The sequence below is a fragment of the Siniperca chuatsi genome, linkage group LG3 (assembly GCF_020085105.1).
Source record: "Siniperca chuatsi isolate FFG_IHB_CAS linkage group LG3, ASM2008510v1, whole genome shotgun sequence".
In the NCBI taxonomy this organism is placed as follows: domain Eukaryota; kingdom Metazoa; phylum Chordata; class Actinopteri; order Centrarchiformes; family Sinipercidae; genus Siniperca; species Siniperca chuatsi.
In genome coordinates, this window is record NC_058044.1 from 33,653,547 (window position 1) to 33,797,725 (window position 144,179).

At 40.3% G+C, this 144,179-nt stretch overlaps 2 protein-coding genes and 2 long non-coding RNA genes across 7 annotated transcripts; 2 read left to right on the forward strand and 2 right to left on the reverse strand.

Annotated features, from left to right (window-relative positions):
- Positions 1–21,876: 21,876 nt before the first annotated feature.
- Positions 21,877–30,652, forward strand: LOC122873798. 3 transcript variants are annotated; one of them, XR_006377514.1, is made up of 6 exons: positions 21,877–22,582; positions 23,561–23,688; positions 24,606–24,741; positions 24,952–25,345; positions 25,461–25,655; positions 30,612–30,652. It is a non-coding gene; the product is annotated as an uncharacterized LOC122873798 (long non-coding RNA). The 3 variants fall into 3 exon arrangements; XR_006377512.1 differs by lacking the exon at positions 30,612–30,652 and having other exon boundaries at positions 21,888–22,582; positions 25,461–26,434; XR_006377513.1 differs by lacking the exons at positions 21,877–22,582; positions 30,612–30,652 and adding an exon at positions 23,004–23,063 and having other exon boundaries at positions 25,461–26,434.
- A 3,159-nt stretch (positions 30,653–33,811) lies between these two features.
- On the reverse strand, positions 33,812–43,223 carry cep44 (centrosomal protein 44). Of its 2 annotated transcripts, XM_044190273.1 has the most exons (7): positions 43,075–43,223; positions 42,808–42,905; positions 41,610–41,757; positions 41,246–41,383; positions 40,485–40,559; positions 37,584–37,680; positions 33,812–34,162 (listed from the first exon to the last, which is right to left on the reverse strand). In XM_044190273.1, exons 2-7 carry the CDS (start codon positions 42,897–42,899, stop codon positions 34,158–34,160), a joined length of 555 nt encoding a protein of 184 aa, XP_044046208.1. In that variant the 5' UTR covers positions 42,900–42,905; positions 43,075–43,223; the 3' UTR covers positions 33,812–34,157. The 2 variants fall into 2 exon arrangements, with proteins under 2 accessions (XP_044046208.1, XP_044046210.1); XM_044190275.1 differs by lacking the exon at positions 37,584–37,680.
- Positions 43,224–43,359: 136 nt separating this feature from the next.
- On the forward strand, positions 43,360–58,373 carry fbxo8 (F-box protein 8). Its single transcript, XM_044190272.1, has 8 exons — positions 43,360–43,636; positions 46,002–46,107; positions 48,026–48,109; positions 48,960–49,104; positions 49,493–49,619; positions 50,670–50,788; positions 51,162–51,358; positions 54,429–58,373. Exons 2-8 carry the CDS (start codon positions 46,002–46,004, stop codon positions 54,614–54,616), a joined length of 966 nt encoding a protein of 321 aa, XP_044046207.1. The 5' UTR covers positions 43,360–43,636; the 3' UTR covers positions 54,617–58,373.
- On the reverse strand, positions 49,888–109,686 carry LOC122873504. Its single transcript, XR_006377464.1, has 3 exons — positions 109,578–109,686; positions 77,683–77,729; positions 49,888–50,567 (listed from the first exon to the last, which is right to left on the reverse strand). It is a non-coding gene; the product is annotated as an uncharacterized LOC122873504 (long non-coding RNA).
- Between the last annotated feature and the right edge of the window lie 34,493 nt (positions 109,687–144,179).

Sequence of the window (144,179 nt, forward strand, 5' to 3'; positions counted from 1 at the left end):
TTCATTTTGGATACTTTGAAACAATTATTATTTCCTAAATTTATCAATATTGGACGGTACATGAGCCATGTAGAGGTTAGATCAGAATTAATGCAAAAGCAGAAGTATTCTAACAATAATTTATGAACATTCTAGCATTGAAAAGGATATTGAAAAATCTCTACGGTCATTAAAGGTTCCTACAAAGATAGTACAGTTGAACAGAGTTAGCAGTTGGCCTGCAGCCAGCATTGCTTTCTCCTGTGTGACTTGTCTCATTTTCCCCAGAGATGCTTCAGCTGAAGCCGAGTGATGTGTGCACATGCACTCGCTTGCCTTGACTGAATCTCTCCTGCACCGCGTGGCATAGATTCATTCTGGCATTTCTTCCCCTCTTGGGATGGTTCTTGTGGTTTAACAGCACTTGGCATAGACCTCTCTATCTAAGAGAAGAAGGGACACATCCACAACAAAAACAAACACAACATCTCTTGGCTCAAAAGGATAGATAGCCCCTTTTCCCAGGCTCTGGCATGTCTACCCAATCTATGTGAAAGTTTGAGAGCATGTTAGTTAGGGTTAGCACATAGTCATTCATGAATTTCTCTGTCCATCAGAGTAGCTCTGTGAGATGTCAGCAGCGGGCTTGCACCTGTGGACATAGATATAACATTTCCTGTGAACCTTGTCATTCTGTTAGGTGTATTTTGCAATAGAATACAGCACTGAAAGCAAAGCATTTAATTAGATCAGACTTCTCTGTTAAAGGTGTACTATGACTCCTTCCCATTTAGCTATTCTGCAGTCACTTTGAGACTCTTTAGTCCATTGGACATGGTCATTCATTGATATTGTTCATTATTTCATCTACCAATTTGTAAAATTCCCGTGGTATCCTCTTTTGATTGGAATGCCTTATCACAAAGTACAAAGTAAATGACTATTTTTAGACCTGTTGTCATTATTGTTCTGGGCCTTATTACAAAGGGACCAGATAGCAGTTTCAACCAGTTATGCTTCACAAGGCTGTCTTTTCTTCTGGTTTCTTGATATGATATGCATCTGTCCACTATTGTTTATGAGATTTGTGTGATACCTGGTGCAAACCATGAACGAATTACCTCAGTTTTAGACCTGTTTCTCCCCCCTTTTCCTACATGTGTGAACCTGTGTGCAACTTAGGCTAACATATGGAGGAAGGACCTGAGATGAGTTAAGCGGGGCGTGTTTAGCAGCATTGTAAGCTAACGCATTGCTTTCAAAATATTAATCTATTAATTAGCAGATTCAGTATCACCCATGTGTGTAGCAACAATATCCAATTGTGGAGGCAAGAGAATGCCTTTCAATTTGTGGTAAAAAGAGCAAAATGTTGGATAGTGTTACTAAAATGCATATCTCGAATCAGCAGGAAAAAAATGGTGGCAGTTTGGCTCTCAACTAAAATACAGGCATGTGCTGGCACCTACAACTTAGCTCATTAAGCCAATGTTTTAGGATGGAAAGCATGCACTTCCACTAAAATTTTTAAACAACTTTAGTTACTTGCAGATTCAGATTAGTGATACAAGATATAGTCAGCAAAGAAATGATGTAAACTGCCCAGCAGTACATGAAGTAGTTAAAATGAGTTTCACCTTTACCAGGTGTAACATTAAAGTGAAGAACACATTAAGACAACAATAATTTTAATCCAATATTATAATATATTTATTCTGAAAATGGCCATTATGAATAGTGTGGGCTTATGGTGCTCTACGTATGTTTTCATGCTAGTACATTTGTATTTTTACTTAAGTCAAGTTTTGAATAATTCTTCCACCTCTGTATCACAAGTGTCTCACAATCATGTGCTATTAACTCATTAATATCAACAAATGGCAACAGTGTTGCAGGATTCAGAGGCAGAGCTCTGTGCACAGAAACTTTAGAGCTGGACAGAATGATTGCTTCATAGCCTGATCTACTTGCTGCTGTCATATAAATTATTTCTGATATGTTGGGTGGAAGATGTGTTCAGAATATTATGACAGCATGTGGGGCAAGGAATATGTATGACAGCATGTGGGGCAAAGAGTTTACATTCAGAGCCCATCACAATGGGGCTGTTGCTGCAACAGCTCGCAAACGTGCTGGCATCCCTTGAACAACAGGGGGCAATTTGGAGGAATAGAATGCTACTGGACGGTAATGAGAGCCATGTTTTTGAACCAATATACCCAAGGCGAAGCTGTTATTCTCATGCACATACAGGTCAAAAGACAGATTGTAGTCTGGCAGACCCAATGCTGGTGCTGATGCAAGGGCAGCTTTTAAGTCTCTGAATGCAGTTGTCATGAGTTCAGTCCTTTATCAATGGACCATGGTCCCTTGGATAGGGTCAGGAGCTGAGTCTAGAGTTGCAGCCCACAGGGCAGAGTCCATTGCTGTGTAACCATGAATCCAATAACGACAGAAATTTGCCATGCCAAGGAAAGAGCGCATAGCTGCCTTTGAGGTTGGAGGAGGCACTGCAAACAATAGTTTAACTCTGTCTGGTGAAAGGAGACGGCAGCCATTTTCCAAAAATATATCCCAGATAATTCACTCTGGGTTGGCAGTACTGCATTTTAGCAAGTGATGCCCTGTGACCTTTCTCAGCCAGGCACTTTAAAAAAAAGTACTGAGTCTCTTTTGCAAGCTTCTTCAGTTATGGACGCCAGCAGAAAGTCATCAGCTTATTGCAGCAACCTACTACCACCAGGGAGCACAAGGTTATCTAAGTCTCTCTTTACCGCAGCAGCATATATACAAGGGGACTCTGAATATCCCTGGAATGCAACCGCAAGGGGGCACAAGCCAGTGTCTTCTTGTGCCAGTCCCAAGTCTGGATAAATGCAGAGGGTTGTGTCAGGAAGGGCATCCGACGTAAAACACATGCCAACTTAAAATTGCGAATCGTGACAATGACTTCCATACCGGATCGGTCGGGGCCCGGGTTAACAACGACCACCACCGGTGCTGTTGACCTACAGGGAACCGGTGGAAATTGGACTACTGTTGGTCAAAGACAAAGACGGAGAGGAGGAAGGTGTGTTCGGACGAAGTGGTGGAAGTTGAAAAAGGAAGAATGTCGTGTAGTTTTCAGGGAAGAGCTGAGACAGACTCTGGGTGGTCAGGAAATGCTCCCAGATGACTGGACCACTACAGCTAATGTGAACAGGGATACAGGTAGGAGGGTACTCAGTGTGTCATCTGGAAAGAGGAAAGTGGACAAGGAGACTTGGTGGTGGAACGAGGAAGTTTCGGAGTGTATACAGAGAAAGAGGTTAGCTAAGAAGAAGTGGGACACTGTGGACAAGGAGACTTGGTGGTGGAACGAGGAAGTCCCGGAGTGTATACAGAGAAAGAGGTTAGCTAAGAAGAAGTGGGACACTGAGAGGACTGAAGAGAGTAGACAGGAGTACAGGGAGATGCAGCGTAAGGTGAAGGTAGAGGTGGCAAAGGCCAAACAAAGAGCATATGAGGACTTGTATGCTAGGTTGGACACTAAAGAGGGAGAGGTGGATTTGTACAGGTTGGCCAGACAAAGAGATAGAGATGGGAAGGATGTGCAGCAGGTTAGGGTGATTACAGATAAGGATGGAAATGTATTGACAGGTGCCAGGAGTGTGATGGGAAGATGGAAGGAGTACTTTGAAGAGTTGATGAATGAAGAAAATGAAAGGGAACGAAGAGTAGAAGAGGTGACTGGTGTGGAGCAGGAAGTAGCAAAGATTAGCAAGAGTGAAGTGAGGAGGACGTTGAAGAGGATGAAGAGTGGAAATGCAGTTGGTCCTGATGACATAACTGTGGAGGTATGGAAGTGTCTAGGAGAGGTGGCAGTAGAGTTTCTGACTAGTTTGTAGAGTTGGAGGGTGAGAGGATGCCTGAGGAATGGAGGAGAAGTGTACTGCTGCCAATTTTTAAGAACAAGGGAGATGTGCAGAGCTGTGGCAATTACAGAGGAATAAAGCTGATGAGCCATTCAATGAAGTTGTGGGAAAGAGTAGTGGAAGCTAGGCTAAGGGCAGAGGTGAGCATTTATGAGCAGCAATATGGTTTCAGGTCGTAGGGAGTTGCATTGTGTCTTCGTTGATTTAGAGAAAGCCAATGACAGGGTGCTGAGAGAGGAGCTGTGGTATTGTATGAGGAAGTCTGGAGTGGCAGAGAAGTATGTTAGAGTGGTGCAGGACATGTATGAGAGCTGTAAGACCGTGGTGAGGTGTGCTGTAGGTGTGACAGAGGAGTTCAAGGTGGAGGTGGGTCTGCATCAAGGATTGGCTCTGAGCCCCTTCTTGTTTGCTCTGGTGATGGACAGGCTGACAGATGAGGTTAGACAGGAATCTCCATGGACTATGATGTTTGTGGATGACATTGTGATTTGTAGTGAGAGCAGGGAGCAGGTGGAGAAAAATCTAGAGAGATGGAGGTCTGCTCTGGAAAGCAGAGGAATGAAGCTTAGCCACAGTAAGACAGAATACATGTGTGTCAATGAGAGGGACCCAGGTGGAACGGTGAGGTTACAGGGAGCAGAGGTGAAGAAGGAGCAGAACTTTAAGTACTTAGGGTCAACGGTTCAGAGCAAAGGAGACTGGAAAAGAGGTGAAGATGAGAGTGCAAGCAGGTTGGAACGGGTGGAGAAAAGTGTCAGGTGTGTTGTGTGATAAAAGAGTATCAGCAAGAATGAAAGGAAAGGTGTTCAAGATGGTGGTGAGACCAGCGATGTTGTACAGCTTAGAGACAGTGGCACTGAAGAAAAGACAAGAGGCAGAGCTAGAGGTAGCAGAGCTTAAGATGTTGAGGTTCTCTTTGGGAATGACGAGGATGGACAGGATCAGGAATGAGTACATCAGAGAGACAGCTCATGTTAGATGTTTTGGAGATAAAGTCAGAGAGGCCAGATTGAGGTGGTTTGGACATGTTCAGAGGAGAGACTGTGAATATATTGGTAGAAGGATGCTGAGGTTGGAGCTGCCAGGCAGGAGGTCTAGACGAAGACCAAAGAGGAGATTTATGGATGTAGTGAGAGAGGACATGAAGTTAATTGGTGTGAGTGAAGAGGATGCAGAGGACAGGGCTAGATGGAGGCACATGATTCGCTGTGGCGACCCCTGAAAGGGAACAGCCGAAAGGAAAAGAAGAAGATTCTGAATATCCCTGGGGGGCTCTTGTGAATGTTAATTGCTGACCCTCAATGGTGAAAGCAAATAAATATTGGCTTTCAGAGTGCAGGGGGATGGAGGAAAAAGCTGAACACAAATCCAAAATGTAAAATTTTGGGGCAAAGAGGCAAAAATCTGGCAGTATGGGTGTAGCTGCCAACACAATAGCATTCATTGCTTTAGGATCTTACACGAAGCACCATTCCCCAGGTCTGTTAGCTTTAGAGGTTGAAATGTATTACTGGCTAGAGGCAGGTGTCTTTAACACCTTGTATTGTTATGATTTCTGTACGGGTCAGGCCTGGTGTAACAGAAGCTGTCTATTTGGTGCAGTTATCCGCAACTCAGACCATTTGCTTTAAATATGTACCTCTATGTGTGAAATCATTCCTTTTCCAATGTCCAGTTCTTCCACATCTATGATACTTCTTCAGCTAACTTCAACGATTTCTTCATCTAAGCCATCAACCTGTCTCTTAGACCCCATCCCAACTAGGCTGCTTAAAGAAGTTTTACCCTTAGCACTTCTTTACTAGATATGATCAATCGGTCTTTATTAACAGGCTATGTCCCACAGTCCTTTAAAGTAGCTGTAATTAAACCTTGTTTTAAAAAGCCCACTCTTGTTCCTGGGTTTTTAGCCAACTATAGACCTATATCTAACCTTCCCTTTCTCTCTGAGATCCTTGAGAAAGCAGTCATCAATCAGTTGTGTAACTTTCTACACAACAATAGTATTATTTAAGGATTTTCAGTCAGGATATAGAGTGAATCATAGAACAGAGACAGCACTGGCTAAATTTACAAATGACCTTCTAATTGCATCAGACAATGGGCTTGTCTCTGTACTTGTCTTGTTAGATCTTTGTGCTGCATTCGACACCACTGACCATCACTGTTACGGACAGAACAACCGGAGACAACGGTGAAGAGACTGAGTGAGTTTATTTATACACAAAGGTAATATGAGTGGATGAGAGGGGTTAATGATACCGTCCCTTATTTCGCTTCTGGAGTTCTGGAGTTGAACAGAGGAACACGGGAACGGGAACTGGAGCAACACACACAGGAGACTGGAGACACACTGGGGCCGGAGCTGGAGCGACACACTCGGGAGACCGGAGACACACAGGAGCCGGAGCTGGAGCGACACACTCGGGGAACTGGAGATCTCTGGAGTCGGGATCGGGGTTCGGGGTTCGGAGTAGCGGTAGTTTTGACGAAGCGTCGTGGGTGAGTCTGTAGAGAATGGGTGGCAGGAGTAGAAGCTCTGTCCTTCATACTAACGAGACCGGACACTGACTGAGGTGAGGAGTTGGAATTTATGGAGGAGTAGAGTGGCTGATTACATGATGGGTAACAGGTGCTGGTGATTAGTATTCAGGTGAGGAGGTGCGGTGTGGCTGAGGTGTGGTGGAGCCTGGCGTGTCTGTGACAATCACATCCTATTACAGAGATTGGAACATTTAATTGGCATTAAAGGAACCGCACTAAACTGGTTTAAATCTATCAGATCGATCTCAGTTTGTACATGTTAACGATGAATCCTCCATGGATGGATGATACCCAATTATATCTATCGATCAAGCCCGATTAAACCAATCAGCTGAACTTCAAGCATGCCTTAAGGATATAAAAACCTGGATGACCTGCAACTTTCTGATGTTAAACTGTGACAAAACTGAAGTTATTGTACTTGGCCCCAAACACCTCCGAAATACATTATCTAAAGACATAGTTGCCCTAGCCTATAACACCACCGTAAGGAATCTCTGAGTTACCTTTGATCAGGATATATCCTTTAACTCCCACATGAAACAAACTTCAAGGACTGCCTTTTTTCACCTACATAACATGAAAAAATCAGGCACATCCTATCTTGAAAAACTAGTCCATGCATTTCTTACTTCTAGGCTGGATTATTGCAATTCCTTATTATCAGGCTACCCGAAAAAGTCCCTTAAGACTCTCCAGTTGATCCAAAATGCTGCGGCACATGTACTGACAAAAACCAGGAGATCATATTTCTCCCATATTAGCTTCTCTGTGCTGGCTGACTGAGTGAATGAGTGAGTATGTGTGTATGTGTGCGTGGCTGTCAAGATAATTATTTGTCATATTCAGTGATGTTGTGTTAATTATGTGTCCCTCAGTTTGTGACATGCAGTCACATATTGTGCAGCTAAATATGTTGCATCTCCCTCTCCTAGTAGAATCTGTTACTAGTCATCTAGTTCTGTGAAGTTTGGGATTAACAAATCCAATTTTTTTAAAGTATTCCACTCTGATATGTATGTGTCACATTTTAAGAGGAAGTGCACCTCTGTCTCTACCTTACCTGTCGTGCAGTGACCATAGACTCTTTGTAGAGTATGGTCTAGACCTGCTCTATATGAAAAGTGCAATGAGATAACTTCTGTTATGATTTTGCACTATATAAATAAATTTAAATATCAATTATGGGTTAGTTATCGACAGTGGAAGAACAGCTGCAGGATCATCTCTGGGAAAAAAGTATTCAATTTTAAGATAAACATATAGCTTTCTCTTTGGATGCTTGAATTTTGAAATTAGCAGTCACAGTTTGCATGACTGTTACGGACAGACAGGCAGGGGACACGGATATGGAGACAGATAAGACGGTGTAGTCCCTCATTCGTCCAGGAGTGTTCTATCGTGTAACCCTGGTCACATTACCATCAAGCAGAGTATCTGTAGCCCGGACATTGAACTATTAGCTGTGGGACTCCGGCCATATTATCTGCCACGTGAATTTTCACATGCCATTGTTGTGGCTGTTTACATCCCCCCCTCTGCTAACCCGGAATCGGCGTGCAACGCCATTCACACCGCCACAGCTCACTACAGACTACAGACTCAACACCCGAGTGCACTCATATTAATCTCGGGTGACTTCAACCATGTCAGTGTTTCAACAACACTGACTAATTTCACCCAGTATGTGAGCTGTCCTACTAGAGAGGAGAGGACACTGGACCTGCTGTATGCTAACGTTAAGGATGCATACAGCTCTTCAGGTAGGTAGGTCAGACCACAACCTGGTTTACCTTAAACCCTGCTATGTGCCTCTGGTTAAAAGGCAGCCTGCGACCACAAGGACAGTGAGGAGATGGTCAGGGGAGGCCTACAAGACACTGCAGGAATGTTTTGAGGTGACAAACTGGGATGCACTCTGTGAGCCTCATGGAGAGGACATTGACGGGCTCACTGAGTGCATCACTGGCTACATTAACTTCTGTGTGGACTGCAATGTCCCAACCAAGATGGTCCATTGTTACCCAAATAACAAACCGTGGGTAACAAAGGACATCAAGGACATTCTGAATGCCAAGAGGAGGGCCTTTACTGATGGTAATAGGGAGGAGGTGAGGGCTATCCAGGCTGACCTGAAGGTGAAAATCAGGGAAGCCAAGGAGAAGTACAGGAGGAAGCTGGAGCGGAAACTCCAGCAGAACAACATGAGGGAGGTCTGGAGCGGCATGAAGACCATCACTGGCTTCAGACCGACTGGCAGCAGAGGAGTTGAAGGCAGCTTGGACAGGGCCAACGAACTTAATCTGTTCTTTAACAGATTTGACACACCGGCTCCTGCTCATCCCCCCTCTAACTCAGCTGCTGTCGGCCCTCAAGCTCCTCTGAGTACTCTGCTCCCCCCTCCCCATCAGGCTAACAGCCCTCTCCAGACGAACGACTCCCACACGATGGCGTTAGCCCCTGGGTGCTAAAAGCCTGTGCCCCCCAGCTATGTGGAATCCTTCACCATGTCTTCAACCTGAGCCTGAGTCTTCAAAGGGACCCCATTCTGTGGAAGACATCTTGCCTTGTTCCTGTGCCGAAGACGTCACGCCCCAGTGGCTCCAAGGACTACAGACCGGTGGCACTGACCTCCCACATAATGAAGACCCTGGAGAGACTAGTGCTGGAACAGCTGCAGCCCATGGTCAGACCCCTCCTGGACCCCCTTCAGTTCGCCTACCAGCCCCGGCTGGGAGTTGAGGATGCCATCATCTACCTGCTTAACCGCATCCACACCCACCTGGACAGGCCGGCAAGCACGGTGAGGATCATGTTTTTGGACTTCTCCAGTGCTTTCAACACCATCCGGCCTGCCCTGCTGGGAGAGAAGCTGACAGCGATGCAGGTGGATGCCCCCCTTGTGTCCTGGATTGTGGACTACCTGACTGGCAGACCACAGCACGTGCGCCTGCAGCACTGTGTGTCGGACAGTGTGGTCAGCAACACTGGGGCCCCTCAGGGGACTGTCCTCTCTCCCTTCCTCTTCACCATCTACACCACAGACTTCAGCTACTACACACAGTCCTGCCACCTTCAGAAGGTTTCTGATGACTCTGCTGTGGTGGGATGTATCAGCGGTGGTGATGAGACGGAGTACAGGGCTGTGGTGGGGAACTTTGTTTCATGGTGTGAGCAGAACCATCTGCAGCTCAATGCGACAAAGTCAAAGGAGCTGGTTGTAGATCTACGGAGGGCCAAGGCACCAGTGACCCCGGTTTCCATCCAGGGGGTCAGTGTGGACATTGTGGAGGACTACAAGTACCTGGGAGTACACTTAGATAACAAACTGGACTGGACCAAGAACACTCAAGCTGTTTACAGGAAGGGCCAGAGCCGCCTCTATTTTCTGAGGAGGCTGAGGTCCTTCAACATCTGCCGGACAATGCTGAAGATGTTCTATGAGTCTGTGGTGGCCAGTGCTATCCTGTATGCTGTTGCATGCTGAGGCAGCAGGTTAAAGGTAGTGGACGCTAACAGACTCAATAAACTGATCCGTAAGGCCAGTGACATTGTGGGGGTGGAGCTGGACTCTCTGGCGGTGGTGTCAGAGAGGAGGATGCTGGCCAAACTACACGCCATTTTGGACAGTGTCTCCCACCCGCTCCATGACGTGCTGGTCAAGCAAAGGAGCACCTTCAGCGGAAGACTCATCCCACCAAAAAGCACCACAGAGCGCCACAGGAAGTCATTCCTGCCTGTGGCCATCAAACTATTTAACTCCTCCCTCTAAGGGTTAGTCTGTTTGACCCTAGGTCGCTAAACTGGACATTGAGCATTACATCTCCGCCATAATTAATAATAATTGTGCAATATTCTGTGTATTACTCCCGTGCAATATTAGTTTTCCCATGTTAGTTTTTCTTATTTATTGTTACTGATACTATATACCTCTATTACTCTCGACAGTACATGCACCTCCGCTTATTACTATTACTTATTACATATTTAGTTACATTGTATTTTATACTGTACTTTCATCATCAACCGGTAAACCCACTTGGTACTCGACACTTAGTTTATCTTATACTTATACCGACATGATACTTAATTTATTTTCTGACCTGTTTTATAGTGTTTATAGTGTATCATATCATTTTCTAGTACTTTCTCCTGTGTGCACTGACGTAAAGGCAAGCTACTGTAACAAAGAGTTTCTCTTCGGGGATCAATAAAGTATTTCTGATTCTGATTCTGAATCAAGACGTTTCGGCTCCCATCCACAATTGAGAATGACTTCCGGATGGGAGCCGAAACGTCTTAATTCTGAAAACAGTGTCCAGATGACTACGACTGAAACCTTTTCTACTATGGAGACAGATAGTTTTTATTGGATTACAACCAAATAGGACAGGTGTGCAGGTATGGAGATGGGGAAGTCTGTTGGAGGGAAGACTCTCTGGTGTGGAGATCGCTGGAGAAGGAGATTGCTTAAGAGGGAGATCGCTGGAGCGGGTGTTTGGTGGAGAAGGAGATTGCTGGGAAAGGCGATAGGCGTAATACCGAGTAACATGGGAAGTCCTAGTTACAAACAAGGTCGGAGTGATTGGCTGAGGTGAGTGCAGGGCTTTTATGCAGGCTGTGACTGGGAGCTAATGGGGAGCAGGAGTGTGATAGGGAGCAGGTGTGGATAATTAGCAGATGGTGGAGCCTGGCGTATCCGTGACAGTAACCCCCCATGGCCGGGGTTTGGGCATGTGCGGAGCTGGGAACTTCAGGTGGACGACCCGGAGCCTGGACAGGTGTGGAGCTGGGTGCCTTGGACGGATGACCCGGAGCCTGGACAGGTGTGGAGCTGGGAGCCTCGGACGGATGACCAGGAGTCTGGTCCTGGGTGTTACGGAGGATCTCAGGCGGACGACCCGGTAGCTGAACCAGGGTGGAGCTGAGGACCTCCGGTGGTTGACCCGGGGACTGGCCTGGCGCGGAGCTGAGGGCCTCAGGTGGACAACCGGGGGACTGGCCTGGCGCGGCGCTGAGGACCTCAGGCGGATGACCAGGGGACTGGCCTGGCACGGAGCAGGACAGGCAGCCGGCGACGGGTTGATTGGTAGAGGAGTGGGCCTGGTCATCCGTCCGAGGCTCCCAGCTCCACACCTGTCCAGGCTCCGGGTCATCCGTCCAAGGCACCCAATGGTGTCCGGGAGTCCGGAACCTGCCACTCCGGCCGAGAAGGAGGGTACAGCTGCTGCTGTGACCCAGCCGACGGTTCAGCGGATTGCTGCGACCCAGTAGTCGGTCCCTTGGCGTGCTGCGATCCAACCAGAAGAGGAGGTGGTTGCGATCCAGCATCGGCTAGGGATTGGTGCTGCTGCGATCCAGCTGGGAATGGAGGCATGCACACATCAACACAGCCCCTTGCATTGATTTAACACAGAGCTGTTTTCCGGTCTGAATGCCTAAATGGTGGGAGGAGTTGAATGATAGCTCTTGCTATCTCTGTCTGAACAGGAAAGGAAAACCCTCTTCAGCACTATTAGTCTCTTGGCTGATGGACAGAGCTAGCAGGTTAGGGTCAAATGGTATTACTATACTGTTCTCTTCATATGTTTTGCTTTCAAAGCATGAAATATAAATAAACAGCAAGCCAAACTCTGTTCAAGAGCCAGGGTATGAGCGCCTTGCTCCTTTAATATTCCAATTTGTGGTTTACACAGGCAAACTCAATGGCCACTGAACCAAGTAAAACTATAAATTAAATAAAAGAAACAAGTAGAAATTATTACAATCAAAATGAAATTATGCTTATTAACAGTGCAATAAGTGATACGTATATAGATACATCGCTAACTCAGGTTAGAAGCATTATCAATACATCACGTTAGCACCGATCGCCAAAAACATAAACATCTTTGATTATGTCACGTAAAACTCTCGCAACATATATTAAACAGATGGATGATTCAAATAAACTTACAGCCATCCCTTTGGACAGGGTTTAGAAGGATGATCAAATCAGATGCAACAAAAATATATGTTAAGCGTTTGCTGCACCATAAGCTCGCTATTTCCTGTTACCTAATGTGCGGTGCTTGTAGAAGCACGTCAAAATAAAAGTCCTCACATAGGAACTTGCATAATAGCGGCAGATAAAATGAAACTTAAAAAGAATATTAAGCAATCATAAAAATATAATGTTTATACATGCAAATGTCCATCACAAATTATGCACAGCCTCTGACAGAGGCAACAAAGACAGAACACTCCCCGCCTGGCATTATTACTGCCATTATAATGGTCTGTTTTTAGTTTTACTTAGTCGTCTTTAGCTAGCAGTAAGATCAAATCAGAAATTGGTCGTAGGAATGTTTTCACATTACCACTTGAGATTGTCTTAACCTCTACCTTGCGGACCCTTCCGTCACTCCTTGGGAAGACGGATGTGATTAAGCCCAAAGGCCAATCGTTCCTTGAGGACTGGGCTTGCTTCAACAGCACAACATCTCCAACATGCAGGTTTCGTTGATTCTCATGCCACTTGCGTCGGGGTTGGAGTGTACTGATGTATTCTTTTCGCCATCGGCTCCAGAACTCGTTGGCCAATGCCTGCACTCGCCTCCACTGACATCTCAGGAGGTTTTTTTCAGCATAGTTCTCACTCTGGGTGGGTACTCCTGGCTTTTGGGTTAAACGCATTGCAGGAGTGAGAATGTATGGAGAATATGGATCCGATGAGACAGGAATCAGAGGCCTAGCATTTATGATTGCTGACACCTCTGCCATCAAGGTGCAAAGTACCTCATTGAATTCCCACGTACATCCATTCTCATGGAGGTATTTCAGAAGACTAGTCTGGTTTTCCTTTGTTTGCTGCATGCCTAGTTCTTGGGTAGCTCTGACAAAGTTGGTCCCTCTGTCCGATCTGAGCTGCTTTGCTGGTCCCCTCACAGCAAAAAACCTTCGCAGAGCGTTAATGCAGCTGACAGTGTTCATAGACTGTGTTCATGCTCTTGTACTCATACACGTGAAGAGTATAGCCCACCTCTTGTTTTCAGCCACACCACCTCTGGTGCGCCGAGTGACAACTGTCCATGGACCAAAAACATCTAACCCCACGTATGTAAATGGAGGAGATGTACTGAGGCGTTTAGGCGGAAGATCTGCCATCTTTTGAACTTCCAGCTTTCCTCTGAGTCTGCGGCACGTCACACAATCCTGAAGGATGGAGTTTATCAGTCTTTTCCCTCCTACAATCCACAAGCCAGCCAGTCGGATTGCTCCTTCTGTGAATAGTCTGCCTTGATGGTGCACTTTGGAGTGGTAGTGATTCACCAACAGCTTGGCGACATGACTTTGCTTTGGAAGGATGATGGGATTTTTCACCTCTGACTCAAGAGAAGAGTGTTTCAGACATCCTCCAACCCTCAAGAGACCGTCATCAATGTAGGGGTCGAGATTCCACTTGAACGGGAAACTTGTTGATCCTTCTGCAGAGCAGAATACTCCTCTGGACATAGGTCTCTTTGGACATGTAGAAGTATTAGTCTCTTTGCTGCTGTCTGTTCTTCAGGTGTATGCGCTTCGCTGCACTGATGCCATCCTCTGCACGTATGGCATGTGCTGACTGAACTTGACATGTGAGAACGTGCTTGATGAATCAGAAAGGAAACAGCTCTTACCAAAGATTCCCAGATAGAAAAGCGCTGAAAACGTTCTGAGAAGAGGCTTCTTTCTACGCGAGTAGTGAAGCTAGCTACACAAGGTCTGACTTCTGCATCCGTCTCAGGATTCATCAGTTCGAAGAACTCACACTGTTGCACTTGGGGCGGTTCGTAGAGGAAGCTGGGTCCTGTGAACCATATAGTGTCATTTAGCCCTGATGCACTCACAGATCTTGTCGCCAGGTCAGCTGGATTCTGGACTGTAGGCACATAACTCCACTGTTCTGGAGAAGTTGACTGACGTATCCGCTGAACACGGTTGTGCACATAAACGAAAAAAACGTCTGGACTGATTGTAGATATATCCCAGGACCACTTTGCTGTCGCAGTAGAATTTCACTGCATTTGGCTTATGGTCTAGCTCGTTGAGAATGTGTTCAGCCATCTCTACAGCCAGCACTGCTCCACACAGCTCCAGGCAAGGGATAGAAGGCTCAGGACGTGGTGAGAGCTTTGCCTTGCCCAACACAAATCCCACTTTGACCTCGCCTTTATCAGTCTGAGCTCGGAGGTAAGCCACTGCCCCTATGGCCCAGTTTGAGGCATCTGAAAAGACACACAACTCAGTGTATGACGTGTTGAAGAGTGAATGGTGTACGTATGTGCGTGTGATATGAAGGTCACTTAGCTTTTGAAGTGAGGTTTTCCATTCTTCCCACTTGCTTCTCTTCTCTTCAAGAAGGACCTCATGCCAGTTATGTACTTCTTTGGTCAGCTCACGTACCAGTGCTCTGCCCTGGATTGCCACAAAGCCCAAAGGGTCGAAGAGGCTATTCACGACAGAGAGTACTCCACGATGAGTGTAGGGCTGGTCATTAGCTGCGACTTTGAAAGTGAAAGTATCAGTTTTTATATCCCAGTATGAACCCAGGCTTCTTTGTGTGGGCCAACTCTCATTTCCAAAATTCAGATCTTGAAGGCCAGAAGCGAGATCTTCTGGTGGGAACACTCGCATCACCTCGAAACTGTTTGAGGCTATTTTGTGGAGCTTGAGGTTCGACTTAGAAAGTGATTCTTGGGTGCGTTTGAGCAAGTCATTTGCTTTGACTTCTGTGGGAAAGGACATCAGCCCGTCATCCACGTAGAAATGTCTGTTGACAAAGTGCAAAGTATCAGCACCATACTCTTGCTCACCCTGCTGTGCAGCTAACCGCAGACCATATATCGCTACTGCTGGTGAAGGGTTGTTCCCGAAAACATGTACCCTCATACGGTATTCTATCACTTCCTTGTTCAAGTCGTTGTTGCTGTACCAGAGAAATCGGCAATAGTTTCTGTGGTCTTCTTTCACCAGGAAACCATAGAACATCTGGATGTCTGCCATAATTGCAACAAGATCTTTCCTGAACCGTAGCAGCACACCCAAAAGGGAGTTGTTCAGGTCAGGGCCTGAGAGGAGCACATTGTTCAGAGAAATACCGTGGTGTTGTGCGCTGGAATCAAACACCACTCGTATCTGTCCCAGTTTTTGCGGATGATACACTCCGAAGATGGGTAAGTACCAACATTCTTCATCCTCGTGAATAGGTGTTCCTCTTTCCGCATGATGGTTCTGGAAGAGCTTCTCCATGAAGGCAGAAAACTGTTCCTTCATCTCAGGGTTTCTACTCAGCGTGCGTTGCAAAGAATTAAGACGAGACAAAGCATGTTCACAATTATTTGGCAGTAATGGTCTGGGTGACTTGAATGGCAAAGGAGCGACCCAGTTTTTCTGTTCATCTTGGTGGAACTCTGCATGCATGATCCTCAAGAAGTTCTCATCCTCGAAGGACATGGCAGGTTTGTTATAATTTTTGGTTCTCTCAAATACTTTGAGCCCAAGTTCATCTTCAACTAGCATGCAATGAGTGGCGTGATTGAACGAATGGGTAAAAACAACAGACTTATGCTCCCCGCCATGGCACAATTTCTCTTTCACTTTGATGTGGCTTTGGCATGGAGTGAGAAGAGATGGGCGACCATTCTCTAGGATGTTAGTTTTATAGACACTCACCATCGGCTTATGAGCTTTGTCAATGCAGACATCACCTACAATCACCCAGCCTAAATCTAACCGCTGCGCAAAGGGTGCATTGTGAGGCCCATTGATTTGTTGTCTTGCTTTGTGTACACGGATCATGTCTCTTCCCAACAATATTAAGATCTGAGCATCAGGATCTAACTTCGGGATGAACTGTGCCACACGTTTCAAGTGTGAATGAGCGAGGGCTATCTCTTGTGCAGGTATTTCACATCTGTTGCTCATTATCTCGTTACACTTAATCAATGGTGGGAGATCTAGACATGTTTTACCATCCAGTGTCTCTATTTGGAAGCCGACCGCTTTCCTTCCAGACATTTCTATGGAACCAGCACATGTTCTCAGCAAATATGGAGAGGGGTCACTCTGGATTTCAAACAGCTCAAAGAACTCTCCATGGATCGCATTGGAGCATGTTCTCCACAAACTTCTGTACACTTTGAAGTTACCTCTAGGGTAGCATTGTCCTCATGTTCTGTGTCTGGTTCTTGCATCTGAGGTGCTGAACGAGGCGGAGCTATGTCTGGATGCATGACTGTGCAATGTCTATCAGAATCACACTCGACACTTTTGAAGATCGCGAGACTCTGGCTACATGATTCGGAGAACAACACTTGAAACATCTTTTATGTTCTTTCAGGAGGTTCTTGCGTTCTATCAATTATCTTTTCCTAAAGGCTCTGCATTTTGAAAGGGGATGTGATTTGTTGTGAATAGGGCAGTACTTCAACAAGTTTGCTGAATTTGACTCATCATTTTTAGACACATCTGTCTTGTGTACTGACACAGGAACTCTGCTAGCACCATGTTTATACAGTGGTCTTTCACCTCTGATGACTGTATGGCTACTGCTTGAAAGCTTGAAACTTGGATCATTCCTGGTTTTAGCTTCACTGCAAATAAAATGAGTGAAGAACGAGAATGGGGAAAACTGACCTTGTTCTCTTCCTTGAAACGCGAGCCAGCGAACAGCTAGTAGAGAGGAGAGGACACTGGACCTGCTGTATGCTTACGTTAAGGACGCATACAGCCTTACTCGAGATACTTTGAGATAACTGTGAATATCCTGTGTTAATACTCCTGTGCAATATACCCTTTTCAGTTTAAAATTCCCTATTTATTGATTTTGATATTTATTCATACCTCTATTACTTATTTTATTTTATACTTATACCCACTTGGTACTTAATTTATTTTCTGACCTGTATTATAGTGTATTATATTTTTTTTGCTTAGTACTTCTATTCCTGTGTGCACTGACGTGATAGTGAGCTGCTGTAGCAAAAGAGTTTCCCCTCGGGGATCAATAAAGTATTTCTGATTCTGATATAGGAGAAAAGCAGTCTAAGTATATATCAGGCTTTACAGCTGTTTCTAAGGTTCCTGTGTTTGAAGACAAATCTGTACCGGTTGAGGGCAGGAATTTTATCATTAAAGAAGCTCATGAAATCGTTACTACTGAGGGCTATAGTAGCACAAGAGTCAATAGAGCTGTGACTCTCTCGCCTGGCGACAGTGCTGAGAAGAAACCTGGGGTTATGGACTGCTTTGTTGAGTGGTGTGGGCTGTACCAACTGCAGCTTAACACTGGTAAGATGAAGGAGTTGGTGGTGGACTTCAGCAGGCGGAAAACACTCCCTTTGCCCATTTACATGGGGTGGATGTGGACACTGTTCAGGATTACAAGTACTTAGGAGTACACCTGGACCACAAGCTGGACTGGGCTAAAAACACTGAGGCTATTACAAGAAGGTCCAGAGCCGATTCTACTTTCTGCAGAGGCTCTGGTCATTCAATGTCTGCAGTACCATGCCTAGGGTTTTCTACCTGTCTTTGGTAGCCAGTGCTATTTTGTTTGCTATCGTGTGGGTAAGGGCTGTCAACACCAGTAGAATCAACAAGCTTATCAGGATGGCTAGCTCTGTCCTGGGAGTGGAGCTTGACTCTTTGGTGGTGGTGGTGAGAGAAGGATAATGGACAATGACTCTCTCCCTCTCCACGATGTACTGGTCACTCACAGGAGAACATTCAGCTATCGACTTACCACCACTATGCACCACAGAACACTACAGGAAATCCTTTCTTCCTGTAGCAATCAACCTTATGTCAAGCGATAGACAGCAGGGGCATGGGTGCTCAAGCAGCTCCAGCCTCCATTTCAGCTCTCTCTTTCTCTCCGTGGATTATGACCATCACAACTCTCTGATTTTCGAGACATAATGTGAAATAAAGGGACACTACATGCAATACCATGGACATAATCATGAACATTCCGAATTAATCATATACACTTACCTGTACTTCAGATTTGGTATTGTACATACATAGCTAAATGCCACTTCTCATACATATCTCCTGTTTCTATTTTATTCCTGTTTATATGTTTGGCATTGTGTATATTTTTAATTTGCACCTTACCGTTAACCAGTTTATGTTTTTAGTTTTTTAGTTGATGGACATACATGAGAGTTGAAAGAAGAAAATGTGCATGCTCTCTGTACACATGTAATACCAACTGCTGTGGGCTTTGATGTATTTTACCAAAGGTCAGACGGTGCTGATGTAATTGCAGAGTTATGATGTGCTCCATTTTAATCAAAGAAAACATTGAATTTATGATCCAGAAACAACATGTTACGGACAGAAGAGCAGGAGAAACCGAGGTGGAAACAGAGATGGTTTTATTACGACACAGCAATGAGACACACAGTGAGTTGAGCAGTGGTGAGTGATGAAGAACAGATACCGTCCTTTCTAGACTGTGGTCGGAGGTTGGGAGCATGAGTCACACACGCTGGAGACAGGAGAACACTTAACAGGAGGAAGGAACACAGGAGAGGAAACATACACTGGAACTGGAAAGGGCTGGAGTCCAAAACGTTGTCTTGTTCACCGAGGATTAACGTCCTTTGTATAAACGAGACCGAACAACTGACTGAGGTGAGTAGGTTGCCCTTATACTGGTGGTGATGCGGTGCAGATGGGGATCAGGTGTGTGTGATTGGGAACAGGTGTGTGATTAGAACTCTGGTGAGGGAGTGCGCTGTGGCTGGGTGACTGTGGAGCCTGGCGTGTCCGTGACCAAGGAGAAAGAGAAATGCGGAAAAATATGTATATTACTTATGTGCCCTCTATCACACCCTAAACTGAGCACTAAGAGAGAAGGGAAGAGATAAAGAAATAAGAGAAACAGATGGAAAGATAATGTAGAATGTGAGAGCATCTTATCAATGGAGATTTCTACATTATTTATCCTCTACCACCCTCTACAGGCCAAAGTTTAGCACTTGAGACATGAAGAAAACTCAGCAACAGGGTATAGACAGCTAATGAATTACAGTCTTTTCTGCACACACAAATTACTTTAAAATTGCATTATGGTAAGTCCAGAAATACTCCCACAAAACTTCAGTTGAATGGAGTTCTGTGCTGTGGTGGATGAAACCAGGAGTGCTTTGTTACTTTGTTGTACGTCCACAATTTCTTCAACCAAATTGTTTGATTCCAGAAAAAAAATGAAAAGCAAAATGTTTATAGACTGTCCAAAATTAAAGTGCACTCTCATGTGTGTGCACATGCATTCTCACCATAATGGTATTCAGATTAGGATACTATAGGATACTCCAACACAACATCTACAAGCATTGCGCACCAACTGATTCATTTCAAAGTTATTCACAGAGTACACTACACCCTATAAAAGATTTGTTACAAAATTGAGGTTGCAAGTCTATCACATTGACACCTAAAGCCTCATCCTTCTACTTGTTTGTATCTCCTTGTTGACAATTCTCATCTCAATCAGTAAATAATACAACAGACACTGTTATTTTGGGGTTTTACCTTTTGATAAGAAAACAGTCTTACAAATCTGAATTACACCCGGGATCTATCATCACTTTGGCTACATAATGTGCAGAATATAGTAAATCTGGAAGACTCAATATCCATTGCTGTGCAGTTGTGGCCTGGAAAAACGTCTCACTGGACAACATAACCTTCATGTACCTTTTTAGAAGCAAGGAAAACAAATGAGGACAATTAGCATTAATTTGTCCAATTAACTGTCCAATTAGGACAGAGAATGGAAAGTTCTGTGATCTAAGAAAAAAAAATCAACCCTTAAAAAAGAGGCTTTCCATTTACCAAAATCACAGCTCATTTCTGGGCAGCAATTCCCTCTGTTTACACACCTATTCAGGTTCCTGTTTGAATTCAACTTGTATTACGTGATGTGTACATTCACATTGAATTGGTGATGATTTGCAACAAGATTATCATAAACACAGTCACTTCAAAATACCACAGTCATCTTTTTAGAAGAAGCTTAATGTGCATAATCTTCAGTAAAAGCTTGAACATTACAGTCTGCATCTCACATGCACCAAGGCTGTGATTTAATTTACTGAAATCTCCTTTCTGTTCTTTGGGTTTGGGCACAAGCTTCTCTAAAAAATATCTTTTGGCTTAATTCCGGTTTGTCTTGGTTTTGGCAGCATGCCCAGTGGCTTTTTGACTTCTGCCTTAATCTGAAAGTGAAAACCCTGTTCCTGCATCAACACTGAGTCGTCTAAGAGACCTAAAGGAAACATAATTGCTCTATATTTCTGGCCAATAAAACTACCTGTTGTAAGCATAAATATATGGATAATGAAACGGACATGTATTGGTGTAAAAATAAATCAATATAAAACAAAGTGAAACTTAGTTGCTGCTTTTGTGTTTTTAGTTACCTACTTGATTATCAAAATTGTCATCAATGAAAGTTGTCAACCAATCACGTAATTGATTGTTTCAGCACTACTGCTCACTATAGGCTTTTTTATTTATCAAAACTATACTATAACCAAGCAGTAGTGGAATGTAACTGACATTTACTCAAGTACTGTACTCTCTCTCTCTCTCTCTCTCTCTCTCTCTGTGTGTGTGTGTGTCTGTCTGTCTTGAGATACTTGTACTGTACTTGAGTATTTTTATTTAGTTACTATATACTTTAACTTGACAACATTTTAGATTTAACATACAAAACATTTGATCAGCACATAAATTATGCTTTGTTATAAATTAAATATCAACAAATAGCATATCAACTTTACTTTGGCTCCACTTCAGCTATCACCAACATTAAAATCCAGCTAACCTTAATGCATATGATTAATAATTGAATAATACAGTATAATATATAGCCTAATATAACACCCACAGGGCCCATTTTTCTACACAATACAGTACTTATAATATTTTAGGTACATTTTGCTGATAGTAACTTATTTCTGTTGTTTTACTTAAGTAAGATTTTAAATGTAGTATTTTCTACACATTGGTATTGCTACTTTTACTCAAGGAGCCAAATTCTTCTTCTACCGCTGCCAAAAAGTATACTATCAGGACACAAAGCTTAAAGTGTAACTAAACCCCCAAACAGCTGAAAACCAATGCATATGGGTATTTAATAGTGTTATTGATGGATTCAGATCCAACTTTTAGTGGAAAATATTTGAATTCTACATATTGTGTTATAAATATGCATATAGACTGCCCTCTACAGGTTGAAACCCGGCTATTGCAATTGAATTTTGCTATTGGCTGATCTGGAGGCAGATCCTCTCCTATGACACCAACGTCGACTGAGTGACTCTACACACTGTTAGTATTTGCTAGCTAGTGGCCAGAATGGGCTGACTACCAGCTTTATATGACTGCGGTGGTCAGTCTGTCTGTCACTATGGTCGGTATCGCCTTACCTCCCGTGTCACACACTGACCCCTACAGCGGTTGCGCATAGCCACTCTGCTGCATTTTTTGAATATGCTGGGAGGGAGGCAGCTAGCAGAATTTAGGGGTTTAGTTACACTTCAAAATCTCATTCACACACAAAAACATCACACACGTGTCATTTAACAAGCTAGTTTAATATGGAAATATTTGCGCAAGTAACGTCTTGTCTTGTTTAGACAACATGAAAATGCGTGTTAACGTAAAATATTTCTACACGTTAACACAACAAAAATTGACGTCTTAACGTGGCTTTTCTGGTAGTGGCCAATCAGGGACCCTGAATGAAGGCACTCGTACATATTCATGAGGAAGATGGAATCAATGATGTCGAACCACAACGCAAGTGAGCATGGGACCTACGTTTGTGCATAAATTACTAATGTGGGCATCCAGGCACACGTTACAGGAATCTACGTATACCGCAAAGGAAATTCTGTGTATGAAACGTAAACCAGAATTTAGGTTTAGAAGAAGCCAATCTAAACTTTCAGCGGGGAAACAGCGAAGATTCAGATTGAAGTGGAGAAGAAAGCTAGTTTGGTGATGGCTCTGTGGAAGTTTTTGTGCAATTGCAACCGCACATTTAGGGAGTGCACAAGACTAGCAACATCGGACGATGGGGCAACAGACCAAGCAGCTTTGGCAAGGTAAAATCACTAGCTTTATGCTGTAATGGCTAACCCCGTTGTAACGTTAATTGCTAACTCTCTGTTGTAGGTAAATCAGCTGAGGTTCGGAAAAAGCTAATGTTAGACCACGTTGTCAGCGCGTTCGTTTATTTGCAAAAGAAAAGTCTGGAGAGAAGCTATTCCTTAATTTGGCATTTATTAAAACATTGGAGGATCAAAAGCATCTTGTACAAGGATCTTTTCTATTCAGAAAACCACAGTTAGCACGCTGTTAATCTGTAGTCATCATCCTAAAAAATAATGCTATTCTTAATATTACACAGAGTTTTAAATGAAAATGCACAACTATCTGATAGGTTTCTACAGAGGGGAGGAGCTGTGGTTTAGACTTAGCTCTCCCTTCGGTGGTGCACAGGCTGGTCCCAGCCTCTTGCCACACGATTCCACCCTTCGTTTGGAGACAGCGCCCTAGTGGAGGAATCCTACACTTCATCTGTTTGTAAGTTGCTAAAGTCTCTGCTTCGTTCCCCACAACTGATACTTCTCCTCTCATGGCCATTACAATACATACTGTCCTCAGTACATGATGTTCTTTCTGATCTCCCTGTTTCTTTGTATAAATGTAAGCCTGTTTGCAACAGCTAATCAACTTTTCCCCGCAGTCAGCAAGTCTGCAGGACAACACTTTGAATTGTTAAGCCTCATGCTGTGTGTGTGTGTGTGTGTGTGTGTGTGTGTGTGTGTACAAAAGTTTCAACATGGTATTAATATAATAGGCAAGCAATCTTCGTTTTAAGTTTTTGATTCTCACACTACCCAAGCTGTACTTTTGTTAAAACATTAATTTGACATAACAGCAGTCTTTTTAAACTTTGTGGGTAACTGGTACTTGATAAAGTGGCTGGTCTGAATCTTATAATGTTAGCCTGTGTGTGTTTTTGTCCTTTACTTAGCCTGTTGCTTTGCTTAACGTTACTGTGTTTATTTCCAACCTAGAATGCAAACAATGGAAGCAAGTCTCCGGTGGGCAAGAGGAAGACATGTTGAGCCGGAGTTAGCTGACCAGTTGTTGGATCTGATCTTGGAATTTTGTCAGGAGATTGGGGAAGATCAACCACGGCCTCGTAAGTTTCCTCGGTTTCACGAACAGATGAAGCCAAAGAATGTATTCCTACATGTACATCGAGTAGTCATAGGCATACATTGACTAACTAGCTTTCTCAACTCTGCAACATAAACAAAGGCCTATCTGGGTAGGGTCTCACCCACATGGTACCACCTAAATGTTACAACCATAATAATCTGATCAGTGTTACTGAACGCTGGTGGCTTGTCATGATGTGTTAGAAACTTTATAATAACATTATTTTGTTGTTGGTTTTCAGAATCAGAAATACTTTATTGATCCCAGAGGGGAAACTCTTTTGTTGCAGCAGCTCACTGTCACGTCAGTGCACACAGGAATAGAAGTTCTAAGCAAATCAGAATATAATACACTATAATACAGGTAAGATAAATTAAGTACCAAGTGAATATAAGTATAAAATTAAAATAAGTGTAAAGTACAAAATGGATTTACCGGTTGATGATAAGTATGTACGGTATAATAATACAATGTAATAATATAAGTAGTAAGTAATAGTGCATGAACTGTCAAGTTAAGTGTAGCTTATTAAGATGATTATGAGACGGTGGATATTGCACAGCAGTATTAGAAGTATGAATAAATATCAATAAATAGGGAATTTTAAACTGAAAAGAGTATATTGCACAGCATTACTAAACAGAGAATATTGCACAATTATTTCAAGTATTGCAGTGATGATGATCAATGTCCAGTTTAATGACTTAGGGTCATGTAGACTAACAGTTTTACAAAACATTTACAGAGAAACACTGCTATTATTAATCATTTAAATAATTAATATGCTCATTGTTTCTTTTCAAAGGTACCCAACCAGTAGGCAGTACAATGTTTGTGCTAAAGTACCATGTTTGTGTTAGTCATTCTCTGTGAAGTTTCTTGTACTATCATTCATAGGATTCTTGGTTAGGAATGCTTAAGTCTAAAAAGGAGCAAAACCCACTTGTCAGTCCTGAGGTAGAGTACAGTACTGTCGGTGTCTTCAGCAGAAGGGAACTCATCACAGGCACAACAACCAGCAAAGGAAGCCATGGTAAGTGTTGATTATTCCACAAGCAAATCAGAAGCTTATTCTCTTCACAAGTGGAAATTAAAATAATGAATAACCTGTGATGAAATTAAGCCCATAGTTTGTTTTGCCTGATTTTCACAAGCAGTAGCTCGCAGGATGACATTGTTACTGTTGTCCATCCTAACCTTACACTTGCATAACTTTGTCTGATTTTCTTTCTCATCCATCCAGATGGCTGCTGTCGGGGATGCTGCAATTCAAGTAGTAACCACCCTAAAGCCTGCTGCACACTACAAGCTTTTGCCTCAAGACAAACAACTCTTGCAATTTAAGTTCAATAAGGTCGTAGTAATTGTTACTGTTGATCATCCTAACTGTTAGAGAGACTGGAGCTTCAGGAGCTACAAACCAGAAGCCCACACCTTGCTCAGACAATGTTAAGAATTTATCTGTGATAACACAAAGGAAAATCAATGTCTGTGTGCTACATTTGTATTCACTTTACATTATTAAATAAAAATCAAAAACTGGTTCTAATTTAATGATTACGTTTTATTTTTTTCTGTCTTACTAGACAGCTGCTGGAGATTCTCTTTGCCACAGTGATATCTCCTTAATTGCCAATGTAAGTTTTCAGCTGCCACTGCAGCCTGTTAAATCACACTAATAGTGCTTGAACACCACATTGTAAATATCATATATTCATGTCAGGTACTGTATTTGTTGTGTGCTTTTCATAGGTGCCGAAGGCTCCAACACCTGTGCTGCTGGTGAGCGGGAACCCCTTTAGTGCTGGAGGTGAAATCTCTCTTCACATAGAGGAGCCAGATGATATCTCAGTGGGATTTGGTGCCCTACTGGGGATCTATTTCATCTTTGGAGTTAGATATGCAGAGAATACAAGGAAGACTGTTATTTTTATCCACCAGTGAATGGTTGGTATGAAGTCAAGTTCCAATAGGAGTCATTATTCACCTATACAGATATTGATACACAGACATTTTGTCAGCTGCCTGTGATTATTTTGAGACATTATATTGTTGTTATATTGAGTACACACACACATATTTTTATGGGAACAAGTACAAAACAGTGAGCCTCATATGAGTCCTCACACACAAGCGCGCACGCACTCACACACACACTCTCTTTCTCTCTAGTTCTGAGTCAAGTCCATTGTATTGAATTCTTGGATTAATGGATTTATTGACATTATTAAAGGAGCTCAGCCTATTACTTAGCTACTAAGATGTCCAACCCAGGAGTGACCTGATTGACGAGCTTAGCTTTAGCTTGATGTTACTGTTCATTGTGTGTTGCGTTCAGTACAGAATCCACAGGGCGTTGTTTGGTTGCAGAATAACAATCTCTTTATTTCCTCCACCGTGCTTAAATGTGAACAAAGTGCATTTTCCAGTTTCATCGAAAACCAAACACTCTTCCTACAGCATGACAAACAAACTTTTTAGCGCCACAGCGTTCTTTTGCCCTTCCGAGGTCAAACACCTGATGACAGGAGTGACTTCCTACCTTGACTTAACATGAGCTCTTGATAGTAGCACAGCAACACCCAATGTACAAAAAAGGAAATAATTACATTCAGGTTATTTCAACAATGTATTTGGTTCTTACAGCCAATATATAATGTTTATTGTATTTATTCCTGTGTAATATTTTGTATTTATTGAGTTTTCAGGATTTATTTTTTGCAAATTATAAATGCTCAACCCTCAAAATCACTTGAACCATATCAGACTGAAACTTGTGCGTATCCCTGAGAAAATGAAGTGAAGGAAGTGAGCCACCAAACTCCTCAAGACTCAGGATTGCCATCTATAGCCCACTACTAACTCATTTGTTTTGTATACATTGAGCTTAGAGTATTTCAGACAAAATCCCTCCATAACATCATTGAGGACTACAGCAGTGCTCTGCCTGTCATAATTAACTTAATATGTAACATCTGAGCCCCAGGAAATAGGGAATGGTAGAATCTCAAAAAAATCGATTTTTCTTTTCCCTCTGAATATTGTGTAGCGTATGTAAGCCACTGATAAGTACATACCAAAACATTACAGGATCATCAATATAAAGTGGAATTCCATGTTAAAGATAAAGCACACAGCATTATACATGGTTTCTCATACTTGCTGGTCACTAATCCTCATTCATTGATGTCACAAAAATGTGAATATGCATAGTGACGCCTCTCGGTAGGACTGGTTACATCACAAGCAGACACAGATGTGTAAATGATTGTTATTCACATTTATATTAAAGTTGAAATTGAATGGGATAAAACGTGCATAATCATGATATAGTTAACTGCTGGCACTCAAGGTGAGCCATAGATTAACCTAATATTTTGGTTTGTGTGCTCCATGAACTATTCACCTGGGAACAAAAATCACTGTGCCTAAGACTTTAGACAAGAATGGAACAACCCATTGGCTGAGACAGGTATTTGCGTGTTAAGACGCCAAAAACCGTGACGTCTTAAGATGTAGAAAATCTACCTGACGTGTTAACGCGTCAATTTTTGTTGTGTTAATGCGTAAAAATTTAGCATGTTAGCACCACCAAACATTTAACGTCAAACCAAGCTAGCCTTACTATAACTAACCTCAACCGGGGTAATGTTATCTTTACGGTTGCTTGCTTCACTAACATAACCACATTCAGGCATGCCATTTTTCAAAGCTAACGTTAATGCTTTTAGAATCAGTGCTTTTCAATGTCTCAATCTCAGTTTCATGCAGAACATCGCAACATTATCCAGAGCATGTTATTGTGCAGTTTAAGGTTAAGCCTGAAGTTAGCTTGCTAACGTTAACCCCCAGACCCAGCTTCGTACATTATTAAACATTATTATTAAGAATATAATAATAATTAATAATAATAATAATAAATTAAACAAATTGCCAATATTTGTGTTTGAAATATGGAATGCACCTATTAAGGAAGCATAAGGATAAACGTAAATACAGGAAGATTGTTATTCATTTCGGCAGTAACGACTCCCAATTGGGCCAATCGGAGGTCACTAAAGTTAATGTTGAGTCGGTGTGTACATATGCAAAGACAATGTCGAACTCTGTAGTTTTCTCTGGGCCCCTACTAAACCTGACAGATGATGACATGTTTAGCCGCATGTCTTCATTCTGCTGCTGGCTGTCGAGGTGGTGTCCAGCAAACGATGTGGGCTTTGTAGATAATTGGCTGACTTTCTGGGGAAGACCTGGTCTGATTAGGAGAGACGGCATTCATCCCACTTTAGATGGAGCAGCTGTCATATGTAGAAATCTGGCCGAATTTATTAGTGGACCTAAACCATGACAACTCAGAGTTGAGACCAGGAGGCAGAGTTGCAGTCCTACACCCTTCTCTGCGCTTCCAGAGAAGTTACCCACCCAAAACTCCTTGATGGTGTCTGCCCCCCGACCACTTAAATTAATAAAATCAAAAGTTAACAGAAGAGGAGTTATAACGACTTAATATTATAAAGAGTACTGTCTAGACCTGCTCTATAGGAAAAGCGCAATGAGATAACTTCTGTTATGAATTGGCGTTATATAAATAAAATTTAATTGAATAGTTATACATAAAAACCTAAACAAAAACCTGAAATAGCACAACAAAATAGGAGGATTAAATGTGGACTCTTAAACATCAGATCGCTGTCATCTAAAGCTGTACTAGTGAACAATTTAATATTAGAGTATCATATTAACTTATTTTGTCTTACTGAAACCTGGTTTGGTCATGAAAAATATGTTAGCCTAAATGAATCCACTCCACCCAGTCATATTAATGCTCACATTCCTCGAGGCACTCATTTGAAAGCCTTGTTCTTAGTCTTTCACACCCAACCTGGAAAACACAACAGCCAATTCTATTTGTTTATATTGTACTGCGCTCCTGGTCCTTATTCTGAATCTGAGTTTTTATCAAGTTTAATCCTTAAAACAGATAACGTAATTATTGTAGGCGAGTTTAATATTAATGTGGACGTTGAAAAATGATAGCCTTAGCACTGCGTTTATCTCATTATTAGATTTGTTTGGCTTTTGTCAGAGTTAATAGTCTTTCCACAGAATCCTTCATTTTTGGACCATTATTTAATAACTTTTGAACTCCTATTACTGTACTGCACGCAATTAGGCAAAAACTCCTACTCTAGATGTCTATCTGATAGTGCTGTAGCTAAATTTAAGGAAACAATTCCATCTGCATTTAATTTGGTGCTATGTCTCAATATAACAGTGGACTCCTATGCTAATTTCAGCCCCTCCCAAATTGACCATCTTGTTGATAGTGCTGCAGGCTCACTGCGAATGACACTCGATTCTATCGCCCCTCTAAAAAAGAAGATAATAAAACAAAGAAGGTGGTATAACCCCCAAACCCGCAAATTAAAGCAAACATCGCAAACACTTGAAAGGAAATGGCATTCCAGCAACCTGAAAGAATCTCGTTTGGTCTGGCAAGATAGTCTTAAAACATAGGAAAGCCCTCCATAATGCCAGAGCAGCTTACTACTCATCATTAATCGAGGAAAATAAAAACTATTATAATTAATTAATATTTTCAGCACTGTAGCCCAGCTGACAGAGAGTCACAGCTCTATTGAGCCATGTATTCCTATAGCCTACAGTAGGAACAACTTCATGAGCTTCTTTAATAATAAAATTTTAATTATTAGAGAAAAAATACACAGGAACCTTAGAAACAGCTGTAAAGCCTGATATATATTTAGACTGCTTTTCTCCTATTGACTTTCTTCAACTAACTTCAACGATTAATTCATCTAAGCCATCAACCTGTCGCTTAGACCCCATTCCAACTAGGCGGCTTAAAGAAGTTTTACACTTAGTTAGCACTTCTTTACTGGATATGATCAATCTGTCTTTATTAGCAGGCTATGTACCACAGTCCTTTTAAAATAGCTATAATTAAACCTCTTCTTAAAAAGCCCACTCTTGATCCAGGGATTTCAGCCAACTATAGATCTATATTTAACCTTCCCTTTCTCTCTAAGATTCTTGAGAAAGCAGTTTTGTGTATTAAAGGAACTGCAATAAGCTGGTTTAAATCTTATCTATCAGATAGATCTGTTTGTACACGAACGGTGAGTCCTCCGTGCACACCAAAGTTAGTCACGGAGGTCCACAAGGTTCTGTGCTTGGACAAATTCTATTCACTTTATATATGCTTCCTTTAGGCAATATTATTAGGAAACCATCCATAACCTTTCATAGTTATGTGGATGATACCCAATTATATCTATCGATCAAGCCAGATAGTTAAACTAAAGTTAGCTAAACTTCAAGCATGCCTTAAGGATATAAAAACCTGGATGACCTGCTATTTTCTGATGTTAAACTCTGACAAAACTGAAGTTATTGTACTTGGCCCCAAACACCTCCGAGACACATCTAAAGATATAGTAGCTCTAGATGGCATTGCCCTGGCCTCCAGCAACACCGTAAGGAACCACTGAGTTATCTTTGTACTTGTTCCCAGAATACAGGGTTACTTGTGGTTCCTAGAGTCTCCAAAAGTAGAATGAGAGCCAGAGCCTTCAGTTATCAAGCTCCTCTCCTGTGGAATCGGGTCCAGTTTGGGTTCAGGAGGCAGACACCATCTCCACATTTAAGAGTAGGCTTAAGACTTTCCTCTTTGATAAAGCTTATAGTTAGGGTTGGCTTGGGTGAGTCCTGAACCATCCCTTAGTTATGCTGCTACAGGCCTAGACTGCCGGGAGACTTCTCTCCTCCTCTCCCTCTGTATGTATTTTTATCCCATTACTGCATGTTACTAACTCGACATCTTCTCTCTCCCATATTTCTGTGCTTTCTCGTTTCTCTCCTCTCTCCTTCTGTCGCTTTCAGCAGGTATTTCTACCTCCAGAGCTGCAGAGACTGGATCTTTGGTTGTGGCCCACCTGCTGCCCCCGTGTTCCTGCTCGACAACTGCTACTACAATTGTTGTTATTGGCTTTGTCACTATTATTGTCATTATTATTCCTATGACTATCATTCCTACTATTATTACTTTATTAATATTACCACTACCATTACATTATTACTATTTTAAAATTCTAGGTGGAATTTGCATTGTGCTTCCCTCTCCCCCACCCCCCTTCTCTCTTTCTTTCTCTCTCAAAACCCAACACGGCAGTGGCGGATGGCCGCCCACCATTGAGTCTGGCTCTGCTCGATTTGTTGGGTCTCTGTAAATATTATAAAGAGTACTGTCTAGACCTGCTCTATAGGAAAAGTGCAATGAGATAACTTATGAATTGGCGCTATATAAATAAATTGAAAAGAGCGCTGATTTTATCGCCATTCAAGCAGATGAGACGACTGACATTTCCACCCACTGCCAGCTGGTGCTTGTGGTGTAGCTGGTGCTGCATCAATGCCAACAGTAACATCCAACGGCGGTTTTTCGAGTACATATAATCGCCACAGCACTTATGGAGAGGCTAAGTACCTGGACAATGATCGTCAAAAAGGGGTGGGTATGTTTACGCCAACCAATAGCAAGGAAGCCTTAATGGTCCAAACGTCTTAAGACGTTCAAAATGGCCTAGAGCCGCGATGGTGAGGTGTGTTTTATATATATATATATATATATATATATATATATATTTTTTTTTTTTTTTTTTTTTTCCTTTCCCCAGCAAATGCATCGGCCATCATGGATTCTATGACATAGGGATACTCCAGGTCACCAAAGATTCTACAGAGAAGTGCTGTCTTGTCCTCCACTGCACCTGCCCCACTTTCCAGATCGTGCCAGATGGCCACAAAAGATGAGGCAATTTAGAGGTTTAACACATGACATTTATGTGAAACCAGCTGTTCATATTTATAGTATCCTCAGCCAAAGACATACTCAGTCACATTTGTTTATTTGTGAGATGTCTCAAAAACCTGAGGGGCCATAAAAGGGGGAGTTTGACACATCATTTGACTGGTCTTCCGCACAAAATGGACAGATCGCGTGCCGCCTACTTCAGTCAAGAGGAACAGGTCGTTATAATGGAGAGCTATGTAGAATATAAAAAAATATTATAGCAAAAAGCAACATTGCATGTGCACATAAGACTAGAAAGGAATGCTGGCAGAAAATTGTGTTAATTCGTAAGTTCATATATTTATTTTACCACTCAATGCACTCTTTAATGTCTGCCGTTTATTTCTAACGAGACAGCTGCACACCGAGCTCTTAAACTTTAAACTTTATACATTTAAACATACTGAAGAAGTGCTTTTGGTCTGACACTGGATATGTGGAAAAATCTTTTTTTTTTTTTTTGGCCAAATCAAAATGAAATTAATTTTATTAATTGAATATTCTCTGTGATAAATATCAGTAGACTAATCAATTTTCTCCTGTCTTCTATTAGCTGCAATACCACCAGTTTAAAACAGACTTGGCAGCAAATCAAGACCAAGCATAAAAACATAAGTAGGCCTATGCATTTTCTGTATAAGCAACTGAATGCATGTAGGTTCCTGTGGCAACATGATGCATGCATTTTCCGCTACTGTAACTGCAAGGCTTCGTTCATTGGCATTGGCAACATATGGCTCAACAGGTTTACATATATAATTTATTCCCTCAGCTGAGAATCGATAACGCTCATGGAGAATATCGTCAGGAAAAGAATTATTAAAAGGGCAGTGCTTTTTACAAACGATTTAAATCCCAAACTCTAAACATAATCTCCGGAGCAGATTAGGTGGTGCAGCATAAATTACCATGATGATCTAGCCAGGTTAAAAGAGAGCCACCTTCGTGACATTTAAAACTCTGGCTTTAGACTCAACATACCTCATTAATCTCGCTTCATAGTATACCCCTCAGGTAAGAGAGATTTTGATGAAATCTGGTAAACATGGGCCAAGGATTGAGTGACAAATCTTTTTGTTGCTTTGTTTTTTCTCAACATTGCAAGGGAGCATTTTGAACCTTTTCACTGTTATTAATTATATTTATTGTACTCAGTTGAAAAATGGTCTGTGTGTATTTTAATGTAGAACCAGATGCTAATTTTAAAAAAATAATTGTATAGCTTTAGTTGGAAGTGTGCTCTCTTAAATGCTTTCTAGTTTTAAATGGGTCAATTGATATTCTTTTGATCATATACATTTGGTACATCCACATCCATATTTTAAAAAGTTAACTCTTAGTTTACATTTGTATTAAATGTTCCTTGTCTTAACTTCAATTCATAAATATAAGAATACATTAATAGTTTATTATTATTTATTTATTTATATATATATATAATCTTAATTGCATAAAATGTTATTCAGTATGACACTTTGTGATTGTAATTAATTTTTTTGTCACCCAAATGAGGCCATATAAAGCTTTGCAAATACCCCCTTCTTCTGGACACACGACATGAGGGTAAGGCTTCCTAATGTGCCTACCCAGAATGCAAAAGGCCCGGGCTGACAACCTGCCTTTAAGCTGTATAGGGGTAATGCTTGGGGATAGGGACACAAGATCTACAGTTAAACCTTAATCTTATTAACATTATCAAACTGTGTGATATAAATAATGATGACGTAAATATGGACAACTTGTAATGGAGAAACTAAATTATTCAGATTCAGTTTTAATATTGTCTCCAATTTACTATTTATCTACATAGTAAAGTACTTCTTAGCTTATGCACAAGTTCAAATTGGTAAAGTCAACTTTACATATTTCATATTACATACATATTTATTTTGCTGCAGCAAATTACACTATGGATAAATGAAAGTATATAAATACAATTATAAATACATAAGTGTGAATACATAAAATAAATTAATATATGAATGAATAAATATGAAAATGTATAAATATGTGTAAAATAAATAAATACACATTTAATGTTATATATTTAATGTCTCATTTAATTTGTGATTTATTTATGGTGACAAGCATTAAATTACATGATTTCAGTTTAAATTACTAATATATATATATATATATATAGACAGAAAGAAGAAACTGGGAAAAGAAGAAATATGATCACAACCATATTATGTTAATAAATGAAAAAAGAAACATTCACACAAGCACCTGCAGTTTTAAGAATAAAGCATTTAATTTTGGAGGGCTCACATAGTGGAATTCTGGAATTCATCTAATGTACTCTTGTCAGTTGGGGCCGTTATCCCTGCACATTAATTTTCATGGTGACAACGTTTCTTCCTCACTTGAGTTAAAAGCACCTACAGGAGTTTCAAGGCTTGTCTACAATTACAAGTAGCTTGCTAGAAAACAAACTGATAAGTACATAATAGCGATAATTAGGTTTAATAAGGGCCATTAACAATGCCAAGAAGACAGAAAAGTGCACCAAAACCCAAACTAAGATGATGATCATTCAGTGAATTCAGTGTTCTGCAGCAGACTGGAGGTGTTCTTCACCCTACAAATTTCAGACACACACACACACATTGTAAAATTAATTGTGTCCTGATTATGTTTTCTCTCACAAGTGCAAAACATATTATATTATATTAAATATATAATATAATATTACGTATAGCACCTACACCACCACCTTCTCTGCAAGATCAAGAAACAATAAGATTAAAGGTTGGAGGGGCAATTGTTGCTGGTATTATTAATTAAGCTGGATGTCGTAATAAGATCAATGACTAAAAAATCCCCTATGTGAAAGGAATCAAATCTTAAACAGAGCTAGGTTTGTAGTTTTGTTGGAAGGCCCAAACACAGTCTGACACTGACTTGGAACTGATAAAGTTAGCCAGATCTAGCCCTTTTACCTGTCAGAACAGAAAAAGGGGAAGCTAAATCACAAAATCAAGGATACAAATTGATCAAAATTGGGGAGCAGACCTCATAACCTTCATGTGGTAAATTTTGAACTCAAAAACTGTCTTAATAATTTTTTTTTTTTCTGTAGAGAAGAGAGGAGTATTTTTCTGCTTAATATTGAAAAAACTTTTTAAGAATATATATGTTAATGTAATCCTCTCTAGCCTGTCATTGAAGTCCTCCTGGACAAAATAACTGGACAGACAAGAAAATATGTTTCTAGCTTCCAAACAAATATTGGGCAATGTGGACTGAAGGAAGACTTACTGCTACACCATGAGATGGCTTGAAAGCATTGGACATACATGTAGATGGCTAGCTAGTTTTTATGTATTGTTTGTCTAGTTCAGTCAAATTATTCTGTATATATCTCAATATACACATTTTGTCTAAAATAACATACTGTAAATTCTCAAATAGTGCAAACATATGATGACCTTGTAGAATATGATGCGTTGCTGTAGATTAAACTACCCAACAGTATATAAAGTAGTTAAAATTAGCTCAACCTAAACATCTACAACAGTAAAATGCAACATACACATTAAAGCAGCAGTAATATTAATCCAGAAACATCATATATAATAGTAAAACACTGACAGGGACCATTTTACTGCACAATGAGTAGGCTAAGTACATTTTGCTATAATGCTTACATACGTTTACCTTAGTAGGGTTTTGAATGCAGAACTTTTACTTGTATTGGAGTATTTTCACAGTGGGGTTGGTATTAGTACTTTTGCTTAAGTAATGGACCTGAATACTTCTTCCACCTCTGGTTACCACACCGACAGCCTAACTGGGCGTTCAGACCACCGCCGACGAGAGCGTCAAAGTGACCGGAAGTCATATTTTTGTGCTAACGTGCTGCGGTAAGCGTATTGTCACATTTCCGGTCACCGGTGTTTGTGTGTTATTAGTAGCGTATTTTTACTGCTCTAGCTCATCACAGTTCATTTTGTTCGATTCTTCAGTACAGTGACTAACTATCTGCTATAGGGCGTAGGGCGGCTGTGATTTAGTACCAATGGCTTCTCTCTTTCCCTCTCACGCTCCTGCTCGGTGTGTCATATGTTTATCTATTCCTCTGCCTCCTTTAGTGATAATGGTACACGTAATAAATGTAGTTTATTTGTAGAGTTGGAGGCGAGGCTTAGTGAACTGCTGGCAAAGGATAAACGTAAATATAGTAAGATTGTTATTCACGTCGGCAGGAACGACTCCCGATTACGCCAATCGGAGGTCACTAAAGTTAATGTTGAGTCGGTGTGTACATATGCAAAGACAATGTCGGACTCCGTAGTTTTCTCTGGGCCCCTGCCAAACCTGACCAGTGATGACATGTTTAGCCGCATGTCTTCATTCTGCCGCTGACTGTCGAGGTGGTGTCCAGTAGTGATGGGAAGTTCGGCTTTTTTCAGAGAGCCGGCTCTTTTGGCTCAGCTCCCAAAGAAGAGCCCGACTCCTGAAAGGCTCTTAATTTAGGATTTTTTGTAGGAAATGGCGTTCCAGCAACCTGGAATCTCGTTTAGTCTGGAAAGATAGTCTTAAAACATAGGAAAGCCCTCCGTAATGCCAGAGCAGCTTACTACTCATCATTAATCGAGGAAAATAAAAACAAACCCAGGTTTCTTTTCAGCACTGTAGCCCAGCTGACAGAGAGTCACAGCTCTATTGAGCCATGTATTCCTATAGCCCTCAGTAGTAACGACTCCATGAGCTTTTTAAAAAAATACAGATATAATAAAACTTCATCACGTCCTGCCCCCAACCGGTACTGATTTTCAAACACAGGAACCTTAGAAACAGCTATAAAACCTGATATATATTTAGACTGCTTTTCTCCTATCGACCTTCTTCAACTAACATAAATTTCTTCATCTAAGCCATCAACCTGTCTCTTAGACCCCATTCCAACTAGGCGGCTTAAAGAAATTTTACCCTTAGCGCTTCTTTACTGGATATGATCAATCTGTCTTTATTAACAGGCTATGTCCCACAGTCTTTTAAAATAGCTGTAATTAATATATTTATATATGCTTCCTTTAGACAATATTATTAGGAAACACTCCAAAAACTTTCATTGTTATGTGGACAATACCCAATTATATCTGTCGATCAAGCCAGATGAAACTAATCAGCTAAACTTCAAGCATGCCTTAAGGACATAAAAACCTGGATGACCTGCAATTTTCTGATCGGACAAAACTGAAGTTATTGTACTAGGCCCAAAACACCTCAGAGAAACGTTATCTAAAGAAAAGTTACTCTAGATGACATTGCCCTGGCCTATAGCACCACTGTAAGGAACCTCAGAGTTATCTTTGATCAGGATTTATCCTTTAACTCCCACATGAAACAAACTTCAAGGACTGCCTTCTTTCATTTACATAACATTGCACAAATCAGGCACATCCTGTCTCAAAATGATGCCGAAAAACTAATGCATGCATCTGTTACTTCTAGGCTGGATTATTGCAATTTCTTATTATCAGGAATTATTATTATGCCCAAATAAGTCTCTTAAGACTCTCCAGTTGATCCAGAATGCTGTGGTACATGTATTGACAAGAACTAGGAAAAGAGATCATATTTCTCCAATATTAGCTTCTCTGCACTGTAGAATCCAGAATAAAATTTAAAATCCTTCTCCTCATCTACAAAGCTCTTAATGGTCAGGCACCATCATATCTTAAAGAGCTCATAATACCTTATTACCCCATTAGAACACTGCGCTCCCAGAATGCAGGGTTACTTGTGGTTCCTAGAGGTCCCAGTTTGGGTTCGGGAGGCAGACACCATCTCCACAATTAAGAGTAGGCTTAAGACTTTCCTCTTTGATAAAGCTTATAGTTAGGGCTGGCTTGGGTGAGTTCGGAACCATCCCTTAGTTATGCAACTATAGGCCTAGACTGCCGGGAGACTTCCCATGATGCACTGAGCTCCTCTTTCCTCCTCTCCCTCTCCATCTGTATTGCATTTTTATCCCATTAATTCATGTTACTAACTCAAGATCTTCTGTTTCCCGTAGTTTTCTTTGCTTTGCTTTCTTGTCTCTCTCCTCTCTCCCTCTGTCACTTTCAGCAGGTATTTCTGCCTCTGGAGCTGCAGAGACGGATCATAGATTGTGGGCCACCTTGTTATTATTAGTCTTATTACTATTATTATCATTATTATTCCTATCTATCATTCCTATTATTATTACTTTATTAATATTACCACTACCATCACATTTATTATAGTGTGTGGCCATATACTACCACAAACTCATATTATTTTAAAATTCTAGGTGGAATTTGCATTGTGCTCCCCCTACCCAAACCAGCAGCGGCAGTTGTCCGCCCACCCTGAGTCTGGTTCTGCCCAAGGTTTCTGCCTCTTAAACTAAGTACAGTCTAGACCTGCTCTATAGGAAAAGTGCAATGAGTTAACTTTTGTTATGAATTGGCGTTATATAAATAAAATTCAAATGAATTGAATTCATCTTCTATGTAAGGTGGCTGTGAGCAGTGGCGGAATTAGAAGTCCTGCGCTTGTATTTTGTTACCACACATTCGATTGAACTTTGCCACCGATTTCATCTTTCGACGAATCTTTCTACAGCGTTGTTGGCAGGGCAGCCAGAGCGAATTTTGAAGCTCTCGCCGCGGCAGTCTGAACGCACGGTAACTGCACCTGCGTTACCGGGAGAGCCTTCCCCTTTAAAAGGAAGGAATCTGTGTCGGTAACCAGTGATTGAACCAGCAGTGTAGTTGTAAAAGTGAGCCTTTCCCTTACATTCATTTAGTCAGCCATAAAATGTGTACAGTGGGTACGATAAGTATTCAGACACCTTTAAATTTTTCACTCTTTGTTTCATTGCAGCCATTTGCTAAAATCAAAAAAGTTCATTTTATTTCTCATTAATGTACATTCAACACCCCATCTTGACAGAAAAAAACAGAAATGTAGAAATCTTTGCAAAGTTGTTAAAAAAGAAAAACTGAAATATCACATGGTCATAAGTATTCAGACCCTTTGCTGTGACACTCATATTTAACTCACATGCTGTCCATTTCTTCTGATCCTCCTTGAGATGGTTCTACTCCTTCATTGGAGTCCAGCTGTGTTTAATTAAACTGATTGGACTTGATTAGGAAAGGCACACACCTGTCTATATAAGACCTTACAGCTCACAGTGCATGCAAATGAGAATCATGAGATCGAAGGAACTGCCCAAGGAGCTCAGAGACAGAATTGTGGCACGGACCTGGCCAAGGTTACAAAAGAATTTCTGCAACACTCAAGGTTCCTAAGAGCACAGAGGCCTCCATAATCCTTAAATGGAAGAAGTTTGGGACGACCAGAACTCTTCCTAGACCTGGCCGTCCAGCCAAACTGAGCAATCGTGGGAGAAGAGCCTTGGTGAGAGAGGTAAAGAAGAACCCAAAGATCACTGTGGCTAAGCTCCAGAGATGCAGTAGGGAGATGGGGGAAAGTTCCAGAAAGTCAACTATCACTGCAGGCCTCCACCCGTCGGGGCTTTATGGCAGAGTGGCCCGACGGAAGCCTCTCCTCAGTGCGAAACATATGAAAGCCTGCATAGAGTTTGCCAAAAAACACATGAAGGACTCCCAGACTATGAGAAATAAGATCCTCTGGTCTGATGAGACCAAGATTGAACTTTTTGGCGTTAATTCTAAGCGGTATGTGTGGAGAAAACCAGGCACTGCTCATCACCTGCCCAATACAATCCCAACAGTGAAACATGGTGGTGACAGCATCATGCTATGGGGGTGTTTTTCAGCTGCAGGGACAGGACGACTGGTTGCAATTGAAGGAAAGATGAATGCAGCCAAGTACAGAGAGATCCTGGAAGAAAACCTCTTCCAGAGTGCTCAGGACCTCAGATTGTGCCAAAGGTTCACCTTCCAACAAGACAATGACCCTAAGCACACAGCTGAAATAACAAAAGGAGTGGCTTCGGAACAACTCTGACCATTCTTGACTGGCCCAGCCAGAGCCCTGACCTAAACCCAATTGAGCATCTCTGGAGAGACCTGAAAAATTGCTGTCCACCAACACCAGCAATTCACCATGCAACCTGACGGAACTGGAAAGGATCTGCAAGGAAGAATGGCAGAGGATCCCCAAATCCAGGTGTGAAACACTTGTTGCATTATTCCCAAGAAGACTCATGGCTGTACTAGCTCAAAAGGGTGCTTCTGCTCAATACTGAGCAAAGGGTCTGAATAGTTGTGACCATGTGATATTTCAGTTTCTTTTTTTAATAATGTCTCACTCATCACACCTTTCTGTCAACAGCACCCTCCTACCTGCTAACAATTATTTACCTTTTGGCATCCTTGTTAATGCTCCTGTATATTTCAGTGACATTAAGGTAGCTTTAATGTGACTGTGACCATGTGCCAGCTGTTCAATGCAAGTAACGGTCTAAAAGTATGAGTGGCTTTCAGGTAAACAAACACACCTTCTGGTAAGCACATTCAAGGCCCTCCCTTTTTTTGTTGAATTGTTCATCACTGTGCATATGCATTTCTGTGATGAAAGTAGTAGGCATTGCTGTATTTTAGCCCTCATATGCTAAAAAAAATTTAAGAGCCACAGCTGTACACCACTTACTATATTATCTAGATCTGCGTCCCAAACCTCACCTGGAGTACCCCTTGTCCTGCATGTTTTAGATCTCTCCCTGCTCCAACACAGCTGATTTTAATGATCAGCTTGTTGTCAAGCAGCTTCATAGCGGATTTCATAACGAGCTGATCATGGAGCGATCTAAAACATGCAGGACAAGGGGTACTCCAGCAGAGGTTTGGGAAACCCTGATCAAGATAATTGAGTGGTGTGCAATACTATACAGTACTTCGTACTTTTAGTGGTGGTATAGCAATTTACACTATACTTACAGTATCTGCACCAGTCAGCGTTAGATGAGCTTCTCCTCTGCCATCCTTGTATAAAGCAGGACATCTGACTCTGGGCTACAACACACATACACACACAATTCTATTGGATACAAAACTTCTGTTTGTTGAATGTTTTTTGTCTACTGTTTTGATATTTCAGGTCTTCTCTAAACTTCATTACTGACACGGCACAGGTAGTACTTGTCACATGATTTGATTTAGATCTGGGAGATTACAGCAAAGCCTTATGGCTGTAACAGCTACTAACAGACCATACATTCACTAAATGCCTTGGTTGTCAATCAACAAGACAGGGTTAGGGGTTAGGGTTAGGGTTTCCACTGTCGCTCCACTCGTTCCCCACAGTGTCGTCCACTTGACTGTGTGGCTGGGCATAATCGTGCAATGAGCTTGTATTGGTTTCAGTTCATTTAAATTAGCAAATAGACGCAGACAGAAACTAAACTAAAATACTTCAGGGATGAGGGTTATCATTCATTGTCCATCAAGGGTCAACTAAAAAAGAGTTGCACTCTCCACAGTACACCACACTCCTCTCTTCTTTCTCTACTCTCACCTCCCTGGCATCTGCCCCCTGGTTGGCTCATACTAGTTAAGACCTGCCCTCTTGAGATTGACAACCAATAAAAAATGACTGATGACAATCAATTGAGTGGTTTAATTACAGATTATGTAATCTACATTTAAGACACACATAGACATGCATGTAAATAAAAATAAACCATTAAAAGGCTCTGTACCTTCTTCAGTTGGTTGTGTTTCTGCAGAACCAAGTTAATGATGTCACAAATGAGAGAGATTTTCCTTTGAGAGAAACCCCACTGGAGAAACTGCTGCATGGTCAGTATGGGCTTATAGTGGAAGATATCTCGTAGTACCTACACACACACAAAAAAACACTCTCAGTTGAACGGACCACCACAGGCTAGTAGAAAAATTGTGAGCGCAGTAAGTAAAAATCTGCTGTACACTAGGTTAGTAGTCACTGTGCATCATAGAGAGAGGGGACGAATGTCGATTAAGAAACTCAACAGCATTTTGTAATACTGCATGCGACAGTTGTGCACCTGAGAAAACACAGCACTCATAATGTGTGCGTGTTACCTTATAAAGAGTGTCAGTAAATCGGAGGTCAGTTTTGCCAGTCAGCTCCAGTCCAGTCGCCATTAGTTGCTCAGCAAAAGGTGGAGAGAAGGAGGTGAGGGTGAAGCTCACTATTGGTAGAAAAGCTGAGGGATCTCCTTTGGAAAGGCTGGTGGAGAAACAAATAACAACATGCAAGATTGTGAGAAAAACTGCAACTGGGAAAATGGAGAATCTGATATGTGATGTTCACACTGCACACTGCTAAAAAGTAGTTGACACTGCTCATAGGAGTGCTAAAATCAAGTTCACACAGTTGTGTTTGGGCAGAGAGTAACAATCAACTTCTGGCACACTCACACCGAACCAAGGATGTAGTTAAAATGCCTTGATTGATTTGGGCGTGTCAGAGTATCAAATGGACAAAACACCGACCAGTTTTGACCCACACTGAGTCTTCCACAAAATATGACAAAAAAGAAAACGCTGAGGGTCGAAACAGGTTATTGCACTACACTGGGACGATAGTGATGCCTTGTGGTAGACAGGCAACATTACAATAGGCATTCCACACAAAGTCATAGGAGCCTTTAGGGCATGTTCAATGAGTAGTAGTACCTGAAACAGAGGGGGAAAAAAGAGAAAAAGTCCCTTAAACTGCAAGGCCCCACTCAAAAAGGTGTCAGTTTGTTTCCATTTTCGAGTTTTTCTTGCGTTAGAACTGTAACGCATATATTTAATGTATTACACCTGACAACACAGTGGAAAGTGGTGGCGTTAGCGGTTGAACCAATTGTAAAAAATACATTTTGTGCTGCTTGCAGTATAGGAAATCTACTGCTGTTACTGCTACTACTACTGACCAAACTAGTGACTGTAACTTAATGTCGCAAGTCACGTTCGAGAAAGTTAAGGCTGCAGTCTGTAGAGGTGAAATTAGATGAACCTAAAGTTTTATATTGGCTCTTAATCTAACTAACTGATTTCTTTTTACGTTATGCTAGGTTAGTTAAATATTAACTTGTGGCGTTATAAGGGTTCTTGCACCAATAGCACCGGTGAATGTAAGTAGGGCTGGTGAGCTTTTAAAAAGCTTCACTTAGGCATAAATGTGTTGTTTTGTTATTAACTTGTTATGTCGTGTGTTGTTATGAGGGCCTTTGTGTCCCTGAAGTAGCGTTACTGGCAGTTTAATGGCCTAACGTTAGCGTTAAATTACCCATTGTAGTCGACATATCCTGTATACTTTATCACCCGCAGGAGAGTTTCCAGTTTACGAAGACAACCTTGGACATCTCCAGTAGAAAGCATCTTAATCTGTAAGCAAGAGAGAGAAACAGCAACCTCATCGGCTATTTTTATTGGTAATGTAAGTCAGCTATATTAACGTTACAAACCTGTTATGGCAAAACAACTAAGGTAGACACTATAACCCTAGCTACTTTTCTTAAAAATTGTGTTTTAATATTAATCTACAGTCACTCACCCCCTGCTCCAGAAAGTGAAATAAAATGAACGATTTCTTTATAACTAACGTTAGCTGTTGTTGTTTTTTTAATGTAACCTAGCTAGTTTTGTTTCTGCCGGGTGATCAACAGCAAGAAGCAGGATTGGCTGTTGCGCGCAAGGGTTTCACGTAATGTAACGAGTTGACGTCACTGACGTAGTCCGTACGCACACTGCTTTCTGCTTTTCGTTTAGTTTAACAATTTGTCATAGGCGGCGTGGATTTACATATAAAATTAATGTGCTTGACACATTATTGTAAAATTCAAAATTTTCTTTCTGTTAATCTGTTTCTGTGATGACAGGGGAGAGGAAAGGGGGAGGGGCAGAAGTGACAGGAGGAGGGTGAAAAAAAGATGATAATTGTGTTAGTAATAGTCTACAGTATGAAAGGTTCCTCCTGAACCAAAGGATCAACGGCCCTATTTTTATTTGATTTTGGCTTGGTGAAATGACAACTGGATACGTTTAACAGCAGGGAAACCACATTTCCAGCTGTCCTTGTGTGCAGGTCAGGTTGTCAGAGGAATCACTAAACTCAGGTAGGTAGCTGGGTTACGGCGCTGTATCGTACTCAACGGGAAATAGTGCACCATGCTTATAAAAGAAACACGATAAATGTCCTTTAATAGGGCAGTAAAATCAACCAGTTTGGATCGATACAGTCTTGGTCAACTTAAACTAGCTCGGTGAGCTAACTCTGGGATTTGTAGGAACAGATTGTGAGTGATAGCCAACTCAACCAATGACGTTTCATTTTGAATGCTGTTGTGCTATGTGTGGCCAATGGTATTGAAGGGAAGGCGGGACTACAGGTCAAACTACCATGCTCGCAGGAACTTCCAACGTTGATGTTAACAACAGTGTAATGGATTTGTTTATGCACCACAGACGACGTTAGACAGGCTGAGAGGGAAAGGACGACTGGGCAGTGCATTACTGCTTAGTAGCACACACTAACCACTAAGCTAATTTTGAAGTTCATAAGCACAGGGTTCTGACAGTGCTTTGAGTTGATGCTGTCATTAATTTTTACACTTAAGTGCTGACTGCCATATAATTGTAAGCACTGTGCAGTCTTGTTTAATACAGGAAAAGAGACTTTATACGTTCACAAACTTGTATGACTGCCACAGGTCACTTGTTTACAAGATGGACTTCAGTCTTGTGCGGACAAGACTATGTAACAAATTGGCTCCCATAACAGTCATTTAGTAACAAAATATGATTTTACATATCTAAATATTTAAAATGGAACAAATAGACCATTTTAAACCATGAACACATTTAATACGCAAAATGTTATGCCATTTCAAGGCAGGCAAGGAAGGAAGAAAGGAATTTTTTCCATGCCACTGTCACTGTGTTTGCTTATGGTGAGATTTGTTGGGTCTCTGTAAATAATATTATAATGACTACTGTCTAGACCTGATTTATAGGAAAAGTGCAATGAGATAATTTCTGTTATGAATTGGCACTATATAAATAATATTGAATTGAATTGAATTGAATTAAGAACACAGAATAACACCTAAAGCCAGGGTGCCGCATGCACGTTACTAGCAGTCTAATTCAATTCATTTAAATTTTATTTATATAGCGCCAATTCATAACAGAAGTTATCTCATATCACTTTTCCTATAGGGCAGACCGTAGACCGTACTCTTTATAATATTAATTACATAGACCCAACAAATCCCACCATGAGCAAACATTTGGCAACAGTGGCAAGGAAAAACTTCTTTTAAGAGGCAGAAACCTTGGACAGAACCAGGTTCAATGGTGGGCGGCCATCCGTCGCTGCCGTGCTGAGTCTATCCCACTTTATTTATTTTATTTGTTTTCATCATATAATGTAAACTATTCTTAATACTAGAACATCATGCAGGAAATTATAAGAAAACTGTAGTTGATATTATGTGACTCAAATATAATCCAATTTAAATCCAATAAAATCTCAATTAATGGTAGCTGTATTTTATTGACGAAGACGCTATCATAGACATTAATCTAAAAAACTGAATGTAATCTAAAATCATCTAATCTAATCTATAGAACACTACAGTGATAGGCATTTATATATAATATCTGAGACTTAAATGGAACAGTCAGGTTTTGCCTGGCCCATTTTAAGTGGTTTCTCAGCGAAAAATAAGCTTGAACATAAAACACAAACAGTGCTTTACAATATGAAATCAACCAGAAGAAATGATAGTAACAGGTGGTACATTCCCATCTCAAGCATCAGAATTTACAATTGTTTGGCAGATTTTGTATAAAACCTGTGGTGAATTGTGTAATTTACTAGTGTATAGTGTGAACAATATGATACATTAAACTGAAACATTCTGACCAGTGGTATACATGCTGTCTGAAGTACTGTGTACAGAGTATGATTACATGCACAGTGTTTTGGTTTTCAGTCTTATCTTATTTGTGATCATATTCAGTTACAGTGTTTCTATTTTTTTCTGAACTGACTGAGTCTTACTCTGTCTTGGGGGTTTGCCTTCTTTATCAGGTTGCCAGTAATGGAAGATCATAGCAACAAGTGAACCTCACTGTATCCAGTGCTGAATTATATGATTTGTCATTATATTACATTTCTTGCCTAACTACAAACTCACTGACAGACTCACAAATTAGATGGAAAACCCCAACTAGATTAGTCAGATGTATGTAATCAAGATATTTTTACATGCACAAATACATAAATGGGATAGTAAAAAAAATAACTTGACCAGATTACTGCATGTAAACATGCTGCTGTATGAGAAGTTGTCAAATTGTGCTGATAGTATACCCTTTGAGCAATACTTTTCCTGTGAGGTATAAATGAGAAGGACAATAAGAAAAGTGTGCAGGCACAGTGACTTGCTTGTATTGTGTTACTGTGCTGCCATATAGATGGGTCAGGCACTGTGGAGGCTGCCTCCCAGACAACAGCAGCAGCTTCAGGAAGAGCTTGCCGACCGACTGGCTGACCAAGGAGGAGGAGGAAGACCTGAACAAGGTAATCCTAACATTTTTTCACATTAATATCAGTTTTCGCTATGGATTTTGTAGTTTGTGGGTGACTGCTGCTACCAGAAATGGTTGATATTAATGCTTTTCATTTCAGATAAAATATGAATGTGGTTACAGAAAAGGAAAAAACACATTCTGGGTTTCAGTCCTTATAAATATACTTTCAACACATTATTAGCACAGCAAGCACCAACTAATTCATTACTGTACAAAGAAAGTAACATAATGGACTGAAAACAACATGCAACATTTCAAGTTGCATAGTACAGTCACTCAGTGTACTGCCAAAAGTGAGAGTAATCAGATTAATAGAGATGAAAACACACTGGATGTTTATTTATCACTCTGTAATCCAAATAAGTAGTTCCATAAGTAGTTTTAATCAGTAGTTGTTACATCCACTTTGCTTGTTCAGATTTACTTGTATTAGTTTTCTGCTCCCAGCATTCCAATACTTTCCTCCTTTTGTCTGCTTTAAATTTGACCCCACCTGGCTGTTGTTCTTGTTCCTGTGTTTCTGCTTATATCAGTTTGTCTTGTTGTTGCTTTGCTCCAAGCAATATGTCTCTTCCTTGTTGTTATGCTCCTACAATTTTGCAAAAATCAGTGGAAAATCTGAAGTTCTCTTCTATGTCTTTAAAATTAATTCCTTATGAGAGTAAGCAACAATGTTCCATGTTGGAAAAAATGCAGATGTTTTAGAAAAAGGAGGCTAGACCAGTTGAGCAAAATAAAAGTTTGAACTTCATAATTCATTTAATTTAACTACATTTAAAGGCAGAATAAGTAGGACTTGTCGGTTGCTGTTTGTAAACACACGATTCAAAGTTGGCCCCGCCTCCCCAGCTCAGAGAGAGAGAGAGAGAGAATGAATGAAAAGAGGGAGCAGCGTTAGCGAGAACAAAGCAGTTATTCAGAGAAATAAAACGTTATTTTCAGATTGTTTCACAGCCGTTACGTTCTAAAGCACAAATAAACACCTACACCTCCGCACAGCCCTGTTGGAAGGAGCCAGCTTTGTTCTGTCCACTGCTCTCTGCTCTGCGTGTGTGTATGTAGCTCAGACCCGACCTATCTCAAACACTTTGTTTTAGCGCGGTGCCAGCGCTGGAAATACATCTATGACACAGACAGAGAGCAGAGGAGAGAGGCAGAGACAGCAATATAACCTGCTCGCTACATTTTTATAAAGTCCCGAGCTCACAGCCTGCACGCTGTTATTGGCTGGGGGCTACACACCACTGCCCAGGTTGATGCCCAGAAATGTCCCGAACACAGCAAACTAATAAGAAACCACAGGCAGAGGTCAGGGTCACTGCAGACACCGCCACACATTTCTAGTGGGTCATAAGGGATGATTGAGAGGGATTATTTTGTCTATACATTGTTTTTTAGGAAAATCCTGATTCTGCCTTTAATGAGCACTTTATTTCTTACATATACAGTAAAATGAGCAGTACATTTTCAGATTAATTACATATCACATTCACCCCATTCACACACATTCATACACTGATGGCAGGTGCCAACTGCTCATCAGTTGAAAGAAACTAATCATTCACACACACTCACACACTCGAACCGCCAACATTCTGATTGGTGGACGACCCGCTCTACTACTAAGCCACAGTCGCCCCTACATGGAGAATGAAGACACCAGTAAAACCATACTATATGAAAATAATATGAACAGACTGTAAGAATAAATACGAGCCAAAGATGATAATAAATAAATCTTTGTAATTATTAAGTTAAATGATGACAATAACTCAGTGTGCCTGGTCAGTCTTTAGCCACAATGCATGCTGGGATAGTCTCCAACTTATAATAGCAGTAAGAAAGTTGAATGAATAAAAAGAGACAAAAAATATCCAGATTTTTGTTTTTGTTTTTTTGTTTCCTAGGGAGAGATGGAGGTCCCCAGAGAAGAGCTCCTCAGCACTGTTATGGCCCCGACATCTACCATCTGCTGAGAACACGGATGGGAGGTATGAACATGCAAACACAAGCTAAGTGTATTGCTACTACCAATTCTCTGTATCAGCACTTTGTAACTATACTGCTCGCTCTTATTATGTAAGAATATTATGCACAGCTTCTTAGCTGACAATGCCAGTGCAAAGCCAAGCAAAGCTTTATAGTACCACTTATATTGGTTTAATCAGACAGATCATGTTCTTTAGAGTACAAGTACAAACCAGTTGCACAACACATGGATGTCAGTGGCCAGGTAGCCTTTGCTGTGGTCTTTGCAGTGAGTTCAACAGAAGACATGAGGCAACAAAGTAGTCTTTTTGAGTGCTTGTTCTTTGAATTTGACTTGGTTTCTTCTCCTTTAAGTTTGCCTGTTTGCCTAAAACTCAATAGAAATAATGTTTTTAAAAAGTATTCTAGTAGGAAAGAGAGGGCTTTGCAAAATGCACAGAAGTGGCAAAAATACATTTACAACACTGTAAATAAGACACTGAGAGCAAATTATGTTAAAATTGCTATTTGATCGACAATTATATCTTGAAGACCTTGAAGAAGGAAGAAGTTAAATGACGTCATCAGTTGTAGGCTGGCACGGGACTGGAGCATATCCCAGCAGACACTGGGTGAGAGGCTCTGTTCCTCACCACCAGTCTGTCACAGGGTTAACATGCATACACAAGGACAATACTTGCATACCCCTTGCCTGTGGGAGGAAAGCCATGTTGACATAGGGAGAACATGCCAGGACCATCTTGCTGTGAGGCGACACAGCTATGAACTAGCAAATAACAGAAAGCCTGACTGGAAGAAGGCAGCTGTCACTTAGTTTGTTTTCTTTTTTTGTCTCCCTCTTGGTGACTGTAGGTAAAGAACATCATGGTTTTATTGATTTGGAGATGTTGCCACCTGAATTAGGCATCACTATACTGTCTTATCTGAATGCTACTGATCTGTGCCTGGCCGGCTGTGTGTGGCAGGACCTGGGAAATGACGAATATCTATGGCAGGGGTAAGGAGGTCCACTTCTAGTTTCTGTCATCTTTTTGTGGTGATTAAAATAATGAGGTGGTGATTTGATTGAGGTTCAAAAATGCTTCTTGGTGACCAGCAATCATCCAGAGCAGTGACAACTGTTTATTGTGTATTGTCTGATCTGCTATACTCGCATACAAAATCAATTATGACATTTTATAAAATAAATTATGAAAGTTCAAGGTAATGAAAATAAATTACATGTTTTTGTGAAGTGCTGACTAAACAGTTGTAACTGTCAACTGCTGTCTTTATCTTTTGTTTTCTGTGACAAGCCTTTTTTTTGCCACAAGTATGCAGTAAAGTTCTATTGTGTTGTTTTTTATTTGATTCTATTCTATAACCCATGTGTGTTGATCCATCAGGCTGTGTAAGTCCACATGGGGACACTGCTCCATCTACAACAGAAGACTACCTGCTGGTTTCTCATATAGAAGACTATACCTACAACTAGATGAAGGCAGCCTGACATTCAATGCTAACCCACAGGAGGTAACACATGCCCAAACATACAAGATCTCTAGTCTTATGGACGCACGCTACCTCACAGTTTCTGGAATGTGTGTGTGTGCTTAGTATGTGCACATGTTGGTGCCTGGAACAATGGTAAATGGACTGTACAGCGCCTTTCTAGTCTTCTGACCACTCAAAGCACTTCACACTACATATCACATTCACCCCATTCACACACATTCATACACTGATGGCAAGTGCTAACTGCTCATTGGTCCAAAGAAACTAACTCATTCACACACACTCACACACCAAAGGCACAGCCCTCTGGAGCAATTTGGGGTTCAGTATTTTGCCCAAGGACACTTCGACATGTGGCTGGGGGAAGCCGGGATCGAACCGCCGACCTCTTGGTGAACGACCCACTCTACCTCTAAATCACAGCCGCCCACAATGATGTCACTACAAAATTATGTGTTGGATGATGTCATTTTGAGTGTCTGATGTTTAAGTATCTGTCACTTCAACATCAAGGTGTGTGTCTGGATCTTTAGATGGATTTAGTCTCTGTTAGACCTATTGTTACGTCCCAGAGGGGTCTAGAGATGAGGGAAGCAACATAAAACCGATGTTCTTTGTTATTGTAAAGTGGTCAAAATCAGCAAGTTACAACATAAGCTCAAACCAAATACAGCAACAGGTTACAGTTGACACTATGAAATGTAACAATACTCAAGAATACTCAAAATCAAAGCTAACCTTAAAGGTAAACTATACAACAAAGAGGCAACAAGGTGGACAGCTCAGACAAAATTGCTGAGTTGCTGTTCTGGGTGACACTTACTCATTTCTTGGTCTGAAGCAGTGCCTCTGGATTGGCAGTAGGGTAGGGCCACCGTCCATCGCCGATGGCTGACAGTCATCGACCACAGAGCCCTCTACCATCGTCAGCTCTTTCTCTCTCTCTCTCGCTCGCCCACACACGCACTATAACAAATGAAACAAAGGCTAGCGACTAAGTCAATAACACCTATACATAGACGATATATGATTCTCTCTCTTTCTGTGTGTGTGGTTGTGTGCGTGTAGGGTATCAGTTATTTCATGTCTAAAGGTATACTAGTGGATCATCCGACCGAGCTGGCTAAGTTCATCTTCTACACCAGACGGCTCAACTGGAAGATGCTGAGGATTTACCTGGATGAGAGGTTAATACACAGACACAAAGACACACACAGAATACCCAGAAAACTCACCACTTCCACAACAGCTTATAATGATGAAACATTCTGTGACAATAGCTGTGCGATACTTCTGTATTGCCTTAAGAAAGTCTAAAAGCATACCCTTAACACTTAAATGTAAATCCAGTTGTAAGAGGTGTAATCATTTCACTGTGGAGTTGTGTTTATTTAGTGTGTCTACTATAGATTAAATCCGCATTTAATGGTGCCCTTTTCCTTTGAAATGAAAATTCCACATCTCATAATTCAGCAAATTTCATTACCTCTGTACAAATTAGAAAACTTTGCTTCTATCATGTCATTTAGTCTGTATTTATCTATGTCTATGTGTGTGCAGGCGGGATGTCCTGGATGAGTTGGTGACCCTCCATAACTTCAGTAACCAGTTCCTCCCCAATGCTCTGCGGGATTTCTTCAGACACATCCACGCACCAGAGGAGAGAGGAGAGTATCTGGAGACCCTCATTACCAAGTTCAGCCACAGGTTTTGTACCTGTAACCCTGGTCTTGTCCGAGAGCTGGGCCTCAGTCCTGGTTAGTACTTACACACACATATTTGTTGGGTCTCTGTAAATAATATTATAAAGAGTATGGTCTAGACCTGCTCTATAGGAAGTGCAATGAGATAACTTCTGTTATGAATTGGCGCTAAAAATTGAATTGAATTGGACATATAGACAGAATGCATACTGTGTGTTAACTAAAAGTTAAAGGAATCCCTCTCCCAGGACAAACAGACATGCAATACATGCCGTGTGTACAGAATAGACCAATATAAAGTAGAAAGAAGACAGACTACACAAACACACAGAGGCAAAACTCAAGCACACCATTCACACAGAAGGGAGAAGAGCCGAGGAAACCATACACACAGAGGGAGAGAGAAAGACGAAAGACGAGGACAAAAATATTATTTACTCAAATGTAGATTTGGTCTCCTGTTTTTGAAGTATTTGAAATTGGCCAGCTTTTTAAAATCCTTGAGACACATTAATAGTAAAAATGCTTTCATTACCTTACTCCTAATTTCAGTAATTTGCCTGTATCAGTATTTGTGGCAGTCATGTTCTCAGTTGTATTGTAATGAACTAATGTCATGTTCTACAGATGCCTGTACAGATTTTTGAACTTTTGTATTCAACAAAGTGAGAAAAAAACAAATAAACCGAAAAAACCTTCAAACTCGTCCATCTTGAAATGAAAAGCCCCATGCCTGCAGTGGGTGCCTAATCACAAAAATTGGGAGATGCACGACCACCCGCTGTGACAACTTGTGGAGCCTAGGTGCTCGACGCAAGAGGCACAATGACATCACTTTCAGCGCGCGCACCCGCATGGGGGACACTGCGGCAAGCATAAACAAAGCTTTACACGGAGGTGCGGACAGTCCTCAATTACATTCTCAGGAGCACATTGACCATACATGGTCCAGCCATATACTAGTCTTGTTTACTCTGGGGGCAGTCAGGAGTACCTGTAGAGCGGAGAGCACAGGGTGGAATATAAGGAGATCAGACAGGTATGAAGGGGTGGCCCATGTATAATTTTCTAAGTCATCAGAAGTCTGATTTGACATGGATAGGGAGCCAATCAAGAGAAGCTAAGATTGGTGTAATATCGTTGAATTTTCTAGTTTTAGTTAAAATTCTAGCCGCTGCATTCTGAATCATTTGATAACTTTTGGGTCCAGCACGCAGCAAGCCTGACAACAAAACGTTACAATAATCAAGTCTGGATGAAACAAAGGTGTATATTAGGATTTCTACTTCAGCCATGGTCAGAAAGGACATTTGAACTATGTTGTGTAGGTGAAGAAAGGAGGTCTTGGTTACACAGGCAATGTCATGGCAGTAGTTTTTAATATATTATGTAAAGCCCAACTGATATTTGAGAGTTAAACAGATAATGGTATATATACATATATATACACACACACTTTTTTAATCAAAAAATTATATTATTATGAATTAAAAAAATTAAGTAAACTTTTTGATAAGGATCTATTAAATTTGGGTATTAAAGAATTGTTACCAAGATATTTGCTTAGGGGACATTTTACATTTTAGAGTTGAAAAATAAATTTGATATTGCTCTCTGATGACACTGTTTCTATATTACATTAAATTACTGATCATATTTTTGGTATTTCTATCCTGCAATTTCTTGTTAATTATTGGCCAACATATACTCAGACACAGTAAATCTGTGGTAAGCTAAAATTATTCAATTGTACACAACTGTGCACACAAATTGTATTGTACACAATTGTGTACAGTGACAATTTGGCCTGAAGGTGGCACTAGAGAAAAGCTCATGGATTGTCCCAAATGAGAGAGTCTTTAACCTCTGAAGAACATAAATACATTCAGTAAATTTCAAGGAATTTTCAGGTTAGATTTTAATATTTCTGGTGTACAGTTCAAAATTTTGACTTGATTGCGATGCTACAAGAGAGGTCAGGGGGTCACTATTAACATCCAATCTATCTTGACCCTAACCAGACAATCATTTGAAACCCTGCAGCTAGCAGGCCAAAAACTGTAGTGACAGAAGAAGTGATTTTGACTCTACTATACTTCTATCCCACTGGCCCACACAGCCACCAAAAGGGAAATCGTAAAGGTTTTATTTTCAAGTAATCCCTGGCCTCAGTATTGTCAATGGACCATACATTTACCAGCCAAGGGCTTTGTTAATGTCAGCAGACCATATAGAATCCAATTCCTGACTCTGTTACTGTTAACTCCTTGGACCTACTTGTATGATTAGTGGGATTAGTGTAATGGTTTCGAGACCAAGGCAAGAGATGGATGGATGGCTGCCTTTCTGAAGTCAGCCTTTTCATGCTACTCAGCCCCTCCATCCCCTCTGGAAAGGATTGGGTAAAGCAGTGGAGAACAGTTTAGAGTTTTAGATATGATTTAGGAAGAAGTCTTATGTACAGTACAGTTCATCAGTACCATTTTCTCTTCCTTTATTGTGGTTCCTCTTGCAGTAATATTTTGGTTTAAGGAGTTGAATTTGAGGTTCCATGCGTTGTTCTGTACTGTGAAGCTGAGGTAAAATTTTTAGGATGTCCTGTCAGTATGAAACATGCTTAAAATACATGACAGGGTTTTGTCTCTCTGACCAATGATAGAAGATACATACAAGATATAAGATAGATTTATTGATCATTGTCATCATTGTAGTGTGCATGCGCCAATGTGCATGCTGCCTGTTGCCATTGCTCCATCTCGTCGTCTTACTTTTTCCAACTTTTAGCTTTTCCTTTTTCTTCAAACCTGAGTAAACCTTTGTTTAAAGAGTTTCCCCACGGGGGTCAATAAAGTATTTCTGATTCTGATTCTGATTTTACAACACAGGGTTGTATAATGAGAATTTGTTTTGTAGTTCCCTTTATGCTACTCAAAAAAAAAAATACAGTAGATCAGTGAATAACATTTCAGCCTATAGGGGACGCTAGCAGGGCTTTGACTTCTCAGTTTGAACAGCTAAAACTAATTACCTGTTCTCTTTAGTGCCACGCAGCTGAGCTCTGTGTAAAAGCTTGTGAGAAACAAAAACAGTGTTGTGATCACGGTTTACTATCATCTCTCTTCAGATGCTGTGTATGTGCTGTGCTACAGTCTGATCCTGCTGTCCATCGACCTGACCAGCCCCCACGTCAAAAACAAAATGTCCAAGAGGGAGTTTATCAGGAACACTCGCCGAGCAGCACATAATGTTTCGGATGACTTCGTAGGCCACCTCTATGACAACATATACTTGATTGGCCACGTGGCTGCGTAGCTCCACCTACCTGCTGTCCAGTAGAAATCCTCATACTGCACTGAAGAATAGGAATTGGTGATTGGGTTCATATACATGTCTGGAAAGTATGGAACATTGTGGAAATGGATTTAAACAATGTTCATGTCCTTCAAGAAATATAACAACAAATAAATCGTACTAGAAAGATTAGCAAAACAAATAAAATTCACCACTGCACTGGAAGAGAGAGACTGTGCTACCAAATATTAGTAATGTTATTCGATTTTAGATCAAAGGTGTGAAACATCTGAAATGTCTTTAAAACCAAGTCACTGCAAAGAAGGAGGTTTTAAAGTTGAACCATGAAGAAGAGCTCTGATACTGCACTGACGGATGGAAACTACAGATTGGTTAAGGGACAAGGAAGAGGAGGAGCACTGCCCTCAGCCTGTTACAGATGCCAGGACAGTCATGCTGACTCCCTATTGGATAGGAGCTGCTTCACGTTCACCAGCACTGGTCCAGTCTTGTAGGAAGTGACACAGGGGACATTAATACAAGGCTAGCACAAGATCACTCACTAATATCACTAGTAGCATTTGCCAGTGGTATTAATGACAAAGGTACATTGGAGCTATTCTGCAGATCAGCTGATCTTGATACACTGTCCAGTGGTAACAACCAGAATGTCTAAGATTCAACTAAACCTGGTTTTCTGTGGCTCATACTACAGCTTATAAATGTTTTGATTTTATGAGTAAGACGAACAAGACAACAACACATTGGGCCTCATGCAAGAAAATGTTTGTATTATTATCCTAAATCTCTTACTTTTTTCTGTGAGGTGTACTTGTATGAGAAGTCAGTCACCAAACAATATTAACTGCACAAACGTAACGTAAATCGCTTGTTTCATCCTGATGAATGTCAACTGTTCATGAGGAGGTGTGCGCTTTTGAGATTTGATCATTAGCATAATCAGTGCCCTTAAATCGCCATGTAAGGCTACCTGTTCCACAAGAGTAAAAAGAAGAATGTCATACCATGCAGCTTCAAGTCCTGCTGTCAGAAATCAACAGACAAAAACACAACAAATTTAGCAGCAGTAGTATTAGTGGACCCAAAAAAGTTTAAAATAGACATGTCATCAAAACAGTGCTGTACTGTAACAGAAATAAAGAGGAAATAGTTTGACATGAAGTTAGACGCTTAGTCTACAGCAGAGTGGTCCATAACTAATATGAGAGGGGACGTGACAGTCAGGACATATTAGATGAGAGAATATTATAGCCTACAGTAGGTGATGTTAAACTCTCAGGTGCAACAGAGAATGATACTGGACAGTGATCAGCATAAAAAATATAAGGCAGCTGTTGGAGTGAGAGAATTTTGAAATGTTCCTGTGCCGAAATAAGCCAATAAAAAGTATAAAATCTAAAATACCTCTCAGTAAATTGGCAAGCCATGGTGATGGCTGAATATTAATAAATTGAACTGAATATTAATTTTGCATTACATTCTGTTTTAGTTCATTTCTGTTTCATATTTAAACTCCAAATTCATTCAGATTATGGCATTATAATTCTGAAAGTGAAAGTGTTTTCCCCCAGTGGAGAAAGTCAGACTATCCGTACGTGACTCATACGACAGGTCTGGACCACCTGGGAATTTTGTTTGTACCTAAGAGAAAATTCTAAGGACTGGTGAAGCCACAAATGTGAAATTATTTAACATGCATGTAAATCCTTAAAATTGCATAAATTCAAATGAAGTGTTTCATAATAAATTTGATGGTCACACAGGTAAAAGCAAAGTGAAATACACATTTAGTATTTCCAGTGTTGTAGGAACCAACTAGCTACATTTTGTGAGAGCTTTAGTCCAGATTATGTTTGAAATTGAATGTTTTAAAACTGTTTCTTGTACATGACATTAGAGAAATGTATAATCACACTGCTTTGAAGGTGCTTTTTGTGCAGGAGATCACAGCTCCTGTGAGAGCACAGCAGCTTCTATGTTATGCTGCTTTATAAAGAAAATGGTAGAAGTCAGGGTTTGGTGATGGACCTGACTCTAATTCTGGCATCCTTATCAAGGAAATGGCTGAAGTCAAGTAGAGAAAGATAATGTTAAGAGAAAAAATTAAGGATTTTCATCAAGTCATTCTGCAATCTTAGCTCTTGAGTTGTCATGGAAGGACAAAACCACCGGCTGAAGTTAGTGCATGACAGTGACAAAAATAATACTGCTATAATTTCATATTTTTGCACAATGCACATGTATTTATCCCCAATTGCCACAGGTTTAGCTTTAGTTCCTGAAGTCATAGGCTTCCATTGTTTTCAAAACCTCCTGAAAAACAGCCCACCACGACCTAGCCATTGCTGCCATGACATAATAGCATAATACATCTAATCCGTCTCATAAATTAGACATGTAGTTTTATAATGACTTTATAAAACCACAATCATTGCAGCTACGATCCTGTCAAAAGTAATTCTTCCAGAAGTGAATGAGAAGAAATTATTGTGCATCTCAAAATATGACACCCACAGTGTCATTTAGCCTTCCTAAGAGTGCAGTCATCGGGAAAAAAAAGAGAAAATATTATTATTTAACAGTATAATTGGTAGTGTGGCAAAGTAATTGGTAAAATATATGTGCAATTTATATGGTTAATTAAAATTATGGATTATATTTGTCAGTGAAGGAATATGTGTCTGAGCTGTTATTGGTGGATTTTTGAAATAGTGGAAGCCTATTATTATCTGGAAGTCAACACTTACAGTAGAGAACATACACATATGAAACTGATGCCTTTTTAGGCATTACAGTGGTATAAGTGTGTAAAAGCCAATCTGGCGAAATGAAAGTGCACACACAACTTAAATCAGAACATATTGATGACTTCAAATATTCAAATACATGAAATATTTCCAGCTATTGCTTTTTAAAAGTAAATCAGTCTAATGATGCCCGTCAGACCTGAATGCAGGATGAAAGGCACTCTGTGCTAGTAGCTTCTACCACTGAGTCCCAGCTGCTAGCATGTAGCTGCAGCTAAGTGTCACTGGTGGTCATTGAATGGAACCATAGGAAAAGACAGGATGTCACAGTGAAGCAGTTTCATATTTAAACCTTTTTTATTAATTAAAGGGGTTTATATTATAACCTAGGTAGCTAGTTGCAATACCAGTCAACATTTATTTATTTTGTGATTTGTTTTGTATCCATGTATATTATGTTAAAAGATCCTCTTCATTAGAGGCTGAACTCAGAATTAATTTTAATTCATTAATGTTATTGAAGATTCATTATTGCTGATGATGCACACTGATTTAGAATTTTAACTTCATTGTTTTCTTTAAATTCTGAAGGGAATCCACTTCCTGTAATGTGTTTTTTGTCTTTATGGTTACTAGAATACTTTATGACTGACAAAATGTACTCAGAAATTGTTCCAAATTGACTTGTTAAATCTGGGCTTGATTTTACTGACATGTTTCAACCACCTGCAGTTATACAGCTTGAGATATGAAAAGGCAGAAATAGAGATTCACTTCTTTGACAGAAATCATGCATCACTCATTTTATTTGATCTGTTATATTGAACATTTAGTTCAATGATAGATTTGGTTCTCCTTCCCCAGATGAAGGTGATGCAGAGATGTGTTTCCTTTCTCTCCAGCAATGGGACTGAGCTCACAGTAAAGCTTGAGAAATTAAAAAATGGATTGGAAACATTTAAAGATGATCAGCTCTCTACAGTTTAAATTAATAAATGTCTCAAAACTGATGCTGGGAACAGTTCCATCCATTTTTGTCAATACTACGCTCCGCAGTCATTTGTTGATGATGGTAGAGTTACTGTAGCTAATGGCTAATGCTAAATACTGTAACACCATTTGGTTAATTCTACTGCGATTGCACACAGTCACATTACTGTTTTATCTGTTTTGTCAGAACAGCCCATGTGCATTGAGAGCTGCAATATATTATAAAAAATAATTAAAATAATTATAATACATACAGTATAGGCATATATTAACAATTACTTGTAAGGAATTAGATGTAAAATGTAAGTAAACTGAAAATCTGAGGCTACAGTCAAGAAAAAGTATTCACATAAACAACCAAGTAAATGGTAATCAATCTACAGTAACTGCATCATCAGACGCAATCAGATCCCATTTTTAATAAAAGGACACAAACGGAACATGTATTAGTCATATCCAGGTCATTAAACAGCAGATGTGATGATTTGGTCTCAATATGCACACTTGGTTCAATACCAATCCTACTTGAAACCTTCTCTTTTGAAACAGACCACACCACTTCTTGCAATTCCATTTGTGTGTGTGTGTGTGTGTGTGTGTGTGTGTGTGTGTGTGTGTGTGTGTGTGTGTGTGTGTGTGTAAGCATGTGCATGTTTGAGATCAAACAGCCAAAAGAGTAAATCCTCTCCAGACACAATATGACCTTTGACCCTTGACCTTAGTGTGCATGTGTGTGTGTGTGTGTGTGTGTGTGTGTGGATGACCTATCCCTGGGTGATGTTTGTTTTATGTACTGCAAATGAAAAGCGAGCAGTGATCCACATACATCCACACACACATGTACACACACACACAATGTACACTCACATTCTCTGACAGAGGTAAAAGTTTCACAAGTGACACTTCATATTAATCCTGTGTATATCTGACTATATATCTGCAATGAAAACAGAACTGACTTGCTGAAAGAATTAATGGAATAGTGTCTTTAGTAGCAGCAGTAGCAGCAGTTTTAGTATCAGTAGTGGTGCTGGTAGGAGCTTACTTTAAGTAATTTGTATCAGCTGTATCAGAAATAATACTCAAAACAGTCATAAAGACATAAAACATATTTTTATTTTTTATTTTGTTGTTCATGTGATTTTGGGTTAATTTTTCATGCTGATTTTTTAGTGATCTGCCCCCTTGGAGCTTGAGAAGCAGTGCTGCAGCTAGTATGATTCTTCACACAGAAAGAAGAGTTGAATTGCACTCAGTTGTCCCTCTCAGCTCCCTTACAGTCAAGATGGCGACAAAGATAACAAAAACAGGACTTTATTCATTTCATATTGTCTTTAACTTTAGTGGATCATAACATATCAGGTATGGAATTAATCTGCAGATGCGCCAGTTCAAGATGAGACCAAACATTTCTATGGATGTCACGACAAAGGTCAAAATGTGGCCTGCAACAGACTAGGCAAGCCTTGTTTTTAGCCTACCGATTGCCAGAAATGGTGAATACTGCTGAAAAGATGAAAGTCTAAGCTTTACAATAGGCTCAGTCAATAAAATATGGTTTTCAAAAACTGTGAATCACCGCAACCACAAGAGGTCCTTGAGCATACAGTAATAAATGTGCACAAAAACTGTTAGGCTGATTAGTTCAGTAGTATGCAAGATTAGCTGTGGACAGATACACACATGCATGCACACAACCAAATGCATGATCCCCTCCAGGCTTGCACCTGGCAGAGATAATTAATACTTTTCTTTAATTAATCAGACAACCTTATAGTGTCCAAAACCATGTCTATTGTCCAAACACAAAACTCTACTAAAAGTAGTGACATATGAAAAAACCCTACAATATAAATACTTGATACATTACTTAAATAGTTAAGCATTTTTCAGAAATGATATAAATAAACTTTCTTTCCATTGATCATTTTAGCACCATTGAGAAAAGTAAGTCAACTTACTGCTCACTGAAAAAGATGAAGCTATAGCCTACTGTGTATACTCTGGGAATGCACTACTTGATTACTTCATTGTGTGTGTGAAAAAAGGACAACCAATTGTGCCATTGTGAGCTTCTCTATCAAGGATGTGCCAGCAATTACTTAAAGTGGAAACAGACACACACACACACACACACACACACACTTTGGAAATAAAAGAAGCATGTAGAAGCTATTGTACTGATGTTGCATTGCATAGTAATAACATAGTTTGAGTAACATTATTGCTTTGCAAAAACAAACGGGTTGGTATTGAGGTGGAGGGGGGTATAACGTTAGAAGAAAACATTAGGAGAAAAAGTGTGAGTTCATTCATTTAGTCTATAATAGAGACATGAAAGCAGATAGAAATTATTTAGTATGTGTTGAGAAAAACGAACTGGGTTAGCTACCATAGCTAACGGAAAAAAAGCCCTCTAGTAATCCAAAGACCACTTTATTCAGGTAGTATACTTAATGCAACTAAAACATAACATGCGCAGATATGAGTAGTGTGTCATCAGATTTGACTGCAATATTCCACATTTATTATATAGCAATAAGACAATAGAAAGAGTGATGTGAGCTGAAGCCAGTGACAGGAATATAAATTGTTAAAGCACATTTGTGATAGAAAAGGTGTTTAATTATATTTTATGACAATATTAGAGAGACATAAAAGTATTAATTATGTGCGATTCTGGAACATCCAATCAAGACGGTCAATCACAGCATATCAGTTTTAACATGAGTCATTGGACCCCAAACAGAATGTTTGGCTACATTAACACATGTACAGGTTTGAATATGGCACATAAGACTAAATTAGGGTTTTTTAAATCATATTTTTCCTAATTGTCACAATTTCTTTATTAAATAAGGCATTGAAGGTGCCTGTAGTTGAGAATCCAATGATCTATTGCATGTTTGCATGGATGTGAGGAACTTTGCTGCTGATGCCTCACCATTTGAAGTGGTAAGAGTATTGATGTGGTGGAGTGAATATGGAATGTTCAAAATTAATGTATTAATATGTAAGGTCATGTGTTATTGGAAAAAGAAAGAAAATAATGAACATCACTATCCAACACCATGTAACCAACCAGTTCTCTCTCTCTCTCTCTCTCTCTCTCTCTCTCTCTCTCTCTCTCTCTCTCTCTCTCTCTCTCTCTCTGCTGCTGCTGCTGCTGCTGCTGCTGCTGCTGCTGCTGCTAATGATGATGTTGACCCAAGTCTGGTCTCAGGAGGAGGAGGAGGATGATGATGAAGGGGCTGGTGTTTATTTAGTCCAGCTCAGACCGGTGGGCCCAGGTCGTCGTCTGGTGGCGTCCCAGTCTAGAGAACCTCACTTAAGCCTGATGGAGATGATGGATGGCCTCCTGAGCCCCAGAGCCTCTGCACTTCATCAGCATAAGCAGCCACTGCTGCTGACACTGCAACACACACACACACACACACACACACACACACACACACACACACACACACACACACACACACAGCAGGCTGGTTCACACAGTGCTCCTGCTAACACACACCACTGACACTACAGGTACTGCTGCTACTGTTACTATGGTTACATAACACTCATCCATTACCTATTAACTATTACTGCTGCTGCAACTGGTAATAATAATACATACTCATATCTTTATTATTACCTATCTATAGGAAAAGTATTATTGCTTTTATGCAAAGACTTTGTTAAGGATTGCTATTGTGATGTAATAATAAGAAAAAGGTGATTTATTTTTATCAGTTATGTAAATTTACATATTAAATTACATTTAACAAGTTTATAAAATAAATAAAAATGATTGAAATAAAGACAGAAAATACAAGTACATAAATAAAATAATAAAAAATAAATTGGAATTTCATAGCAACACATCTCTATGCCAAATCAAATCAGTGCCATAGGTGAAATAACACCTAGATGACATTTATATTAACACATTCTTACAAAAAATATTTATTTTCATTTCCACGATATTAATATATATATAAAGTAATCCAAATCAAAGCTAAAGCCCTCGAAACAGAGTCATCAAAACCACAGAAACCACTTCCTCCAAGGAGGATTTACACGATTTCTGCTTACTGTCTCTCTGCCTGCTGCTCTTGTGTCATTATACAGCCCTCCTGTCAGCCTTCTGCATGGCAGAGCATTTACTGCATATGCTGTCTACTAAATTTATTTTGATTACAAGATCAGTTTATATTTCTCATATTGTCATTATGATTAGTAACAGTGTTAGTAAAGATGTTGAAGATTATTCTGACCACTGTATTTTTAGTAATTTTTAGTAGTGCTTGTTTGTGCATAATGTTAAAAATTCATAACAAAGCTTAGGACACTTAACTTCTTATAGGACACAGGTCCATTTTCAATGTATATAGCACTTTTAGCTAATTCTTTTAACTGGTGCTTCAGTCATTACAAACTCACACTGTGCAGCCAAACATTGTTTGAACCCACAGAACTTTTTTATAAATTATTCTAGAGGAGATCCCAAAGTTTTCATAGTAACTAAATATGTCAGGCTGAATTTTGGGATTTCTGTTTCCCAAGGACTTACAATGCTGTAGAACGCTCCCTTTGAAATTAATATTTTATTACATTAGAAAAAGTACATTTCAGAAACAGAGGTATTTTTGATACTTTTGTACCTGACTAAGAGCCAATTTGGATTTGATACCACATTTTTCTAATGTAATAAATTGTAAATTTTACAGGGAGCCATCTAGTGTCAAGTTCTTGGAGGGAAAAATCACAATTACAGTTTTGGTCTCAGCACCTGGACTCGGCACCTGGACATGTGTATAGAATTCAAGACAGAATGTTTACATTTGATGGAATGATGCAACCATAATATATACTTTGCAAATGCTGTCATGTGCAAACTAACTAAAGATAACTAAAGATGCATTGTGTAAAACACAGGACATGTTGGAATTGTCCCTGGTATTTCATCAGATCTTGTGTATTGGTAAATGAATGCTGTGATGGGATTCTGCCACAAGCCTGTTAGTATCCAACAGCCATTGAAAGCAGTCCAGTAAAATGCAACTTCTAAATGAAAAGCAAGCCACATGAAACAGAGATGAAGAATCAATAAAAGCTCAAATGAAAAACAGAGGATTAAGGCAGAGAACGACAGAGAGGATATTAACCCATATCCACTGACACGACAGAGAGAGAGGGAGGTACGCTGATGCAATTAAAGACACAAAAGAAAACAGGATTTACAGAGATAGAGTGGAAGAAAGAAAATGTGGGAGAAAGCAGGATTAATTGATATCACATTGCTGCCTGCTGTGAGCCAGGAATGACTGGTGGCCATTTCATATGGAGGATTTAAAAGTTCAGAGCTCAGCATCAACTCTTGATCACACTACATCATACAACTATGACAGTGAAGAAATTTTTCATAAATGGGGAGAAAAACTGACACCTTCATGACAGAGGAATATATAAAACAAAACTGTTCAGGTGATAATACATTTTTATATTTCATACACTGCAGTAATGTGAATGTGATCCATATTTATGGGGGGGGGGGAGAATGGACTAAATAAATTCTCATGTGGATGATGGGTCTTAGCAAATTTTGACTTTGTAAGTGAAACAAATAGAGATAAAAATAGCCAAAATGAGGCTTAGTGTAGCACACTCTAATGACCATTTCTTGAAGCTGTTTGGAGCCACAAGGGTTCGTTTGAGTAAGACGAGAATGTGTAAAAACATGAAAAATATGTATTAAGTAAGTACTATATAAGTATTTTAAAATCTGTTTATTTATTTAACAGGGACATTGGACATTAATAAACATTGCTGTGAATGAGCTAAAGTTAGCCAAAAAGGCTGTTTGTTATTCTGTGGTTGCTGGACATGTTACATTGTCTCCCTAAAAAAGAATAGCCTTGGTGCGGCATAAAAAAACACTGAGCCAGTTCAATTCAGTTCAATTTTATTTATATAGCGCCAATTCATAACAGAAGTTATCTCATTGCACTTTTCCTATAGAGCAGGTCTAGACTGTACTCTTTATAATATTATTTACAGAGACCCAACAAATACCACCATGAGCAAGCACTTGGCAACAGTGGCAAGAAATAAACTTCCTTTTAACAGGCAGAAACCTTGGGCAGAACCAGACTCAATGGTGGGCGGCCATCTGCCACTGCATGTTAGGTTTTGAGAGAGAGAGAGAGAGAGCGAGAGAAGGGGGTTGAGGGGAGAGGGAAGCACAATGCAAATTCCACCTAGAATTTTAAAATAGTAATAATGTAATGGTAATGGTAATATTAATATTAAAAAAGTAATGATAATAGGAATGATAGTCATAGGAATAATAATGACAATAATAGTAACAAAGCCAATAACAACTGTAGTATAAAAGTGTAGTGTAGAAATGTACATTTGTTGTTATAAGCCCAGCCCACTTTTATCAACCATTACCAAATTTTAGGCATCTACTGAGTCAAGACCATAGACCGTGCAAACCGAATTTCGTATGAATCCATGCAGCTGATTGCGAGATATAAATTTTTCGCATTTGTAGTGCCACTACGATTGTCGCCTAATTTTGCAGTGAGCCTCAGTGGGGCATGGGAAAGTACTGGCACAAGTTTCGTCTTAATCGGACAAACATATGTGGATATATGACATCGCTTCCTGTTTTACTGCAATCTACAGGAAGTTGTTCCTTTATAACTTGCAAATTTTTTGGAGTATCAGAATTCTTAGAATAAGCTTTGATCATCCATAGATGAGGGTCCATAGATTCCACGTGCAAAAATTTGTGCAGATCAGACTCACGGCCTAGGAGGAGTTTGAAAAAGGTGTTGCATATTTTGCAATTTTGTGGAAAAAAATGATGGGCAGAAATGGATGTAGCCTATATCACGAGATGCAGCTCAATTCAGGAACGCGTGCATGTAAAGTTTTCAAATGTGCGACATACTGTCATTTTTGGTGTCTGAGGTGTGTGTACCAGTCTATACCTCCCCTGTGAATTTCCCTTGCATAACTCTTATGGTTTTGGCTGCAGTACCACTTATACCAGGAGAAAAAAATAATAATCTGAGCTATTTCAATGACTTGCATTAGTGGTTCCCAGTCCACTCGGGCTCGGACCCCCGATGAGAACAAAAACAATAGGGCTCAACAGCTTCACTGCTTGGAGCCCTAATAAATCCTAATATAACATAAGAAACTAAAAAAAGAAGCTACAAAAATTAGGGCCCAAACTCAAAGGAGGTCAACCAAGTAATAAAGAAAATAAAGCTTCAGTCTAATGCAACTAAACAGACCTGTTCCAAATGACATACAAGAGGGTTATATAGACATGGACTAGTTCTAGACAAACACAACGGGAAACCTGATCAACACCACATTAAATATCTAACTAACTTAAAGATATCGAAACATAAACAACCTAACAAAAGAAATTATATACAAAGAGAGAATGATCTTCCAGCAAATGATAAAGCCAAACAAAATAAGATTTTTGAGAAGAATTCTAAATTGAAGTCCCCCACTTCTTCAATCTCCCTGTTGGCTTCTTCCACTTCCCATGGGCTGTACTTAAAAGGTTTTAGGCCTTTTGCCAGAGGAGTGCCTTAAGATAAAAAACAAAAGTGTTACTTGCAAGTTAAAGATTCATGTGTGCACCCAAATTAGAAAACTCATAAATTGATTAAAGTATGTAATATGTGAACACAAAAGACTGTGTAGTGTTGTTATTTGGAAAAATGTCTGGGTATAAAATTGTGACCATATGTAAAGAAATACTAACACTGGTGGGAGGCAGCTGATGCGGCCGCTATAGTTTGATACGATTAAGTTTTAGTTATGGAGGGAATAGACAGTAAAGTTTTTTTTTAGTATAAACTGTATTAAAAAGTATAAATAGTATCTTCAAAGCATTCCACACAGTTTGACACAGTTAGCTGATCTAACGCTGTGGGATGATTTATGAACCAAATTGTACCCCCAAAAAATATGCAACATGCATACAACATTAATTTTGCATAAGGCATGTAAGAGACAAAACCTGACCAGACAATCAATATTTTTTCATGTTTTCTTTCAGACCCTTCTAAGCAGCTGTTATCCACATTGTTGTCCAGGCTTTTTTCTCTCAGCTGAAGACGACGCTGCCCATGTCTCAAGCTCTCATCAGATGTTGTGCAACACTCAGCAGCAGCTGGCATATCCACGCAGCCTAAGCAGAGGCGCTCTTAGTAATGATTTATTATTTCAGAAGACACACAAGGACATGACCACTGTTCAATCATGTTTTCTCTCCGTCTCCCTGTGTCCGTCTACTGGTAGATTTACAGCTCTAGGAACGCAAAGAGCTGCTAGCTTATGTTTTCATCACAGACAGGAAGAAAGGAGGAAATTGAACGAGGTGAGCACTGAGCATTATGTGAATGGAAAAAAAGTCCTCAGAGAGTTTGCTGATGCTGTCTGATAATAGATTTAAAAATATATATATTTTCCCATCTTTGCTTTGTATGTTTTTTTAATGCATACCTCAACTTCATAAACAATGCTAATTCAAGAATCAAAATCAAATACCACAATGAAAACATACTGCAAAAGAAGAATCACACTGCAGGATGGCAAAGTAGGTGCATTGCAATGTGCTGCAAATTCAGGAATGATACAAAGTCAAAAATACATGCAAACACTAAAAATAACTGCAGCTGAACAGCACTTTAAGTCAATGCAACAACAGGGCTCCAGGCCAGACAGAGTGCTAAGTGGGATAAGCTGAATAAGTCAGAGTTTCCACTTGGAAAAGGCTTTTCTGGCAGATCCACTCCAGTCTATTCTTTTCCATCACAGAAATAGTGAGTTGTGGCATCAATTTACTTAAAGAGCTGATGTGACAGCTCATGGCTGAGGCCAACCAACCAAAATACAGCATTCCTTCTAATCCAGCACTGCTTCCAACTCTGTTACAACTGCATCTCTAGCCATGAAGTATTACCACACCAAAAGATATCTGAATGACTAAAGGCTGCAATATTCATTACACCTCACAAAATAATACACTGATCATTTTTAAGTTTAAAAAGTTTGTCCTGAGGGTGGCACTCAATTAAAGGACACATGGACATTAAAATAAAAAAAGGGGTTATCACCTTGGGAGCATGAATGTACTCAGCAAATCTCATGGAAATCTGACAAATAGATAATGACATATCTTGTGTGCAAAATTTGACATTTTGGCCTTAGGGTGGCGCTAAAGGGAAGCTTAGAGAGTGTCCAAAATGGAAAGGGTCCCTCCTCTGGGTGTGAGTGTGTTCAATAAGCTTCATGGAAAACTGCTTATTTTGGTACTTCGTGAATATTTGACCTAATGGTAGTGCTACAGGAGAGGTCAGGGAGGTCATCAAAATCATTGGGTGTGAACCCTATGTTCTTCTACAAAAAAATTCTTTATCATTATTATTTTGCCACGTTTTTTAAGACTTAACTCCTTCCACATTTTTCAACATAGAAACTTCATACTTTCATACTTTCCAAAATGTTCAAGGTTTTCCAGGAAATTTTCCCTATTAAAATGAATGCACAGAATGTTCAAAATGTCCTCTTTTTCACACTTTCTCAACTCTTGTCTATTCATTCATACTTTCAGCTAGAATCTCCATTTAAACATCAAAATGTTCCACATCTTTCATACATTCTGGGTATTACTCAACATTTCAAATCCCATGAAAACTTTTAAAAATATTTGAAGTAAAGTTACAATGGCAGTTAATGAGAACAGCCTTCAAACTCACTCGTCTTCAAGCTCTTCCCACTTATACATACATTCACGCAGAAACTCTATTCAAACTTTAAAACGTTCACTATCTTTGGGACTTTCTCACCTAAATTAAACTTTTTCATATCTTCAATACCTTTTACACAATCACAGTTCAAAATTCATGAAATTTTCAGTCCTTTTCTGATTTTACAATGAGTGTGTATTGGGTGGAATGTTCAGAGTGAGTGACCAAACTTCTCTTCAACTTGCTGTCATTCCCACAATATTGACTCTTCATGCATAACTTATACATCAAAACATAGGAAAATTTGTGCCGGTTGCAAACATGTATGAAGTCAAACAAACTCACTTAGTTGCCAGTGACAGCAGTGTCAGCCTACTGCCGTACAAACTTGCATATTAACTGAGACCAGGATTTTCAGGAGGGAGGCAGAAAAAGAGTACTTTCTAATCTGCTTTCATTCCCATATTTATGACACTACACACAAATCACACAGCCTCTGCAGCAGGTTTTCCTCTCTCTTACGGTATTTTAACTTTGGCGATAGGAGTTAGGGTCTTTGAGCTAGAAGCAGGAATATGAAAGGTGCATCTCAGCTAAAATGTCTATGAAATGAACTTGTTCAGCCAGAAGTTGCACACAGCAGTTAGCATCACCATGGCAACCTTTGATCTCAGGGAAGTTACAGCTGGTTAGTGCGGTTTGACACACACACATACACACACACTGACTCCTTTCTGTCTCTCTCGGTGTGACCGTCTCTCTTGTCTCTTTCTGTTTGTCTGTCACTCACTCTGTCTGTCTTTCTCTCTTCAAAAAACTCAATTTCTGCTACTCCTGGATCCTGTAAGCCAATGATTCCCCCAAGGGGTACTTCTGCAGTTACCAGGGGGTATGTGGAAAAATTGTGCAGCTCCGCTAGTTTGAAAATATAGAAATTTTGATTTGGTGATATATATCCACAAAGATTCTATTTTGTGTGATGGTGATCTTTATAGTTATTGTCACAATAATTTACCAACTATGGTAGTCTGCACAAGACATGCCTCAGTTTTCCACCAACCTTGATTAAGACTGCAAAAAGACTAGTTAAATAGACAATAAAAAGCTAAAAGTAAAGATACTGCAAATGGTTGAAACAACTTGTTTCTGTCACTCCAAATGGCAGTAGTACAATTGCAAACTTGGCCAAAAATACAATTGAACAATATCATAAAGCCATCCCATCTATCAAAGGGGTACTTAGGTCCATCTGACAAAAAAGGTTGGGAACACAGCTGTAAGTGACATTCACTGCCACTAAATGTCGCACTAAAGAACCAGCATCTCACACCAAAACAAATGCTAGCTTCAGCCCACCAGACTCCATTGAGAAAAACAGTAATTTTACCTCGCAGAAAATTGTAAAACACACTTAATTCAAACTGGACAGATATCGTAATTCACAATTCAAATCTACCTCTGTCTCTCTCTCTCTCACACACACACACACGCACACGCACACACACACACACACACAGTGTCATTTCAGTTTTTCATAATAAAAGCCCAGGATGGTGAAGACCTCCAATCAGACCTACCTTATGATATTCCACATCTTACATACATTATTGCTACTATTCAACTTTTAAAGCCAGCAATTCAGTTTAGCATCACCTTGTCAACAAACCTTAAAATATTCAAAATTTTTCATACATTATTGGTATTATTCATGCTTTCAACTAGTTTTGTTAAAGGACCATCATGAAACTCTACAAAACCAAATGTTGTCTGTCCAGATTACCATGAAATTTAATGTAAATATTACTGGTCCCCAGAGGATGAATAATAACTTGAGAAGCAATTTCTGAAGAAACTGTGGGTGTGAATGCTAATCCATAGACTAATAGAATCACAAAAAACATAAAATATGTTGTTATAAAAGTAGGCTATTAAAACAATCAGTGCTCATTCTATATCATTCCATTATCTACAATTCTTATCATTACCAATATAAAGCAATTATCTTATTCCCTTATACCTTCAGTCACACAGCAATTGCATTCACAATATAATCTATCTTATTCATCCTCTTTATTTACAGGTGAGGTATCACAACCTGTGAGCTAACGTTACATCTGACTCCCTTCAACATGTTTTACAGGTGTAATTTGACAGCAGCCACTCGTAGACGGCAAGCTAGTGCCAACTCGTTCCCCTTTACGACACACTAAGCTAGCTAGCTAACTACAAACTAAAAATCTACAATGCATAACGGTACATTAAATAGAAAGTCTACATTACTGACAAACTGTATGAATGCTTATGTGACATTTACCCACCTGAAAGAATAAATGAAAGACACAATGATTTGGCTGGTCTTCAGTGGCTTTACTCTGGTTGAAACTGCCAAGTGAAGAACGCAACACAAGCCCACAGCTTATACACATACCCACAGTTGCTCTTGAGCCTTTTTCTCAAATTGGAAGTGCATTAAATTTAGTGGAGAGTATCTGTAAAGATACAAAGTGAAAAGTGCATATACTGTATATAAAATAACAGGTTAGAAATGTAGCCTCATTCCCTTTACACAGAAGTGACATATCTTGGAAAATTAGGGTTTATTCAGATTAACTGCTTAAAGTTCAGTTTTAAAGTGCCACTTAATATGTACTGATGAAGTGTACTGGCATCTAAATAGGTGGTCAGAGACACATTTGGCCACATCAACACCAGTGTGTTTGCAGTATTTCTTCATGTCCACATTAACATACACTGGACATACAGTACAATGTTTGTAGCCAGTCAGTGGTAAGCAGTCATGTTTCTAACCAAACAGTGTTTGTAGTTAGCTGCTGTTTTAGCAACTAGCCTGCTAGCTAGATATACACTGTAGATGAGAAAAGGTCATGCGTGTGTATGTCCGCTCCAGCCATCTGTTAACCAGCTGTGGAATGATGTCTCACATTCTACCTCTTACTCCATGTCTTTGTTGCTCTCTCACTTTCTCTCTGACCCCTCCCCTGACGGAGGGAGAGATGAGCTGAGCTAAGTGGTGCAGAGATGCTTTATGGGTAGAAAAAAACTCTGAGCAGCTTAGCTCACTGACATCTTATTAACTTCACTCCTGACACACACACTCTAGGGTTAGACTGATACATTGTGCTCAGTATCATTGTATTTGTAATTGCTGTGTACAGTGTAGGTTTTACTGTGTACATTTCCTAAGGCTGCTTAACATAGTAGTGCTGCCATGATGCACTGATTGATGCTAAGACTTGGCAAATACTGCATCTATATCTAGTAGGTACTACTATTGCCAGAGGGGAATTATCAGGGCCCTTAGATATGACTTGAGATAAATCATCAAATTTGTTAACTATTGTGTCTCATTTTATAGTTTCTAAGTCAAAATTAACCTTCCCAACACCTCTACATTTTGTTCTGTACTGGCAAAATCAAGCACAAAAAATGCTCTACTCTTTTGTCCCACTCTTTTAGATTAATAGTAATTGTAAAAATAACCACGTTTTACTTCTAATTTATTTAGGACAACCATTTCTGACAGACGAATTTTGGACTGTGTCTGCTGGATGTGTAAATACGCAACTGCTTGCTAGCAAGTTTGCCATATCAACTTAAAAGGTGATAATATGTTAATATTGTGATTACAGCTTGTTTCCGCTGCCTCCAAGAGGCCATAAAATCAGTTATTGCAAGTTTAATGGAAATTCAAACTGCTGGAAAATATACATGAAAGGCATTTCCATAAAAATGTTACAAAAAAAATAGATGTCAGCATCACAGCAAAAGTAATGGCTACTGCTGGGAGTGCTGAGATGGATGTTCTGACACGATGATGTTTGACAAAGCTGCTGCAATGGCATCAGAATTCAGCTAGCCAGGATGATACAATTCATCTGGAAAGTACTTTTGTGGACACCAGGAAACCTTTTCTGGATGGGACATTAGTCAGATTGTGAGCTGTGGTTGTGTGTGCGTTGATTCATGTGATTGTATTTTGTAAAACAGCTGTAACTGTTGGGTGTAGATAAAGTGTACTTGCTATAACCAAAGATCATAGTTTACCACTATGACCATTGAAATTTTATCAAAATTCCAATGGAATTAAATTAAAAACCAATGTTATTTCTGGCTATTAATTACAGGTCATTAATTGCACTTAGCCTGCTTGTAAAAACTTGAGAGTGTAGCTTAATATAGTTGCTATGTTCCACACCAACTCCAATCCAATAGCATTGAGCAGAAAATACATTTTTTTTAATAATTAGTTGATTCTGAAATTTGTAGAAAGTCAGTAACACGGCTATTTGTCCACCAGACTGGTATGGCTAATATACAATAACAACTGACTACCAGCCAATCTTACTTTACAGAAAGCTGAGGAAAAATACCAGTACTGATAAGTCTGAATCAATTTACAATGTTACAATGTCATGAAGCAACCTTAGGACCTGACCACAGGTTCAGTTTTTCCAGTGCACCCTTTTCTTTCCACCTCATTTCCTTGTGTAGCTACTTAAGAGAAATGTGTGTCTGTGTGTACTTTACGGCAACTCCGTATAGTACACACAAACTCACTTCTTTTTTCAGATGGATGTTTCTGTGCACCTCTCATTGTTTTTTATCCCTTAGAGACAATTAAAATCACTCCAAAACTATTGCATCGTTTGGAATATTTATGGGTGCCAATGGGTAGATCAGCTTATTCATTTCTTGGTTTTTAATTTAATTCCAATGAAGTGTTAAGGTCTACCATTGGTGATGCTTTAATTGAACAGGCATGTTCATCAGGTTCAGGGAAACCATTCATTGCATATCATTCACACATTTAAAATAGAAAATGTGGTCACCTAAAATGCATCAAGCAAATGTTGAATTTAATTACTCTGACTCCTCACCTACTAGTGTGTCGAAAATCAATTCTTCCCAGTGTTTACAGCAAGACTTATGCTGCTAAACATTCTCAGAGAGTGCAGAAAGTAGATGCACATTGAATGGTTTATTCAGCATAAAAATACAATACAGTAAAATGTAATGATGGAAAATAATGTAACAAGGGTTTTCAATGTATACCAGGGGCATCTGCTATACCCAGTTTTGTTTTTTTCTTTTACAACAATTATGCAAACGTGAGAGTCCTATCCAGCAATGTTTGTCCTCGGGATCAAACAGGAAGAGAAAGTACATAGAGACTTGTTGAACATTAGGTAGCCTCATACATAAGTTTATTTGCTTAGTGTTTTCACTAGAAGAAATGCCACAGAGAAACAGCCTGGGACGAGCAAAAGAGTTTAATTGTATTGCCCAGTGATATTAAAAGAATAACTGGGTGGCTCTATAAAGTAGGGGGTTGTACTGTAGTAATGGAATTAAGACTAAAACTCAGGAAATAATAAATATAATAATATAATAATAAAAATATTTTGTAAATAGTTTGTTACCTTACACAGACCACATTGTATTATTCCACAGGTCATGTATTTGCCAAATTCACACAAAATAAGTTGAATAACCTGCATTCTGCTGAAAAAAGGGTGCATATACCTGACCGTACTTCATCCTTCCTGACTGCCAGAAGCAGGGTATTACATTTAATATAATCTGTTAAATACAAATACACAGGTTGAAGATGTACAGTATACCAATAAGTCACTTGTGATTCAGTATAAGTGTCTAATTAGTCACCTGGAAAACAATTCAATGACCCAAATAAAGATAGCAACTGGACATTCTAGCTGCTAACTTGTGCTGTTTCTGAGACTCAAATGCAAACATGATAATGCAGAAACAGTAATTTCAGGCACAAACTGGAGCTAGACTTTGCTGCTAAGATGTTACTCTAGTCTCCAATACCTGCATGACTACATGACTAATATGCACACTAACCTGGCTTCAAATAACCCAAGACAAACCTGTCCTTCTCTCTGACATGACCCAGTTGAGTGTCAGGGTGTACTTTGATTCCTGTCAGGGCGTGATCTTCATTGGAGTTCACACATGATGAGTTGTCAAGGCAATGCCTCAAAATTAACAGCTGTCAAAGTAACATCAGAAAGTTTCTGCAAGCAGTGGATGGATAATTAACTTGCTAGTATATTGGAATAGTTTGTGGAAAGCCAGAGCTCTTTTATTCTCTCAACAAAGCAGCAGGGAGAACCAAAATCGAGCCAAAGCTGTAGGTCAGATTCATTAGCACAGTCTGCCTACAATCCATCCTCTTCTCCTCCTCCTCCTCTTCTTTTTATATAACAGAAAATGTTGTTCTCTCTATGATAACTGTTTTTATATGCATTTTCATATATTTCTCTCACAACTAACTTTCAACTAACTTTCAATTGCAAATTATGTTCACTGGTTCACTTTTGCTCCAGTGCAGGAGTACAGTAATAGTGTGATGCTCCTATATCATATTTAAACTTCACTGACAACTGTATGATGTGGACAGTTTGCACAAATAAAATATTGTTGTCTGTGTACCCAAATACCTAAATTCATGTTAAAATTTGAATAGAAAACAGACTTTGATTAGGCATTTTGTCCAACTTTCCCCAAATAGGCTGTAATATTTGTACGGCTTCATAACAAACCTACTTAGGCAAATGAGAGCTATTTCTGTGTATATCTATTCAGTGTAGTTTCACACTCTGATTCAGTAAACCAACTAAACATATTCTGCTGCTGCATACAGTGTTTATTCTGCTGGATAGCAGTTCTGTCTTAGCTATCTACCAACTAAACTATTATCAGATGGCAGTACTTGGGTGTTTGGATTTTATGTGGTCCTTGACAGTTTGGGAAGCCCTGGTTTACTCCTAAAGCTTTTCTTTTCAGTGTATCTTTAAAACAGTTCCTTAAATCACAAAACAGATAACTAATTTAGGCTACATTACCAACATCTTGAAGTCCTTTTAGAACAAATGAACTAGTGTAAAAGGTGAATATAACCTGCACACAGACATACACACTCCAGTGTTGATGGATCGCGTGTTTCCGCCCTATTGGTGATCTGCTCTTGCGACTAATTTGCTCCGTCCCTGACACATTAGTTTACCTGCTCGACCAGGCGCGCTGGCGTGCACATGTCTGTACTGGATTTTCGGCGTTTAATGTGCAATTGGCTTCAACTATAGCTACCATTTATCATCTTTACTATCATCAGCAGGTAAACCCCCCCCCACACACACACAGTGAGGTCAGACACTTAACCCTCTTTAATCACAGGCGCCATTAACATCATCACGGTATTATGTGGAAATCAACACCGAGACATAAACTTGCTGTCACTTTCATATTTCAAACGAAAATGCTCTAATTATCATTCAGCCTCGTGTAGGCTACTGATGTTATCACCGCGCAAAGGCCATTTTGCTTGGCTTTGGTTTTATAATACCCGTCTTTCATAACTGAAAACATTACCTTGGAATTCTCTTCATATATATATATATATATATATATATATATATATATATATATATATATATATATATATATATATATATATATATTGCTCTGACTTCTGTCTCAAACTTAGGCTATTTAAAAGCACCATTTTTTATTTTTAACATTTTGCCAGTTAACGGCTCATGTTGTTTGTGATTTTTGATTTCTTCAAACGGCAGTCAAAACGGCAATATGATTCTTGTCCTTCTTTAGCTTTATTTCTTATTAAGAAATTAACATGAACAATGCGTAAACACATTTCCATGAATATTATCCAAGAAGTGCAAAGATATTGGCCTAAATATGTTTTAGGATAATATCATGAGGAAACAACGTCACTGATTAAAGCAGAAACCGATCATTTTTATTATTATTATTATTATTCACACTATTCTGTTGTTTTATATACAAATATTGGCCTATACAAAATAAATAAAATAATCAAAAAATATGTTTTGTCAGGCATTTTCAGGCCTTTAATTGTGTGTGTGTGTGTGTGTGTGTGTGTGTGTGTGTGTGTATGTGTGTGTGTGTGAAGTGTGTATTGCAAGTGTAGATCATAACAAGCAGCGCTAGATATCTTACAGAATAAACGTTTTAACGGAAGATATTTGTCATTTACGTTCCATTTTCGGCCTGTAAATCCTTCGCACAGGCCAAAGCCCGATTCATATCCAGTTTTCTGAATGTATTTAGGCTGCATCTTAATTTAATATGTTTAATATTAAATAATATATAACATCTAATAACTTTTTTTCACAAAAATCACTGAATGACGCAAAGCACACTGTCACAGAATGTCATCATGAATGTTTGTAATAGCCAAATAATCGTGTGGAGCTGATTATATTTCTGACTTGTCTTAGATGAGTCAGAAATCTAAGACAAGTAGATAACTTGTAGATAAGAAATGTTAATAGCTCCAACAGACAAACAAAATAAAAACTAAAGTTGCTTACACAACAAAAACCCTTATGTTAATTTCTAAGTGGTTATAAAGTTCATTTACAGTGTTTTATATAGACATTAAATGGTTTATAGAATAAAATAGGCAACATAATTTTACAACCACCATGAGCAATAATTCTTGGCTTGAGATGAGACGCTTTTGCTATTAACATTGAACGTCACCGTTTAATCTCCTTCAAGTTTCTCTTTGTGAAACATAAAATATGGAAACTAAGACGACAAAATTGTTTTTTAAAAAGCAAAGCTAGCTTGGAGGGGTTTTAATGTGATTTACACACATTATATACGCCTTCATGCGCATACCTAAAAAAGTTATTTTTGACGGCTTGACGCGCGCTAGAAATTAACAGGATTCGCGCGATCACGTTGGCAGTGTATTCTCCATATCAGAGTGCGTTTACGAGCCCCGTTTAAAACCTTAATCGGAGCTGTTTAGTTATTAAACCACTTTTAGCTGTTAATCATCACGCATACTCACTCACTCTCTTTCTTTGCCTCAGTTCCGCCCTCCTCTCTGTCTAAATGCTAAAAACAGTATTGAAATTAATTAATCAGAAGCTTGATAGTGTGTTTCAGTCATTACAGAACATTGGCGCAGAATGCAGTCTGGTGCAACTGACAGGAGCACGAAATATTGACATGATATTCAAGTGAAATGCAGCAGTGCTAGCAGGTGAAGCCACGCAAACAGCAGCCTACAGCTTAATTTTATTTCTACTCAAACAATGCAGATTTTCAAGTAAACAGGCTAGAAATAAGGCTGTGTGCAAATAAAAGCAGAGGTGGATGGTAATAACACATTTTGCCACATACATTTACTGGAGCACTGTACATTTTTTAGGTATGGTACTTTACTTTCCATCTTGGGAGACTTTTACTCCACTCTATTTGTCTGGCTTCTATAGAAAGTAGTTCTTTTGCAGATTAAGTTATTACAGCAAAATAAAATATAATATAGTGTCAGTTTAAATTGCCCAGTTGCATCAATAGTTTAACAGAATGATAGGGACCATTCTTACTTTTAATTCTCAATTTATCCTTAATATGTATTGTGGTACTGTTTTCATCTATTTTTTCCATGGAATTAATTACAGCACATTCATGCATATGTTGGAGAAAACACTTGCTGTTTGGTTGGTTTGAGACCTACCTTCAGTCCAGTCCTGGGGTGTCAGACTGGAGCCAGTGCAGAGCAGCCTGGAACAAGACAGACAGACCACAGACACACACTCAACATTTCAACCACAAAACACAGGCATGAAGGACACTTTCCTTCGCAGATAAATTAAGGAGTGAGTGTACACAAACATACAGGAGTCCAAGTTATGCTCCAGACTTACTGTAGCAGAGATTCTAGTGTTTGTCGTTGTTGACTGGTGAAAACCTTGTATCTCCAGTTTTTGATGGTTTTCATGCAAGTTGAAGGATTGCATGCTCCCCCACAAGAGCACCTGGTCATGTTCCAATTCTGCATACATAAAACACTTTCAAAACCCTTTTAACAATATCAAGAATGGATATGCATCCAACTAAAACAAGGCTAGTTTTCTTCATTTCCAAAATGTAGATACAAGGTTTACACCTGACAGTGGTGACTGTATTCGTATAAGTTGTATTTAACCACGATTCCCCACAGCTGATATGACCCTACAGACACCACAGTGTCTCATGTTTTTAGTTAAATTTTTGATTCTTTTGTTGTATTACTTCATTGTGAGGATATTTTCACAGATGTGATATTAAGAATTACATACACTCAGTGGCCACCTTATTAGTTACAACTGTAAAATCTAATGCAATCCAAAACAACAGCTCAGATCATAATGCAGACCAGTACAACATCACCACTAACTCCAAACTTTGTAATAAATATAATATTAATTATAATAAAATTATAACCTTTGTAACGGTGGAATATTGGGCAGATCTGTTGTACTGGATTGCATTTTATTGTATAGGTGTACCTAATAATATGCTAGTTCATTTTATACAAAAATAATAGTCTTTTCATCCCTTGTTGGGTTTAACAGTTTGTATGAGTATTGTCATTTATAGTCAATTGTTATTACAATAAATTGGAACTATAGATCTTTCACCTCTATACATTTATATTATCTGTATGTCTTTATGCTGCATGTGTGCTGACTCTTTCCCTCACTTTCTCTGTTTCCATTTGTGGTTGTATCAGTATTCATGTTTGTGTGTGCGTATGTGTGCGTGCTCGTGTGTGTGTAAGGGATATCCTCTTGGCCTTGGGAAAAAAATCAGCGAGCGACAGACTGACAGAAAACAGACTGTGGCATAGAGCTTCCTCTCAACTAATGAATTCCTGATCACATTTACACACACACACACACACACACATATACACACACACAAAAGCCTTTTTAGCTGCAAGCCCACAGAGAAGAGGAGAGTTTCTTTAAAATCAGATGTTGCTAGTTACACATTGAAAACGTTAATAGTAAGCTCAAATAGTAATACAATATTTTTTTACCTGGAACAAATACATACTTTTCTTAACAGTACACCTCTATGTACTGTATTATTTATTTGCTACTAGTACAGTAATTAATTACCGACTATTTACCACTCCGGCACTGCACAATTAAAGCTATTTCAGACGGAACCACATGATCTGGTTGCAATTTTTTCTTTTTGTAAACTCACTGTGTTCTTTTTTGAATTGTATCTGAAATGCCAAATATGTTAAATTAATGTGATTAAATGTGCTAGTAGAACATTAAAGGGCATTTAGACTTGGCTCCTGCAGAGTTCAAGGAGGTAATGCGATGAATGAAGACAAATCGTCTTTACTGCTGGTTTCATGTGAGGAGGCCATCAGATGCTGATGAGTTTCTGAAATGGAGAAACGGTGTTGGGGTCAGTGTGAAGTGTCTTCTCTGACCAGCAGGGAGCAGAATAAACTACTTCTTAAGTCCAGATGTAAGACAACTGAGTGCATAACTATTGCTTCTACTACTGCCATCACCACCCATACTACTGTAGTTACTGCTCCCACAGCAACCATTACTACCATTACTTCTACTGGCACAAGGGCAACAGTTACATCTGTTACTGCTGCTATTACTACCACTGCCCTGATGCAACTTCTAGCCTACTAGAGGAACTAGAGCTACTTGAAACTGCTGCTACTATCACTGCATATAGTAATACCACTAGCACTGCTTCTACTAGAATTGTTACTGCTATGATGATTAATCAGCTGTCAAAAAAGGAGAATATCTTGTTTAAGTGGAATGTAGTATGAATAGACTATTACTTGACTTAATGATACTCAAATAGAAATCGATAAGTCGTAAAGGAAAATTACAAAAATACATGTTTTGGACAATACACTAGGTAAGAGTCAGTTAGTCACAGCGTTGTTGGACGAGAAACAGATCATTTCAGCAGAGAAACAGGTCAGCTCAGATTTTAAATAATAAATTCCCTTTTTCTTACCACAGAGTAACAAGTCAGTATGTCAGTTTATTCATTTATGTAGATCTTTAACATGAAGTTTCAATAAGAGAAAAAAGCCAGAAAATAGTTTTAACATTTGCCAGAGCTAATTCTCCATTGGCTTGAGCAAAAATATTTTTTCCTTGAGCATTGTACAAAAATAGGATAGCATAGGCTTTCGATCCACGAAACATAGATTAAACCTAATCTAAGCATACTGAGTTTTAAGTGGATAAATGTGGTCTTTTATCTAAGAATAGGTTTAAGTAGAGATACTACCAAGAGGTACAGTAGTTTCAGGTGTTAAGACAACCTTGAGACTTTATCTTTCATGCTAAGTAACAGTATGTCTATGTATATCTGCATGTGGTCTAAAATGCCTACAATGTAAACCCGGTTTGATTTCCCTTTGGTCTCTTCCCATGTTTTCTGTCTGTTGCTATTGTCAATTATATAATAATAACTAAATACCCCCCAAAATGTTTTTTTTAAAGCCAAATCACAAACAATCCTTTGCATATTAGCCTATTTTTTTTATATCAGTACACCTCAATGCATTTTGTCACACTTGTACCATGACCATTTACCAAGGTCAAAAACAGAAGCTGAGATCAAATCGTCAACCATATTTTGAAGTATATTTGTCGTAATTTTAACCCAGGGTTAAGTCTGTTTTGCCATTGTGAGTTAACTGAAATGGAAACGGCAGCCTACGGTTTTATATTGTTGGGTTTGTGAAAGTTAATAAGAGGCAACCATAGAGTCTATGTACAGACCAGAGAACCAAAATAAAAAAGAGGCTATAAGCTCCAAAGAGCTGTAGAAATGTGATCCAGTCAGACTGATTGTGGTTGACTATGGTTACACTTACTTGGCTGTGTTCCGACACCTGAGAATTAAACGTGCGCTATATCTGGCCCATAAATGGCTGCTAGAATTGGTTTGGTTTTTGGGATGCAGACTTGGGCAAATTTTGGCGACAATTTATTCCAGTTAGCAGCACCTGGGCTAGGTTTGGGCCATTATTAGAAATTGGAATCAGCAAGTTGTGGACCATGTGGACCCAAACACAGGACACGGACAAGAGAGTTGTTGGTTAAGAAAAGAGGTTTATTATTGGTTTATTATTGGTTTATTAAGAGGTTATTTATGGGGGTTTTGCAGGTGGAGATGGAGGACTGGTGGATTTAACAGGCAGGGAGGCAGGCAGGAATGAAGGGATCCTAGGGCACAAGGAAACATGGTGAGTACAAGCAAAAACCACACGAGAAAACTAATTCCTAGAATACAGAATCCTGGAATGGTACCACTGTAGCTGAAACAAAGATTTGGCTCACACCATACACACAGAGAGACAGACAGAGTCGCACAGGGGAAAATGGGAAACACAAGAGACACAGAGGGCATGCTAGGGCACGGCCATGGCCGTGACAAATATATCTGGACTGATCCAGATACATTATTCATCACAAGCCTGTAATGAGTCTGGCAACCAAGAATGTGGCTGTTGTTGGGCTGAGCATTTTTTAGCTACCTGGGAACACTACCTGGGGAGTGATTGTATGTCATCTCAAGCACTCAGATATCTGAAATGGAATCAACTCTTATCCTTAATTGAAAACTAGAGAAAACACAGTTGCATCTTAATAGAAAAGTGTATCAAACAAAAACAGTAGAAGAACCAAATAGGTCTATGTCTTCTAGTTTTTAAAAGATGCACAACAGTTAACCTGAAGCCACTTCTCATCTCCACACTGCACTTCCCAGGCAGTTTTCCAGAGCATAATAGAGGCTCCATTAAATGATATGGCAGCTCTTGTAAACAACTTCCTCTCAGCACTTCTGAGACATTACAAAAAAAAAAAAAAATTGAGCTTCTGTGTTTGGTGAACGATTTCCTCCTTTCACATATTGTAATACGGACTTATTACAATATGTGAAAGGTGGAAAGGAGTTGCTACCCCCAGTAGTAGTTATCCCTGTTCACTTCAACTAACAAGCTGAACAAAAAGCAAACAAGCTAAAGGTAACGTCTGAGTTGTATATGTCTCTACCCTCAGCCTACCAATAGTTCCACACTGAATCAACAAAACCTAGAATCTTTTTATTGTGGGTTCTAGGACTAAGTCTAATCAAACAGGGATTTTTTTGTAGGGGCCTCTGACTTGGTATGTGTTAATGAAACAGCTTACTACAAAACTTAAGTTTAAATACATCTTAAAGAAACAGAGAGAGATTTGAAAGGATTATGTTTCTGTTTGAAGTTGCCTGACACACAGACTATACATACAAGCAAAAACATATGACTGAGGCTACCACTGTGGTTTTATAACTTGAGACACATACACGCACACACATACACACAGAGAACGTTTAGGAGGCAGGTTAGTAGCAGTGTTCTGGTTTAATGGGGTACTTACCTGAACCGGTCACACAGTAAATTCTGTTGTACAAAAGGTATTTCATTTTCAGCTGGAGACATCAAACGCAGCATCAGCAGCTAATGGTCATGTCAGAAAATCACACTAGATCAGTTCTTCCTGCATTGATATTTACAACATACCAAATGTATGTAGATCCAATAGCGTTTCTTCTCTCTCTCAACCAATGGGCTTACATCTTTTTCATATGAAGAAGTACAAAGTCAAAAGTAAATGGATTTGCCGTTAAAGTTATAAGCATGAGTTACGAGATTACTGCTAAATCAGCCTGAGCCTGAGTCTGGACGTCTATATCCTAGACAAACCTAGCAGCCATATATGGGTCATAAAAAAAATGTAAATGCACCTTGATAATTGCTAAAACTAACTAAAAATGAAAAGAAACTACACAAATGTAATCCAAAACTAAATAAATTCACCCTGGTCAGTAAGCTATCCATGCGGGTAGAAAGGTCAGTCAGTTAGGGAAGGAGTTAAACAGGTCTGTTAATTAGAGAGGTAGTTGGTTGAACAGACCAACAGTACAGACAGTACACACGTGTGTAGCACATTTGCACGGTTTGGCCAGTGGAAATTATGATGTTACCGACTATAAATATACTGTCATTGATATTACAACATGCACTGAGGGTGTAATTTCCACTGGTGATTGAGGGGACATGTCCCCCTTACTTTTTACAATCCGATTTTTGTCCTCCTCACTTTTATAATTACACTTTGATTCTCTTGCTAAAGTCTCTCTGACCATGTTCTCTCACTGTCCTGCCACCACAGTCCAGATGAGAAAAAAGAGGAGCTGATAAAAATATTGGAACACTCATTTGAGTCACCTCCCTTTATTACTGTGCCTCAATGAGCTTAACATGCAGCAGCAAATTCTTTGCTGACTCTTTCACTCTAGGTTTCACATCTCAGGCGACATGCTGCCCTACCTTGTTGGCAAAAGTTGTTGAGGTTAAAGGAATACCTGCAGATACTACTCATGGCTGAAAAAAGGTACCACCAACTATGTTCTTTGGGTTAAAAAAAATCAATTAATTTATAATTAACATTCTCCTAAAAGATGCCAGAAAGTATCAGGAAGGAAATTATTTCAAGTTACATAACATTGCTATCATTATTATGGAAAGCACAATAATCAGTTTTATCATAATCTGTTGTTGCTTGATTGATTTAAATGTAAATAAATGGCAAGAACAAATGGACTCTCTGATGTAACATATACATATGACTCTGTATCAGGCACATAACTGTTTGGCATCAATACTTGATCTGTGTATGATTGTTTGGACTGCGTTATGAGAACAGTTTATTGATAATGATGACATGGAACTATAAAAAATGCTATTGACTGTTATGTCCAGACTTTAGGGACACTCTTCTCCCCAGGCTGAGGAGCCTGACCTTGAAGACTGGATAAATAACTGATGCTCCTTTCCCTCTGTACTCATTCAGAGCAGATTATGATGTATGTTTTGCTGTTGTGAGTCCGTCTGCAGACGCTTGAAGTAAACCTACAGAAAGTAATAATCTGATGAAGACCTTTGATGGCTGCAATGTCATGCAGCCATCAAATATTAGATGTTGCTATTTTTATATAAGAAGCTATTATCCATGATTACACTCGTTTGATTTTCATGCTTTTTATTTTGGTTTTGTACAGCCACTCCCCACATACATGAACCTGATAGACAAAGACACAAAGAGACAGTCAGTCAGAACAGATCTGTCAGAGAGCATCTATGGCTTGCTTTATGAACCACTACACACACACACTCATACACAAACACATACAGAGAGAGAAGGGATACATCAATTACATCTTGACCAAATTCAATTAACCTTTTGTTTCTTGGGCCAGAGACACAGGGCCAGGGCCAGGGGCCAACCAGAACACAACAAACACACACACAAAAAACCACACACACAGGCCTGTGGTACACATTAAATGAATTAACGATGGTCCAGAACCTAGTCTGGACATCATCTCTGAGGCATCTGGTCAGCACTGCTTCTCTCTGCTAATTTCTCTCTATGTCTCTCCCTTATTTGTCTCTTGTTTACCCAGGGCTAAATTCACCAGATAAGAGCTTTATCCCATGTTAATGAGCTACATCTTTAAAACAAGCAGGAAAAGTGAAGCTGAAGTCTAGGGTTGTGGAACTATTTTATGTGTCAATAATATTTGTGTTTATATTATTTTATTATTTGTATGAATAAGAGAACAGCTAGAATGAAACTTCACTGATCTCTCTGGGTATATTGACATATTGTGTTGGCAAATATAGGAAAAATGAGTAGGTGTAATGCTGCCCTGCCCTGGCCCGCCACGCACACGCCCTTTGGATCAGGTTGTGGGTTGCTTCGTTGCGTTGACAGATGGGTTGAAATTGTATGTAGTGTGTGGATTGTGTTTCATAGATGATCTGGGTGACGTCAGACAAAGATCCAAAACTTGGATCCATATGATGATTATTCATAATAAAGTTTGAGGGCCATGCAAATTACGGGAGTTTACCGAGAGAAACAACAAAATGGGAGGGCGTCAGGAGATGGCCTTGGAATATGGGAGAAACCCTGGAAAAACGGGAATATTGGCAGGTATGGTTTGGAGACTGCTAGTGGTAGTATTAAATTGTAACAGAGATTGTCTCATTCTTCTACAAATGAAAAGTTTTGCCATCAGAAAAGACGTTGTAATCAAATGAGTATGTGTACTATGAAAGGTGGCACTTGTAGTGAGTAACCCACAGAAAATTGAGAATCACCTGAGTCTGTAGTTATTCTCAGCTCTACAGAGCTTTAGTGTCTTTCCGCTCATTGTTTTGGTTTTACGGCCTGGAACTCTATTGTTTTGGCTCACTCTCACTGCTCTCAACTGCCTTGTTTCCAGCCAGAGAAGGCAGCTGTTTTCGTTGAAAAAGATCTGATAAACACACTACCTGTCCAACACCAATTGGTGGACAACTAACATAGTGGAGGATTTAACAAAGAGCCAGTATATTTATGAGGAGTTGGTAAAGGATGGATGACGCATCCCCACTTCGCACATCTGCGCAGTAGAAACAGTCAGACCACTGAACATGCCCCATCAACTTGACTGACAGAGAGCAGAGTGAACCAGGAGATTTTTACATCAAAGCAAGTTTCACAGTTATTTAGTGATGCAGTTGCCTGGAGTTAACATCTGTCTCTTTATTGAGCAGTCTGTTATCAGTTTACTGTTGGTAACTTAGCACTTCTGCATTTGTCTTACAGTACAAAGGTTTGTTCTTTGCAAAGCCAACTTACTTTCATCATTTGGTGTGACAGCTTGATGATTCCTATTAGTATTGAGCATTTATACTCAAGCAACATTATTCATTGACTGAACCCCAGTGACTAAAATGTTAGAACTGTGAAGAACTTTGGTGACTTATTTTGTTTTTAAAGTACCCCTCTACTCAAAAATGTGCTTTTCTTATGTTTATGTCCCCTAAAATGTTAGACCTTGACTTAGTGACTTGTTACGTAATAACAATGTGAACACACTGTAACATCATAGCAGATATGATTGTATGTTTCACAACCACTAACACAGCGTTAGTGGTTGTGAAACATACATTGTCAGCCACTGCCAGTTCAGGATCAGAATCAGAATCAGCTTTATTGCTAAGTAACATACACATACAAGGAATTTGCTTTGGTATTCTGGTGCAAAACAATAAACATAGTAGAAAATACAGTATAAGAAATAAAAAGCAAGTACTACATGTCAAAAATAAAATATAAAATTGACTGTCCCATTGTCTCTCAAAGCGACAGTTGAACTCCTTCAGTTGGTTGGCCAGGCGCAAGTCGTTAATGAAGTAGGGGGCTTTTGGTTTGTAGTTGGTGATCTGTCTGAGCCCCTTCCAGACAGAAGCAGAGTCGCTGGCTGAGAACTGGTGTTGTAGTCTCTCTGAGTATAGTTGTTTAGCATCTCTCACCGCCTTGCTAAACCTGTACTTTGACTCCCTAAACATGTCCCTGTCTCCACTCCTCAACGCTTCTTCCTTTTCCAACCTTAGCTGTCTGAGATTAGCTGTGAACCAGGTTTTATCATTGTTGTAACTCACCCTGGTGCGTGATGGTATACAGCAGTCCTCACAGAAGCTGATGTATGATGTCACGGCCTCTAAGAACTCATCCAGACTGTTGGTAGCAGTCCTGAAAACATCCCAGACAGTGCAATCCAAGCACTTTTCTTTGATGTCCTCAGTTTACAGACCTTTAATTTCTCCCTGTATGTATGAATCAGGTGGACCATGACGTGGTCACTGTCCCAGTGCAACGCGGGGGAGGTGTGATAGGCACTGCTTACTGTAGTGTAACAGTGATCCAGAATGTTCTCATCTCTGGTCGGACATTTAATAAACTGACTGTATTTGGGGAGTTCATGGCTGAGAGTTCCCTGGTTAAAGTCACAGAGGACAATAACTAAGGAGTCTGGGTTTGTCCGCTTCACTGCACGTTGGCCTGCGGTGGAATGTAAACACCAACCAGAATAAATGAAACGAACTCATGGGGGGAGTAGAAAGGTTTATGGTTTATGAATAAATATTCCAGATCAGGAGAACAGTGCAGTTGAATCACAGTCACATTGTTACACCAGCCACTGTTGATGTAAAAACCGATACCTCAACCTTTCATTTTACCGGAAAGTTCTGTGTCGCGATCCGTTCTGAAGAGTTGGAAGCCTGCCATTAGCAGCGCAGAGTCCGCTATCGATCCACACAGCCACGTTTCCGTGAAGCATAAAACGGAAGATGAATAAAAGGCTCTGTTTTTACTCACCAGTAGCTGAAGTTTATCCAGTTTATTGCACAGTCAGCACACGTTGGAGAGAAACATTCCCGTGTGCGCAGTCAGCTGACTGAGGCTCAAACTGTATGGCTGAATTTCTCTGATGTTTCCTCTAACTTTAGAGTTGATGTGCATCATGTTCATTGATTATGCTTTGAGTTTTGCTGTGTGCCTATATCACTGAAATTGAAATTAGCAACCCACTTGGGTCTTATGCTTCCAAGAATAAGTTGCTTATGTTTAATTATACATTGGGAAACATTAACCCTAAATATACAGTAGATTGAAACTAGATGTGATTCGTCTACTCGCCATTACAAAGAATGTGGAGTTGATGGAATATTGGGAATGTTGCATGAGGAGTCGGTAGCTTAAAAACTATGTTTGGGATCAATAGTAGGAGCAAACTGGTAGAATTGAACTTCTAATAACTTCTAATCTAATAAGCACCCCAAGACATGATGCATATACTTCCTGAAGGCAATGCTCCATTAGAAATAAAGTGTGTGATAACATTTAGTTCTTTTAGGACAACTAGACTTGGATGTTCTCAATACTGCATTAATTGGATTGCCCTAGTCTCCACTTGATGTTAGAGATATACCAAGCCCTGCAGCACATTAGCTTCTGGTGATAACATGTGGAAGCAGTCCTCAGGGCAAATGATTGTTCTACTAAAAATACTGCCATTTCTAAGTGATGCAGTTAAAGGTAATGAATACTACACAATCATTCTTGAACTCGTAGATTGTTCAAATTTTGTTTGCTCCTGTTATTTGTCTACAGACTTCTAACAAATTGAAAACTCTAATTGGACAGCATTTAAAGCATATGAAGAACTTTTTTCCAGATAGCAACATCACCTCATCATCACATTATTTGATTCATGCTCCATCCCAGATTAAGCTACTGGGACTAATGGTCCGTCACATGTGCATGAGATTCAAATTAAAACATTGCTATTTCAAACAATGGGCCTCAAAAATACATTTTAAAAATGTTTGCAAGTCTTTGATAAAGCATAAGGATTATTACCTCAGAGATGTGATTGGACCACACAAAACCTTATCTGATGTATTTTAAAAGGTACACTGTTGTATTCATGTGGTGTGTGTTGACAATGACTAAAAATAGATGAACAAACATGTTTGTTGGTGTCATGTCATAAGATTCTTAAGTTGAAAGGTTATGCAAGTGGTCTTACTCTTAAAATAAGGAAAATAATCTTGTTCCTCTGCTGGGATATTATGCAAATCATTGTTGTAGCTTGTTACTGGTCAAATCTATCTCAAGATTAGCTGGAATATCTTATTAAGACACAGTTAAATATATTTTATCAAAATCCTTAAAAGATTACTTTTCTAATGCAATCTAATCTTCACAAAATTATTATTATTTTTTTTTACAAAACATAAGACTCAGAAACAAGGCATTTTTACTTTATTGAAATTAATTTTTTACAGTGTGGGCTTTTCTTTCTGTCACTGAAAATTGATAAATTGGAACGTCAAAAGCATTTACTTAAAAGCCTTTGTAGTAGTAGTGTATAAGATTAAACTTATTTGTTTCTACAGCAACTATGTTACACATCAACACACTTCAACAAATGCCTTACCTTTATCCTTTTTAAGAATGATTCTTCATATCATATCACACGCAAACTTGGGTTAATCAGATACCCGTGAGTGAATTCACCAATGCAAATAAATAACAGTTATTCACATTACTCTTGTCTGTTACATCATACAGTACACATACTGTATACGCACACACACAGATAGACATGGTGACAGAGATGTATATGCTCGTGAAAATTCATATAGGTAGTTTCTACATTGTAACCCCATTTACAACGTAGAAGCTAAACAGTCATAAAGTGAAACATGGCCCATTGCTGCCATGCAGTGAGACAACAGATGACATGCAGCATGAATAGCCCAACAAGACACCAGCCTAGCCAGATTTTTTAGCTAAATGTTATATAAATATAGTGTTTGAGCTATGAACATGATAGAGCTAAATATGGACAGGTTATAATCTGAGGCAGCCAGCCAACCGTAATATTTATACGTTAACAATAAGGCTTAATATGGAGGTGCACTGTGCGTGGATTCGGAGTCAATATATTTACATGTAGAGAGGCTTTGTGCCAAGTGTTGATGCCAAAGTAAGAAAGCTGAGGTAGTGAGCAAGTTTGTTTCTTTGGTTCTCTCTCACTCTGTCTGACACACACACACACACACACACACACACACACACACACACACACACACACACACACACACACCCCAGTGGCAGCTAAAAGTGTTTAAGTGTGTATTTGTCTCAGTGCCAGTTTCCTTCCATTAGAGAGACAAAGCATCTGGCATCCAAATCCTCATATACATGGTTACCCCATGCTACACTCTCATCCAGAACCCTAGATAATCTGTATAATGTTAAAACTTGAGGTAAAACAATGATCCAGCTGTTGATGTGCCCCCAACAGTAGGAATTGCTAGGGCAGCGACAAGTACAAGAAGCCTTGCCCAGCTGTGAACGCAATTGGCCTAGTGTGTTCACAGGGGGTGAACACATAGACTAAGCCAGGAAACACCCCTTTACTTTAGTGAAATTCACCTTTATTTAGGTGTATTTGTTTCACACATGTGGTATATGATCTTATCACTCATGATGTGTATCTTATAATTAGAGGCAAAAGAATAAATCAGATTATAGTGATTGCGACGGGTCAGGAGATCCATTAGACCTGCCTTACAATATGTTTGAACTGAGAAGAACAATTACTAGTGCTCGTCAGGCCACTTCTGGAAAAGATGGTGCATGTTATGAAATGTTGGCACACATGACAGATAATTCACTAGACATAGTGTTAAGACTGTTTAACAGAGTTTGGGATACTGGCCAACTTCCTTCAGTTTGGAAACAAGCAATAATAGTGCCAAAACCAGGACCCCTCAGATCCTCCTAGCTACAGACCTATTGCCTTAACTTTCAATTTATGTAAAATCATGGAACAAATGGTCACAGAAAGATTAACATTTTTCCAAGAAAGTAGAGCTCTTTTGTTTCCAAAGCAAAGTGTGTTCTGTAGGGGTCGGAATACAATGGATCCTGTATCCTCAGAATCAGACATCAGGAAAGCACAGACCAACAAGGAAGTAGTGATAGATGTCTTCTTTGATGTGGAAAAGGCATAAGACATGCTCTGGAAAGAAAGGATACTTATTAAGTTGAAGTCATTGGGAATTAGCAGTTAAGCATATAATTGGGTTATGGACTTTTTATTTGACAGGAAAATACAAGTAAGAGTAGGTGCAGAATACTCTAGTGTATATACGGTGGAGAATAGAACTCTGCAAGATAGTGTATGTAGTCCGTTGTTATTCAACATAATGATCGATGATATCTTCTCTCAGATTGAACAAAGCATAGAAAAATCTTTATACTCGGATGACGTGGCTCTGTGGATGAGAGGCTGCAATGTATCTTATGTCAATAAGAAAAAATGCGGCATAAAATCGCATCCATTTCCTTAAAATTTTATGAACAACCTCTTGAGCAAGTAAAAGCTATTAGATTTCTTGGAACTTGGTTTGACGAAAAGCTCATGTTCATTTGGATAAAGTTTAGAACAAAAAAGGTCATCAATATACTTCGTTTGTCAGGACAGGAGTGGGGAGGAAGTAGATCAGCTCTAGAAAAGTGAAGTTAATGCTGGCATACTGGGTTAATCTCTCGGGGCAATGTCATACTCATCCTGCCAAGAGTCATTTAACAGACTGCTGGGAACATAATGAGACAAATTTCTAAAATTTTGGGAGGAGTGGTGATTCTTAAGAGAAGAATGTCAGACCATTTGTCAGTATGTACCACAGAGCTATGGGCAATATTATTGGCCTTGCAGTGGATAGCACCGTTATTGTATCTGACAGCTTTTCAGCACTGACAAGCATATGATCTGACAGGTCATCATTCAGAACAGATATTATCAATGAAATATTCCTTACAATGTACAGGATGGAATTTAAGGGTATATCTACACGCTTCCTTTGGGTTCCTGCTCATGTTGGTGTGGAGGGAAATGAGCGGGTGGATATTCTAGCCAAACACTCAGAATTAAGCAGGCAGACCTACAAGCTCCATTAAGACATATGCACAATCAGTATAGCAGGGATATTGGGAAGATAATGAAACTGGAAGACATCTACATAATATACAAAGACATGATCGTCAAGGGAGGATGGTGAGCTGGAAACGAATAGGAGAAAATATAATCACTTGTCTGAGAATAAGTCACCTTAACAGGTAAATGGACTGTATTTGTATAGCGTCCTTCTAGTCTTCTGACCACTCAAAGTGCTTCACACTACATATCACATTCATACACTGATGGCAGATGCCAACTGTTCATCAGTACAAAGAAACTAACTCAGTCACACACACACTCACACACTGATGGCACAGCCCTCTGGAGCAATTTGGAGTTCAAGCAGTTCAGCAGGCAATAACCCGGTAGTAGCACCCTATCACTTAGCACTAGCTAACCGAGGGATTCTACTAGGCCAGCATAAACAATTAATCCGGGTTCTGACAGACAGCCATCAGGCCATGGTTTCCCAAATCACTCAGCTAACCCAGCAGGTCTCCCGACTCACCACCCAGCTCTCGACAGCCGGCACCGCCTTGCCTACAGATTCTGGTCACTCTCCACCACCCACACGGATCACCACCGCTACTAGACCTGATCGACTCGGGAGCGGAGGACTCTCTGCTGGATGGCAGCAGCCATCACTCGCCATCACTCCCTGTGTCTGCTGGATGGCAGCAACCATCGCTCCCTGTCTCTGCTAGATGGCAGCAACCATCGCTCCCTGTCTCTGCTGGGTCGCAGCAGCCAGGGCACACCGCCTCTGCCGGGCCGCCGCAGCCAGCACTCACCGCCTCTGCCCGGGCGCAGCATCCTTAGTCACCACCATCACGCCCTGCCGGACCGCTGCAGCCTCAGGAGTCACCATCACGCCCTACTGGAACACAGGAGTCATCGCAGCAGACAGCAAACCCTGCCTGGTGGCCCGGACATTGAACTGTTAGCTGTGGGACTCCGGCCATATTATCTGCCACGTGAATTTTCACATGCCATTGTTGTGGCTGTTTACATCCCCCCGTCTGCTAACCCAGAATCGGCGTGCAACGCCATTCACACCGCCACAGCACAACTACAGACTCATATTAATCTCGGGTGACTTCAACCATGTCAGTGTTTAAACAACACTGACTAATTTCACCCAGTATGTGAGTTGTCCTATTAGAGAGGAGATAACACTGGACCTGCTGTATGCTAACATTAAGGACGCATACAGCATACAGCATACCCCCCCTCTGGGTAGGTCAGACCACAACCTGGTTCACCTTAAACCCTGCTATATGCCTCTGGTTAAAAGGCAGCCTGTGACCACAAGGACAGTGAGGAGATGGTCAGGGGAGGCCTACGAGACACTGCAGGAATGTTTTGAGGTGACAAACTGGGATGCACTCTGTGAGCCTCCCCCCTACCCATAAGGCTAACAGCCCTCTTCACACTAATGACTCCCCACCTCCACCACCTGTAACCTCTGCTGTGTGCCTGACTGCTGACCAGGTGAGAGGACAGCTGATGAAACTCCACTCAAACAAGGCTGCAGGCCCCGATGGCGTTAGCCCTGGGGTGCTAAAAGCCTGTGCCCCCCAGCTATGTGGAGTCCTTCAACATGTCTTCAACCTGAGCCTGAGTCTTCAAAGGGTCCCTGTTCTGTGGAAGACATCTTGCCTCGTTCCTGTGCTGAAGACGGCGCGTCCCAGTGGCTCCAAGGACTACAGACCGGTGGCACTGACCTCCCACATAATGAAGACCCTGGAGAGACTAGTGCTGGAACAGCTGCAGCCCATGGTCAGACCCCTCCTGGACCCCCTTCAGTTCGCCTACCAGCCCCGACTGGGAGTTGAGGACGCCATCATCTTCCTGCTTAACTACATCCACACCCACCTGGACAAGCCGGCAAGCATGGTGAGGATCATGTTTTTTGACGTCTCCAGTGCTTTCAACACCATCCGGCCTGCCCTGCTGGGTGAGAAGCTGGCAGCAAAGCAGGTGGATGCCCCCCTTGTGTCCTGGATTGTGGACTACCTGACTGGCAGACCACAGCACGTGCGTCTGCAGCACTGTGTGTCGGACAGCGTGGTCAGCAACACTGGGGCCCCTCAGGGGACTGTCCTCTCTCCCTTCCTCTTCAGCATCTACACCACGGACTTCAGCTATCACAGGCCTACCACCTTCAGAAGTTTTCTGATGACTCTGCTGTGGTGGGATGTATCTGCAGTGGTGATGAGACTGAGTACAAGGCTGTGGTGGGAAACTTTGTCTCATGGTGTGAGCAGAACCATCTGCAGCTCAATGCGACAAAGTCTAAGGAGCTCGTTGTGGATCTACGGAGGGCCAAGGCACCAGTGACCCTGGTTTCCATCCAGGGGGTCAGTGTGGACATGGTGGAGGATTACAAGTACCTGGGAGTACACTTGGATAATAAACTGGACTGGGCTAAGAACACGCAAGCTGTTTACAGGAAGGGCCAGAGCCGCCTCTATTTTCTGAGGAGGCTGAGGTCCTTCAACATCTGCCGGACAATGCTGAAGATGTTCTATGAGTCTGTGGTGGCCAGTGCTATCCTGTATGCTGTTGCATGCTGGGGCAGCAGGTTGAAGGTAGCAGACGCCGACAGACTCAACAAACTGATCCGTAAGGCCAGTGACATAGTGGGGGTGGAGTTGGACTCTCTGGCGGTGGTGTCAGAGAGGAGTATGCTGGCTAAACTACATGCCATCTTGGACAGTGTCTCCCACCCACTCCATGACGTGCTGGTCAATCAACGGAGCACCTTCAGCGGAAGATTCACCCCACCAAAAAGCACCACAGAGCACCACAGGAAGTCATTCCTGCTTGTAGTTAATTTATTTTCTGACCTGTTTTTATAGTGTATTGTATTATATTTTTTGCTAGTACTTTCTCCTGTGTGCACTGACCTAAAGGCGAGCTGCTGTAACAAAGAGTTTCCCTTCGGGGATCAATGAAGTATTTCTGATTCTGAGTCTCAGCAGCTCCTTGTTTCCAGCCCTGAAGTCCCGACACTCGGTCCTGGGGTCCCAACGTTGGCTCCATGTCTGGAGCTCCAGACACCGGCTCCCAGTCCAGCTGTTCAGTCGCCGGCTACCTGTCCCGAGGCCCAGTCGCCGGCAACAGGTCCAGCCGCCTCGAAGCCCTGTCTCGTTACCCGTCCCCAGCCCTGCAGTACCGTCGTTGGTCCCTGAGCTGATGGGCAGGCCTCCAGAAGGATTCCGTCCTCCTGAAGGGTTCAGCGTCTGCGCCGGCCTCCAGAGACTCTCTGCCTTCGCCGCCGGCCTCCAGAAGGGTTGCGCCTTCGCCGCCGGCCTCCAGAAGGGTTGCGTCTTCACCGCCGGCAGAGCAATTGCTGCGGTTTTCCTGCATAGCAGAGGGACCTGATCCATGCAGCCTGTGCTAGAGGTTCAGTATTTTTGACTGTTTCCTGATCTGGAATATTTATTCATAAACTGTAAATCTTTCTACGTGAGTTTGTTTCATTCATTCTGGTTGGTGTTTGCATTCCAAAGGAGGTCAATGTGCAAGAGGAGTACAAACCCAAACTCCTTAGTTATTGTCCTCTGTGACTTTAACAAAGGAAATCTCAGCCATGAACTCCCCAAATACAGACAATTAATTAAATGTGAGAGGAGAATATTCTGGATCACTGTTACACTACAGTAAGCAGCGCCTATCACGCCGTCCCCCATGCACTGAGACACGTCATGGTCCACCTGATACCTACATACAGGCAGAAATTAAAGCTCTGTAAACCTGTTGTGAAGACATCAAAAAGTGGACCAGTGACCAGTGAGGATCTTCAGGCGTGCTTGGACTGCACTGAGTGGGGTGTTTTTGGGACTGCTGCCAACAGTCTGGATGAGTTCACTGTGACATCATACATCAGCTTCTGTGAGGACTGCTGTATACCATCACGTACCAGGGTGAGTTACAACAATGACAAACCTGGTTCACAGCTAATCTCAGACAGCTAAGGTTGGAAAAGGAAGGTAAGGAGTGGAGACAGGGGCAGGTTTAGGGAGTCAAAGTACAGGTTTAGCAAGCAGGTGAGAGAAGCTAAATGACTATACTTAGAGAGACTACAACACCAGTTCTCAGCCAACGACTCTGTTTCTGTCTGTAAGGGGCTCAGACAGATCACCAACTACAAACCAAAAGCCCCCTACTCCATTAACAACTTGCACCTGGCCAACCAAATGAATTCTACTGTCGTTTTGAGAGACAATGGGACAGTCCTGACTCCATCCCCGTGACTCCATTCACCTGCTCCACCTCCCCCATCTCAGCAGGGGTCTGGGCCTCTCCACAACTGCCCACCCCAGAGGCTCCCCCTCCCCTACTGCAACAATGATTCTCTCCATCCTGGAGACGGACATCAACAGGAGGCACAACCCCCGCAAAGCAGCTGGGCCAGACTCTGTCTCTCCATCCACCCTGAAGTGATGATCAGCTGTGTCTAGTGTTCACGGACATCTTTAACACCTCACTGTAGACATGCCATGTGCCAGCCTGCTTCAAATCCTCCACCATTGTCCCCATCCCCAACAAACCAAGGACCACAAGACTTAACGACTACAGACCCTTTGCCCTGACATCTTTGGTAATGAAGTCTTTTTTGTGTGCCTTGTGTTATCCCACCTCAAATCCATCACAGACCCACTCCTGGACCCCCAGCAGTTCCCCCCCAAGGCTGCATTCCCCTCTGCTCTATACACCAACAGCTGTACACCAACAGCTGCACCTCCAGTCACCAGTCCGTCAAGCTCCTGAAGTCTGCGGATAACACCACCCTCATTGGGTTCATCTCTGATGGGGATGAGTCTGCCTATATGGGGGAGACTGACCACCTGGTGACCTGGTGCAGTCAGAAAAACCTGGAGCTCAACGCTCTCATAACAGTGGAGGTGGTTGTGGATTGCAGGAAGAACCCAGTCCCACCTGCCCCCATCACACTGTGTGACTCCCTTGTTGACACTGTGGAGTTTTTCTGCTTCCTGGGCACCATCATCACCCAGGACCTCAAGTGGGAGCTGAACATCAGCTCCCTCAACAAGAAAGCCCAGCAGAGGGTGTACTTCCTGCGGCAGCTGAAGAAATTCAACCTGCCAAAGACACTGATGGTGCACTTCTACACCGCCATCATTGAGTCCATTCTCACCTCCTCCATCACCATCTGATACACTGCTGCCACTGTCAAGAACAAGGGCAGACTGCAACGTATCATTCGCTCCACAGAGAAGTTGTAATCTACCTTCCCTCCAGGATGTATGCCTCCAGGACCCGAGGCGTGCAGGAAAGATTGTGGCTGATCCCTTGCACTCTGGACACAAACTGTTGCAGACACTCCCCTCTGGCAGGAGGCTGTGGTCCATCAGGACCAGAAACTCTAGCCACAAAAACTGTTTCTTTCGGTCTGCAGCCTGCCTCATACTGCAAACTTTTGCATATTCCCATATAAATATTTTGCACATTGCACATCCCTGCACACATAACAGTCACATTGTACATATTATTTATTATTTTCTTATAACATTTTTTATATTCTATATTATTCTATATATATCTTATTGCCAATTATATTTTTGTATTTATGACTCTTGACTTGCAGTACTTGATTTATATTTCTTATATTTCTACTATGTTTATTGTTTTACCAAAGTACCAAAGCAAATTCCTTGTATGTGTAAACCTACTTGGCTATAAAGCCGATTCTGATTCTGATTAAAATATGCAGAAGTAGTATTTGTAGCTCCTCTTACCATCTGGGGGCTTTTAATTTGAAAGTCTGGCTTCCACCAGAGCTCCTGTTACCTGGTTGGGATTTGTGTGTGTTTTGATCATCCTGTATTGGCTAAAAAGGCTTCCCCATCCACCAGGGGGATGAATGGAAGATGGCCTTTAACACTCCTCTGGGTGAGTACCTGGTGATGCTGTTTGGACTCACTAACACTCCAGAATTTTTCCAGACCCAGATAAACGACATCCTTTTTTTGTTTGTGTGTTTACCAAGATGATATTTTGTTTTTGTTTTTCCAGAACCTCTCTGAGCATGTTCTCCACGTCCTCCAAAGGCTTTTTAAGAATCACCTGTTTGTGAAAATGCAGAAATATGAATTTCATGCCTCTTCTGTCTCCTCCCTGGGTTACATCATTGCCAAAGGACATGTTAAGATGGATCCTGTCAGGTAAAAGCAGTCCAGGAATGGCCTAGCCCAACCAGCCGTAAGCAACTGTAGAGATCTCTTGGTTTTGCTAACTTCTGCAGAAAGTTCATGCATGCTGCCCTGCTAATTGCTCTTACTTCCACCTGTAGACAGGTTTTGTGGACTCTTTGACAGAGACTTCATTCCAGGACCTGAAGAACAGTTTCACCTCAGCTCCATCCTCATGCACCTGTCGAAGTGGATACCTCAAACATTGGGGCGGTGCCAGTCCTCTCTCAACATTCCTCATAGGATGGTAAGCTTCAGCCTTTTTTGTCTCATCGTCTCTCACCTGCAGAAAGGAATTATGATGTTGGCAATTATGAGGTCCTGGCATTGAAGCTGGCTTTGGAGGAATGGCTGGAGGGAGCGGAACTGCCTTTTGTTGTTTTTTTTGGTCTGGCCTAGGGCTGCACGATATGGTAAAAAATCATATTGCGATTATATTTGACAGATATATGATTCACAATTAGTGGGAATGATTTTTGTATCACAATTTTCATTTTCACTGAAACTATTGAAATCATGATGATGTTCTGGAGAACAAGATTTATAGACCAGGGAAACTGTGCAGCACTACAGTACCTCATTATAATGCTGTTTTGTCATTCATTTTACATTTATCAAAAAATTGCAGCTTCTGTGATTTGGATATTGCACTTAGCCATATTGTAATTTCAATAATATTTCAATGTAATTGTGGGCAGATCATAAAAACCTGGCAAACATTCAGTCTGCAAAGCGTCTTAACGCTCATCAAGCCAGGAAGGCTGTTTTTTCTTTTGGTGTTTCAAGTACACCTTAAACTACAAGCCCAGCTCCAGGAACATCAAGCCTGACACTCTTTCTTGCCTTCATGGGAAGGACAGTGACTCCAGTTCTCCCCCTGACACCATTGTTTCTGTCTCTTGTGTTGTCACAGCCATCACTTGAACATTGAAGAGTAGGTCAGTCGCACAGCAGTCCAAACCTGACCCAGGTAACAGCCCGTTTCTTCCTGAAGCTATTAAGTATCATGGGACTGGACTCCTCTGGGCCCATTCTTCCAAGTTAACCTGTCATCCTGGTGTTAACGGCACACTGGTTTTCCTCTGTAGGCATTTTTGGTGGCCGTCTATGGGTGAGGACATAAGTCTTTTGTTTCCGCCTGTCATATCTGTGGCAAGAACAAGTCTTCTACTCAGCCCTGTACTGGGCTGCTGCTTCCTCTGCCCATTCCTGGCTCTGGACTTTGTCTCTGGTCTGCCTGCCTTGGATGGTAAGACTGTCATTCTTCCTGTAGTTGACAGTTTCAGTAAGTTTGTCCATTTCCTGCCCTTGTCTAAACTGCCCTCTGCCATGGAGACAGTGGACCTACTGGTTAAGGAGGTTTCCCAGTCCACAGCTGCCCTATTGACATTGTTTCTGACCAAGGTCCCCAGTTCACCTCCCCCTTCTAATCTGCCCTTGGTGCCACCATCAGTCTCTCTTCCACCCTCAGACAAACGGCCAGGCTGAGAAGGCTAACCAGAAGCTGGAGTCCACCCTTCGCTGTCTGGTGTCCTCCAACCCCTCCACCTGGGTTTCTCAGCTTCCATGGGTGGAGTATGCCCACAACACTCTGAAAGCCTCTGCTACTAGTACATCTCCATTTCAGCCTCTGTATGGTCACCAACCTCCTCTCTTATTTCAGAAGGACATCCTGGTTCCGTCTGTCCAAGCCCACATCTGTCTGTTACCTGTGACGCCTGCTTGAGGGAGTGTTCTTTTTATTATTATTTCAGTCTCTTGAATGGATGGTGTGTGTTTTTTTTTCCTTTTTCATCCTGTGTTCAAGGATTTCCTGCTAAACCGCAGTCTACCTACCTACCAAGTCCACCAGCCAGCTCACCTCTCTGGACGAACTACCGCCCCTTATCTCCATCCCCTGCTTACCTTTAACTTTATTTAGAAGTTTTAAAAAAGTTGAAGCAGAAGTCTGTAAACTGGGATGGATGTTTACATCATTTGGGTAATGATTTTACTGGTAGTCTTTGTTTTCTCTTCCAAATATGTTTAGCTGACCAGGGTGCTTGTTTACAACCTGTCTGACTGCTGCTGTTTCTTCCCCTGTTGGACCTATTTTTAGTGATATAGCCACGTCCTGAGATCTTAACAATTTTTATTAACCAGGTAAAAACAATTGCAAGAATCTCTTTCAATTGTGACCTGGCTATGAAGGCAGCAAAGTTACATGTTGAGTTACTTTGGTGGGTTTTATTTTTTCATTAGTTCTATCAGTAATAATAGGTTGTAATAAATCATAGTTTTACTACAAGATTTTCTTTATATCAAACCCCATTTTTGCTACAGTTTTATATTCTGCTTTTTTTTTTTCAACAAAAGGCATTCAGTACTATGGAGACAACATTTTAACATTGATTATAAATCCATAAGCTGTAACAAAATAAATACACTTAACAAACACAAAATATGATATTGGTTGTTTATAAATGTGTAGACTTATACACACATTACACACAACTAGTTCTTGGTGGTCTATAACATAGCAACTCTGAATTTACTTGTTAAGTTAACTCACTAATTTGTGTGTGTGCTTGTGTGGTTGCAGAAGTATGTTTGTGTGCACAATAGATAAGAAATGCTATCTTAACTCTTTCCACAATGAGCTCACTGAAACACACGAGCCTTGTGTGTTAGTGAGTGGTGGAATAATTTAACACACGTAGGACCCACAGACTGGTTCCCATGGTATTACTATTGTGTGTGTTTGTGTGTGTGTGTGTGTGTGTGTGTGTGCGTGCGTCAGAGAGGTGCCAGTGTTATCAGAAGAGCAGTAGGAAGGTTATGCTACACTAACAGGAATGTCTCATCAGTCCTGACACAGTCCAGCTGTTGCTCTTTCCCCCTTTTATCCTCTTTCACTCGCACACACGCGCATTTGCACACACACGCGAACATACAAACAACATATACATTTAAAATGTGTTAATACTATAAAAGTTAAAGTGGAATTAATGATTTGGTGGAAATCAATTCATGTAGAAAACAGTGTAAAACTACAGTAGTAGGTGAGTGATCTGAAACCAGCTACATTTGAAAATACATGTCATATGATGTAACCCACCATCACTACACTGCCATGACTGTCCACATAAACACACCAAAATCTGCAGTTGACATCCAACTAGATCCAAACACACACCCCGTCAGAGTGTGTGCCAGAGCACAGTGCGGTGCACAGCCATCAGTATTACCAAGTGGCAAGCATTGCAGCACAGCTGGAAACAACACTTAAAATGGCTGATAAATGATTTGTTAAAGGTAAATATTAAACTGTGGCAAATTTCTTATGCAAAGATAACAGATAAAAATCAATGTTTTGGCAAAACTAATAGAAATGAAATGGTAATTTGGAGTTCACCCACTTTTCTTAAGCAGTTCACCTACTCTTATTACAGCAATTGAATTTAATTCAGTGTTGTATCTTCTGTTATTACAATATGAACATTTCTTTGGTATTCATGAGAAGAGCAAAAAGATCAGTGTAGATGTGTCTCAGCTATACATTAATAATTTACGTGATGCTTTGACAGCGTTGGTCTAATCTCACGGTCCTTGCACATTTTGCATCATGTGTACCCAGAAAATTTTGCTATAACATCAAAGATTAAGCATTTACTGTACTGTACACTTTTGTTTATTTACTATGCTTGGAGTAATTATGTTGTCCACACTAATCATGACACTGACAAAATATGTAACCCAAAATGCTCAAATATTTCTGTTTTTGTACGGTAATGTATTACCGTACAAATTGCACCACACATACTAACATTAGTTATAAGATGTGTGGTGCAATAAACACAGTTGCAGTTGTGACCCAAGTAATTCTATTTATTTATTATAGCGCCAATTCATAACAGATCTCACTGCACTTGTCCTATAGAGCAGGTCTAGACCATGGTCTTCATGCAATATTCGTTTGAACGTTCAAAGTCAGGTTGGACAAAGAAAGCAAACCCTTGGTTTTAGAAACTAGTTAAACCTTATTGAAGACCGTTCTAAAGCACAAATAAAATCGCCCACACCTCCGCTCAACCCTGCGGGAAGGAGCCACATTGAATGCAGCCAAAGCCAAGCTTCATCCTTTCCATTCTGTGGCCTCTCTGTGTGTGAGTGAAGCTTAGTCCCGCCCTCGGTCAATCAGACACACAGCCCTGCACATAGACAGAGCAGAGGAGAGTCAGAGATTTTTTTATAAAGTCCTGACCACACAGCCTACGCGCTGTTATTGGCTGGGGGCAACACAAAACTGCCCAAAGGTTGATGCCCAGAAATGTCCTGAACACAGCAAACTAATAAGAAACTAAGAAAATACAGGCAGTGTGCACGGTCTCTGCAGATACAGACACCGCCACACACTTCTAATTTGGGTCATAAGTGATGGTTGAGAGGCATTATTTTTGTATGAGTCTATACATTGTTTTTTAAGAAAATCCTACTTATTCTGCCTTAAGGACGAGTGCTGCTAAAGCAGCCAGCTTCCAGCCACTCTGGCTGCTTGACTCTTGGTCCATGCTGGCTACGCTTGTGGAGTCATTTTTTAACGTGAGCTGTTTCGTCCTCTCCTGGTGGGATGCATCAAACTGCAACTCGGGATACACAAGGCACTTCGAGCAGATTGAAAATTTCTTGAGAAATGTTCTAGTTATTATTATTGCATAGGTGTAAACATTATTTTATTTTTTTAGCAAGAGAGCACTTGTATAGTGCTGAGAAAGTAGCAGAAATGTGCAGAAAATAGTTTTCAATGAATTTTCTTGAATGATGATTGATCTTTTTTGGCAACATAGTGATATATTCTTATATACTGTACAATGAGAAATTAAACAACAAAATACTAGTTTTCTCCCATTTTTTAACCATTGCCACAAGGTGTATAAACAACAAAAATAAATAAGAATTAAATAATAGATACAAAATCAACTCTAATTAGCACATGTATGCAAGTCTGTGTGCATGGACTCTACAGATGTATTTCTCACATGTGTAGCACATTGTGTTTGTTTTACAGTCCCTGTATGACCTGTTGGGCACTGAAACATGCCCTCATGGCTTCAGCAAAGAGAGAACTGGGTCATCTGCAGCATCTTTATAGCGGACTACCCCACCTCTGACTGCATTCCCCATTAATAATCAATGTTTTCAAGAAATGTTTATTTTGTCTGAGGGGAGATGCTGCGCATGCACAAGAAAGTTTTAATTTTGTCTGAGTTTAATCAGTAGCACACATATGCTCAATTTATCAGTGTTTGTGTGTGTGTGTCTTTGTGGTTTTTCTGGTGTGTAAATTATGTTATAAATGCCATGTCAAAAATTACCCAAAGACAATCTTTTTACCCTGGTGGTGTACAACTTTCATGGAAGTATAAACAAAGGCAATATTTCACTTTTTCTAATATTAGGGTCACTCTAGGAAAAGTCATCAAATTTCAAGTTGAAAAAAGATCATTTAGGGGGTTTTCACAGCTGTTAAACATAGTGGCGAGTCATTTTTGACCCTTAAGACAACACAAGAGTTAAAAGATCTATATGACCTACAACAATAACTGTACGATCAATTTACTAGCAAGATTAATTAGCATTCATCTAGGTTTAGAAGGGTAATAAACACATTCTTCAAATGAGAATATTATCATCAGGATCAATGAATCAAAACCACTTTTAACACATTTACAATGCATTTTTAGTCAAATTGAGAATTTCATAACATATATTTAAAAAAGAAAAACATGTATTACCAATCCATATCTTTTCAGTGGGTTTAGGCACCACACTTTGTTAAGTGTGTGCATGTGTGTGTCCGGCTAGGGTGGAGGTGGTGGTAATGGGGGCACACTTACCTCTTTTAGATCCATGTAGATGATGGCATCCATCAAACCAAACACAGGAAACTGATTTGGCTTAACAGCGTAATCACTGGCGCCAGACGTGGCAATAAGGGGGTGCGTCTATGTCTTTGTATGTGTGTAACCTCCAGTTAGCAAACAAATACCAGTAGTGACAAAAATCTGTCTCTTTTTTTCTTTTAGATATCCTGACTTCTTATGATGCTCATGATGTAAACAACAAATTTATTTTAGAGTTACTCCTTGAATCTTAGCAGAGCAGGGGCTAATTTTCATTGTAGTTGGATTAACCATTCACCACAGCATTTGAAGAAATGTTAGATTTCCTTAGCAAAAGAATCATGAGTAGCTGAAATTTCAAAGTCATTTCCTTTAGAAATATCCTTAAAAAATAATGGTTTTATCCTTAGGTACATTTCAGTGCTCTAGTAAATTGCCTAAAATAGATCCTGGCAATAAATTAGGATCTTAATACTTAATACACATTTTCCCTTTCCATTACCCACAAATAGTTTTCACCAGGGGTGATTGTTGATCCTGAAGCCTGTACATTTCTCTGGTGTTTTCATAGTCTGATTATTAAAAACCAGTGAAACCTTGGCACATTTCATTCTGTTTGTCAATGAAAATTGCTCTTACTTGCCCACTTCATTGCTGAAAGACTTTACTCAATGTAAGTCAGACTTTAATAAGACATTGCTCTTAACCTGTTGAATACACAGAACACATAGAAATAACATCTACTTGCCCAGTAGTATTTGTTTAAAAGAAATAATGTGGTTAGTAAGTACTTAGTTCTAATATGAAGTCTCTGTGGTCAGTGTTCTAAAGTACATTAAGATGTTGCTATTAGCAACCACCTTGTTAGGGTGGGTCATGTGACCTGTTGTCATCCATTATCTAATCACGGGCTTGCTTAGACTACAGAAACAAAGAGACCGAAAGAGAAGGAGGAATGGAGTGTGTGTGTATTTGTGTGCCTTTTATAATTTGGTGTGGCTCCAGTCTGACACCTTTTAAATGGTTGTCATCAGAAACCATATGTTACACACACACACAGCAGTGTTTAGCTGTAATAGGCCTCTCAGCAGTAATCTGTCTACAGCTAAATCCTCTTTTCTTTAAATAGCTGGGGACCCCAAACAGCCAGAAATTACCTGTCTCTATCTTTTTGTCTATCTGAATATGTGGAAACAAGAATAATGGGTTGATTTACTAAACTTAAGTGATCCAAAGCAGGATTGATTGTTTTTTCTTTTTTGGGCAACAGAAAAAAATGTTAACAACATTGACATATCACCTTATAAAGTTGATATGGTGAACATATTAGCAAAAAAGTTGCCTATTTTCACATCCAGCAGATACAGAGCAACATTGTGTTTGTGTCATTTGGTTTGGTTTTGGTCTCCACCAACTCCTGAGAAAAATATCTGTCTCTTTAGCTGCTAAATGCTCCTCTATGTTCACCAGCTATTTATTAACTTTGTCTCTCTTTTGTTTGGTACTATAAAGGTAGTGTAAAGTGGATTTATCAGAACTTTTATGCTGAAATCAATGCTGTTGATGGGGGTGGTGAGAGCAAACCAAACAGTAAAGTTGCAGACCGTATTTCTGCCAACAGCCAATAACCTACAAACATGAGATTATTAATAGATCTTCATAGACTTAAATGAGGACCAGTATTTAAATTATGTAAAAGATGAAGTTATCACCACAACTAAACTTAAACTGAAGTGAACTGAATTCCTGTGTATTTAAATGGTGTTTAAATGCCCAGAAATGGCCAACTATGCTGCCTTTCTTCACAGCGTGCACCACTGTAACTGCCAATTTGCCAATTTCTGCCAAGCCATGCAGTCTCCTTAAACACGTTAAAAACTCAATAATCCTTCAGCTTCTCTCAGTCTAAGGAAAAATGCACCCAATTCCTATACAGTATCTGCCAGACTTGTCATTCTGCCCCATAGACTTTCAAAACTTTATTCAAAAACCCCAAATAGCATAAAAAATAGAGATGCCTTTAGGTCCTGGGGTTGTGTGTTTGCACATGTGAGTGAGTGTGTATGTGTTTGTGTGCATTTAGAAGGTCACAGAGGCCATTTGGGGTCAGAGTGAACAGGCAGACAGAAAGTTTGTGATCTTTGACCCTGGCTTGTGCCTAGGTCAAAAAGTGTAGATCCTTCCTGCCGAACACACACACACATGCACACACACATACACACCTTCCTTGTTAATGGCTCTGTCGTGTTGTCTATTTCTGGGTTATGTCTCTGGTATAAATAGATTCACCTTTGCCCCAAGACATGGACAATCAGAGGAGCTTTTCAGAATACACACAAACATGCATTCATGCCCTTACTTCAGTTTGGTTCACCTTGGTCCTTTTTATCATCTTGTTTATTTCGCCACAACATTTTCTGTAAATAGTCATGATTATCAGGTGAACTTGTGACCTTTGCTCTACTGCCACCATCAGAACAAATTGCTGGTAAAATCAGTTCTAAAAAGCTACAAAATATTTGTAAAGTATTTGTATGTGTATGTGATGACATAATTTCCCTGGATCATTGATCAAGCTCTAATACACACACACACACACACACACACACACACATACTCACACAGACTGATCTGTTCAGTCAGCAACTTCTAATTTGTAAGACCTGTCCAACTAACCGACCTCTACATTCACCTGGACCCAGGTGACAACAATGCCCACTGACGCACGTCGACATTTTTATTAGTTTTTATATTACAATTTAGTTTTGGATTTAAACTCTCCATTTTAGTTATTCTTGCCACTGTCGCCAAATGCTTGCTCTTGGTGGGATTTCTGTTGGGTCTCTGTAAATAATATTATAAAGAGTACGGTCTAGACCTGCTCTATAGGAAAAGTGCAATGAGATAACTTCTGTTATGAACTGGCGCTATATAAATAAAACTGAATTGAACTAAACTGAATTACTTTTGGTTTGGTTTATCAAGTTTTTAGAGTGCATTTAAAGTTTTAGCTTTTATTAATTGAACAAAATTAGTTTTAGTTTAGTTTATACTCTGTGTGGTTTGTTTTGTGTTTGATTTTTTTCCGTGTCAGAGGCAACTCTAAGATATAGTTAAGATTAGATAAAAAGCCCACCAAAACCCACCTGGAGGTGATCCACCACCTATATGGCCCATGTCACACTTTACTTAACATCTGAGTAATATACAGAGATTAGATTTCTTAAATTAACTAATAATTTGTAAAAAGATGCGTGGAATACCTTGCACAATTTTATAGAATGATAATAATGATGATAATACTATATTATTATAATTGTAAAATGTTATAATTGTTATTTACACCGGGTCAGATCAGATTTTGTGGTGACTTTGTAACTGTAATTTGTGAGGTTTTCATCTGATCTAGTCCACTATAACACCACCACATTCTCAAAAACTACCATATAACAGCACACAGGTGGGTTTACAATGTACAGTTGTTAGTGTTTTTGATTTAGTGTTGTTGAAGCCCTTTGAGTGGTCGGAAGACTAGAAAGGTGCTATACAAGTACAATCTATTTACCATTTTTCTGATCTGTATAAGTAAAAAAAAAATTGAATTCATACTGGACAGTACACCAATAAATACATCACCAAACATAATTAATTTCAGTGGCTTTTCTTCTTTCATTGAATCCTTCTGTAAACACATTTCTGTAAACTCTAAGCTAATCACACAGACAAGATAATTTGAGTGCATTGGTTAGTTAGCATATTAGAATTTCTGATGACACCAGAGCAGAAAACTGAGCTAAATAACGTTATCCTGTTGTCTTCTGCCTTCCACTTAAGCCATAAGCCTTCCATTTCAGTGGTAAAACTTTGACTGGTGTTTTCACTGATCTCAGTGGGTTGTGGTCCTGAATCTTTTCTGATATGATATGGTCCTCCTCTCTGGCATTTGGCTCTGCTGGTACAGCTTCTGTCACCTGCACCACTAAATGCCTCAATGAGTTATTTTTAAATATTTGGATGCTTCTATTTTTCAGGATTTCAACTTCTTTTTCTATGAGCCCTAAGTTTGTGTTTTTTAACTTATTATTCATGTATGTAAAGTGAGTCAGTAGTCCACTGCTCGAGGGGCCAGTGTTTCACTATCTTTTAATAACAATGTTAAAAGATACTTCCACAGAAATGGACGGGCGGAGCTGCAGGACCCAGCCAGGTTACTGAATGTGGTTGGCCGGGGGAGGGAGACAGACGTGAGGGAGATGACAGACAGAACCACTTTGGGCCAGTCAGCTTACTCAACTGGGCCAGAGCTCTCTCTCTATTAGTATCTCTCATGTTGTTTTCTTTTTTTCATTGAGGCATTGGCCCAGTTTGTGTAGCAGCCCACTGGGAAACCTCCCAGTACTTCCAATGGTCACACTTCCCTTGCCTCTCTGACAGTGTAAACAAAAACTTGTGTATTATAAGCTTCACAAAGATAGCTATAAGACTACAGGCTATAGCTATAAGGCTATATGAGTTACCAGTAGTCTTCCATGGTGATAACTGGACCAAAGTGCTTACAACAGTTGCTCTAAAACAATACAAGGACACAGTTGGTATATAAAATGTTTAAGACAGTGTAGGTAAAAAGAACAAACCCAGGTGATTTGTTCAGCAAAATAAACTGTATCACATCAAAAGGCTTACTTCAAGCTGATTGTATTACACAGGAGAATTGCTGTGCTTGGAATTAAATGAAGGGCTATAAGCTTACAGATATGTTACCAGTTATCCGTTAGTACCAAAATGGGCCCTCAGTATGTGAAAGTTGCATAGTTTAGCACTATATTGTTGAGCTTAGAAATAGTATATCTATGGACTAATACAACAAAAAAAAAACAGAGACACAAGGAGAACAGATAAAAAAGACAAGGACGGAGCAGATAGGCACACAGATAGGGTGCCTGTCTGTAAACTGACTGACAACTAATACAGAGATTACATCAACTGCAGCCTCATTAGTGCAGACATAACCTGCAGTAGCCTGAGGCGTACACACAACACACACATATAAGACACTCACACACAGATGACTATCTTGAATAGCTCATGGCCAAAGCACTTTCACTTGGCTGGTTCACTCACTCTGGTGTTTACAATGTTTCTGTTTTAGAACTATCATTGAATGACAAACATTATTTTCAAAAACACTTGTGAAATATTTTGCATCTCTAATTTCTCACAACAGTAAATGCATCTCTCGAGTTGTCATGTTCAACTGACCAAGTGACTTGCTGAGTAATTCTTGGTGATCAAAATGACTTACACTAATTTTCTAATTAATTGTCAGACTTCCAGATGCGTTGATCCGTGAACTGCTTCTGTCACCTGAGGAAGCATCCTTAGATTCTAACAAGCTGAGTCTCACATTTTTGTGCAAGGTATTAAATGTAATATTTAGCTTATAGGTGCAACTGTTAGCTTTCTCATGTTGTACTGCAAAGGCAAATATCAGATTTGATATAAAGGAAATGCTGTGGCAGAGACAAAAAATGAGGGGCACATCTGCCACATGCAGGGTAAGCATTACATTTTGAGTTATGCTGCCCCCTAATAATCGACTAAACCGTTAGTCACTGAGAAGAGTCTTAGTCGACCAAGTTTTCATTAGTCAGGTAGTCACTAAAATAAAAAAAAACCTAATTTGGGAGCTGCCCTATGTCACTGAGATGTAACGGGATTGTTACAACATGGATATTTACTCTTGTAACACAGGAAGTCACTTACCGGTGCACTGCTGCTAATTGTACGAGCTGCCATTGGCTAGTTAGCTAATTTAGCAATCCTATTAGCTGACTCTGCCGGACTGGAAGCTGAGAGTCTTGTTGTTTGTTTACAACGCTAGCAACATAAATTAACAAGATCAGTCGCCTTGATGGTTGTTCTGACACATACAGAATCGTTACCTCTTTTGCCGTTAACCACAGGCAGCTCGCTTAATGCCCCTTGTAAAATGTATATTTTAAAGGTTCATTATTACAGTTTTGTATTTATCTGTAATGTAGCACAGTGTTAACAATGTCACTTACCTTTCTTGTAATATTGTTTCTCAGCCCTGGAACCCAAACCATTTTCTGATGCCCCCAAAATATGAATTTAAATAATTGATTTAATATAATAAATGTTCAAGACTGGTCGACTAATGGCTTGAACTAATGACTACTAGTCGACTAGGGCAGCCCTAGTCATATCAGAAATGCACACCAGACTGGTGTGCGTGTAGGTTATCAGTGTATCTGTGTGTTATCAGTGGGCGAATGCGGCTGGTGCCAGAGATAAATGATAAAAAACGATGTCATGTCTCGGTGGAGACTTGGATGGAGAAAACAAACAAACCTTAAAAATGTGTGGCTTTCAACTACCAGATTACAAGTAAAAACACTGTTATCAAACTGAAACTTAATATGTCCCAACCTCCAGACTGGCAGGAATCAGACCAAACTAGCGCTTTCTTTTTTGCAGGATGACAACCATGTTAATACATTTTAAGATCTGTTTATCAATTAATTTATTATGTAACATTTAGTTAGTATGTTGTGATTTTGATTGTTAGTGACAAAGACAAAGGGACAAAGATCAGATTGGAAAAATCAATGCCATACTTATTTATTATAAATGAATGAATTAATAAAATTCAATCAGAATTATCAAAGATATTAAATAATGACTTTAATAAATACATTTCCTTGGGGCACCACTCTTAAAGAAGATAAATTCATAGCCAATTAACAGACTAAGTCTCATAAAAACATACTAAACTATCAATTTGGAACTCTAACTAATAATAACCACTATAACCAAATTTGCTGTCAATAGCTAGTAGGTTGAAGGATTCAAAAGTTCAACATAGAAGAGGTTGGCAGAATTCACTCTTGTGCAACATTAAAGAAACCAGAAACCATAATTATCCTCAAGCATTTATTTAATAGATAAACAAATGCAAAAACACACAATTAAACTAACTAAAATGTACTTTATACAGGTTTGTGTATGTGTTGGATTCAAAATGGTGGCTGAGGTTGCATGGCATTGAACAAAGGAAAACTACAAAACAATAGTAACCATGGCATAATAACCATGGCAACGGCAGCGGCCAGCAGCTCCCTTAAACTTCATTACATTTTTATTTTAATTTGCAGTTTTTTCGCCTTTGTTACTGAAGCACTATTACTTATGACAGAGATACACTCATCAACATTGAAAAAGGAAGTGCAGGGTTTGAATTAATGCAGCGGACCTTGAGATGATCACTGCTCACAGCATCTCCCATCCAGACAACCAGACCGGCCGGATCAAACTTCAACGCAAGCAGTGTGATCGAACCAGGAAGAGAGGGAAGAGAGCTGGGATAAGAACTAAGCTAACACAGGTCGGACCTAAGGCTATTCCACTACCCAGCCCACTCCTGGCTAATGTCTGGACGCAGGAAAACAAAATGGATGAAATAAGATTCAGGCTAACTGAGCAATGGGAAATCAGAGCTTGCTGTGCCCTCATCTTTACTGAGACCTGGCTGTACCACAACATCCCGGATCAAGTTATTGCACTCAATGGGCTGAGCGTGTTCCATGCTGACAGAACACAAGACTCCAGTAAGGCAAGAGGAGGTGGTCTCTGTGTTTACATGAATGATGCTTGGAGCTCAAACACAATTAAAGTGGATGGACATTGTTCCCCAGATGTGGAGTTTTTATTGTTAAGATGTCGATCATATTATCTGCCCATAGAATTCACCAGTGTTTTTGTGGCTGCTGTTAACGTTCCTCCAGATGCAAATTCAAAAAATGCACTACAGGAACTGTATGAGGTCATCAGCAGTTAATTCAATTCAATTCAAGAAATACCTTCTGAAAGCGACAGAAGGAGAGGAGAGCAACGAGAAAGCACAAAACTACGGGAGAGAGAAGATGTTGCGTTAGTAACATGCAATAATGGGATAAAAATGCATACAGATGGAGAGGGAGAGAAGGAGAGAGGAAAGAGGCGCATCAAGGGGAGTCTCCCGGCTGTCTAGGCCTATAGCAGCATAACAGCATGGTTCAGGACTCAACCAAGCCAGTCCTAACTATAAGCTTTATCAAAGAGGAAAGTGTTAAGCCTACTCTTAAATGTGAAGATGGTGTCTGCCTCCCGAACCCAAACTGGGATCTGATTCCACAGGAGAGGAGGAGGAGGATGAGGATAACTGAAGGCTCTGGCTCCCATTCTACTTTTGGATACTCTAGGAACCACAACTAACCCTGCATTCTGGGAGCGCAGTGTTCAAGTCGGATAATATGGTATTATGAGATCTTTAAGATACGATGTTGCCAGACCATTAAGAGCTCTGTAGGTGAGGAGAAGGATTTTAAATTCTATTCTGGATTTTACAGGGAGCCAGTGCAGAGAAGCTAATATTGGAGAAATATGATCTCTTTTCCTAGTTCTTGTCCGTGCACGTGCCACAGCATTCTGAATCAACTTGAGAGTCTTAAGGGACTTATTCAGGCAGCCGGATAATAAGGAACTGCAGCAGTCCAGCCTAGAAGTAACAAATGCATTGCACTAATTTTTCAGCATTATTTTGAGACAGGAAGTGCCTGATTTTTGACATTTTCTGTAGGTAAAATAAGGCAGTGCTTGAAGTTTGTTTCATGTGGGAGTTAAAGGATAAATCCTGATCAAAGATAACTCAGAGGTTCCTTACAGTGCTGCTGGAGGCCAGGGCTATGCCATCTATGCCATAATGTGGCTATGCCACATTATATATTTAGATAATGTGTCTTGGAGGTGTTTGGGACCCAGTACAATAACTTCAGTTTTGTCAGAGTTTAACATCAGAAAGTTGCAGGTCATCAAGGTCTTCATGTCCTTAAGACATGCTTGAAGTTTAGTTAACTGGTTAGTTTCATCTGGCTTGATCGATAGATATAATTGGGTATCAAGTCATATGACAAAACAACCCAATGGTGTTTATATTGTAGCTGGTGATTATTGAAGACCTCAGAACTGTCTTACCTAAATTTCACCAGCTATAAAGCTCTTCCCCATTTTTTTTCTCCTCATTTTGGTCTATCAGACCATATTTCCCTGCTTCTCCTGCCTACTTACACCCAGCTGATAAAATGGGTCAAACCATCAGTAAAAACATTTAAAGTGTGGACAGATTGAACACACAGACTGGCACTTGTCCAGAGAGGCCACCACCCAGGGGAATCACATCAATCTTGAGGAATATACAGCATCAGTGACATCATACATCAGCAAATGTGTTGATGATGTAGTGATCACAGAGACAGAGGGGATAAGGAAGCATACAACACCACCAGAGGAAGACTGAAAGCTGGCATCAAGGAGGCAAAGACATCAGGAGCGACTGGAGAGAGACCTCAACACCAATAACACCAAAGATATGTGGCAGGCGATCAAAAACATCATAGGCTACAAAAGTAGGAGTACCCCCATCATGTGTGAGGCCACGTTACCAGATGAGCTAAACACATGTTATGCTCGTTTTGATCTCCTCAATAAAGAGTCAGCTGTAAAGTCTACTCTGCCTCCAGAGGACCGGCCACTGTCAGTATCCACAACGGATGTGAGAAGAATCCTGCCGAGAGTGAATATGAGTAAAGCTGCTGGGCCTGATAACATCCCTGGCTGTATACTAAAAACATGTGCCAACCAGCTAGTTGATGTTACTACTGACATTTTTAACATATCACTGTCGCAGGAGATTGTTCCCATCTGCTTCAAGACAGCCACCATCGTCCCTGTTCCTAAAAAGTCTGCGGTATCTAATCTAAATGACTACTGCCCTGTGCCACTCACTCTCATTCTGATGAAGTGCTTTGAAAAACTGGTTCTCCAGCACATAAAGAACAACATCCCAACCAGCCTAGACCTTCACCAGTTTGCTTTCAGAACCAACAGATCCACAGAGGATAGCATCTCCACTGTACTCCACTCAGTCTTCACACACCTTGAGAAAAACAACACCTACATCAGAATGCTGTTTGCTGATTTCATTTTAACACAATCTCCCCTGTGAAACTGATTGGCAAGCTTAGCTCTCTGGGCTCGAGTACCAACCGATTGTTGATTTTCAGAAAAAGGAGGTAAAGACACACACCCCTGTCTGTCAGTGTAGCTGAGGTGGAGCAGGTGAACAATTTTAGGTTCTTGGGAATCAGCATCACAGAGAACTTGTCATGGTCATGTCTCATCTCCACCTTGATAAAGAAAGCTCAGAAATGGCTGTATTTCTTAAGGAAACATAAGAAGGCAAAATTCTCATGCCAAGTTCTTGTTAACTTTTACAGAGGAGCAGTAGAAAGCATCCTGGAGGAACCAGTCACTCCATCTGTTGTTTTCCTCAGAGTTAGCCGCTTGGCGCTAAGCTACTTTGTTGCTCTTGTTGCTTGTTAAAGTTAGCTGGCAGACTTTGTGTAGTAGCCACTGGCACTGACTAAGCTTTGTTGCAGAAATCTTACATCATACTGTATGTGCACAGGTGGCACAGAGACAGCCGGCCTACAAAACCTGATATTCACCATAAGGGAATTAAACATAACTGCTATGAGAAATGGAGACGGTGGTTACACACTGTAACAGTCCAGCATAGAGATGAGTAGGGGAGAAAACGTCTCTCCATGTGCCCGAGGCATGACGCACAGTTAAAGCACCCCAAATAACAATCACTCCATACAGATTGAGTCATAGAAAAATAAGACACCTCCCACAGATAGAAACCAATGAAAGAGCCGGGGGAGTTATTACATAATTAGAATAGTTATAATTATAATTAGAATAAGTTCTCTTTCAAATCAAACATCTCTTTTCACATGAGTGGAAAGTTTTGTTCTTGCAACTAACTGCATTTGTAACATTTTTTGACTCAAAGGTTGCTAAAACATGTCTTGTGATATGCTACTTCAGTACACCTTAAGAACAAATATTACTGGGCCCACTACAGAAAATTGAAGATGAATATTTAACAGACGCAAAACAATGGCAAACTGCACTTAGCTGCAAAACTTTATGGGCATGTTTGCGCTGTAATATCATTAGCACAATATCTTTTGTTAATCGGACCTTGAGATGGTCCTTGAGATAACAATTGAAAATGGTGTGCAATTCATGGTGCTATCAGCAGCTGCAATTCATTCTTTGTGAATTTGCCTTTGAGTTCAGTTTCATAAAAAGTTCAGTTTAAGTCACACAAATGAACAAATTAATCTGTGGAGTCCCAGTAAACAATGATAAAGCCACAGTCTCAGTTGCACTGAGAATAGACGTCTCAAGAACCATGTCTATTTCTTTCTTTGGGGAGAGAGAGAGAGAGAAATATGTGGATATAGGAGTTGATCCGTGGACGTTGTGGTTATGTGGTACGTACGTGCATTAATCATTTGTCTACCGGGGCACCCAGACACATGTCTGTTTTTGGTGCAATGTCACTCTGCTGCGACTTTGGTGATTTTGTAAACAGGAGTAAACTAAATTCTTGTAGCAAATGTGCAGCAAAAACGCAATAATGCTTAAAATGTAAATAAAATTATTTTAATTAAACACCTTCCAACCAGTAGATACATTTAAATCTGCTTAAAAATTAACATTTAATGTGGTTAAAGGGAGGAATATCAGTAAATCAGTCTGCATCCGTGAATTAATATGGATGATTTTTACAGGATCTGTTGGCCACAGCTGAGTAATGTGGTATGAAAACCTCCTTCAGTTTATTAAAACCCTGCATCCATCTAAAGGCAGCAGGACAGATATGTTGATAAATCTGCAGCCTCCAATTTGAGAAGTGCCGTGCTGGAGTGCGGTGCCATTATACAAGACCGTTCAGAGTGTTTACTTTAATTAAATCACATGCAAATGATACCAGGCTGCTGCAAAATAAACACACACACCTCTACATGCACCAGACTGGTTTTTGAGTTATAGCTCGGTATTCTACCTGTTTATGCAGGAGATGTTGTATTACCAGGGCTCATTAATCCGGCCTCCTTTCCAACTTTCTTTGCAGTTTTTCAGGGTTTCTTGTTTCATTCTTGAAATACATTAACAGCCCTCCTCAAAGTCACTAACGACCTCCTCCTCTTCTCTGACACTGGTAACCTTAGAATTTTCATCCTCCTCGACCTCACTACAGCTTTTGACACGATCAACCACACCATTCTTCTCTACCGCCTTGAATCCTCCCTCAACGTCACCCAGGGTTCGGTGCTTGGTCCTCTCCTGTTCATCCTGTACATGCTCCCCCTTGGTAACATTATATGCCGTAATGAGCTCCACTTCCACTGCTATGCTGATGACGTCCAGCTCTACATGCAATTCCTTCCACGCTGACCAACTGCCTCACTGAAATTTAATCATGGATGCAAGCCATCTTCCTCAAACTAAACTGTGATAAATAAGACATGATCATCATCGGCCCCAAATCCCTTACCAAAATCACTCACTTCTGCTTTACCATCGATAACTCCTCTCTGTCTCCCTCCCCTCACTCCCACAACCTCTGAGTCATTTCCAACAGAAACCTCTCCTTTTCACATATGCAGCTAGACTGTAAGACTTGTAAACAGACTTTGATGTGTAAAATCAGTGGAGTTCCCCAAAAATATTTCAGTACTTGTTGATGGTGGTTCCTACCCACATCATCATGTATGGCAATGTATTCTTTCTGATCCCACCCCAAATCCAAGTGTGCCAAATCCAAGTGCACCAGGCGCGCCTGACAACAAAATTACCAAATGTGCATTTGGCAAGGAATCTGCGCTGCCAAATTCACGAAAAATAGTTGTTGTTTCTGCCAGTGTGAGCTAGGACTAAAGAGTGTTTTTATTTAATTTTTCTTTAAATGTTCTGACATTAATCTATGATAAATTATGAGTTTCTTTAGATCCCAATATGATGTGTGCTGCAGATGTTTTTTTCCTTGTACCTGTACCATATCCCTAATATGCTGTCTTTCATAAATGACTTTGTCAGCTCTCAGTTTGAGTGAAAGATGGAAGTTGCTGGAGGTAGAGTTACAGGGCTTTCACCTGGAAACAGTGAAATGTTGAGTGTAACTGAAATAATTGTACTGCAACTAAGAAAGTAGATTAAGAACACTCAAATGTCTTTATTCCTCACTCTGTTTTTGGAAACAGCTGGCTTTTTGAGGTTTCAGCAACCAATAAAACTGCTTTCCTCCCTAAAAAATATGCCTCTCACTTCATTTGTGTGTGTGTGTGCGTGTGTGTGTGTGTGTGATAAATCACCACCTGGATTTGGTATACAAAGTTGTCAGACTCCCTTATGACAAAGACTTCCTGCTGCTAAACCAACTGATACACTCCCTATCTATCCACACACACACACACACACACTAATTCCTATTTACACACCCATATGCTGAGAGACATTTCAGTACACCCGCACTAAACACACTCAGTCAAGCAAGTACACACACACTTAACCACATAAAGTGCAAATTGCATATGTGTGTGTAATGAAAACGCATAAGCATGAAAACATGTGCACATTAATTTACATACGTCACACAGTCACACACATACATACTTTAAGTTGTAAAAAAAACACATTTAGATGAAAGCAGTGTAATGCAGTGTTTTTATATCCATGCCTCAGTAGGAGGCAGGGAACTACATAGAATTGCACACACACACACATACATGCAGTGCAGTTGACGAGTTGTGTGGCAGATATATGGGCTGGAATGTGGCCATAAAAAATAGTGCAGAATCACCCTGAGCTTTTCTACGCACAGAAACTAGCTTGGGGTGAGCAGAAAAGGGGGAAATGGGCTGCATGGGGCGAACAGAAAGACTAGAGAGGGTGGTTTGTGTATATCTGTTGAAACCATAAAATTATTCACAATTGAGGCTGTATAGAGACTCTATAGGATAGAGTGTTTTTGTCATCAACACTTCTGTTGTTGGGATATTACAGCTTGTTTTCAGTGGTAACATGTATTTCTCAATACTGAGTTCACTTTTTCAGAACTCTTCACATAGTCAGTACAACAGAAGTCAATGTGGACTAAAGTGTGGATCACTTTTCATTGTTTTGACACAAAATGACCACATCAATGAATGCATTCAATGACCACATCCTTGAAAATTCATGAGCTGTGTATTTACACTCAATTTTGTACATTTACATACTGCTGTGAAAACAGTTAAATTTACGTTCAAGACATAACAAAACATTACTGTAAAATGAAATTAATTAAAAAAAATTAAAATGCACAGACTACTAATTGGGACATACAACACTGAGAGCCTATTTTCATTCCTTGATAAAAGACTTGTACCAGGTGAGGAAAGTGTTCTATGGTGTCAAGCAGGGTAGCAGAGAGAAACAAGGGATTGGACCCAAATGCAGACAATGGAGGCAGACTGGTAAAGTTCATTGATTTAATAATGGATATAGGCTTACACAGAGGAGAAACCAGGTTAAGCAGTCCAAGATAAGCAAACAAGTCCAACAAGGTGCAGGCAAAATCCTAACTCCAGGTAAGGTACAGAGAAACAGAAATAATCCAATAACACCAAGGAAGTAGAGGAGACAAAGGCTGGGATACTTGATGTGATGACAAACACAAACTGACACAGAACAAATGAATCACACAGACTAAATAAGGGAGGAGCAAAGCATCAAAACTGGCAGGAAACAGCAAACAAGGACAGGAAGAAAAACCACAAGGGACAATGTAGTGTTTCACCATTCTCCTCTAGTCACAGAGTGGTTAACACCATCATGCTTCCGCTTCAACTCTTTTAATATTTTTTTAATCTTAATAGTAAGTAAGACTTACACAGGAAACAGGCAGGCAGGCAATGGTCAAAGTCAGGGAAATCAGTCCAACAAGGCAACCAAATCAGACAGGGAGCAAAATACAAAGTCCAAAATCCAGGCAGGGTCCTAGGAAAACACAGAATAACTACAACAGAACTCACGGTTAACAAAAGGCCGGGATGCTTGATACAGGGACAATGACGATCTGATAAAGAGAAAAGGGAAGCACATAGACTAAATACACTCAGGTGAAGGGAGACAACGAGACATAGGCTAATCAGGGCAGTAAACAATCAAAACTGGTGGGAAAAGCAAACAAGCACAGGAACCAACTACCAGACACATGGGGGGAAAAGAGCATTTCAAAATAAAACAGGAAATACTATGGTTTATGCATAGTATTTCATGTTTTATTTTGAAATGCCATAACAAACTCTTGTTCCTGTCACCTTCAAAAGTTTTCCAATGACATTGTTGGATGCATCAACAGTGACAATGAGGAGGAGCACAGAGGACTGATGGAGAGCTTCATGGTGCAACAACAATCATAAAAGTACTTCGGGGTCCAAATCAGCCCACTGCCATCAGACTGTACACAGGCTATAACACCACTCAGACCACCCAGCTCATATATTATGTTATACAGTAAATGTACAGGTACAGCAGTGACAGGACGTCTCCCTGCTACCCCTGCAGCTGGTGTCTGGGTTAGGTGTTCTTTCCCCAACACTTGTCCTTCCTCCTCATCCACAGCCAAAAGCTGCCCTTCTCCACCTCCTCAGCCAGTTCTTTCGTTGCCTTCTTCAGCTTTCCTCCTGTCACTCCTGTGTCCCTCAGCAGGTGTGTGGTTGACAGCCCCACGAAGCCTTGGCATCCAACCTCCTCTGGGTAGAAGGTAACAATTAGATGACACTGACTGAACCAGATCATATCTTTTCCCTGTTAGCAGCAGGCTCAGCCTAATACTTTGATCCTGAGCACCATAGCCGAATAACCACTTACCAAATTGCCATCAAATTGATGTGGATATTCATGGTCCTCAAGAACCGACACTTTGGTCCATGACTACCTGAATCAAAATCTAATGGCTGAATTTCCATGAAGTTTGCTGCTGATGGTCCTCAAGGATGAATCTAATGTTTTGGTGACCTGCTGTCCTTTTCTCTGGTGGCACAATCAACCCAAATTGTCCCTTGTTCATATGAAATACAGTAGGCTATTTGTTATGACATTCACTGAGCATAGTCATACTTCACAGAGGATGAACCCTTTGCATTTCAGACACTCATGAGAGTGTTACATCTACCAATACCCACAGGCCATGATGTCTCATCTAATGTGTTGCCAATACATTTTATGATAACATTCTTGCTCCCAAGGAGATAAACCCTTTTGATTTTAATGACCACATGGCTTTTCCTCTTGCAGCACCCGCAGGATAGATATTACAATTTTCACCCAACTAGTAGAAAGTGCAAAATCTTATGTTATTTGTTTTGTTCACTTGTTCAACACGTTCTCATTGTTGGGTGTAATGAATGTAGCAGCCTCTAGAGGCCACTAGCGCAGCTTTAGGCTTTATAATTGCTGATTAAAAGGACCCATTTACTGTATCAATCAAATTATACCTTCCACAAGACTTGCTTCCTGAATTATTTTCAGTTATAAACACAAGAGAAATTTGTATTTCCTATCCTGCTCTGTCATTAAATGCAGCAAAAATAGATACATTTGCTTCACTTCGTGTTCAGTCTGTTTGCAGTTACAGAAACCATGGGACCCAAACAAACACTCTTAACAGAAGATAAAAAACAAACCCAACTCTAACAATGTGCCATGTTAAAAGTAACAATCAAGTTATTCATCCAAACTACCTTACTGTCATAATGAAATATTTAAATTTCAGACAAAAATAACATTGTAGCTTATACGGGAAGAACTTCTATTGGACATCATATGTGGTTCAGAATGCTTCCCGTATGTCATCTTTATGCTGTAAAGCTTGGCAAGGCTTCCACCTTTGTGTGTATATGTACTGTATGTGTGTGTGTGTGTGTGTGTGTGTGTGTGTGTGTGTGTGTGTGTGTGTGTGTGTGTGTGTGTGTGTGTGTGTGTGTGTGTGTGTGTGACTGCTCTGCCTGGCTGCCAGGTTGATTATCCAGACAGGACATAAAAGCTGGGTGGCCTTCTATTGGCCTGGTGTCTACTCCACTCAAGATCAGGGGCCTCGGTCACCTGATCCTCATAAAAACAAGTTTATTAACTACTCTGAAGACAACTAGACGTGTCTGTGTATATGTGTGTGTGTGTGTATGTATGCTTGTACAGGTCTGTCAAGGACCATACATACCAGTGTTTCTTTTAATATTCTAGCCCATTTATTATTATTATTGCTGACCATTTTCTGACATGTTCTGTTTTTTATTTGTAAATGTCTTTTGATTTGAAAAGCCTGCACTGTATTTCCAGACAATGATAATGTAATACTGCACTGTTTCAATGTCACTGCAATCAGTGAAGGAGATGAACCCAAATTATTTCAACTCAAATATTTCTTTCGGCGAGACATTTCTGATGATGAGAAATCGGCTACTTGCAATCATTACAATGGATGCAAATGTTTCAGAAATGTGAAGACAGTTAATTGTTAATTTTATCATTTCACAACTGTCATACTTAAACAGAAATAGCCTGACATCCTCTAAGCAAGTAACGATCAGCTAGATTTTCAGTATAGGATGAGGGTGTCTGCTGAACTTTTAGTGGTGATTATTTTTTCTAGCAAATATACTAACAGTGAAATGAAATTAATGAGTTTAGAAATGGGGAAAGCTGGGATCATACCGCCGACCTTCCAATTGGTAGACGACCCGCCAAAGCCACCATAGTGTGTGTATGTGTGCTGCAGTAGTGTGTCTCGGTGAGGTTGCTTCCCTATATTGTGAAAGCTGTTAAAATAGAAAATGTTTCAATAATTTTTAAGTATCACCTGTTATGCAGATGATACCCAATTATATCTATTGATCAAGCCAGATGAAACTAACCAAAACTTCAAACATCAGAATCAGAATCAGAAATACTTTATTGATCCCCGTAGGGAAACTCTTTGTTACAGTAGCTTGCCTTACGTCAGTGCACACAGGAGAAAGTACTAGAAAACGATATGATACACTATAAACACTATAAACAGGTCAGAAAATAAATTAGTATCCTGTCGGTGTAAGTATAAGATAAACTAAGTGTCGAGTACCAAGTGGGTTTACTGGTTGATGACGAAAGTACTGTATAAAATACAGTGTCACCACATATGTAATAAGTAATAGTAATAATAAGCGGAGGTGCATGTACTGTCAAGAGTAATAGAGGTATATGATATCAATACAATAAATAAGAAAAACTAACATGGGAAAACTAATATTGCACCGGAGTAGTACACCGAATATTGCACAATTATTAATAATTAATTATGGCGGAGATGTAATGCTCAATGTCCAGTTTAGTGACCTAGGGTCAAACAGACTAACCCTTAGAGGGAGGAGTTAAATAGTTTGATGGCCACAGGCAGGAATGACTTCCTGTGGCGCTCTGAGGTGCTTTTTGGTGGGATAAGTCTTCCGCTGAAGGTGCTCCTTTGCTTGACCAGCACGTCATGGAGCGGGTGGGAGACACTGTCCAAGATGACGTGTAGTTTGGCCAGCATCCTCCTCTCTGACACCACCGCCAGAGAGTCCAGCTCCACGCCCACAATGTCACTGGCCTTACGGATCAGTTTATTGAGTCTGTTTGCGTCCGCTACCTTTAACCTGCTGCCCCAGCAAGCAACAGCATACAGGATAGCACTGGCCACCACAGACTCATAGAACATCTTCAGCATTGTCCGGCAGATGTTGAAGGACCTCAGCCTCCTCAGAAAATAGAGGCGGCTCTGGCCCTTCCTGTAAACAGCTTGAGTGTTCTTGGTCCAGTCCAGTTTGTTATCTAAGTGTACTCCCAGGTACTTGTAGTCCTCAACAATGTCCACACTGACCCCCTGGAAGGAAACCGGGGTCACTGGTGCCTTGGCCCTCCGTAGATCCACAACAAGCTCCTTTGACTTTGTCACATTGAGCTGCAGATGGTTCTGCTCACACCATGAGACAAAGTTCCCCACCACAGCCCTGTACTCAGACTCCTCACCACCGCTAATACATCCCACCACAGCAGAGTCATCAGAAAACTTCTGAAGGTGGCAGGACTCTGTGTGGTAACTGAAGTCTGTGGTGTAGATGGTGAAGAGGAAGGGAGAGAGGACAGTCCCCTGAGGGGTCCCCGGTGTTGCTGACCACGCTGTCCGACACACAGTGCTGCAGGCGCACGTGCTGTGGTCTGCCAGTCAGGTAGTCCACAATCCAGGACACAAGGGGGGCATCCACCTGCATCGCTGCCAGCTTCTCTCCCAGCAGGGCAGGCCGGATGGTGTTGAAAGCACTGGAGAAGTCCAAAAACATGATGCCGTGCTTGCCGGCCTGTCCAGGTGGGTGTGGATGTGGTTAAGCAGATGATGGAGATCCTCAACTCCCAGCCGGGGCTGGTAGGCGAACTGAAGGGGGTCCAGGAGGGGTCTGACCATGGGCCGCAGCTGTTCCAGCACTAGTCTCTCCAGGGTCTTCATTATGTGGGAGGTCAGTGCCCCCGGTCTGTAGTCCTTGGAGCCACTGGGGCGTGGCGTCTTCGGCACAGGAACGAGGCAAGATGTCTTCCACAGAATGGGGACCCTTTGAAGACTCAGGCTCAGGTTGAAGACATGCTGAAGGACTCCACATAGCTGGGGGGCACAGGCTTTTAGCACCCCAGGGCTAACGCCATCGGGGCCTGCGGCCTTGTTTGAGTGGAGCTTCATCAGCTGTCCTCTCACCAGGTCAGCAGTCAGGCACACAGCAGAAGTTACAGTTGGGGGAGGGGGGGGAGTCGTCGGTCTGGAGAGGGCCGTTAGCCTGATGGGGAGGGGGGAGCAGAGTACTCAGAGGAGCTTGAGGGCCGACAGCAGCTGAGTTAGAGGGGGGATGAGCAGGAGCCGGTGTGTCGAATCTGTTAAAGAACAGATTAAGTTCATTGGCCCTGTCCAAGCTGCCTTCAATTCCTCTGCTGCCAGTCGGTCTGAAGCCAGTGATGGTCTTCATGCCGCTCTAGACCTCCCTCATGTTGTTCTGCTGGAGTTTCCGCTCCAGCTTCCTCCTGTACTTCTCCTTGGCTTCCCTGATTTTCACCTTCAGGTCAGCCTGGATTGCCCTCACCTCCTCCCTATTACCATCAGTAAAGGCCCTCCTCTTGGCATTCGGAATGTCCTTGATGTCCTTTGTTACCCATGGTTTGTTATTTGGGTAACAATGGACCATCTTGGTTGGGACATTGCAGTCCACACAGAAGTTAATGTAGCCAGTGATGCACTCAGTGAGCCCGTCAATGTCCTCTCCATGAGACTCGCAGAGTGCATCCCAGTTTGTCACCTCAAAGCATTCCTGCAGTGTCTCATAGGCCTCCCCTGACCATCTCCTCACTGTCCTTGTGGTCGCAGGCTGCCTTTTAACCAGAGGCACATAGCAGGGTTTGAGGTGAACCAGGTTGTGGTCTGACCTACCCAGAGGGGGCAGGGGGGAAGAGCTGTATGCATCCTTAACGTTAGCATACAGCAGGTCCAGTGTCCTCTCCTCCCTAGTAGGACAGCTCACATACTGGGTGAAATTAGTCAGTGTTGTTGAAACACTGACATGGTTGAAGTCACTGAGATTAAAATGAGTGCACTCGGGTGTTGAGTCTGGAGATGTGCTATGGCGGTGTGAATGGCGTTGCACGCCGATGCCGGGTTAGCAGAGGGGGGCATGTAAACAGCCACAACAATGGCATGTGAAAATTCACGTGGCAGATAATATGGCCGGAGTCCCACAGCTAACAGTTCAATGTCCGGGCTACAGATACTCTGCTTGATGGTAATGTGTCCAGGGTTACACCATCTGTTGTTAACCAGAACAGCAAGCCCGCCGCCTTTCCGCTTACCGCTCCCGGTGTGATCCCTGTCGGCCCGTACAGTATGAAAGCTGTCGATGGAAACGTTATGATTCAGGATATCCTGGTGTAGCCATGTCTCTGAGAAGCACATCAAGCTACACTCACGGAACTCCGTTTGCCTCTGGGCTAACGCCGTTAGTTCGTCCATGTTATTCGCCAGCAATCTCTCGTTGCCCAGCAGGTGACGAGAGAAGGCAGACACGGCTTAAATCTCTTATTCTTAAGTCTCTTTTGTCTGCACCCCTCTCTCTTCCCTCGCCACTTCGTTCCACCTCTGCATCCTCGGTGTGTCCTCCTCCAGATCTCCGTGGGGACATCAGTTGTCCTGGGCGCCATGTTGCTCGGCTTCAGCGCGATCAGCTGTTCCCTGGTGTAAACAATGCGGCCAAACAGCTGATCTGCAGCGGTGCCCTGACCGAGTAGCAGATGAAGGAGTTCCACAGCGAAAAAAAGTACAAAAACACTTTCTACCCTCATTTTCGCAAAGAGCGTAGTTTAAATTACACTTACACACAAGTTACTCAAGTTTGGAAGAAAAAAGGAAAGTTAAAAGTTGGAATAGACGACGAGACGGAGCTACGGCAACAGGCAGCATGCGGGCTGGCGCATGCGCACTAACCATGAGTATCCCTTAAGGACATAAAAACCTGGATGACCTGCAATTTTCTAATGTTCTTAGACAAAACTGAAGTTATTGTCTTTGGCCCCAAACACCTCTGAGGCACATTATCTAAAGATATAGTTACTCTAGATGGCATTGCCCTGGCCTCCAGCAACACCATAAGGAATCTCGGAGTTATCTTTGATCAGGATATGTCCTTTAACTTCCACATAAAACAAACTTCAAGGACTGTATTTTTTCATCTACCTAACATTGCAAAAATCAGGTACATTCTGTCTCAAAATGATGCAGAAAAACACTTGCATGCATTTGCTACTTCTAGGCTGGATTATTGCAATTCCTTATTATCAGGCTGCCCCAATAAGTCCCTTAAGACTCTCCAGTTGATCCAGAATGCTGCGGCACATGCACTGACACGAACTAGGAAAAGCAATAATATTTCTCCAACATAGCTTTTCTGCGGTGGCTCCCTATAAAATCCAGAATAGAATTTAAAAAATCCTTCTCCACACCTACAAAGCCCTTAATGGTCATCTCTCTCCTCTCTCCTTCTGTTGCTTTCAGCAGGTATTTCTGCCTTCAGCAGCTTTAGAGTCTGGATCTGTGATTGCAAACCACCTACTGCCACCATGTTCCTGCTCAACAACTGCTACAACAATTATTATTAGTAGTCTTATTATTATTATCATTATTATTCCTATTATTAATTTATTAATATTAATGATATTACCACTACCAATACTAATTTGCATTGTGCTACTGTATGTTCTCACAGACAGTTGGGAGGAGAATGAGGACAGTAGGAGGAGAGGCATACCATCAATACCATCAATACCATCAATCATATCAATAATTTTATCAATCATATAAATTAATGTCCTCCCCCATATACAGAGATGCCAAAAGAGAAAGAAAAAACATAGGTAATGGAAGATGAATAAAAGAGAAATAGTCAAAGTTACAGATAAAAGCAAATATCAGTAATGCAGTTTGGGATTCAGATGAATTCCAGGAAAAGTCAACTTATTTTGAAAAATATAGTATGCTTCTGTCAGCAGAAAACAGGAACATACAGCACATTAAATTGATGTATTGGAAAATAAACTCAGATTCACAATTTTTCATTCTAACTACACACGTGTAACTGTGGCATGAATAGCTGTCATCCAGCATAGAACTGTCCGTTTTCCGCATGGACACACAGTGGAGATCATGGAAGCAACTACAGCCAACAAACTACTGTATTGTCAGCAGGGACGACTGGCTTGAGTTATGCTAAGATTTCTCTCCATGTGATCCTTTAGATTTTTACAAAATATAAGAAAAGAATGCACCTGAAGGTTTGAAAGGTTTTTCAATAAGCCCAAGTCCTTGACTTTTCATTTAGTGTAATCAGTTGCACTTTTCAAAACCTAGTTTACAAAGTGCTTTACAAAAAGTTAGAACTGAAAATACACAGTGCAGTTACAAAACAGCACATTTACAGCACATTTAAGAAGTAGAATAAAATGGAATTAAAAATAAGAATAAAAAAGAGTCTTTAAAAGAGTTTAAAAGGGGACACTGAGGTTGCTTGTCTGATTCCCAATGGAAGGCTATTCCAGAGCTGTGGAGCCCTTAAAGAAAAGGCCCTTGCTTCTGTCTCCAGCCTTGCCGACTTGGGACTGACAACAACAGCTGGTCAGTAGATCACTTATCCAGGTAAATATCGTGACACCTGCTGGATGGAATGGCACAAAATTTGGCACAAACAATTGTGGTTCCCAGATGAAGTATTCTAATGACTTTGATGATCCTCTGACTTTACTTCTAGCTCCATCATCAGGTCAAAACTTCCAATACTTTGGTTTATGACCAAATACCAGCAAATCTAATGTGTGTTTAGTGGTCATTAGCAAATGTTAGCATGCTAACAAGTTAAACTAAGATGGTGAACATGCCTGGCTAAACATCAACATGTTAATATTGTCATTGTCAGCATGTTAGCATATTGACATCATAATCAGATCAGAATCAGAAATACTTTATTGATCCCCAAGGGGAAACTCTTTCATTACAGCTGCTCACTATCATGTCAATGCACACAGGAATAGAAGTACTAATAGAATACAAATAGAAATAATAATAAAATAAGTCCGCAACGAGACAATTATTTCTAGTAAGAAATAAGAGATGTGCAAATCTAAATATAATACACTATAATACAGCTAAGAGCTCAAAACGCCGCTGTGCACTGTGTACCACTCTGTACCTGTGTTGTGTGTAGTGTGGCTGTAGACCCTTGTTAAGTTGTATGTTTGATCACTGTCATATGGTAATTTGATGGGTAGGAGGAAATATTTGAAGTCTATGTATCTGCCAAATTTGATTCATGCAGAACTTAGGATTTCTGAGACATAAACAGTATCTTATTCTCATACAACATGCTAATTCTAAGCAAGTTTTGACTATGAAGTGCACTAACACTGGAAAAGTGACAAAATACAGTATGCACAATGTCATTATGCATACTAAATTTGCTTAATTTTTTAGTGTGATATTATTATAATATTATAAAGACTAATTTAATTGAAGTGTGGTGTTGATGGACAAACTTGTCCCACAATGCAATGTGGGAATGGAGAAGCTGCTCACAGCTGGAACAAATTAAAACAAATTCTGGGCTAGGGTGAGACAGTTTCAGAAACATCTTAGAAACAAAAAATAAAGGAAAAACATTTGGCTTTCTCTGTTTTAAGTTTCCAAATTGGAAATTGGCAGTAGCTTTTCCAAAGTTGTTGTTGTTGACCATGACTATGGACACACAAGTACATTGATTTCTTGTATAATAACTGCCAAAGGAGTGTACTATGAAGAGTAGTACATAGTGTATACTTCATAGTTTTAGTACATAGTGAAGAATTGGGACACAGCTATAGATTTCCTTATGGCAGAAGCAGAAAAAGAACAAGAGGAAAGAAAAAGAAAAACTCAACATGGGAGACATCTCAGTATTGACCAACAATTTTTTCCACAATCAAAATAAAGAATGTGATTTAGGCCACACATCCACCAAGGTGACCCCTACCTAACCCATTCGCTAATACCAGCTGACACTAACACTGGCTATTTCTGTGTCCTAATTGGCTGTTCAAATACTTTGTTGTCCAGTCAGATTTAGGGGTGGAATGAGGGTGACATACAGATAAACTGGCAGCGCAATTACAGTAATAACACTACTACTACTACTACTACTACCACTCCCTGTGTGTGTGTTTGTGTGTGTGTGTGTGTGTGTGTGTGTGTGTGTGTGTGTGTGTGTGTGTGTGTGTGTGTGTGTGTGAGTGTGTGAGCGCAGCTTTAAGCAATTACCAGGCGTTGGGTGATCTATTTTTTTTCTCTCTTTGAGACCCTGACCTGAGTGGTGTCTCCACATTGACACACACACACACACACACACACACACACACACACACACACACACACACACACACACACACACACACATCCTGTGTTTCTGCAAGTAACTACAGCAACATGTATAAAAGAGAAAACAGTCCAAATAACAGTGATAGCAACCTGTTTTACTCTGCTCAGTTCCTGTCTATATTTTATCCTTCTGTTGTATTTTACTTTTTCTTACCTACTTTTTATATTTTATATTTTTAACTTTGGCTTTTCTTCTTGTCTCAAGATTCAGTGTTGAGATTTTTATTATTTAGCCATGACAACCATCTTTCTGCAACCTTAACCAAGTGCTTTTAGTTGCCTAGCCTTAACCATAGATCAACCACACAGTGATGACCAACTGAATATCAGTGAATGTTTAGTTTAGTATAAAAGCACAGCAGTTACCTCATAACAATGCCAAGTGCTCTATGCATGCCCATTTATTCAAAGGTGAGCGCTAGTGTTTTTGTATTGCACATGTTAGAATTTCTTACTTACTCTGGAGCATGTGAACACATCAGTTTATCTGATAATTACATTTTGCACTCATGTAAATACTTTTTAGAACTGAAAATCAGGACAGATTACATTTGAAAGTAAAAAACACTCTTTCGTGTAACCGCAGTCACTGAGGTCATCGGTGGAGACAGAGCCCTAACACCATAATGACCTGCTAAACTGTCTGCTCACTGCGCATCATCCCTCTCTCTTACCATAAGGAGGATTTGGGTGTCTGTGTGTGTATGTGAGTGAGTGATGTGTGTGAGTGACAGATGTGAACACTTTTATCTCCTACAAGATTAAGACACAGTAGAGGAGTTAACAAACAAAGGAAAAAGGATTTTTAAAAGGCTGTACTGTAGCTCTCTGTAACAACACTTATACTTAAAAACATCAGCTTTATATAATTTTTTGTATCTATGTCTATGATGCCCCACTTCAGCTAGTAGTGTGTCTATATGGATAGCAATGAAAGTTGGTAGCAATAATGTTAGCATATTGACATCATATGGGAGTTTGCCAATTGAGCTTACTAAAGCATCCGTTTTGTATACTACCAGACAGATGATTTAGTAAACTCAGTTGAATGGCAAACTCCCGAGTGCGACCCTCTCTTCAGGTTTAATGCACCATGGTTCAGTCTAAATCAAGATCTAGAAATATGGTGCACAACACTAAATGCTGTGGATTCTACACCTTTCTCGACATGCTTGGTCATAAAAGCCATGTGACAACATATTTTGCAGTTTTGCAATCAGTGTCTAAAATTATCAAATGAGAGCTCAATCCAGCGTGTCTCTATACACCCAAAGCGAAATATGTCTACTGTTAGGCTTGGTTAAGGTTGGCATTCGGCTGTGAGAAGGTTGGCCTTTGTTACCTTTTTCCTGTTAGTGACATTCATGGATAGGAAATCAAGGTACGGCCTAGGGCTGGACAGTATGCAGTTTGATAACGATAGGGTGGCATGTCTTTTGTTTACAGATGATGGCTTTATCGGACCACAAACAACATTGATCGAGGTCTACACCACCTGGGAGTCAGTTGTAAAAGTTAATTTCACTGGTAAGAATGCCACCTGGATGCTTCCTTTGCAGATGTAAAACTGAACAGACTACAACATTGTCTTTGCTGGGATTAAGCGCTGGAGGGACTATATTTCTTTGTGTGCTTGGGAGGACCATTTAGAGGAAGTTGCTGGCAATAATACACCTTTGCGACTCTACCATGGCCCTATACGCAGCAAGGTAATGAATGTATGAATGCATGGATGAATTAATACAATTGTTCTGTCCTATTTCTGGTTTCTAGGGTAAGGGCTAGATTGATTTGGTTTACAAGTTTGAATTCAAGATATTACTTTTCCAAAAAGAGTTAGACCCATGTGCTTTGATTGTTTCTCTGTCTGTCTACACCAGCGGGTGGAACTTGCTGTAATGCTGATATATTCTCCCAAGAGACAACGCTACGTACAGCGAGTACTTGTGTGTCTTTTTGTGTCTGCAGGCTACATGTTAAGAATTAACACTAACGAAGAGAAATGATCCTTTTAGCTTCAGTGCCCTGTATGGGTAACACAAAGACACACACACACTTGACAAGTAGTTTGTCAGTGTGTGAATGGCTTCTCAATGACATTTTGGGTCTTTCTCTGACAAAAGAGACTTGGACACTAATCACTGGTGCTGCCACACAGCACAATAGGCTGCAGTGTGTGTGTGTGTGTGTGTGTGTGTGTGTGTGTGTGTGCGATGGTGGTCTGGCGATTCTTTCATGGCTTAATGAGGTAAGCAACAACATGCCTGAGGCCATGCTGGAGACAGGACACACACAGAGTCACAGAAGCTGGGCTAAAGATAGTTATTTGGCTATTTGAGTTGTCAAACTTCAGTGGAGTGAATCATAGGGTCAAACATAGTTAACCTCATTGGCTAAGGGTGGGGAGCTACTGTTTAGCATTGATATTCCTTATTTACTTTTTACAACTTTCTTTCATTATCATCTGTTTTATGACACAGTTATAACACCTGATGACATACATGTCACGCTGTGTTATAAACCAGAGTTCATGTTAACTGTTACCACGTAGCCTATAAACTAAATTTACTTGCTGCCTTGTTATATTTTCTCTCCCTAGAACAAGGATGGAAAACTGTTTGCCACAGGATGACACTGGATGCTTTTTATTTGTATAAAGTTAGAATTATGCTTCTACCTACTGCACGTAGGCGAAAGTACATGGGGGTCGCTCTGGTTTGTTCATGTTGCTGTTTCTTTTATAATTATATTTAGTATGTTTATGTATGTTTTTGTCAGTGTTTTGAAACCACCTCCCAACATGAGTTGAATCAACCAATCAGCCTGCTTGATGCAAGTCTGCACAACATGTAGATCTGGGAGATGTGCGTGCCGGCTGCACACCTTGTGACCTGTGGTTACCCATAACACCTGTCTGCGTAGGTTTGCAGAGATGTTTACATGCATCATTGGAGAAGCACAATTCCAGCTTGACAGTATTAATAAGAGTTTATTTTAGGACTTGACCATATCAATTGGACACTTTTGACAGGGGATAGCATTCTAATGGTAAATGGACTGCATTTATACAGTGCTTTTCTACTTTAATGGACAAAACGCTTTACAATTTTGCCTCTCATTCACCCATTCACACACACTCACACACCTATTGCAACAGAGCTGTCATGTAAGGCACTGGCCTGCCCATCAGGTGCAACTTGGGGTTCAGTGTCTTGCTCAAGGACAGTCGACACATGGCCAGGAGGAGCCAGGGATCGAACCATGAATAGAATAGCTATTAACTATGATAGGTGTAAAATTATATAAATAGTATCAACATCTGAGTGTTGACACTGAATCAACTGATAATTTTGCTAGTTTGCTTGTTAATTTTCCTTTTTCTCTGAATCAGAGCAGCATGCTGACATCATTATGCTGCTATCAAAACACATCAGGCTACAGTTTAGCAGCAGTTCAGAATAGAAAAGAGCATCCATGCATTCACAGTGCAGGTAAAAAAAAGTTAAAAGTACACAGACTGCATCTCAGAGAATTTACGGGAACCCTTATCGACATAGTGAAGGCTGAGAGATCTTCTTACTTTGCTCATCTAATATCTTCCAGCAAGAGACATCCTTAAGTCCTGTTTGATACTGTAAACTGTATTGTCTCTCCCAGCACTAACTTACCAATCTCTAACAGTGACTGCAATAACTTTCTTAATTATTTAATACGTAAGGTTGTAAATATTAGGGCAAACATCTCACCCTCGTCCAGTCCACTCACTAGTGGCCCCTCAAATCCATCCATCTTGGGCTTCTTTTGTCCTGTGTCCATAGATGATATTGCAACCTTGTTAGTATAAATGAAACTCTCCTCGAGCACTCTAGACCAACCTCTCTATTTTTTAATTTCATCTGCCCCTGCATAGTCAACATTATAAACGGCTCTCTTTTAATAGGTGTAAGTGTATCCTCAGGTATTTTAAGCAGGGTATTGTTCAACCTTTGTTTAAGAAACCAAATCTGGACCCCTCCTTACCAGAGAACTATAGGCCCATTTCTAAATTCCCTTTCTTTTCCAAAATTTTAGAAAAGGTTGTTGAAAAGCAACTCGTTCAAATACTGGAACTGCATAGGGTGTTTGACAAATTTCAGTCTGGTTTCTGGAAACTGTACGCCACTGAAACGGCTCTCCTTAACGTCTCAAATGATATTTTAATGGCTGCAGATGATGGAGATTGTTCAGTTTTGGTTTTATTGGACCTTGGTCACCTGCTGGGCATTTCTGGGACTGCATTGAAGTGGTTCTCCTCCTATCTCACTGATAGGACTTTGTCGGTCTCTGTAGGTGATGGACACTGCTGCTCTGCGGTCTGCGGTCCCTAGACCGATCCCAGGGATCGGTCTAGGGACCAATTATATTCTCCATATACATGCTGACACTAGGACAGATTATAAGTAGTTTAAGCAACATCTCCTATCATTTATACGCTGATGACATCCAGCTGTATTTTACATTTAAACCCAATGAGCCTCATAAACTTTCTGTACTGAATAACTGTTTAATTGCAGTTAGGAACTGGATGGCAAATCATTTTCTGCAGATAAATGCAGATAAAATGGAAGTCCTGATTATTGCTCCTGATAACATAATTTTGGTGCTCACTTATAGAGCCTACATGGCCAAGCTTCATAGTATATCATGAACCTTCTGCTTCTAAAAAGCAGCTAAAAAACCATCTGTTCAGACAGGCATTTAGGAAGTGTGGGACCCCTGGGATAGGTTAAATTAATTCGAATAGGGTTACATTTGGTCATAGTTTTGCTTCACCGCACACAATTAACATCATTCATTTTAGACCAAAAAAAGGGTAATTTCATTTTCAGACAAAAATGGGTAAATTGAGCATGAGATCAGGCAGGGGGACAGTTTATTAAAATCAGATGGTGCAATGCAACTTTGGTGTCCAAAAATATATTTTACAGTCTGCATCCAGGTCATGAAAATATAATTAATTGACAATAGGATGTAAACACAGTTGCTATGTTTCAGCTCATCTTTGTCTTCCACTGTATATCAAAGCTCCTATCAACAGCACAGTAACCTTCCCAATGCTGATAGAAAACCATTCTGAGGCCGTGGAGGCTTTACTGCTCAAACCACATACACTCATACACACACATACACACATGGAGCTGTGAGGTCATTAGGGGTCATTAGCAGTGCTGGCGCTGTCCTGTGCCACAAGGTCAGACTGCTAATTACATTGGCCTTAGGATGAGACAGTACAACACACACAGAGACCCCATACAGTAGCCCTATACAGCAGGATAGATTGGGTAATGTGATTGTGATAATGAGTGGACATCAAACATGAAACATAACTGAATAGATGGGACCACCAAGGGAGAGCCAAAACAAGTCAAAGACAAAGATAAAAATAAAGCAGGGAATGCAAGTATACAGATATACAGGACAGTGCTTATACAGTGGAGGGAGATACACTGTACTTCATGTTTGTACTTCATCTACATACTTTATTTACTGAAAGAACTGTATTGTTCCAGACAGCTTGTCAATTGAAAGCATTGGGACTTAGAATCTTTGACCACACCAGATTAGATTCATTGTGATGGACAGTATAGCTCTTTGAAAATTGTTTTCATACTGCATGACAGTGAATGGTAGCCAATGGTTTCTTCTGAAAGTTGACAATTGGGATGTTTTGAAAAGTCCATTAGAAATAACTTGTTTGTGACTTTTACAAAAATTATTCATATGACCGTTTTCTGATCTGTCACATATATGGTTAAGGTCTGGTTGAGTTTAGGCAACTACAGCTACTTGGTTAAGGTTAAGAAGAGATACTCTTCATGGTTTAAAGAATCCAATATGACTGTTGGTAAGAGACAAGTCTCCAGTGTGGAAGTCACATGCTGTGGACACCCAACCATCCACTCCAATGTGAGTGGCATGACAGGTTTGCAAGTTAAATGTCTGGTTAAGGCAAACGTAGCGATATCATCTTTAACTCTGAAAATACATATGTTCAGTGTTGTTTTTACTCCAGTTGTTGCTGAACATAAGCAAAACAGTGAATTCCTCCTGTCACAGTGGCTTTAGTTAAAGGTCGTTGATCACTCACATTCTCCTGAAACAGTGTCTGCAAGGAATGAGTCCACAGAGGTCAACAGTCCTGCATGAATTTCTTGAGGCGAGGTCCTGCCATTTGTCAAGACATCCCTTAAATCACTGTCTTTGAAGGTAGTACTGTCACTGGCTCAGTAACTCAGCTGTACTCCAACCGAACCCTTCATTTGTACCATTTGAATATCAGGTCCAGGATGGGACAGCTAAATGCACAAACGGTTCGGTCTCCGATAAAGCTCACTGAGCTTTATCCTCTGCACCATGCTGAGGAACATAGTCTCTATTGGGTGATTTTGCCTGTCCATGGGCCTGTATCTTACCCTTCAAAGAGGTTGCATTGGTTGAGAGAAGTCCTTGATACTGTTACTGTGCTGTACATTGTAAAAGTTGTCCACCTCTACCTTCTTGCCTCAGCACTGTAGTGAGGATGGCTACTGTCTATTCTGGAATAACATCTTTCCCAGATGGTCTTGGTCTGATAGTACCAAGGCCAGCATTGCACACTGAGGGTACCTGGATTTGGATGTTTTTAAGGGGACAAACATGGATGCATGGTAGGCCCACCCCACCTTCCCCAGAAGTGGCTGGATCTGAGGGCCTGCTGCAGTATTATGCAACTCAGGCTGTGTTAATGTGGCCTTTACCTTCCCATCCCCAGTGCAGAAAGGTTTTGGAAGCATGGCCTGCTTTGGTGTGACCAGGTTCAAGGTTTTCTTTTTGTGATGCTTGTGTCACAGCAACAGATGCAAGCAATGGGAATCACATGTTTATAGAGGCCATTGGAGCATATGATATTAGAGTTGACACATACCCCATTCAAGAGAAACATTTAGACCATTAGTCAGTGGAATACTGCCACAGTGCATTATGGATGCCATGTTAGTAATCCTAATCTGTTTAAATATTCAGCTAATTTGCTAATACCCCTTTTCACAGTCCTTTAATATGGGAATCTGAAGTTTTTATGGAACCAAATCTGCGCTTGTGTTGAGTGCAAGTGTATATGAGCTGGAGTGCTACGCAAAGATAGAGAGGAAGAGAAGAGCAATGTTAACTAACTGTGGTGCACTGCAGCAATAAATCAGGGTGTCAGGCTGTTTATTGAAAAGACTGCTGCTGGAATGAGAATTATAAACACTGTGTCTGTACTATGTGTTAACCACAAGGAAATCAATCTATTCTATTCTGCTCTATTCTGTTGTTCTCCATAGGCAGGCAATGTAAGCGGTATGGTTTTAGGCTGGCTTTACATGGTGAAACTTTCACACAACTTTAGTTGATTGAAACTTAGGTGAAACTAAGTTGCAATTGAGTTGCATGGTGTAAAAGCCTTCTGCAACACACTTGAAACTTGTCTGAAACTCAGCCGCAGCAGTTGCAAAACTTTGTGAAACTAGTTTCACTTAACAGCCAATCAAAACGCTGATAATGTGTCAGATAATGACGTCAAACTACCGTTGATGCATCATTTCAATTGATTACAACTGATTGATTTCAACTCAACAACAACCTATCACCTAAATTAACAAAATAATAAAACAGAAGGTGGTCTCTTGGACACTTCAGAATGAGATTATCCTCATATACGTCATTCAAGGTTGGTGAGTGTTGGGCCTTACCACCAGTGGCTAGAACAAAAGACAGCGGCCTAGTGGAGAATATAAAGCCTTCACTAAGAGGCTTGAATCAAAAACAAAGGCTAGATGATGAAACAGTGCCAGGTCTCCACTAGTTGTTAATTCACACTCAGATGTGATAATTTGAGCTTGAATCCAAACACTGGATCAGCTATGACGACATCACCTCTATAAAGCCCAGCACAACAGACTGCTTGTGGTCTTTCCACTGTGACCTCGGTCGCTTCAGGAGACGCTTCAATGTCAAACTTTAATTTTCCTAGGAAGTCTTAACTTGCTGGACGAGTGACAGACTGTTTTGTGTTTGCTGAATACACCTTTGAATCGCGATTGTTGTACTCCACATAACAATCTTTGCTTGCAGAAGGAAGAGAGAAAGATATATCATCTTCTTCACGGAGAAGCCTCTGAGACTCTCTTCACCAAAAGTCGACTACTGCTTCCCTTGCAGCTGTCAAAGGAACCGACTGTGCGGACCCGGCTACGTCAGGATCCGAGTTCAGAGAGAAACTCCACCGGTCAACCCAACGGACTGACGCATTAAATCGCTACCAAGCGATCTCAAGTAAGAGGCTTTTGTCTGGGCAGAGATAGATTTTATAACTGTGTGTTATTTCATCTAAGCTTCATTGTTGTGAATTGTGCTTTGCTTATTTTGGAGAGTAACGGACCACCGTGTCTTAATTGCTGTGTGTTTTTCTTTGTGTTAGCACATTCCATTTTGTATTGGTACCACACCGTTATTTTAACTGTGTTAGCTTTAGCCACTGTGGAAGCTAATAACTGTGCTTTATCAGTCCAAAGTCCAGTAACACGGCTGGTGAATAAAAGATTGCTATCGGGTTCCTGTGTGATAAAGGGACATACATACAGACATGATATTGTCCTTTACCACGGCATTTGAGATTCCTTGTGCCTTACTCTGTGTGCTTTCTTTCTCTTTCCTTTCCACTAACCCACATGTCTTTACACATACATATACACTTACACCTCAAATGACCCAGATAGCATAACCAGCTAAGCTGCACAGGACAAATAGAGCCCGTCGTCCATTTTGGCTCTCTTTTTTGTTTGAGTGCGTGACGAAGACCTACGAGGTCACATCCGCCCCCCCTTTCTATTGTCCCACACACACACCTTATATGCTTGCTGATTGTTGCAAGCTACTGTCTAAGTAGTGGTTGTTAACTGAAGTTATTGACTGTTCATGGTAAATGGACTGTACTTGTATGGCACCTTTCTAGTCTTCTAGACCACTCAAAAGCGCTTCACACACTACATATCGCATTCACCCCATTGTTCCCTCAGGAGCAATTTGGGGTTCTGTGTCTTGCCCAAGGACATGTGGACTGAGGGAAGCTGGGATCGAACCACCGACCTTCCGATTGGTGGACGACCCGCTCTACCACTACTTAATCAGTTCTAAGGTTAAATAAATGCTATTGTATCTTTTATGTGTGGTTATTTTGTTTATGTGTTGTAATAACAGCAGGTTGCGATGGTCAGTGCTCAGATTCACCCTTCACTGTCCACTATTATTAATGTAAGACAGTACTTTAAATATCAGCATTTTTAGGTGGACATTTTGAAATCATGAAATTACTAATGTTATGATGTGTGATAAAGTAATCAAAAAGGTAACCCAGTAGTCTAGGTGAAATTATTTACACTGAGCTGAAACATGATGTGAAATATACATACAACTATAATTCCCTTGGGGCAATTTCGATTAAGGCTACAGTAATGTGCATCAGTAGGCTAAACAAACAAAGGACAGATAAAAATTGGACAAACAGACAAGAACCACATTCATATAAATAAATATATAGGCTAAATAAATAAATAAAATGATTATACTTCACAGTAGGTGGCCATCTAGCTGGCCTTTAGTTGCATCCAGCTAACTTTATCTAACTTAATAAAATTTCTATCACAAATACTCCAATACAGTCAAATTAATGTGAAAAACTGACCTGTAGTTGAAAACTCTGGTCTCTCTATTGAGGTGTGCCCTGTAATAAGGCTTCATCACAGTTTTCTTCAGAGCAAATGCTTCATTAGCAACTATAAGGCACTGGTATGGTCCTGGATGACAGAGTTTTTGGGTCTGGTAGCTGGAGGATCCCTCTCTGGACAGCTGTCCCAAAGTTGCTCTTGTTCCATACACCACCATCACTGACTCTGCTGTTGATGCCCACATCCACGTAGATGAATCTTAGGTCTGCATCCGGCATACAGCATAACCAACTACTCTGTTAGTTCTCCCCCCTTGTATTATCAATATTCACATTCAATTTCTTGATTTAAGGGTTAAGGTGTGCTTTGGCTCAAAATATTACACAAAATTAGTTAATAAATAAAAATTGTGGGGAAAAAGGCCTTGTAGATTGCATTGCAGATCTCAGTCACAATGGCAGAGATGGCAGGACCACTTATTCTAAATGCAAAAGACAGAGATTCCCCTGTTGCCAGAAATCTGAAGGTGACAGCCAGTCTCTGGAGTGCTGATGGGCTCTCTCATCACTGTGTTTTTGTGAGGTGCCATCATACTTAGTAGAGCCTGAAATGTACTCTGATCCATGCAGAACCAGGATTTACATGGATTAAAAACAAAATAATAATAACATATTGTGAAGTATAGTGGTCGAGTGGTTGAGAAACAAATGTCCACTAATGCTTTAATATAAAGTTTTGATGAGAATCAGAGCTGTTATCTAAAATGCAATCATATATTAAGCTACAATTTCATAATGATGTCACAAGGTGGCAACAAAGAGCTATTTATTTATTTATTTTCGTTGAATCCACGGGAAAATGCACTCACCAGAGGCTCATTGTTGTCAAGTTCCTTGAATAGAATGTGAAATGATCCATTGGTCTCTCTTTTGAGTAGCCAGTCCTTCACCCACAGACATTTAGCCTTTTTAGAATGGTTGAATCCTTGTTTCTGGCTTTAAGCCCAAGTAAAGCCATGAACTGGTACTAAATAAAATTAGTCCTGCTCCAAGGACACTTGGAGACTCTCGTTCACATCTTTATTATTTCACTTTTACGCTTTTTTTTTTCTTTAACTAAGTTTTTAATTAGAGAATACAGTGCTATCCCTAAATTTCAATTGTTGAAGATTCTTCCCTGTGTTGGGAGCCATGCCATTCTGCTTTCCCCTTGACAGAGTTTTGTTTTCATTGTTGTAATGTCTCAAAAGGTTTTTCAGCTCACACACTCAATGTGTCACTTAAAAGAGGAATTGGCTCTCTTATTGTTGGAATAATGCTGGATTATGTTCATTGGTCTGCAAACGCGAGTATAATAGTTAATTGAAACAACAGTTGGCTGCAGATGCTTGCTAAGTCTTCTGGGTTTGATTTTTCCACAACTGAGCTCATCATCTAAACAGACAACTCCTATATATACTCATATATATTAGATTTCAGAGTCTCTCACCAGCACATGAACACACCATATGCCAGACTTTTCAAGTTCACGCTTCATATACAGATCCAAAATTAAAACACAGCATATTAACTGCTAAATCATTTTAAAAGCACTTGTAGCATTAGGGCAGATTATAAACAGTGATTATCAGTGGGATATTTGTTTAATTCTGCCTTGTTTTCCTAAAGTTTCATTTTCAGAATGTTGAAAATTTCAAGCTGATGTGAGCAAAACAAGTTTTCCTCAGAATTTTACTTAAACCTAATCTTTCTGATTTTGGGTTATTTCTACAATACATGTCTAGGCCTATGACATCATTAGCCCTCTTGGTGTTACTGTGCAACCAGCAGATCTGCAGTATATTAGCTGTTATTTCTAATATATCTACCTCTGTCTCCTAATGATGGTTTTAAAGTCAAACCAAACGCTAAAAAAACAACCGCGTCAGTGTTTGGCCTAATTTCTTATCAGTGGAATGTCTGTTTTTTGGAGTATGTTTTAGGCTACCTGTGCACAAACAGCTTCATTGTCATTCATTAACAATGATACTATTTTCTGTATTTGTTTTCCTGCATTAAATTTGTGTGTAACACCTCTCATGTCCTCCTCAAAGGTAGGATCAGTTATTGTCTTTCAACATTCAGTACAACAAACAAAAAGAAATGATACCATAGAAATATGTACAGTGAGAAAAAATCCTCCAAGAGTTATTTATTCTCACTGATATGTGACTGATTTAATTCTGCAGATGCTTAGAATGAGCCAGATCCTGACTCGTCCTAAATTCAATAGGTTTGACTCAGTACTACTGTAAATACAAGTAATGCTGTCTAGTTCTAAATCAGCCTAGAGCTGACCTTTTTCAAAATAAGCCTTGTCTCCATCTAGTCCCAACAAAGCCTAGTAATGATCTTAAAAGCCACCATTAGAACGCAATTCCATAAATGTAAAATTTCAGTACAATACACTATTTTCTTCCCATTATCTCCATTTCCACTTCCTTTTCTCCTACACAATCACTACTAAACTCTTTATTTCTCTCTCTCTCTCTCTCTCTCTCTCTCTCTCTCTCTCCCTCTCTAACAACCTCTCTTAGCAGAGGGATTAGATTTCCATTTTTTAAAAACTTTGTTTATGGTGAACCAGACCTCTGCCAGAATTTCTAACAATCACTCACCCACCTACCCACACATACATACACACACACTTCTCTATCTGTGGCACTGCTTTAAAAGTGGCTTCCTGCGGTTTGAGGAGAATGTAAACAGAGGGACCAAGGAGAAAGAGAGACAGTTAGAGAAAGACAGAGAGAGAATGTACTGAGGCAGGTTTTTCAGTGGACGACTCACTCAGTCTATTATCAGTTGATCTCTCTATCTCTTGCTGCCATTTCACTTACATTAATCTATAACAATTCTGTATTGTTATGCATAATGTATATCATATCAAATGCAAGTATGAAAGGCAAATTTCCATGTAATGTAAATGTAAATGACACTAACATACTCAGTCACATAATACAGTAAGTAAATAAGTAAGTTAGTAAATAAGTTAATTGTATAGCACACAGTTAGAAATTGCTTCACAGACACAAGAAAATTATAATTGAATAAATAAATAAAGATATATTACAATACAAAACACAGTTAGCAATTATAAGTTTATATAAATTGATGTACCTCCATCTCTCAACGGTGTACTGACACTTTTTTTTTGCTTTTAGCATTGTAAAATAACTACAAATAAACAAACGCGTTTTGCCGGTGTAAAAGTGCTGTATTTTGTCCGTGACACGTTAAAGCTGTGCGCAGTTGAAAACTACTGAAACTCTCCCACAGAACCCTAACATGCCATACATCATTAGAATCGGAATCTCATTGAATACTAATTGTCCACTACTGGCTTGATGTGTATGACGAAGACACGCAATTAACTAGAGTGTTTTACTGACAACCAGTGAAGCGCGGTTTGCTTCAGTGACACACTGTTTTGCCACTATGGATCGCATAACCATGGGATAGGGCTTGATTTGTTCCAAAAAGTCTAAAGATCATAGAGAGAGTAAGCTTTCACGTGTAGTAATCCATCGTCAAGCGTTACAAACAGTAAACCTGGACACAAACAATGTTTACTTCTGAGACTTGCGAAGTCAACAAAGTTTTATTGAAGATTTCCAGAGTTAGCATGTTTGTGTGACTACATGTAGTGTTTGTGTGACTATATGTAGCATGCTAGTTTTGTTTGTTGGACCCTTGCCTTCATCTGGATACCGAGATTACCATGCTGCCTGTTGTTTTTAGACTTCCAGGCGACGTTGAAGGTAGGTAGCTCCCATCTTGTGTTGGTTTGTTTTATGTGCGCTCTTTGTATTAGCTCGCTGTGATAGTAGAACAACCCACTTTGATCAAATCTCGAGACTCTCTTCTTTCAAATGATGTGCAACATGACCAGATTTCTTGAAAATTTCACCCTATTAATGAGGAACGAACAGTAATTACATGTTTTTCGTGGTCAGGCTGGCCCATTTATGATCCAGGGATTTTAGCCAACTATAGACCTATATTTAACCAGACTTCGAGGCAGACTTCGACGTAGAGCAGAGGCAGTTCAGCAAATTTATTACAAGGGAAGGCTCACACGGATAGTCAGGCATTCACAGGGCCAAATCGGGAAATAAGTCCAAGACAGGCAAACAAATCTGACAAGGAGCAGGCAAGGTACAAAATCCAAAAATCCATGCAAGGTCAACAAAGAATAGAAGAAAAGACCAAACTGAACAGAAGGAAAACCACATGCAAATGCAAACAACAAACTGACACTGAAGACAACGAGACACAGGTTAATTAATCAAGGCGGAGCTAACAATCTAAACTGGAGAGAAAGCAAACAAAGACAAGAAACAAAACAACAAGACACACAAGAGGAGAACACTACAAAATTAAACAGGAAACAGGACAAAACCCCAAAACTATGACACCTTATATATGCTTCCTTTAGACAATATTATTAGGAAATGCGCCATAAACTTTCATTGTTATGCGGATGATACCCAATTATATCTATCGATAAAGCCAGATGAAACTAATCAGTTAGCTAAACTGCAAGCATGCCTTAAGGACATAAAAACCTGGATGACCGGCAATTGTCTGATATTAAACTCTTACAAAACTGAAGTTATTGTACTTGGCCCCAAACACCTCTGAGAAACGTTATCTAAAGATATAGTTACTATAGATGGCATTGCCCTGGCCTATAGCACCACCGAAAGAGTTATCTTTGATTACAAAATCAGGCACATCCTGTCTCAAAATGATGCAGAAAAACTAGTCCATGCATTTGTTACTTCTAGGCTGGATTATTGTAATTCCTTACTATCAGGCTGCCCCTTAAGAGTCTCCAGTTGATCCAGAATGCTGCGGCACGTGTACTGACAAAAATTAGGAAAAGAGATCATATTTCTCAAATATTAGCTTCTCTGCACTGGCTCCCTGTAAAATCCAGAACAGAATTTAAAATCTTTCTCCTCACCTACAAAGCTCTTAATGGTCAGGCACCATTGTATCTTAAAGAGCTCATAGTATCTTCTTAGCCAACTAGTACACTGCGCTCCTAGAATGCAGGGTTATTTGTGATTCCTAGCCTTCAGTTATCAAGCACCTCTCTTGCGGAATCAGATCCCAGTTGGGGTTCACTGTTGCCAAAGTGCTTGCTCTTGGTGGGAATTGCCGGGTCTCTGTATATAATATTATCAAGAATACGGCTATGTAGGAAAAGTGCAATGAGATAACTTGAAATTGAATTTGAATTGAATTGAATTGAGATAAATTGAATTGAATAGTGGTGAAACAATGAAAAGCAATCCAGGAATTCCAGAGTAAGGTTTTTCAGATGCCAAAACACTGCACAACAGTTTTTAATATTTGGAGGAAGTATTTTACTGCTCTGGAATTATCATGGCAGCCATCATTTTATCTTTCATCGCAACAGTAGCATGGTAAACAGTAGAAATATAGCGTTCACATTACAAAGTATCTACCATGAATGTATTTGATTGGTTAAGCAGCACCTTTCCAGATTACATTGCATCATGTGCTCTGGCAGATGTTAAACCAGGTTCAACTTTCTTGATCTGTTTTTGCCAGATCCCTCTGCGTTGGCACCCCTGCTGTGTCAATGGAATGGTCCCTTTCAAATGAATGAGGGCGCTATGTTTTTCCATGCAGTGCTGTTGTCTGTCTCAACGTGACCTTACGCTGTTCCCAAGTGTTTGCAGAGTATTTCTGGCTCTCTCTTTGGAAAATCTGCTGTGAAACATAAACATGTTGAAGTGTTTTAGATAGAGCTTTAGGTCAAACATCAGCACATTCACCAAGAAAATAAGAAACATCAAATAACCACAGTTTATTTAATCCTGTGTTGGAATATAGACAATTTACAAAGCACAGAAATGATTAGTGGTGCTGTGTAGCTGATCAGGAATATTATTGACTCCATTCCCCTTT

What these genes read in the sequence shown, in the direction of transcription:
- cep44 (XM_044190273.1), bottom strand. Translation starts at nt 42,899, where the DNA reads ATGCTTTCTACTGGAGATGTCCAAGGTTGTCTTCGTAAACTGGAAACT. An exon ending in GGATATGTCGACTACAATGG is followed by an intron (nt 41,758 to 42,807) that starts GTAATTTAACGC and finishes TTTCTCCACCAG; the next exon opens with CCTTTCCAAAGGAGATCCCT. An exon ending in CGCTGACTGGTGCAGATACT is followed by an intron (nt 37,681 to 40,484) that starts GTAAGTATAGTG and finishes CCGTCTCTGCAG; the next exon opens with CTCCAGAGGCAGAAATACCT.
- fbxo8 (XM_044190272.1), top strand. Translation starts at nt 46,002, where the DNA reads ATGGGTCAGGCACTGTGGAGGCTGCCTCCCAGACAACAGCAGCAGCTT. An exon ending in AGGATTTACCTGGATGAGAG is followed by an intron (nt 50,789 to 51,161) that starts GTTAATACACAG and finishes ATGTGTGTGCAG; the next exon opens with GCGGGATGTCCTGGATGAGT. An exon ending in AGAGCTGGGCCTCAGTCCTG is followed by an intron (nt 51,359 to 54,428) that starts GTTAGTACTTAC and finishes ATCTCTCTTCAG; the next exon opens with ATGCTGTGTATGTGCTGTGC.